Source organism: Trachypithecus francoisi, unplaced genomic scaffold (genome assembly GCF_009764315.1).
Source record: "Trachypithecus francoisi isolate TF-2019V2 unplaced genomic scaffold, Tfra_2.0 Lachesis_group14, whole genome shotgun sequence".
Classification (NCBI taxonomy): domain Eukaryota; kingdom Metazoa; phylum Chordata; class Mammalia; order Primates; family Cercopithecidae; genus Trachypithecus; species Trachypithecus francoisi.
The window spans coordinates 16035969-16145437 of NW_022681459.1; the positions used below are offsets into that span (position 1 = coordinate 16035969).

Here is a 109469-nt window from a genome sequence, read left to right on the forward strand (position 1 = left end):
TCCAGAAAGGTAACCATCTGGGAAACTCCAAGGCTCAGACCACCACCAGATGCCCACACTTCAGAGGCATTTATATAACTTCATGGTTATGTCAGAGACCAGAAAACCCATTGACAACCAAACCCATTGACAACAAAATCCCTAAGCCCGAACTTCCGGCGCAAGCCGCACGCAGGCGCAGATTTACTAGCGTCAGAGCCGATGGTCCCGGGAGGTGGGGGTGGGGAGGTGGTGGCCTAGCCACGTCCCATAATGCCGCGTTCCGGAAGTTGTTGCTTTCCAGGGGTTACTGGCTTCGGCTCCGTCGCTCTCAATTCGTCACCAGGAGGAAGAGGGAGCTGGCTGCCCAGCCCAAAGGCCCATGAGGGGATGCAGTTATGGGCTCTGTCGCCGTGGGTGAGTTCTAGTCCCACTGCCTGGCAGTCGTCGCTCGCCTGACCTCCTGCGCTGGGAGAGCCCCTGTTTTCCGCCCCAACTTCGTTCTCTTCTTGAAGGCCCCACTCCTTAAGCACGTAACCCGGCTACTTCCGGTACTGCGATCTCATTGGCTGCGTGTTTTGTCAGTTCCAGAAGCTGGCCAATGAGATGCCGCTGCTGGCGCCCTTCTCGACCCCGTGGACCCCGAGGTTCCCCGGTGGGATCCGAGCAGTTAGAAGCGGAGGAGAGGGGAGGTGTGGCAGGCGCCGAGCAAGTGGGTGGGTGGCGCGTGGCAGGGATTACCCTATGGGTTGGGGCTGGGTTTGCAGCCGTGTTCTTACTGCTGGTAGGAAAAGCAGGATCTGTCACCTATCCAGTTGACTACACCTAGGAGAGGACTGATCTACGCAAAACTTGAAAGCCACGTTAAGACCTGCTGACAAAGTTTTCCACACGCTTACATTTTTTAATGGAACCGAGTAGGCAGGGGACGACTGGGAGGGCAGAGAGAGAAGAGACTTGGAATAATATGAGAGGCGGCAAGACTATCTTTGATTTAGATTTTGTACGGAGTCCTGCAAAGAGTCATTTCACTAGGACGCTAATACTCATCCGATGACACTACTTGAAAAGTGTAGTAAGCTTATTGATGTTTAGAGCTGATGAAAGTCAAAATATTCTCTCCTCATGACTCATTAGTTGCCTTTATAGTTGTCAGAAATTTACTGGGGCTCTTTCCGCAGCACTGGAGTGACCCCTCTATGTCCTCTGCCTGCAGCAATAAACAATTCGTCTTTCAAGTTTCCTATGGAGTCTGAGCTGCTGCAATCCTAAAACCGGATTTACTAGTGCTGTCTTCACTACTGCAGACTTCTGACTTCTTACTCTTCACTCTTTTCTTTTTCACCAGAACTTGTTTGCTTCATTCTTATGTACCTACCTTTGCACGTTATAATCATCCTTTATGCCTCAGGTACTATTCTATTTTTCTATTTAAATGCAAGAAGTATTTCGTCAGGACCTACTATGTACTAACATTATGCTAGATATTATAGGCAGTTCCAAAGCTATGCCTGAAACCATTTATTTTTCTAAGAACTTTAGATTCTGCTTAGAGAAATAAGATAAACCCAGATAAAGATTTAAGAAATTCACTAGAATATCTGATAAGGGGACAAGATGACTGGAGCATACCATAAATACTAGAGAAGTTCAGTGGAGAGGTTAATTTAGAGTAGAATGATTGTCTAAGGCTTCCTTGAAATGGAGAGCTTGCAAGATTGGTAAGATTTAGATAGATAGAACATTACGGCTAGAAATCAAAGACATCAAGGCACAGAGGGTACAAAGTGTTTTGGAGTGGAGTACAAGAGACAGACTTGGCCAGGGGCGGTGGCTCACGCCTTTAATCCTAGCACTTTGGGAGGCTGAGGCGGGCAGATCACGAGGTCAGGAGTTCAGATCACTCTGGCCAAGATGGTGAAACCCCCGTATCTACTAAAAATACAAAAATTAGACGGGCGTGGTGGTGGGCTTCTGTAATCCTAGCTATTCGGGAGTCTGAGGTAGAAGAAGCATTTGAACCCAGGCGGCAGAGCAAGACTCTGTCTTAAAAAAAAACACAAAGAGACTGACTTGATTGGCAGGTAAAAAGTGGTGGTCTTGAAACCCAAACATCTGCGTTTTACCTATTTTTTTTTGTAGAGATAGAGTGTCGCCTTGTTGTTGCTCAGGCTAGTCTTGAACTTCTGGCCTCAAGCAGTCCTCCCACCTCGACCTCCGAAAGTGTTGGGACTATAGGCGTGAGCCACCGCATCCAGACAACACCTGCCTTTTAGCTCATTTTTGTTACCCTGTGTGATCTTTCACCATTTTTTTTCCTGAGTTTTCTCCTTGAGTGAAATGTCTGTTTAAAGTGTTGTTATGAAAATCCGATGTGATAATATTTGTGAAAGGACTTTGAAGATCGAAAGTACTATATAATTATAATTTTAGTGGGTTTTTTGTTATTGTTGTTGTTGAGGCATAATAGAGTCAGGATTAGCTGAGCATTGGGGCCAAATTTATAAAGACCTATGGGGCCTATTTATAAAGGCTAAAGTTTAGGGAGTGTGGTCTGGGAAACTGTTAAATGCTTTCAATCAAGAGAATGATATGATAAAAATGGCATAACTGGAAGATGAATCTAGTACTGAACTCCCACGCCGATTAGAGTGAGTTGGATTGGAAGCAAGAACTTGGGTGCTATTTTTTGTATTTATTTTTAAAATCTATAATTCTAGATAGGTAGACCTGTATATACTTTTAGCACTTTTCTTGTTTTCTAAGTTTGAATTGTTGACTAAAAAGGTGAAGATGTGATGTGCAGCTAGATTTGTCATAGCCTTCCAAAGTGGTTTTGGCAATAATGTAATAATGTAAATAGTCAAGAATGCAGTTGTAATCAATTTCCATTTAGCTGATATGCATAGGAAATCCTGGTGTGGAAAATGCACAACAGTGTATCACTTTTTGTATTTAGCTTTGAAGCTATGTTGGAAAATTTCTAACTCCCTTCAGGAGATTGTTGTCAGAATTATTTTTAATCTTTATTAGAGAAATTATCAATTTAATTTGTCTAGACTGCAGAGCTAAGAAAAGTAGCTTAGAAGGAAAGGAAATCAGTTTTCTGATTAAAGTGCCACCATTATTTCACATGTACGTAGAGAGGAGTCAGCTTCCTAAGAGTATCAAGTTCTGAGACTGTTCAAGACCTGTGTAAGAAGACCAGGGTTCTCTCCTGACCTTTTACATGTATTGAAAACCTCTTAAGCTTGCTAAGAATCAGTTTCCTATGCTATGAAAAACAGGGGAGATAACTATTCTATCTACTTCAGTTAAGAATCAGTTTCCTACGCTATGAGAAACAGGGGAGATAACTATTCTATCTACTTCAGTTCCTATTGAAAATTAGATGATTATATGTGATTGGTCTTTATAAATTACAGTGTGATAGACACGCATCATATATGTGGCTTCATTATTTTACTGTCTCCTAGAGAAATATAAGACATACTTTCTTTTTTGTTCAAGCTAACTTTATCTTGTTTTCTAGATTGTTATTTTGTGTCAGTAAGTAATCCATAAAGTGCCAACATGGGAAAGAAACGGACAAAGGGAAAAACTGTTCCAATCGATGATTCCTCTGAAACTTTAGGTATATTTCATTGACTGAATCTTTAATGTTTATATCTCTAAATGAATATGTTTTAAAATATGAAAATGGTATAAAACTGCACATTATTGTTATCTGCATTTTAATGTAATGTTTATAATCTATATGTCATTTAACAGTCTTCTACTTTTTTTTTTTTTTTTTTTTTTTTTTTGGAGAAAGACTCTCGTTCTGTCACCCCAGCTGGAGTGCAGTGGTGCAATCTCAGCTCACTGCAACCTCCACCTCCCAGGTTCAAATGATTCTCTTGTGCCTCAGCCTCCGAGTAACTGGGATTACAGACATATCCCACCACAGCTAGCTAATTTTTTTTTTTTTTAATAGAGACGACGTTTTCCTATGTTGATCAGGCTGGTCTTGAACTCCTTGCCTCAAGTGATCCGCCTGTCTCGGCCTCCAAAAGTGCTGGGATTACACGTGAGAGTCACTGTGCCCAACCTTCTACAACTTTTTTTTTTTTTTCTGAGACGGAGTCTGGCTCTGTTGCCCAGACTGGAGTGCAGTAGCATGATCTCAGCTCACCGCAGCCTCTGCCTCGTGGGTTCAAGCAATTCTCCTGTCTCAGCCTCATGAGTAGCTGGGATTACTGGTGTGTTCCACCACACCCAGCTAATTTTTGTATTTTTAGTAGAGATGGGGTTTCACTGTGTTAGCCAGGCTGGTCTTGAACTCCTAACCTCAAGTGATCTGCTTGCCTCAGCCTCTCAAAGTTCTGGGATTACAGGCTTGAGCCACCGCGCCTGGCCAACTGAAGGATGTTTTCTACAAATCTTTAAAGATAAAGAGAATCATAAATATGATAAAGGTCCTTAATTTAAAGGAAATAGCCAAATAAATTGAAATGAATTTGTAGTGGGGGACAGTGGTGGTTATATTTAGGACTTTAAGAAAGCGAAACTTCACAAATTTGTATCAAATCTGTTTCTCACATATTCATCTCATATTATTCAAACATCAAACAATTTTAAGTTCAGAATATCTAACAGTTACTTTATAGAGTAAATTTCATTTTTGAAATGTGAATCAAGGGTAAGTTTTGAGATTAACTGAAGAAAGTCATTTTTGACCTTATATATTCCTTCTCTATTATTTGTTTTAATAGAACCTATGTGCAGACACATTAGAAAAGGATTGGAACAAGGTAACTTGAAAAAGGCTATAGTGAATGTGGAATGGAATATTTGCCAAGACTGTAAGACTGACAATAAAGTGAAAGATAAAGCTGAAGACGAAACAGAAGAAAAGCCTTCAGTTTGGTTATGTCTTAAATGTGGCCATCAGGTATGCTTACTTTTAAGATCAATATGAGATTTTAGAAAACTCTTTGAACTTACTTTAGAAAGTATTACTTGAAAGTACAGTATGGATAAAAGGGTACTAGTAACATAGATCGTGTTCTCTGGGGAACCACTTCTGAGTCTGAAGTGTGTATAGGTGGTGAAGTGTTCTCTGGTACCACACCAATAAAAGTAAGGGAAGCAAGATTAAGCACAGGGAGAAGTTGAATGAAGAGGCAGTGGCAGTGGGGTCTCAGCCAATCCCACAGTGATCTCTGCCTGAATTGAGGCAAGGAGCTAGGCCTTTCTATCTGTGTATAGACCAGTCACTGGATGTGGCCTGTCCCTAGAGCAGGAAGTAACCTTGGGCAAGGCAGCTCCCTTTTGTTGAGACCGATTCCTGGGAATGGATGGACTAGACTGTGAGCTCTCAGCTGGCCACATTCTCAGCACCTGGGGGAATGCGTAGTACCTTGATCTTTGGGAGTGAGGGCATGTCTGGCTGGCGCATCACAGTGTCTGCTCTACCAGCTCACAGTTACTACTGTGGTACTAAAGTCAGGGCCTCTCAGTTACCCTTAGTGGTGGCAAGTTAAGCTTATATGTTAGGAAATTGGGCTACTAGGCAGTAGTCATGAAGTCATGAGGCTTCAAGATGAGGCAGATAGCCATTTTTTTTTTTTTTTTTTTTTGAGATGGGGTCTTACTCTGTCACCCAGGCTGGAGTGCAGTGGTGCAATCTTGGCTCACGGCAGCCTCTACCTCCCAGGTTCAAGCAGCTTTCCTGCCTCAGTCTCCAAGTAGCTGGAATTACAGGTGTGTGCCACCACGCCCGGCTGATTTTTGTATTTTTAGTAGAGACGGGGTTTTGCCATGTTGGCCAGGCCGATCTCAAACTCCTGATTTCAAGTGATCCACTAACCTTGGCTCGCTCAAAGTGCTAGGAATACAGGCGTGACCCACTGTGCCCAGTTAGGATTTTTTTTTTTTCATTATATGTTTTCAAGTTGAAAATCTTATTGAGGTTGTTATAGATCCATGTGCAGATCTAATAAATAATACAGAGAAATCCCTACACATTTTGATCAGATGGTAACATTTTACAAAATGAGTATAATATCACAACCAGGATATTGAGATTGATACAACACACCAATCTCAATCAGATCTCCTGAGTTTGACTTCTCTTTTGTGCATGTGTATGTGTACATGTGTATTACATTCTGTACACTTTTGTCACCTGTGTAGATTATTCGCCACCACATTCATGATACTAAATAGTTGAACATCACAGGGATCGTCATACCCACCTCCCTACTGCCACCACTCTCTCCAGCCCCTGGCAACCACCATTCTATTCTGTATTTCTAAATGTAGTCACTTCGTCAGAAAGGTTATGTAAATGGAGTCATACAGTGTGCAACATTTTGGGATTGGCTCTTTCTTTTTTCGAGACAGGGCCTCACTCTCTCACCCAGGCTGGAGTTCAGTGATATAATCATGGCTCACAGCAGCCTTCACGTCCCAGGCTCAAGTGATCCTCCCACCTCAGCCTCCCGAGTAGCAGGGACTACACCTGCATGCCACTACTCATGGCTAAGCTTTGTAGTTTTTGTAGAGATGTGGTTTCGGTATACTGCCCAGGCTGGTCTGAAAGTCCTGGACTCAAGTGATCTGCCCACCTGGGCCTCCCAAAGTGCTAAGATGATAGGTGTGAGCCACAATGCCCAGCCAGGATTGCCTTTTTCACTCAGCATAATCACCTGAAGATTTATCAAAGCTGTGTGTATCAAGTTTGTTCTTTTTTTAATCACTGAGTGTATTTTATGGCATATATGTACCACAGCTTGTTTTTACTGTTTACCTGTCGAATGACAACATCTGGGCTGATCCCATTTTTTGGTGTTTAAATAAAGCCGCTATTAACATTTGTGTACAGGTTTTTGTGTGAACTTAGATTTCGTTTCTCTAGGATAAATGTCCAAGAGTGCACTTGCTGGGTCCTATGGCAATTTAATGTTTAGTTTTTTAAGAAACTGCCAAACTATTTTTCCACAGTGACTCTACTTTTTATATTCTTACTAGCAGTGTATGAATGATTCACTTTTTCTTCATTTTCTTCATTTTTGCCAGCAATTGGAATTGTCACAGTTTTTTATTTTAGCCGTTGTGAGAGTTATATACTGATATCTCATTGTGGTCAGTTAAAAAAATCTGTATGTTAGGAAAGAATGTTGTTTACTTGTATTTGAAAGGTTTAATTGTAACCGTTTAAATACATATGGTGAGTATGAATATACTTTGCTATTTCGATTTTTCAGAATATATTTTGTGTTACAAATTTTACTTGCTACCTTTTTAATTCATAAGAGTAAGACAAGTCAGTATTAACTTTTTTCCCATGAGATACTTTTGGCACTGTTAGCTAATGATTCTTAACTGTTGTCTCAAGACAATTGTATGTTTCAGATGATCTTAAATGATGTAATTTTCAAAAATAATATCAAATGTTAATTCATTTATTTTGGAATTAAATGTTGAGTGGGATAAATTAAGCCAATAGTGTTTGGTATCATAGTTAAGGAATTAGAAACTACCAATGTATATTCCTTCTCCAAAGTATATATCTAGCTGCAGTAGTAACAGGACTGGTTGTTGTACTCTGGTCCAAAAGTTGATAGACTGGTTCCAGTAGATACACAGTGAAGGTATGTTTCTTAGCAGTGATCTGACTAGCTGGAAGCAGGAGTTTTGGTCATGTTCTTTCATGAATAAGCCTATACATCTTTTAGGTACAAGTCTCCCATTTACTTATTTAAATAGTGCTTTTTGACCACCTCCTGTGTTCTAGAATATTTGGTAATACATTAAGTCTATTGCTTTGAGCCTTTGGGATTTATAGTTCAGGGGAGAATGAATATAAATATCACTAACATTAGTACAAGGTAAAAAATAAGGAATGCCACTAGGAATTTACACCATGTTATAGAATTTGTTTAAAGGAAGGAGACAGTATTTTCTCATCTGGGAGATAAGTATAGGCTTCTGGGAGGAGGTGGCTTTTGAGCAAGATCTTGAAGAGTTGGTGGGATTTTGTTAGGTAGCAGTGTTCATAAAGGATTCTGGATAAATAGAATAATGTGAACAAAATTGCATAGTTGTGAAAAGTGCTGGGTGTGTTATTAGTTGGTCATTGGTATGTGAATAAGAGAATGTGGAGTTAACACTGGAGAGATATGTTGGGGTCAGAGAATGTCAGGTTTGTTTATTAGGGGTTTAAGAGAGCAATTCATAATTTTTGAATTGTATATGAACAGAGCTTTGTTTTAGGAACATTAAACTAAAAGAATATGCATGTGAAGGAGGAGGCTGAAGTTAGGGGAATGTTTAGGAGACTGTTAAGGAATCCAAACCAGACTTCATGAGTGACTGCGTTAGTGTGGTTTAATTTGGGCTGGAAAGTTGGAAAGGAAGAGTACTTTGAATGCATGGTTTTCTTTTTTTTTATTTTTTTTATTTTGAGATGGAGTTTTCACTCTTGTTGCCCAGGCTGGAGTGCAGTGGTATGATATTGGCTCACGGCAACCTCTGCCTCCTAGGTTCAAGCAATTCTCCTGCCTCAGCCTCCTAATTAGCTGGGATTACAGACGTATGCCACCATGCCTGGCTAATTTTTGTATTTTTAGTAGAGACGGGGTTTCACCATGTTGGTCAGGCTGGTCTTGAACTCCTGACCTCAGGTGATCCCCCCACCTCGGCCCCCCAAAGTACTGGGATTACAGGTGTGAGCCACTGCGCCCAACAAGTGCATGGTTTTCTAAATACTTTTTGACTTAAATGTTCTCAGTTGCCTGTGCATATTTAAGTTTTAACAAAATGCTGATTCTGGAGTCTGACATTTTCTTTTCAAGATTGTAAGAGTGGCAGAGTTTCATAAGCCACTTCCTTGTTTATGATAGATTTTGCATTCTCCCCTCTTGCTGAATTTTTATGGCTTTGAGGTTTATGATTATGATTTTTTAGGGCTGTGGCAGAAATTCTCAGGAGCAGCATGCCTTGAAGCACTATCTTACACCAAGGTCTGAACCTCACTGTCTGGTTCTTAGTTTGGACAACTGGAGTGTATGGTGAGTTTCGGTTCCTCTGCCTGCTGGGTGGGAATTATTTGAAATATTGGAGAATAGAAATGTTTAAATATGTTTAAGAAGAAAACAATTTAACATTTTTGTAGTATGTTTTAAAATACCATCACTTTCACAAAGCTGAAGAATGTGGTGTTATGAGAAGCTTCTGCTTGGGCGTTTGCACAAACAGAAAAATTGTAACATAGAAGACTTAAGAGTCTTTACCCCTTTGTTTTTGTTGCTTGTGATATTATAAGGTATATAGTGGAGACAGGGACGCTAAGAACAAATTTCAGATAAACAAGATTGTAATAAAATTTTGGCTATAAATTTGCGTGAAAATAAATATCAGGCTGGTATATCATAGATGCTGCATCGTAACATCATTAAAACAGATTTTTACCTCTTAAAAATCATTTTCACAGTAGTCTTCACTGAATGACATCTTTTTTTTTGGGGGGGGGGATGGAATCTCTTTCATTCGCCCAGGCTGGAGTGCAGTGGCACGATCTCGGCTCACCGCAACCTCCGCCTCCTGGGTTCAAGCAATTCTCCTGCCTCAGCCTCCCGAGTAGCTGGGATTACAGGCATGTACCGCCATGCCCAGCTAATTTTTGTATTTTTAGTAGAGACAGGGTTTCAACATGTTGGTCAGGCTGGTCTCAAACTCCTGACCTCGTGATCCTCTCATGATTCGCATGCCTGGGCCTCCCAAAGTGCTGGAATTACAGGCATGAGCTACTGTGCCTAGCTTGAATGACATCTTTCAATTGTAAATGTTACTTTTGTCTGGCTAACACAGTGAAACCCCATCTCTACTAAAAATATCAAAAAAAAAATTAGCTGGGCATGGTGGTGGGCACCTGTAGTCCCAGCTATTCAGGAGACTGAGGCAGGAGGGTGGCATGAACCCGGGAGGTGGAGCTTGCAGTGACCATAAATGGCGCCACTGCACTCCAGCCTGGGCGACAGAGCGAGACCGTCTCAAAAAACAAAAAAGAAGTTGTTATTTTTGTTAGTGTAGTTCTGTATTTTAAAATATATGTAGAAAAATCTTTTGACTTCAGTGTTATAACCAGTAAAGTAAAATATTTGGGGTATTTCATCGTACTACTTATATGCAGCTGTAATTCTGGCAAATCTTAGTAATAATAAACCAGAGTAAATATGCACTGTCTTCTTCAGGAAAACAGAATTTTTATGTTCAGTTTCTTTAATAGAATAAGTTGGCAGTTACACACTTTGGATTCCAGGAATTATTATTTATCCCCCCCTTTTTAGTTGTCAGTTTGTCATTTTTCTTTCTGTGATTTTTTTGGGACACAGGTGTTATATATGTGATAATGAGGTCCAGTATTGTAGTTCAAACCAATTGGGTCAAGTGGTTGATTATGTTAGAAAACAAGCCGGCATTACAACTCCAAAGCCAGGTAAAATAATTTGTTTCTTTAATATATACCAAATGTTGATTTATGTATCTGCTGATACTTAGATTTGTTATACTACCTAGTGTTACATACAGCTGAGTAACATTAGTTATGGTTGATTTCAAACTATGAAACTTTTTAGTTTCATGTGTTAGAAGGGATGTAATAAATGGTCTAGTCAGATGTGATGAAGGCCATAGACTAAGGGAATGACCAATAGACCTGTTCCCGTAACCCTAGCCAGGCTTACTATAGACTTGCCTTAACACTGTTCTTACTGTCGTAATTTTGTAATAGCAAGATTTCTGTCTGTTTGCTGGGATAACATAAAAGTAAAGCATTTGTGATTCCTTCTAATGGTCAGATATTTCTTAGGTTCTTTCCATGCATAATTAAACTAATTGACTGATGTACAGCGTTTGCTTTAAGCATGTTTTTTAAGTTTCTATTGTCACAAGTATCTTTGTCAGAGCCAGAATTACTTGTTTTTTACTTTAGGATTGATTTTTGACCCACAGAATTCATTAAAAAATTTATTTTATGTCCACGTTCTTGATTGTTTCATATTCTTAATTTTACAAGGTAAGATGTGTTCATTTGTAAATAATTTTTGTGCAGTAAAAAAGGGAGATTTATTCCAAAGCACATACTGTTTGGTTTCATTTGTCAAACTATTGCTTACTTTAGGTCTGAGTATTTGTTGTTTATTGGGTTTTTTTTTGTTTGTTTGTTTTTTTGCATGGCAATTTACCTGTATTTATTTAAAATCAAATGGGTGGGTGGGTTGGAAATAATGTCTTTAGGTAAACTCACAGACTCTAATACTGTTTCCCAAGTATACGTCTGCATTCGATATGACCATATTACACATTTTGCTAAATGTTTTCTTCTTCTTTTTTTAAAGCAGAGAAAGATAATGGAAATATTGAACTTGAAAATAAAAAATTAGAAAAAGAGAGTAAAAATGAACAAGAGAGAGAAAAGAAGGAAAACATGGCTAAAGAGAATCCTCCCATGAATTCTCTTTCTCAGATAACTGTGAAAGGACTCAGTAATTTGGGAAACACGTGTTTCTTCAATGCAGTTATGCAGGTACATTGTCATTTTTTTCCCTTAAAAAAAAAAAAAAAACATCCTTTTCCTTATAGAATCTGCTACTTAATTCCCCCCTAAGTAATTTATTTCTATGTATCCAAAGAAAACTTTTTTTTTTTTTTTTTTTTTTTTTTGGAGACAGGGTCTCACTCTGTCACTCGGCTGGAGTGCAGTGGCATGATCTCAGCTCACTGCAGCCTCTGCCTCTTGGGCTCAAGCAATCCTCCTACCTTAACTTCCAGAGTAACTAGGACTATAGACATGCACCACCACTCCCAGCTAGTTTTTGTATCTTTTGTAGAGATGGGGTTTCGCCCTGTTGCCTAGGCTAGTCTTGAACTTCTGGGCTCAAGCAGTCCACCCACTTGGGCTACCCAAAATGTTTAGATTCCAGGCGTGAGCCAACTCGCCTGGCCAGAGAAAACTTAAGGAAAGTTTTATTGCATAACAGTAAGACAGTTTGGTGAGCACTCGGGTGCAGTGGGTTTGAAACAAATATTGCTGCTTCTTTCATGGAGCTTGCACTTGGGCGGCGGAAACACAGGATAACCTCGTACAGAAGCAAATATGTAGCTACAGGTGGTGGTAAGTGGTTGTGAGAGAATCATGGTGGAGTATTGGGGATAGCTACTTCTGATTGGCTGGTGGGAGAGTGCCCCACTGAGGTGATGAATAAGTTCAGAAATGAAGTAGTTATGACCCATATAGAGCCGGGAGAGAAGCGTCTGTAACTTTTCATTTTCCGAGTACAGATACAATAGAGATTTTAGTGTTGGTCATGATCTTCTGTTTTGATAGAATAGACACTTAAGAAGTGTTTGAGTTGATTTGCCTTTTAAGTAATGTTTCTCTTTTTTTTTCACCCTACATGCTAGAACTTGTCACAAACACCAGTGCTTAGAGAACTACTAAAAGAAGTGAAAATGTCTGGAACAATTGTAAAAATCGAACCACCTGATTTGGCATTAACAGTATGTTCTTTAAACTTTTCTAATCTGTAACTTTCCTCTCTGAATGTCTGTTTTCTGAATTATTTTGAATAATTGACACTTATTTCCACTGTTTCGGTTTTGTTTTACTTTAGGCTACTAAGTTGAACAGTTTCAGGCTAATAGAAGTTTTGAGGAGCCTTTACATCTGTTTGCTCTGTGTGTGGGCTGATTTTCTGTGCTCGAGGGTTAAGCTTCCTTCTTGGGAACGTGTATATGTTTGTGAGGCCTTAGGCTTACCTTATTATTTTTAACATCTTTAAGGTACTTAAGAGCTGTGTAATCAAATAAATATTGCCTTATCCATTTTTATTTTTTACGTTTTGCTTTGGCTCTTTCAATTCTTAGGTAGTAAGTGTTCCAGATAATCTAAAACTAAAATAGTAGAGCTGAATTCTGCGTAAGACAGTCTGTGACCAAACAGTTTCTGTATCTTTTGATGTACATTGTAAACTTTTAAATAGGGCAGTTCTGTCAGGAACATTGACAGTATATGTTAACTAATTAGATTTTAGTAAAGTCAATGATTCCAAAATTTGACTGAAGAAAGTAATTTCTTTTCCCATATTCAGGAACCGTTAGAAATAAACCTTGAGCCTCCAGGCCCTCTTACTTTAGCCATGAGCCAGTTTCTTAATGAGATGCAAGAGACCAAAAAGGGGATTGTGACACCTAAAGAACTCTTTTCTCAGGTCTGTAAAAAGTGAGTATCCACTTTGATTGTGCTTTCAGTGCCTCAGATGCTGAGAAATCATATTAATATTAAAATATAAAAATATTAATAGCATTACATTTAGTCAACTCTCTGTATACAAAACGCATAGTTTTTTTTAATTTGGATTTTAACATATATTTTATGTGATAGTTAAATCTCCCAAGGGTGTTAATGGACAACAGAAATTTGTAGAAACTAGAACTTTCTGGCCGGTTGTGGTGGCTCACGCCTGTAATCCCAGCACTTTGGGAGGGTGAGGTGGGCGGATCACAAGGTCAGGAGATCAAGACCATCCTGGCTAACACAATGAAACCCTGTCTCTACTAAAAATACAAAAAATTATCTGGGCGTGGTGGCGGGTGCCTGTAGTCCCAGCTACTCTGGAGGCTGAGGCGGGTGAACTCGGGAGGTGGTGTGAACTCGGGAGGTGGAGCTTGCAGTGAGCCGAGATTGCCCCACTGCACTCCAGCCTGGGCAACAGAGCAAGACTCCGTCTCAAAAAAAAAAAAACAAAGAAAAGAAACTAGAACTCTCTGAGATTTGGGATATGATCCTAAGATTTTCTAAAAATAGTTTCAGATCTTAGTAGACTGAAGATTGCTTTTCCGTCTTTTTGTTTTTCTCCAGAGCAGTGCGGTTTAAAGGCTATCAGCAGCAAGACAGCCAGGAGCTGCTTCGCTATTTATTGGATGGGATGAGAGCAGAAGAACACCAAGTTAGCATGTTATGACCATTGTATTTTATGATCTTATCTTCATAAGCTTTCTGTCTCATTTGATATCTTACGAGTTAAAACAATGAAAGCTAGATATTAAGGCCATCATACTTTTAAATTTTTTCTTACACCAGCTTTTTCAACTAGTATGTTTTCACCATTAGAATGAATCCAGAGAATTAGCAATGATTCTCTTTCTCATGATGGCTTAAGTTTAGTTGATGTTTACAACGTTAATGTTCTTTAAAGGTTCTGTTGTACTAACCTATGAGAAGAGCTGCCAGATATTGGAAAATGTTTCTCCCAAAATGGTTCCCAGGTGCAGCACACCCTTACTCTTATTCTGAGTCTGATTTAACACTGTTTTTTGAATCTAGAAAGTATTTTCATTTTGTAGGAGTCAGGGAACATTTGTTGCATTTTAAAATTTTTGTTATTTGCCAGGATATAAAATAATGTATTTGGGGATATGAATTAATGAGTACTCGTAATAGTGATAACTAATACTTATTTTGCACTTATTTTATGCCAATCACTGTTTTCAGTGTTTTGTATTAATTCCCTTACTTCGTTTTCACAAAGTTTCTGCGAGGTGGATACTGTGGTTTTTTCCTGTTCCATGGATAGAGAATCTAGGCTGTGGAGAGGTTCAGTACCTAGTTTAAGGTCCCCCAGAAATAATGGAGCTGGGCTTTAAGCACTGGAGTCAGCCCCTGTGGCTCTCACGTAATCATTCTGCTTGTAGGACAAGCTATTTCAGTTTCTTCTCAAAGGAGGCGGGCATGTTCTGATAAGCTTTGGTTTGAAAAGGTTTAAGATCTTGAAATGATGAGATAATACCTTTTTTCAATGGTTAGTGATTGCTTTGCGGCATAATTCCTTTTTAGCTCCTTGAATTAATTTTGAAAATGTGATTTTGGAATTATTTAGTAAAAATGGGCAGCTGTATCCTGATCACTTTCTTGACTTGATTACATATTTTCTAAGGAAAATAAAATTTAAAATTTAATAGTGTATATATATTCATTTTATTACTTTTAGAGAGTGAGTAAAGGAATACTTAAAGCATTTGGTAATTCTACTGAAAAATTGGATGAAGAACTAAAAAATAAAGTTAAAGGTAATGTCTGACTTTTTGAACTAAAACACTATAGTTGAAATCCTCTGTATCTTAGGACAACATTGCTGGCACATGTATTTCCAAGTCCACAATTCTTAATGTATAATTTCTCTTTATCAACATTGATTAGTGAAAATTATTCGGTATTCCAAAAGTGGACAATTTTAACCTATAGTGTATTCTTTTTATGTATTAAAGATAGAGCTAAGATGAATTACAGTTTTACTTTTCAAAAGCTTAAAATTATAATTAGCAGTAATACATGAATTGTATTTGTTACTGTGAGTTGTCAGTAGTTGGTATTAATCGTGGAGCCAACTTAGTTCTTATTATATGGCATGTAAAGATTTAGGACAGATCTGCCCAGTAGAACTTCCTGTGTTGATGGAGCTCTTCTGTATCTTTGCTGTCCCATATAGAAGCAACTAGGCATGTGTGTCGCCTGAAATGTGACTGGTGAAACTGAGGAACTACATTTTTATTTTTATTTTTATTTAATTGTAATTAAATTTACATAGCCACAAGTGACTAAGGGCTACTGTTAAAGCACAGATCTGAATCAACTCATAGCAACTCTTTGCCTCCTTGGTGCCCTTTAGAGCCTGGCCAATAATGAAGAGAATTATCCCCGCTGGCATTTTCTGTCGTAAAAGTGTGGTTCCGCATAAATTATCATTTGAATAGTGCTTATAGGCTTCATGTATTTGGAAAATTGGCTGACCAAGTAGTAAAATTAGGGCTTTTAGTTAGATTAAACTTATCAAGATTATTTCTAGGAACATAGGAAAATAAAAGGAAGATTTCATTTGAAATCTTTTCCTGAGGTTTTTCTTTTTCTTTTCTTTTTTTTTTTTTTTGAGGTGGAGTCTTGCTCTGTCGCCTGGGCTGGAGTGCAGTGGCCGGATCTCAGCTCACTGCAAGCTCCGCCTCCGGGGTTCACGCCATTCTCCTGCCTCAGCCTCCTGAGTAGCTGGGACTACAGGCGCCGCCACCTCGCCCGGCTAGTTTTTTGTATTTTTTAGTAGAGACGGGGTTTCACAGTGTTAGCCAGGATGGTCTGGATCTCCTGACCTCGTGATTCGTCCGTCTCGGCCTCCCAAAGTACTGGGATTACAGGCTTGAGCCACCGCGCCCGGCCTTTCTTTTGTTTTTAAAATATCAAAGGAGTTTGGTCTTAGAGTTCACAAAACAAGTTACATGCATTTTCTCTCCCAGTTTGCTACTGTGGTATCTTTTATCAGTCTTGAATGTTAGAATGTTAGAGCTAGAACTAAGGAGCTAGACTGTCATTCAGCCTAGTCCGAGCTGTTCATTTTATACTAACAGAAAGAGAGACATAGAAGTCTCACTGACTTGCACAGTTTACTGCCCACTGACTAGGTCTTGGATAAGGACTTTTTTGTCTTATTCCTAAAAGGTGATTGTGTTCAATTATGTTATGCTCAGAGGTGGAATATATAATACTGACTTCTATCGCATAAAAATGAAATAATGGTGATTATGAATGGAGGAAGAAGTCTGTGGGACAGGAAATTTAAAATAAAATTTTAGAGTTAGATAGGTAAGTAGTTTTAGTTTTTCTTGTTTAATTAATTATATAAAAGTAATTGGTAATTGATGAACTTTTTTTTTTCTCCTTAGACTATGAGAAGAAAAAATCAATACCAAGTTTTGTTGATCGCATCTTTGGTGGTGAACTAACTAGTACGATCATGTGTGATCAATGCAGAACTGTAAGTAGATGTGATGTGTACTGGGTTTATTCACTAATATTCATATAGTAGTTTATCTGTTGTTTATTTCAAAAACAGAAATCTCTACCTTCATAGGATATCTTTTTAAACTATTCAGATGTGCATGGTTCTTTGTGGGAAATGTCAGCACTCCTTAAATCTTGAAGAAGTTAAACATTTTGATTTATTTCCCCCAACCCAAAGTCCTCAATGTTGTGTAATTTTTCATTTCAAATTTTCTTAAGCCTTTGTTTATTTTAAACCCCCCCCCACCCCCCATCCCACAGGGCAGGGAGTATCTTACTATGTAACATTTACAGTATTTACATTTTTACACTGTCTTTTTTGATTGGTTAAGGTCTCCTTGGTTCATGAATCTTTCCTTGATTTGTCTCTCCCAGTTTTAGATGATCAGGTAAGACTATTGAGTTTATTTTATTCAAGTAGATTTTTTTTCCTGTAAGATTTTACGGGGGGAAGCCCTGTTACTCTTTTTAAGTTTGTATATTACTAGCACATGCAGAAATTTTTCTTAATTTGAGGTAGAATAATTTTTAGGATTTGAATAAAGAACAGGGTAACTACTTTTAAAAACAAGGATGAAAAAAAGATGATGTATTCAGAATTCTATACAAGTAATTAGTTTGATTGGTTTCCATACAGAGAAGTATTTTCCTTATATTAAAATTAATACTTATTTTTGTTATATAAGACTAACAATGAATCCCTTGCACACCTAAGTTCATAAATGTTAGATAAAGAGTATTATTTCATTTTAATTTGGTTCCTTTTAAGTAGTAGTAGGAAAAAAGAGATGTTATGAGTATTGGATAAATCATTATTCAACTTTGTATGAATTATGAGACCTTTGGCTTGTTACTTGGCAATTAGTCTCACCAAACTTTATTTTCTCTTTTTCTAAAACTGTCATATGCATGCAAAGAAAGAAAAGAATAAAAAAGAATACACTGTGGTGACTTATATAAGTCACTTAGAAAATGTATTTGGAAATGGACATATTTACAGGGTGACACAGCATGTATCTAATAAAATTCATTGTATTTCTATTACACTTGCATGTGGCATTGCCTTTTTCTGTTTTGTTGGTTTGCTTGTTTTCTCATTATGTGAAGATTGCTTTCTAGTATATGAGATAAATGAATTTTGTCTCGTCTATTTTCTTTTTTTTTTTTTTTTTTGAGACGGAGTCTCACTCTGTCGCCCGGGCTGGAGTGCAGTGGCCGGATCTCAGCTCACTGCAAGCTCCGCCTCCCGGGTTCCTGCCATTCTCCTGCCTCAGCCTCCCAAGTAGCTGGGACTACAGGCGCCCGCTACCTCGCCCGGCTAGTTTTTTGTATTTTTTTAGTAGAGACGGGGTTTCACCGTGTTAGCCAGGATGGTCTCGATCTCCCGACCTTGTGATCCGCCCGTCTCGGCCTCCCAAAGTGCTGGGATTACAGGCTTGAGCCACCGCGCCCGGCCTCGTCTATTTTCAAATATTGTGGAAAATAAAACTAGTATATAATATAAGTAGAAAAATATTTACATAGCACGGATTTTTTTCACCAAATGGTAGTTGTAAAATTTTGTTTTTGACCTATGTTATCTATATTTTAAGAGTGGTAAGAAAAATGTAAATGATAGAAATCTGAAAAAGACAATGGAGGATGAAGATCAAGATAGCGAGGAAGAAAAAGATAATGACAGTTATATAAAAGAGAGAAGTGATATTCCCTCTGGAACAAGTAAGCACTTACAGAAAAAAGCAAAGAAACAAGCCAAAAAGCAAGCCAAGGTGGGTAATTAGTAGGAAAATCATATACTTCTAATTTTATATTTTGAACTGTTGAGTGTGTAGTCTGAATGACATTGGTTAGACATGTCTGTTGTTTTAGATACAGCACTTTCATTTGGCAGTTGCAGAATTTAGCTCATTTAGTATTCTCTGCAGGGAAATTGCTTTGAGTATATGGGAAGAAAATGTCGTGCTTCTTTTTAAAATCCTGCATTGCTTGTAACAAGTATTTGTAGTGAATTTAATTAACTTAATTTTTTGAGTTAATATATTGACACCCACAAATTTGAAAATATATAAAGATAATAAGTCCCTCTCCCACCACTGTTTTTTTTTTTCCCTGCTGCCACCGAGACGGAGTCTTGCTGTCACCCAGGCCAGAGTGCAGTGGCATGATCTCTGCTCACTGCAACCTCTATCTCCCAGGTTCAAGCAATTCTCATACCTCAGCCTCCTGAGCAGTCAGGACTACAGGCGCATGCCACCAAGCCTAGCTAATTTTTATATTTTTAGTAGAGACAGCGTTTCACCATTATTGGCCAGGCTGGTCTCAAACTCCTGACCTCAAGTGACCCGCCCACCTCGGCCTCCCAAAGTGCTGAGATTACAGGCATGAGCCACTGCGCCTGGCCGACCACCACTTTCCTTTTATGACAAAGATAAACATTTTCGTTTCTTCTTACATATCCTTCTGGAGTTTCTTTTGGAAAATATGAGCAAATACAAATATGCAGCCTTGGTTTTTTCCCCCCTTTCTTACCATACACACCATTCTGGATTGTATTGTTTGTTTATACTTAGATTCTTGGAGTCCTTTCCATTTTAGTATATAAAACTTGTTCTTTTTTTTTTTTTTTTTTTTTTCTTTTTCTGTTTTTTTTTTTTTTGAGATGGAGTCTTGCTTTGTCACCCAGGCTGGAGTACAAATGGCGAGATCTTGGCACACTGCCTCCTGGGTTCAAGTGATTCTCCTGCCTCAGCCTCTCAAGTAGCTGGGATTACAGGCATGTGCCACTGTGCCTGGCTAATTTTTGTATTTTTAGTAAAGACAGATTTCGCCATGTTGGTCAAGCTGGTCTCTAACTCCTGACCTCAGATAACCTGCCCGCTTCAGCCTCCAAAAATGCTGGGATTACAGATGTGAGACTCTGTTCCTGGCCCTTTCTTTCTTTTCCTCTCCCCTCCCCTCCCCTCCCCTCCCCTCCCCTCCCCTCCCCTCCCCTCTCCTCTCCTCTCCTCCCCTCTCCTCCCCTCTCCTCCCCTCCCCTCCCCTCCCCTCCCCTCCCCTCTCCTCTCCTCTCCTTTCTTTCCTTTCTTCTTTCTTTCCTTCCTCCTCTCCTTTCCTTTCCTTTCCTTTCCTTTCTTTCCTTTCTTCTTTCTTCTTTCTTTCTTTCGTTCTTTTCGTTCTTTTCTTTCTTACAGTTGCATGATTCTGTTTTACGGATGTGCCATAATTCATTTAACCATTTCTCTATTGATTTAGGTTGTTTCTAGTCTTTTGCTATAATGGTCAATGCTCTAGTGAATAACCCTACACATGTGTCATCTGTAGGGTAAATTTTGAGAAGAGGGATTGCATTTGTAGTTTTGGTTGATACTAATTGTCCTTCACAAAGGCTGCTCCTGACCCTTGACAGCTGTGTGTTATCAAACTTCCAGATTTTGATTGATGTGTTAGATGGGAAATATTATGTCAGTGCAGTTTTATTTTGCATTTATTTTAATATAAATTAGATTAAGCATATTTTTATGTTTCAGAGCCGTTTGTGTTTCATTTTCTTTGACGTTTTTGCTTATATTCTTTTCTCATGTTTTATTCACGCATTCCTCTGTTTTTACGGAAACACTTCAGAAAATGTTTGGGTCCCATCCTGTTGGCTGCCCTTCATTCTTCTGGTATTACAGAGTAGCCTCACGCGGGTTGTTCTTTCAGTTACAACCAGAAATGCTAACCCCTTTGGGTTTTTAGGCATTTCAGTAACAGGAATCTTGATGAAATGCCTTCTTTTCCTCTCTGTTTGGAAGTAGGTTGCAAGTGGCAAGAGTGATTGAACGGGAAAAGTTCTTCACTCTCTTCTGTAAGTGTGCCTGCCTTGCTTCTTTGTTAACTTCAGGCCATTTTTGTCTCAGAATACTTTTGTCCATTCCTCTGACCAATCTACACTGTACTTGTACATCCTTGAGTTCTTTCAGTTTGTTTGTTTTTTAATCACAGTGAAACCTTGACCCAGTAACTCATGTGGATATATTTCTTTCTGTTAGGTGTGTAGTCAGACCCACCATATGGTATAACATTTGACTGCCTGGGTTTAACAGTCTTATTACTCTGCCTGGATTACTTCTCTTAGCACAGAGACCATGTCTTGCGTATTTTTATTTCTGCAATAGGGTGCTTTTTTGATGGTTGGTGATGGTTTATTCCTGATTTCGTTTAAATAACTTTTTCTTTCTTTTTTGGGGGGAAGAGTCACTCTGTTGCCCAGGCTGGAGTGCAGTGGTGTGGTCTCGGCTCACTGCAACCCCCACCTCCCATGTTCGAGCGATTCTCTTTTCTCAGTCTCCTGAGTAGCTGGGACAACAGGCACGCACCACCCATGGATGCATTACAGGCATGCCTGGCTAATTTTTGTATTTTTAGTAGAGATGGGGTTTCACCATGTAGGTCAGGCTGGTTTCAAACTCCTCATCTCAAGTGAGACGCCCTCTTCAGCCTCCCAAAGTGTTGGGATTACAGGTGTGAGCCACTGCACCTGGCCTAAATAACTTTTCTTCATAATTTATTTATTTATTTTTTGAGACAGAGTCTTGCTCTGCCACCTAGGCTGGAGTATGGTGTGCATGATCATAGCTCACAGTAATCTTGAATTCCTGGGCTCAAGTGATCCTCCTGCCTCAACCTGCTGAGTAGCTGGGACTACAGGTGCACACCAACGTGCCCAGCTAATTTTTATTTTTATTTTTTTTTAGAGATGGGGTCTCAGTATGTTGCCCAGGCTTGTCCCAGACTCCTCAAGTGGTCTCTTGTGATCCTCTTGCTTTGACCTTCCACAGTGCTAGGATTACAGGTGTTAGCCACCATGCCCAGCCAATTTCTTCATAATTTATTCGATCCTTGGTAGTAAAGGAACTTTTTAGGATCAGATTGTGAGAGTGAACTCTTCCTTAGGAAATTATTTTTGACTGACAAGCAACAAAACTGGATATAGTACATGTATGTGCTTTCTCTTTCTTCCTTTGTCTCTCTTCCTCCTTTTCTCCCTCTCTTTCTTTTTCTTTCTTTATTTTTTAATACCTTATACTTTTTACCCAGAACCAACGAAGACAACAAAAAATTCAAGGAAAAGTTCTTCATTTAAATGATATTTGTACTATTGACCATCCTGAAGATAATGAATATGAAGCTGAAATGTCACTTCAAGGAGAAGTAAATATTAAATCCAACCATATTTCACAAGAGGGTGTTACGCATAAAGAATATTGTATCAACCAGAAAGATTTGAATGGCCAAGAAAAAATGATAGAAAGTGTAACTGACAATCAAAAATCCACAGAGGAAGTCGATATGAAAAATATCAACATGGGTAATGATCTGGAAGTTTTAACATCTTCTCCCACTGAATGTACTAGGAATTTAAATGGTGCCTACCTAACGGAAGCGAGCAATGGAGAAGTGGACATTTCCAATGGTTTCAAAAACCTAAATTTGAATGCTGCTCTTCATCCTGATGAAATAAATATAGAGATTCTGAATGATAGTCATACTCCTGGAACAAAGATGTATGAGGTTGTAAATGAAGATCCAGAAACTGCTTTCTGTACTCTTGCAAACAGGGAAGTTTTCAATACTGATGAGTGTTCAATCCAACATTGTTTATATCAGTTCACCCGTAACGAGAACCTTCGAGATGCGAATAAACTGCTTTGTGAAGTATGCACACGGAGACAGTGTAATGGACCAAAGGCAAATATCAAAGGTATTTTAATGCTCTCACTATAAGTAAAATTAATATTCAGGGGCACATTTTGCCCTACATAGATAGAGTGCTCCTATTCTAATTGTATCGGGATTTGGATGGCATGAATAAGTGTCCTCTTCTGTGTAGATATTTTAATAGAAGGATGGAAGAAGTAGGACTTTACTGAAGTGACTAATACACTATGACATCCCAGCAGCAGTTAAATGGGACACTTTTCTCCCTGACATCTCTCCCTGTGTGTAAATTATCCCCTTGGAATACAGTCACCACAGCATCCTGACACACAGTGGCTATTTTTTACCACCCTTACCTCCTTTGCACCCAGTATGCCACACTTGAATTTATCAATGAACTAATGTGACATGCCCAGTGCAAAGCTCTGGGAAGACAGTGCTTTCTTACGGTCTTCCTCAAATGGGAAAAAGAAACATACTGACAATTTCCCTTATCTCCCCACTGCCTTTTTTTTTTTGAGTTTGGGTAAATAGGATGTGGAGGGGCCATGGATTCCTAAGGATTTTTACTAGAATTGTTAAAACATTTTAAAATTCTAAGTAAAATTTTATTTATTTGTATGTAGAGACAAAAAGTAAGGCTGTTTTTGTGTGTGTATGTGTATATATAAATATTATATGTGTGTGTGTGTATATATATAGATATGTATCAGCTCAGAGACCATACAAGAATGGGCTTACTTTTTGTCTATATATATATCAGCTCAGAGACCATACATATATATATATGTGTGTGGTGTGTGTGTGTGTGGTGTGTGTATATATATATATATTTTTTTTTTTTTTTTTTTTTTTTTTTTGAGACAGAGTCCTGCCCTGTCTCCCAGGCTAAAGTGCAGTGGCCAATCTCAGCTCACTGCAGTCTCTACCTCCCAGGTTCAAGAGATTTTCCTGCCTCAGCCTCCCAAGTAGCTGGGACTACAGGCACCCACCACCACACCTGGCTAATTTTTGTATTTTTAGTAGAGATAGGGTTTCGCCACGTTGGCCAGCCTGGTCTCGAACCCTAACCTCAAGTGATTTGCCCGCCTAGGTCTCCCAAAGTCTTGGGATTACAGGCGTGAGCCATCGCACCCAGCCTAAAAAATATTTTTTATAGGTGAACATTTGCAAAGTATTTGATATGATGGAATATACTAAACTTTGAACCTCATTAACCAAAATATTGTGTCTTTCCACAGTAATTCCACTTTTCTCTTTGATTGTAATCATTCTCAGTTATTACAGTATTTTGATTTCATCAGTAATAATTTATGGACATTTTTATCTCATATAAATACCTATAAAATATCTTTGATTTTGCCTCTTACTCCACAAATTCTACAGTGTTGGTTATCTGGTCCTTCATAGAAAAAGTTTACTGATCCTTGCTTTAGATGTTTGAAATGATTTTATAGCAAACCTGAATGCTGTAGGGGTCTAAAATGATTTTCACCCTGTTAAAAATTTCTTCTTTTCTTTAGGTGAAAGGAAGCATGTTTATACCAATGCCAAAAAGCAGATGCTAATTTCTCTTGCTCCTCCTGTTCTTACTCTTCATTTAAAAAGATTTCAGCAGGTACTCCTTGTTACCCAAAATTTGTTTTAAATATGTAACACCTACTTTGTTTATGACCTATTTTATTCAGTACTGTCTCAACATATTACTGTGTTTCTTTGGTTTTCTGTTGTTTCTTAACTCTAACGTCAATGAAGTCAGAAAGGGAAACAAATAGGGGCTAGGCAGAGGCGCATGTGAAGGTGGAGGCACAGTCGCCTCAGGTTTCCTAGAACTCATGTTCTTCTTCTTAGTAAGATTGGCATCTTACTTTTATTTCAGGTTAAATAAAACATAAGACTGGTGTATTACATATATCTCATGCTTAGGAATATTAGCTGATCTTTTCTGTTTTGTGTGTGGCATCTTATTTTTATGGACCCTTGATGAAAAGACATTGGTGCCTCGGATTGTCATCATTTTGGTGACCTCGTCTTTTCTGGAAAACGTTTGCTATAGCTGTATAACTTCTAAACTGTGTTCCAAATTCCGAAAGTACTTTCAGTATCTTCAGAACGTTTTTCCCCTTGTGGTTGGTATGGGCTTGAGTAATTGGATGGGCCTTTATTAGCAATTCACTAAGCTTGGTTCGAGCATGAGGCTGAGAGTGCATGTTTCACAGAAAAGTATTATGCTATCGCTGAGTTTTAAGCACTCAGAACCTCTGGTCTAATCTGGCATTTCTGGATGACTGAAGCAGAAACATTGAGAATTTTCTCACGAGAACAGTTTTTTTCTTCTTCTTCTTCTTTTTGAAACAGTCTTGTTCTGTCACCCAGGCTGGTATGCAATGACACGATCGTGGCTTGCTGAAGCTTTGACCTCCCGGTCTCAAGCAGTCCTCCCACCTCAGACTCTATCGTAGGTGGCTACCACCATGTCCAGCTAATTTTTTAATTTTCTTGTAGAGACAGAGTCTCACTGTGTTGCTCAGGCTGGTCTCGAACTCCTGGGCTCAAGTGATCTTCCTGCCTCAGCTTCCCAAAGTGCTGGTATTACAGGCATGTGCCATCTTGCCCAGCTGGGAATAGCTTTCTTAATGTGTTGATGTGTGTTTTTTGTGTGATACATGTGCACTTAGCAAAAGCAAACCAACTTGGAACCAGTTAGTGGTCAGAAAGAATTGAGTCTCCAAAGAAAATTGAACTAGGACTTAATGTTGATATTCTTTTGGACATCAGAGGGGACTTTGGTTTACTTAACCTGTATTGCTTTTCCAGGAAAAAGTCAATCTGTTATACTTCTCTTTTAGGCTGGTTTTAACCTACGCAAAGTTAACAAACACATAAAGTTTCCGGAAATCTTAGATTTGGCTCCTTTTTGCACCCTTAAATGTAAGGTAAGTGAAAGTGATCTTTTTCAGGAAAGTCCTTTAAAGTCAAATCATTGCTTACTTACCTAATGCTCCAGTAGCAACTCACTTAAGTATGAAGTTCATAACAATTATTGAGGAGAGTGGGTCTTCGATCATTGTACCTTTATAATTTGAAGATTAGTGATGAATCATTTTGAAGAATGGGTTATTTCAGTTCAACGTTTAGAATCCCCTTTATTATGGCACACATTGTCTTGTGAGCTGAAGGCATAAAACTGAAGGTGAGCACATCTACTAATGAATAATCTCAGTTTAATGTGGTTGAATATTAAGGCTGGTGAACATAGATCAGGGGTGGTATACACTTAACCCAGCATGTTGGTGGTTCAGGAATGGCTTTGTAAAGTAAACCATGCCTCAACTATATTTAAAGAAGGAGTAAAAGTATGATGAATCAAGATGAAATGAGTTTTGCAGGCAGAAGGAACAGCAGGAGTAAAGGCAACAGTGTAAAATAGGATGGTGAGTGCCAGAGACTGGTAATGTATGTAGTTCTAGAGTTTACAGTACAAGGTATGAGGGAGTTGAGAAATGAAGCCAGAGAAGTGAGATAGGAATGAAGGTTTGGAGGGTTCTCATGGTGTGGAACTTGGACTTCATTAGGTATACAATGGGGAGCCCTGAGGAGTTTAAAGCATTGGGTGGCATGGTCAGATCTGCATGTGACATAGGTTACTTATTGACATATGGAGGCTGGATTTTAGGAGGGAAAGACTAGAGGTGGGGAAATGAGTTAGGTGGCTGTTGCATTAATTCAGCCAGTAGTTGATGAGGGCTTAAAGTTGGGCAGGAGATGGGGAGATAGGAGGACTACTTCAGGAGGTAGAATTAACCAGACTTAATGACTGATTGAGAGTGGAAGGTGAGGCAGATGCCTTTTGTAAGTGGACGCTGAGGGTGTCAGAGAAAGGGTTGAGGATGATTCCTGAGGCCTGGCTTGACAGATGGGAGTCCTGTAAATTGAGGTAGGAAATACAGGGAGAAAAGCAGGTTGAGAAAAGCACGTAGAAAAAAGATAATAACTTGAGTGTTAGATACATTTGAGTGTCAGATACCTTTGAGAAATTAATGTGCTTAGTCTAGAAAACATTAGGATATACATATCTGAGACCTACAGCAGAGAGGTTAGGATGGGCCCAGGGCAAAGATTTAGAAATCAGTACATATGTGGTGGTTTAAAATATGAGAAGATGGGATCCCTTGTGTATAATGTCCGAAGAGAGAAAGAGGAGATGGCCAATGACAGGACCCTCCTAAGTATCTGCGTGGAATAGGCAGGGGTAGAAAGTGAGGATGCCACAAAGGATCTCAAAGAATCTCCGTGTTGAAGAATTTGGGGCTGGGCGTGGTGGCGCACGCCTGTAATGCCAACACTTTGGGAGGCCAAGGCAGTTGACTCACTTGAGGTCAGGAGTTCGAGACCAGGCTGGCCAACATGGTGAAACCCTGTCTCTACTGAAAATACAAAAATTAGCCAGGCATGGTGGTGTGCGCCTGTAATCCCAGCTACTTGGGAGGCTGAGGAAGGAGAATCGCTGGAACCCAGGAGGCAGAGCTGTAGTGAGCTGAGATTGCATCACTGCACTCCCGCCTAGGTGACAGCAAGAAACTCTCAAAAAAAAAAAAAAAATGTCTGGGCCAGTAGCTGTGAAGGGCATAATGGAAGAGGCAGCTAAGGACAATTTATAAGATTATAGTCACATTGAGGACTATGACAACGTACATGATCATATGTTATAGTTTTGTTTCTTAGCAGTAGCGGCTGTCTGGGTTTGGGGCATGGCAGGTACATTATAGGATTCAGGGTGAGGTTTTGTGATGAATTGGATATGGTGGCAAAGCTGGTGGTGAGTATTGGGAGGATATCATTTGTAAGTGATACATGTGGTTGAAGTTCCCAAATTTTAATGTGTATGTAGGAATCATACCTACAAATTTTGATTCTGTAGGTCTGGCATGGGATCAAAAATTCTGCATCTTTAATGTAAACTCTCAGGTGATGCTGATACTAGCTGTTCATGGACCACAGTTTGAATAGTGATGGTCTAGACTACATATGGGGAATTGTATTAGTCAGTTTCCATGCTGCTGATAAAGATATACCCAAGACTGGGCAATTTACAAAAGAAAGAGGTTTATTCGACTTACAGTTCCATATGGCTGGGGAGGCCTCACAATCATGACGGAAGGCAAAGAGGAGCAAGTCACTTTTACATGGATGGCAGCAGGCAAAGCAAGAGCATGTGCAGGGAAACTCCCCCTTATGAAACCATCAGATCTTGTGAGGCTTATTCATTATCAAGAATAAGCATGGGAAAGACCTCCCATGATTCATTTACCTCCCAACAGGTCCCCACCACATGTGGGAATTATGGGAGCTACAACTCAAGATGAGATTTGGATGGGGACACAGCCAAACCATATCAGGAATGAAGCCAAAAGTCTTCATAAGCAAGGAGAATATGAGCATTGGAGATCCTGTTAGGTTAAAGAGTACAGAATAGGTGAGATGAGAGTTGAATAAATAGAAGACTTGTGGACTAAGACTAAAAAGATTTATGTCCCTTAAGCTCAGGAGTTTGAGACCAACCTGGGCAATATGCTGAAACCCTGTCTCTACAAAAAATTCATTTAGCAGGTCATGGTGGTGTGCACCTGTAGTCCCAGCTATTCCAGAGGCTGAGGCGGGAGGATCACTTGAGCCCAGGAGGCAGAGGTTGCATTGAGCCGAGATCATACCGCTGCACTCCAGTCTGGGTGACAGAGAGAGACCCTGTCTCAAAAAACATTTTATGAAGTTGAACAATTCTGAGTGATAACAAGCCCAGACTTTAGTCCTGGTTGTGGTTGGCTAAAATGGAATGGCATTTAAAGTCCTGTGAGGATCATAGATGGACGGAGAAGTACTAACTTGGTTCTTCAGTGAATATGGAGGCACACATTGAGAAGCTGAGACAGTACTACTGAAGGGCAGTGATGCATGTTACGAACTTTTTACATGAGAACATAAAATAGTTGTCTGAAAAGTGGCTCCTGGCCCAGAGAATGCCTGTTCCTATTATCAGCCCTATGGCATATGGAGTCCTGAAAGAATAAGCAGACTGCACTCTCTGGTGGGGAAAGTGAACACTTGAGAGGTTGAATGTGCTTCTCACCAACTCCCTTGGGGACATTTAAAGATGTAAGGGGTAATTTTTGGCACAACCTAAAATGCTGTCCTCTTCCTTTTCAGGGCTTGTCTTTTAAACAGGGTATTCAGGGTTGTTAATAGCTAGGGTTGTTAAGGTATTTTGGAATTATCCTCAGGCTCCTAAAGAAACTGGCAAGTTGAATTCACTTATTTGGTATCTGAGCCAGGTAACTGCCTCAAGTGCCCTATGGGTATGACTTTTCTAGCAGGGGAACGATGGTAAATTTATAATAAAACCAGAAGTGTCTCAGGCTGAGAAGAGGTATGGAGAAGAGTAGACTCAGGAGTGATTTCTGCACTCTCAAAGTAATGGTTAAAGACCCTTTGCATAGTGTAAACTTGCCTTGCCAATGACATCTGTGTAAATGGAACTTGAACTAACTTTTGGATTCTACTCATTTTTAAAGAATGTTGCAGAAGAAAATACAAGGGTACTCTATTCCTTATATGGAGTTGTTGAACACAGTGGTACTATGAGGTCGGGGCATTACACTGCCTATGCCAAGGCAAGAACTGCAAATAGTCATCTCTCTAATCTTGTTCTTCACGGTGATATTCCACAAGGTAAGATGTCTTGGAAAATTCAGGCACTCAGCAGATTATGGCAACACCAAGAAGTCATCAACTTGAATCTTTGCATTTATGTTTGATTTTTCATTTCCTCTTGACAGATTTTGAAATGGAATCAAAAGGGCAGTGGTTTCACATCAGCGACACACATGTACAAGCTGTGCCTACAACTAAAGTACTAAACTCACAGGCGTACCTCCTATTTTATGAGAGAATACTGTAATAGTATCAAAAGTACTTTTTCTGGAAACACATTTATGGCTTTTATAATGGCTGAAATAACAATAAAAAAGTAAAGACTAATTAAAATCATGTTCACTTAACATTAAATACATGCCAGAAGAAATCATGTTTATTTAAATAGTGAAGGGAAAAATACCTAAAAATTACAAAGGTTTTGTATTGTCATGGTGGTTTTAATTCCTGCTTCGTTTCTGGAAAGCAAATCCTGACTTAAGTCCTCTGTGTTTAATGTCTGGGTGATGGATCACAACACATCAATAAACTGACTTACCTAAAATCTTGTTTTATTACTGAGATTTTAACTTCTACTGACTTACCCTACTAGGTAACACTTTAAAAAATGTTTCATCAGACGGGCTAATGAAGCTTCATTACAAGTCTGTTAATTTTATAAGAATCTATACTGACAGCAGAATATAAATGGGAGGAATGTTTCTTTATAATCCTGATGCCAGTGTGCATAAGCTGGGGTACATAAGGCCTTACTCTGTATTTGCTCTGTGCCAGTGGTCAACTGATCTGGGACAGATGTAAGACAAACTAGTCTCACTCCTATGAGTATAATTGGGTACCAAACCCCTTAATACCAGCATACCAGAGAAAGCCTGCGAACTGTTCCAAGTCAGCCAGTGTTTGAGTTACATGCAATGCAAAGAGCTTAGGGACACCAAGCCTCTCTGAACTTCTTGAAAGGTTCTATATGAGAACGACTTCGACATACAATGAACACTTCTAACCTGCTGTGGCAGTAATGAGAGTTGTATCATTCCTAACACCTGTTGAGTTTATGTAAGACCCAGTCAGTCATATTGCTTCTAAAATCTCTTGGAAAGAATACTAAAAACAGGCTGGCATGGTGGCTTATGCTTGTAATAGCACTCTGGGAGGTCAAGGCAGTAGAAACCTTGAGCCCGGGAGTTTGAGACCAGCCTGGGTAACACAGTGAGACCCTTTTCAGGAGGCTGAGATAGGTGGATTGCCTGAGCCCAAGAGTGGAGGTTGCAGTGGGCTGAGCTTTCACCACTGCACTCCAGCTTGTGCGACAGAGCAACACCCTGTCTCAAGGAAAAATATATACACACACAATTTCAAACAGTATTGAGGACCTTACATAACCAACACGTATAGTAGCACATGTCCTATAAAATTCAGTATAATTATTTATAATATATTTATTTATAATGTTCTTGGCTTTTTCAACACTCCTGATTGTAACAAAATAGGATCTGCTTTATGAAAACGGACTTAATTTTGTACATGTCAGGAGATCTATTTTCAGTTATAAGCATTTTTTGGTACTTTGCTAAGTAGAGTGTCTTCCATTCAACAAATTATTAATTGCTATTGGAACAAGTCACCTTGAGTAAGGCATTCCAGAGCTGTGACAAAAACACTCTGGAAATCTAGTCCAGGTGTTGACAGACCTTTCCTGTAGAGGGCCAGATAGTAAATATTTTAGGCTTTGTAGGCCCATTTGGTCTCTGTTAAAAATACTTAATTCTGCCACTCCCTTGTTAGAAAGCAACTGCAGACAATATGTAATGGTATGAGCATGGCTGTTTTCCAATAACTTATTTACACACACAGGCAGTAGACCAGATACACATGGGTAACAGGCCTCTACTTACATAAATGACTTGCCTTAAGTCCCATAGCTGATGTGATTAACAAGGTTGAGAGGAACACAAGTCATTTAGAGCCAATAACCGTGGTCATTAGACAGTAAGGCTTTGACAGTAACAATATGTTTATTATAACATCCAGCCAAGAATACAAACACAAAATACCTCTTAATTTAAGGAGAATAAGAAAACATCAGGCGATTCTTAGAGTACTACTACAAATACAGCCTTCACCTACAGTAAAAATTAAGCCAATTTCAATCATTTTGGTCATCATCCCAGTCTTTCTTCCCACTTGGAGGCTTGGGCCCACCAGCTGGTTTTGCCATGATGATCTGCATAAAAAAGAATCACACAAAAGTATGCTTATAAACTCAACCTTTAGAATGAAAAGAATGCTTCTATTAGCATGATTTAAGATTAAGCAGTCTTCTTGATATAATTATGTACTGCATATAAAACACTATAGCAATTTGCTAGCTCCCTTGTTAGAAATTCAATTGTAAACTTTCAGCAGCATGAGGTTTACTGCTTTTGTGGATAACCGCAACAAAATCCACACAGATTAGTGAACATTCCAAGACATGCACTTCAATAACTCAAAAAGCTGAAAGTGAAAATATGTGCATGCATCACTAGTATAAGTCGGTCAGTCAGTTTGGCACCTGATTTGCTATTTATATATGAGATTCGTCTTGCCAACCATCTCTGTCCCAATTTCCTTGTAGTTTAGGAGCTTTAGGTCCACCTGCCACCTTTGCCATTATAATCTAAAGTAGTTGATACATAAATATATACAAAGTTTAACACTGAAATGTTCCAAAACCTGTAAATGAGAACCATTCAAAGCATCCGGTTTTCATAAACAAAAATCTAAGCCCTTAGTTCCCAAGTTAAAAAAAGCGCCACAAACCTCACCTTACTTTATCTAAAATAAATGGGTTTTAGTTTTTTTTTTTGAGACAGAGTCTTGCTCTGTTGCCCAGGCTAGAGAGTGCAGTGGCGCAATCTTGCCTCAATGCAACCTCTGCCTCCTGGGTTCAAGCAATTCTTCTGCCTCAGCCTCCCAAGTAACTGAGTTTACAGGTGCCTGCCACCATGCCCGGCTAATTTTTTATTTTTAGAACAGATGGGGTTTCACCATGTTGGCCAGGCTGGTCTCAAACTCCTGCATGATCCACCCACCTCGGCCTCCCGAAGTGTTGGGATTACAGGCCTGAGCCACTGTGCTCAGCCAGAAAACATCTTAATTACCATCTGCAAACATAAGCTGTGCACAGTGGCTCGTGCCTGTAATCCTAGCACTTTGGGAGGCCAAGGTTTGAGGCCAGGAGTTTGAGACCAGCCTCAGCAACAAAGAGACCCAGTCTACAAAAACTAAAAAAAAAATGTATATATAAAATATATATATATACACACACATAAAATCAGCCAACCGTGACAGCACCTGCCTACAGTCCCAGCTATTCAGGATGCTAAGGCAGAAGAATCACTGGAACTCAGGATTTTGAGGTTGTGGGGAGCTTATTATGATTGTGCCACTGTACTCCAACCTGGGTGATAGAGTAAGACCTTATCACAACAACAAAAACAACAACAAAGATACCTAAACCTGAAATTCTCAGAGTAACATGTTACTGATTGAGGGTAATATCAGATTGAATTAAAGGCATTAAGCGTAATTTTAGAACCTAAGTGCACCTTGATTTTAAAAAGTAACTAAAAGCCGGGTGTGGTGGCTCACACCTGTAATCCCAGCACTTTGGGCAGCTGAGGTGGGCAGATCACGAGGTCAAGAGATCGAGACCATCCTGGCCAACATGGTGAAACCCCATCTCTACTAAAATTAAAAAAAAAAATTAAGTGGGCATGGTGGCATATGCCTGTAGTGCCAGCTACTTGGGAGGCTGAGGCAGGAGAATCGGTTGAACCAGGGAAGTGGAGGTTGCAGTGAACTGAGATCACGCCACTGCACTCCAGCCTGGCGACAGAGTGAGACTCCATCTCAAAATAATAAAAAATAAATAAATAAATAAAATAACTAAAACAAGTAGTTCACAAATTTTAGTGGGCACCATAATCAGACAGAGTGCTCATTAAAACAGACTGCTAGGCTTCTTCCAACATTTCTGGTATCACTGGGTCTGGAGTGAAATCCAAGAATCTGTATTTCTCTTTTTTTTGAGACGGAGTCTTGCTCTGTTGCCCAGGATGGAGTGCAGTGGTGCCATTTATGCTCACTGCAAACTCTGCCTCCCAGGTTCACACCATTCTCCTGCCTCAGTCACCCAAGTAGCTGGGACTACAGGCATCTGCCACCACACCCAGCTAATCTTTTGTTTTTTTAGTAGAGATGGGGTTTCACCACGTTAGCCAGGATGGTCTCGATCTCCTGACCTTGTGATCCGACTGCCTCAGCCTCCCAAAGTGCTGGGATTACAGGCGTGAGCCACCACGCCCGGCCTCCGAGAATCTGTATTTCTTATTTATTTTTAGTTTTTTAAAAGATGGAGTATCACTCTGTCAACCAGGCTGGAGTGCCATGAGATCTGATCATAGCTCACTGCAGCCTTCTACTCCCAGGCTCAAGTGATCCTCCCACCTCAGCCTCCTGCATAACTGGGATTACAGGTGTGAGCCACCATACCTGGCTGAGAATCTGTCATTCTAACAAGTTCTCAGGTGATGTTGATGCTATTTTGGGACCATACTTTGAGAACTAGTGAAACAGACATTCGAACAAAGATTAATCCAGCCCGTACTACACTATCTAATGCTTAAAGCTTGATGTGCAATTCCTTTTCTAGAATATATACTATACAAATTGAGGTTCATTATACTATACACTATATACACAAACTGGTTAGTATAGTTGGATGGGTCCTTTAGATACATACTTTACACAGAGTGCAAAGACTAGGGGAACAGATCAACCAACAACTTCCCCTACCATAAGATAAAGCAGAGTTCCTAGTTTAAAGCCAAAAATCAAAGTGCCTTTGTGACCAAGGGTGGTTGTTATTGTCTTGGTTGGAAATAATTGACATTCAGTTCCTAACTCAGTTGGAATTTTTGCGTACCTTATGCTGCAGTCTACTTAGCTTCTTAAGTCCCTGCTATTTTTGGTTTCCCCTTTTATTCTTAGCCACATTCTAATTTCTAGAATAAGTATTTCCTTAGGTCTCTATTTATTTAAAAACTCAAACATATTCTTCCATTGAAAATCACCTAATAAGCTGATAGAGAAACCGCTGTTAATCTGGTACCCAAACATCTAGTTTCTGCTTATTTCCAGTGACTTGAAACCAAATATCCAGTTCTTTTTGGTTATCTCTTGCTATCATAGTTCTTCCAATAAATTTGTTATAATTAAAACCAACTGGTCCTTACTGTACTTAAAAGTTGAATTATCTTTCCACTGATTTCTACTTAGGACTTACTCCAACTTTAATATGACATGACTTTTACCTAATGGATTTATACTGTCCCTCTAGCAAATTAAAATTTTCTATTAAGTACTTATAAATAGTCATTGCTTATTAATTACTTCTGAAATTTTGTGGGGAAATGATTAAGTTTGCCAGAAAATGCCTTTTGGAAAAATAATTATGATTTCAGGTTTACTTCTTTTTTTTTTTTTTTTTTTTTTTGAGACGGAGTCTCACTCTGTCGCCCAGGCTGGAGTGCAGTGGCCGGATCTCAGCTCACTGCAAGCTCCGCCTCCCGGGTTTATGCCATTCTCTCGCCTCAGCCTCCCGAGTAGCTGGGACTACAGGCGCCCGCCACATCGCCCGGCTAATTTTTTGTATTTTTTTAGTAGAGACGGGGTTTCACCATGTTAGCCAGGATGGTCTCGATCTCCTGACCTCGTGATCCACCCGTCTCGGCCTCCCAAAGTGCTGGGATTACAGGCTTGAGCCACCGTGCCCGGCCTACTTCTATATATAGAACAGTCTACCACAGTTCAAAAAAAAAGTAGAAATATGATTTTTAAACACCTTTAACATCTTTTAGTACCTCAAGCTATAATTTGTCATAGCAGAAAAAATTTTCAATGCCCCGTCCTCTTATCTGCAGACAGCTAGAGACTCCATTTTCCTTCAGGTTGGTGGTCTGCAATGTCTGCTTGAGGGCTTTATGGTCCTTCCAAATTCCATGTTAGTATTATACATTAAATTTACTCTCTAAATTATTTGTACAAAGGGGTTCTAAGGCTAAAAGGTTTGAAAGTTATATTTAACTTACATTTGTTCCACTGATTCCAACTTAAAATGGCAAAGGATTCTTTCAGTGGAAAGATGTCCATTTTAAATTAGTTGTAATATATTCAATACAATTTATAATAGAAGAAAAAAAAACGGAGGGGGGCACATAGTGTCTAATATGTGAGGAGTGAGGACTAAGAATCCTTTGAATTAGAACTATGCTATGTTCTAGTTCTGGGAAAATAGACTATTAAACCATATGCAAATGAGTATTTTTAAAGATCAAAATTTCACTTTGCTCACCTGATCCACTCTAAGTACAGTGACTGCAGCATTAGTAGCGAGTTTGATAGCCCAATATTTTCCCAGGTAAGTATCTAGAATACCAGCTTCCAACATGTCCTTTACAGCAGGGACTTCAGCCTGTCAAAGCACAATTTTCATCCTTTCATTTAAAATCCTCTTATGTGAAAATGTTTATACCTAACAAAAAGCCCCACATAGCTCCTTAAATAGTACTGGAAAGTAACCAAGCACAGTACTACCTTACAGAGTCATCCTTTAGTATGTGAGGATTGGTTCCAGGACCCCCAAGGATGCCAAAATCCGTGGATGCTCAAATCCATTACATAAAATGGCATGGTGTTTGGATTTAATCTATGCGCATCCTCGTATATACTTTAAATCATCTCCAGATTAATTATATAACAGTGTAAATAGTTGTTATACTGTATTTTTACATGTGTTTAGTTTTTCCAAATATTTCAATCTGTGGTTGGTTGAATCAATGGCTACAGAACTGGGCTGATTACACACTACAGAACAGAAGGCTATCAATAAAACAGAAGGAAAATGAAACATTCTTCCATCAGACAAACTATGTAAAAACTAAGAAAATAATCTGCTCCCAAATCAGAACCCTGTTTCTCATTGATACTTCTTTTAAACTCACACTATTTTTAGGTTGTGCATTCCCCAAATAAAGCAATTTAAGTTCAGTGTTTTTTCAAATACCTCAATATCTAATCCAACATTTTTATTTCCTTCTTGATGTACTGCATAAAGTTTAGAGATTACTTCATTGGCCTTAACTCCAGAGTTTTCTGCCAGTGCGCGGGGAATAGCTTCAAATGCCTCAGCAAACTTCTTAATAGCGTACTGTTCAAGTCCAGGACATGTCTAAAACAAAAATGTGTTAATTATTGCCTTTTATTCAAGCAATGGAAAGAAAGTCAATTTATACAGAAAAAGCTGTACCTCTCCGTATGATGTGATCTGTTTGGCTAATTCAATTTCTGTTGCTCCACCTCCAGGTACAAGACGTTTATCCTGTACGTAGTCCCCCCGCCAAAAAAAAAAAACACACAAAAATTCACTAAAAAGCAGTTCGCAGTTTTCTCATCTTTTCACATTCCAGTACCCCACCAAACAGGAGTTTTTATCAGTCATTGTTACTCAAATACATATTACAAATTTGGTAAAAGTGAGTGGGTGGGGCAGATTTTCTTAGTGCACGGTGTCTGGTATATGAAAAGGATCAAAGTGAAGAATGGGAATAGCACCATATCATTTTTGCATATCCACAGATATAGCACTAAGAACTGCTTTAGCAACTCAAAGTACATTACAATGGAAAACTACCATAAACAATGTTTTTAAAAGCTCTGCGTTGCTGTTAACTCCTCTGTACAATCCTTTTTGGAAACTATCATATTCAATAGCAGTGAACACTTAAGTCTTAGGTAAAAACAAAAACAGGTGCTTCATTTCATATAAACCACTCATTCTGAAGTACTCGTGATGTGCATGAGTCTGCCAACTGTACTTTTAAGAACATACAAAGTACTCAGACCTTACAAACTACTAAGATTATTGCTAATACTGACCCTTGTAAGAACTTTGAAAGTATTAACACCATCGTCTACTGCCCTTTCTATGTCATCCATCAGATTGTCTGTAGAGCCTCGAAGTACTATGGTAGAAATGGCGCCATCTTCCTTTTCTATCAAAAAATTAAATATATTTGGTGATTAAATACAAGAGCTAAAGCCCTGCACTTAAACATGTTTTACCATTCCTACATACCATGCTTAAAAACCACCACCTGAGTATCTCCAACTTCTGAGAGGCAAACACTGTCACAATGTCCCATTTCTTCAAGGACAGGAGGTGTCTGTAAGAAAGTGACTGTTGTAATAAAAATTCCATCATGTTCAACTATCTTTTAGTGTTTTCCAAAATACATACCAATCTAGGAAGAGCTGTAGCACCAACTGTTTTACAGAGTCTTCGGAGATCCCATTTTGAGTTTAGCCTTTAAAAAACAAAGACCTTAATACAAGTTTTAATCCATTTGACTTTAATTTCAGATAGCATATAAACTTCAAATTAAAGAGGAACCTGTATACCAGCCCCCATGTCACATTCTTTTGACAGTGGATTTTAACTCAGAACACGTCTGGATTGCAATGAACACTGAGGCCAGGAAGCTGATTGCTGACTCTGAGCGAGTCCAGCTGGCCAATAGTACCACATCTTAAGTCTGTGTTGTATGGCATTGTTCTAGAATTGCGAGAATGGAAGTCACTTTAGGATGCCAGTGGTTTATAGTTCTAAAACACCAGGGAAACCCTTACAAAACTCAACAGCATATAGAAAATTTTTGCTTTACTTTGTGCAATCAATGTTCTGTGAACAGGAGTGATTTATTTTGCACATTTTATTAGGTACTAGGGATGGTGGTAGGTAGAAATGGATAAGTTGTCTAGTGTGCACCATAAATGTGTTCATGGATTAAAAGGGATCTTCCTGACTCCACACTCTGATAGGCAATGCACCAAGCTTGTGTCTAGTCTCTTGGACAAGTTGTTCCTTTTGCCTGGAATGCTTTTCCCTCTTCAGATATCTGGTCATTGGTTCTTCAAGCTCTCAGCTTCAATTTATGTTTTCTCAGAGGTGTTTCCTGACCCCTCCCCAAACTAAGTCCTTTTGCTATTTGACCTAATACCTATACTTTCCCTTTATTAACAGTCGTCGTGGTCTATTTTGTTTAGTGTTTTCACCACCGAAAAAAACATTTATGATATAGGTAAAAAGAATTTGGCTTTCTCTTACCTCACTAACATGATATTATATTTGTTTGCATAATGAAGAGCCATGTCTGCCACTTTGCCACCTGTTACTACGACATTTGCACCAGTATCAGCAATAGCTTTGACTTGTGCATCCATGAGATTTTCTTCTCCCTTACTAAAATTCATCAGTTCTTCAGCAGTCTTTATCAACACTGTTCCCTGGCAAAACAAGTAAACATTCCCTTTAAAATCATTTCACTACATTGGTGTTCAAAGTTGTAAGATAGCAGTTTACTGAATAAATAATTTTAAGGTTTGGCAAAAAAAAAAAAGAAGATAAATGTGCATATATTATGAAGCAGCAGAATACTAAATGCTTCTAGAACCTTCTAGATGCATCTGCTTTTGATAAGTACTTAGGTGGAAAAGTACTTCTAGTTATTTATTTTTGAGACACAGTCTCACTCTGTCGCCATGCTGGTGTGCAGTGGCAGGATCTCGGCTCACCGCAACCTCTGACTCCCTGGTTCAAGCGATTCTCCTGCCTCAGCCTCACAAGTAGCTGGGCTTACAGGCAAGCGCCACCACGCCTAGCTAATTTTTGTATTTTTAGTAGAGACAGGGTTTCACCATGTTGGCCAGGATGGTCTCAATCTCCTGACCTCGTGATTTGCCTGCCTTGGCCTATGCTGGGATTATAGGCGTGAGCCACCGTGCCCGGCCGAAAAGCACTTTTATTTTATATGTCAGATAGGTGTCCTGGTATTTGTCTTTTGACAAAGGTTAACTAGTATTAGCAAAACAACATTGTGGTTCTCAAACTTTTTCTAAAATGTGGACTTGGCGAGGCCAAGGTAGGTGGATCATTTGCAGTCAGGAGTTGGAGACCAGTCTGGCCAACATGGTTAAACTGTCTCTACTGAAAGTACAGAAATTAGCCAGAGATCGCTTGAACCCAAGAGGCAGAGGTTGCAGTGAGCCGAGATCATACCAATGCACTCCAGCCTGGGTGACAAAGCAAGACACTGTCTCAAAAAAAAAAAAGAATAAAATAAAATAAAATAAAATGTGGACCAAAGACCACAACCAGCTCATGCTACAAAATTTTAAAACTGTCAACAACTTGGATTTCAAGAATTCTAGAGATGAAGTCAGTCACTATTGACTGTAAACACAAACTTCAAACTTTCTAACATATATTTTTAGAAACATACCTACCATTTTCAAATTACATTAGCTTATCTTGTTTCAGGATGCTACAGAATATCAATTTTATTTTTGTGACGAGTACACAAAGTACTCGCATTCTCATATTCTTTCACTTGCTGAATTTATAAGCTGTACTAGAAGGGCTGTGTGTCAGATTATAAATAATATGGCCACCATCTTTATATTTCAAGTTTAATGTTCAGTAGTTGAATTAGATATTCAAAGAACATAAATCTGGCATAAAAAAATAGGTAAGATCCTGCAATGTTCAGTTTTTTAAGAAGTACTTACTGCTTTAAGAGCTAACTCAAACAATCTGAAAGTGCAACCCCAATTATTACTTTTAAGGTTTGAAGTCTACATACCTTAGTTTCTGTTATCGTGCCATCAAAAGGACAAGAGTACACTGCTATTTTTGCATCTTTGACAGATGTTACATCACCTTCGGTTTCCTTCTTAAAAACCATGCCATGCAATACTGAAGAGGAACTGATACCGGAGCCCTAAGGAATTGAATACCAAAACCATCAGCGATCTCATGAAATAACATTACGGTCAAACTGTTCATTCTCCATATACCAGAAATCTCCCTCTCTAAAATAAAGTCATAAACCAAGACAGTGACTCCTGGGATAAGGGGTGGGGGGCTGGACATAAAGCACGCCCTTCTGCTCTAGTCAGAAATCACTGAGGGAATGGGCTACTGTTAGAGAGGAGAGGTCCTTCAGTGTACTGGGAAGAACCAAAGGCAGAGAACTGCTCTTAGCCATTCAGTTACCTAGTACTTGGTGCCAATATACCAGCCACAGCTGTCAATACTGCGAATACAACACACAAGGCAAAGATTCTGTCCTCACAAGGTCACAGTTTAATGGGGAAAGCTGGCAGGACGTGGAGGGAGACAGCAAACATGGAACACATGAGGATCTTCAGGGAAAGCACATGTACTTATGTTAAGCTAAATTCACATTAACAATCAGAATGCCAAATGTGCAAAACCAAAACCACTCCACTGATAGGTTTTACTCTATCAAGCACATTTTATCAAAAATATAATATTTCAATACTAACATTAAAGTGTGAATTCTATTATTGAAGAGGGATAGGGCAATTTCCACCCCACTCAAAACTGTCTTCTAAGCTTATTATAATTCAGAGTATTATGAAGAACACAAAAAAATTAGTATTTTGGGCTGGGCGTGGTGGCTCACACCCGTAATCTCAGCACTTTGGGAGGCCAAGGTGGGCGGATCATGAGGTCAGGAGTTCGAGACCAGCCAGGCCAACATGGCGAAAACCCTGCCTCTACTAAAAAACACAAAAATTAGCTGGGCTTGGTGACGCACACCTATAATCCCAGCTACTCGGGAGGTTGAGGCAGGAGAATCACTTGAAACTGGGAGACGGAGGTTGCAGTGAGCCAAGGTCGCGGCACTGCACTCCAACCTGGGCGACAGAGACAGACTATCTCAAAAAAAAAAAAAAAAAATTTAGCATTTTGTTTATACATTGTTCTTAAACCCACAAGACATCACAGAAAATGACTTTATAAGGAGATAGTATGTCAATATCCTTTTAAACTTAAATAGGTAGTAGCATTATTACAACTTAGCAATATCAAAATGTTATAAAATAATGCCTCGAAGGCCAGGCACAGTGGCTGACGCCTGTTAATCCCAGCACTTTGGGAGGCCGAGGTGGGCGGGATCACCTGAGGTTGGGAGTTCAAGAACAGCCTGACCAACATGGAGAAACCCCATCTCTACTAAAAATACAAAATTAGCCGGGTGTGGTGGCGCATGCCTGTAATCCCAGCTACTCGGGAGGCTGAGACTGGAGAATCGCTTGAACCGGGAGGCAGAGGTTGCGGTAAGCCGAGATCGCGCCATTACACTCCAGCCTGGGCAACAAGAGCAAGACTCCATCTCAAAAAATAAAATAAATAAATAAAAAATAATAATGCCTCGAAAAAAGTCCTAAGTGTCCGAAATCATGAAGTAACATTTAGGTTTTGATGAACACAATTTTTTTTTTTTTTGCACAAAAAACAAAAACAACACAAAAAACTGATCTAGATATGTAGCATTAATGCATTTTCTACTTACCAGAATTTTACAGACTCTGATGTTATCAACATTGAAATGGCCGGAATCAGGAAAAATAGATACTGTTAAGAAATGAGACATATCAAAAGATTATTTTGGGACAACAGAGAAAATACCTAGTCATGTTAAAGACATTTTTATTTTGGATCTTTTCATTTACTGAAATTTACTTACCGCATGCCTGAGCAATAAGCTTGGCCAGAAATACTTCATTACCATATTGTTTACTCATTATGGAGGTACGAAGTAGAGATGAGACTTCATCAACATCTCGAAGGTTTTTTGCAGAACAACATACCAAATTAGGAAGAATCTCATGAGCTTTTCTGCAGGCTATTTCATAACCTTCTATGACCTGAAATATAAACAACAACATTTCCTATTCTGACATGACTTAAAGTAGCTTACTTAGGTAACTGAATACATATGGAAGTTTATTTTTGATATAAAATGACAAAGAATATACTTTGGAATAATACATATAGTACACTCTACTAGTTATGAATGGAGGCTTAGATGACAGCCCAAATTTGAATCTTAACTCTACCTAACTCACTAGCTATGAGATCTTGGGCAAGATTTTTCTAATTTTAATCTCTTTTCTCATCTAAAATAAAGTGGAAAAAAAAAAGAAAAAATAGATAAAATGGGATTATAAGGCCTCACTAATAGGGTTTTCGTGAGACTAAAATGATACTGCATGTGAAGCATATGTACTGTAATGGCTGGTACAGAGAAACTGCTCAGTACATGTTAGCTACTATTATAATAATGATTTTAGTTTATGTTTTAAGCAGGTAAGCAAAATGTAAGCAAAAATTAAGTAGGAGTAAATTATAAATGAACACTTGCCTCTGAAACTGACAGGCCAATCCTCAGAAGTTCTTCAGCTAATTCCAGGAGAGCTCCAGCAAATACCAGAACAAAGTTTGTGCCATCTCCAACTTCTTGCTCTTGCATATGAGAAGCCATTACAATCATTTTTGCAGCAGGATGCTGTACCTAGTAGAAAAGGTAATACCAAGTTAAACATCTGATTCTTAAAGCAGCATAAAATTGTTCATTTCCATTTCTTAAATAGACTCCAATTTTCCTGTAGATTAAGTAACTCCATTTGATCACACTGCTATACGCTACTTATAGTGTGGTCACAAGAAAAAATCCAAGTCCCTTTATGCCGATCAGCACAAATGTATCACTATAAATAAGAATTTCAAAGTGCATCCTCTTTTGATGGCCTGTACATACAGTGCCACACATATGGTTCAGCATATCATTATATCTCACTAAATTAAAAAACAAAGTAATTACAACCACCAAACCTAAGTATTTTTTAAAAATCCTTCAGGAGAACTAAAATAGATACCACTTAACTTGGTCATGAGTCTCAGTATCTATTTTACCATATATTCTTGTTCTAAGGGCTATCATTTGTGATTTAAAGAAAGGGGGGGGTATAAAATTTTTCTTAAAATGTAACATAATTTTACGTGGATTTTATTCTTAAGATTTAATTTTAGATACCTTTACAGAAACAAGCCAAGGAGTAAGAACTGAAAGCAGGGAGTAAACTATAAAAGTCAGCCCTGTGATTTTATTACTTTGACAGTATCACCACTGTACTTTAATAACTCCTGATGTTAACTCCTGAGATCATCAGTATGCAACATTAACATTCACAATGACAAATTATTGCACAAGTGTTTTGTGGAGTTAAAATTTAACTTTTAACTTAAAAAAAATTATATATTATATATTTTTAAGTTGGAGTCTTGGTCTATTGCCCAGACTGGAGTGCAGTGGCATGATCTTGGCTCATTGCAACCTCGGCCTCCCAGGTTCAAGCGATTTTTCAGCCCCAGCCTCCTGAGTAGCTGGAATTACAGGTGTGCACCACCACACCCGGCTAATTTTTTTTCTGTATTTTTAGTAGAGACGGGGTTTCACCATGTTGGCCAGGCTAGTCTAGAACCCCTGACCTCAGGCGATCCACCTGCCTCGACCTCCCAAAGTGGTGGGATTACAGGCATGAGCCACCGCGTCCAGCCAAAAATATTTTAAGAGGTTAGAGAAATGCTGATTCTTCTATAGTTTCATTTAAAACAAAAGATTAAGTTCTAGCGCTTTCAAGGGCTAAGCTGCAGGAAAATTCCCTGAAGCTGAATATGTTATCCTTTAATTACAAGGCGGGAATGAGGAATGGCTCTCTCTGCCTGTTCAGGTGCCAGATCTTCCTTACAACCCTGCTGGCAGGCAGTATCTATTTTATAGACTCTAATAGCAAAACTGGAGCTGAACAAAGTAGAATGCCATAAACTGACTGTTTTTATTTTCATAAAACCAAGTGGGTGGATCTTTTTAAAAACCACTGTTTTATGTATACGTTTTTGCATTGTGGAATAATTCACTTCAGAGTCACTCTATCGAATGAAGATAATGGTAATCAATTTCATATCGCAATTAGCAATGTATCACAACCAATCCCTCCACAAATCAATAACTTAAGAAATTTTTAAGATTTCAGTGGTTACAATGTTCCATCTAAAGAGGGCTCTCTATAATTAGAACAACCTGTATAATAAATTTTCAAGTTGGAAAAATAGTCCCTTATCCAATCTGAAGTAAGAGATTTCTTCTAGTTAAAGTCTACTTAATTTTGATGTCACCAAAATATTTCTTGACTTTTAAAGAAACAACTTACTTCTAGTTCTCTTAAAATAGTCGCTGCATCATTTGTCACAAACAACTTCTCCAAGTGGTTGATAACCATTTTGTTCATTCCTCAAAAGTAACAGTTAAAAAAAGAAAAAGCCATTATTAATCAAATCCTTACCCAAATACCCACGAAAATCTAGTAAAAAAATATAAATTTGTATATTTAAAAAATAGCTTTGTAAGAAAACACATAGTATCTATTCTTCAAGTTTATCTTATAGCCCCATGGGCATTCTCTGACCACAGACCCATATTCTTTCTTTCCTTTTTAATGTCCTATAATATTTACTACGTAACATGCCAAATCTCACATTTTTGCCAATTTCTGTCTTCTGTTTGCAACATGATTGTCGTGCAACAAGTGCTCAACAGATATTAACATGTAAAAAGGCCAAATAACCTATTTAGTATAATTAGTTGTATGTTTATTCCATGAAACTGTATCAATTAAATTTAATTGGTGGTAGAAGGCAAGAAGAAGGAGGGAATTTTCTTCCTTAAACTATGTCACTTTTATATTCAGTGTTTGTCATAATGAACATTAGGTACTATCTTACTAGTCAAAGTGTGATAATTTTTCTACCCTCTCAACAGGATAAAAAGTAATATATTGATCCCTATTTTTCTAGAGATGTGAGTTGATTGAAAATTAGAAATAACTAAAAACTTGAACTATTAATTGAGCTATCAAATTAACTTCCAAAGCCATACTATCACATCCTCAGAACAAGTTTGAAAGAAGAGGTAGTACACAAAATTCTACTACTGTATCTTTACAAATATTAATTTAGAAATTACCATTTGGTCCATATGCTGTACGAGTGGTTTGGGCAAGCTCCTTGCAAGCTTGTATATTTCTATACACAGCCTCTTCTAATCCTGAAAAGTGCTGTTAAAAAAACAAACAAAAAACCCCGCTAATTAGACAGGAGAGTGAAACAAGAATTTTCAAACAGAAGATATCTTTGCTTATATCTTACTTCTAATAAAGAGGGAGCTTAGCTGAGGTATTCGGCACAAGAGGGCTGGTTACAAATCAGCTTTCTGGCTCTTTTTTAATTTGGGCAATTTTCTTAATATTTCTTCATTATAAAATGAGGTAATTATAATAGTACCTACCTCATAGGATTGTTGAGACAATCAAACAAGATTTATGTAAAACACAGCATTTGATATCCATAAATGATGCATACATTTCCTCTCTAGCTGAATGAATAAAAGTATAACATTTTGGGGGACTGCAGATACCTACTTACACATCAAATCGTAAGACTTATAATTTTTTTATTAAAAGTAGTGAAAAGTACAGGGAACCATGCTAAGGCTAATTAGAGAATGGGAATGAGGTACTTCAAGTCGAATACCTTTCCAGAGTTTATCGGTATTTTCTAATGTTGAAATGTGGAATATTTTTCTCATTGTGTTAGAATCTAGGCTTTTGTAAAGCCAAAAGTTCTTTAAGTATATGCCACTGAAGTGTTTAGGGACCGAAGTACACAGACTGTTGAATACTTTTTTTGAATTGCAACATTATCCCAATGTATATGTATTGAAAAAGTGAACTGTTCACAGTACTAAAAACTCTCACAAATTCCACACTGGACTTTTTAGAGTTGAGGTTTACTTGGGTCCTCAGATATATTTCACTCATCTACAGTGCATGAGAACATTTCTTTAGAGCTGTGCTGCCCAATACAGTCGCCACTAGCTACATGGGGCTAGTGAAAGCAAGTAAAATAAATTTTCAAGTAATTAAAATTTAAAAATTCAGTTCCTCAATTGCAGGAGCCACGCACAGTTCAAATGCCCAGTAGCTACATGTGGCTAATGAATATCACATTGGACAGGCTGATACAGCATATGTCCAACACTGCGAAAAGTTCTATTACGCAGTACTGCTTTACAATACAAGCCATGATTTTGTGATCCAAAACCAAGGTTAATAGCCATTACATTTTTTTTGAGAGAAAGAGTCTCTATTGCTCAGGCTGGAGTGCGGTGGCACAATCTCAGCTCACTGCAACCTGGGCCTCCCGGTTCAAGCAATTCTGGAGGCTCAGCCTCCTGAGAAGCTGGGACTAGAGGCGCGCGCCACCACACCAGGCTAAGTTTTTTTGTATTTTACCCCTGCCAACAGCCACTACTCTAAAAGCATCTTCAGCAATAAGAACTGTATGACAGCAGTAACACTTAAGTCTGAACTCCTGGCTTACACTCTTGCTTCTTCCCCTCACTCCCCATTCTGTGAGAAACTACCATCTGATCAGATCCCATCATTCCCATACTTAAGACCTTCAAGGCCGGGCGCGGTGGCTCACGCCTGTAATCCCAGCACTTTGGGAGGCCTAGGCGAGCGGATCACGAGGTCAGGAGTTTAAGACCAGGCTGGTCAACATAGTGAACCCTTGTCTCTACTAAAAACACACAAAAAATTAGCAGGGCGTGCGCCTGTAATCCCAGCTACTCCGGAGGCTGAGGCAGGAGAATCGCGTGAACCCGGCAGGTGGAGGTTGGAGATTGCGCCACTGCATCCCAGCCTGGGCGACAGAACAAGATCTCGTCTCAAAAAAAAAAAAAAAAAACAAACAACAACAACAAAAAAAACCCTTCAATAGTTTCCTATCCCACTTAGGATAAAATGCAAATCCCTCTTCAGGGAAACAAGGCCCTACATATCCTGGCCCGTGTATCCTTGCATAGCTCCTCCTCTGAATTTACCATTCTTCTTTTCTTTGGTAAGCTTCAGCCCTATAACCTGTTTTGTTTTTTTTAAAGAAGAAGAAGGAAAAAAAACACGTTCAAATCATTCCTTCCTCAGGGTCTTTGTACTAGTTAAGTACACCTAAATAAGAGGTGGGGGTAAACAGCCCAGGCTCAGGGGCTTCTCTCACTAAGCACTGAGCTAAGAGTTCTTCCCTAAATATCTAAGTGTTCTGCCTATTCCTGATCCTTCTTTTAGAGACATTTTTACCTCCTGTCATCCTCTACTATAGTACAGTTTCTTTCATCATTATTTGGAATTCTTCTTTTATTTAATCATTATATCTGCCTTAGAAGCACATAAACTCTACGAGAAGTGGGACTTGTGTCTTTCACTGCAGTTCCTTCAGTACCTATTTATTGAATGAAATAGCTCAGTGTTCTGTAAAAATCTACTAGCATTGGAAATACAAATAATGTTTTGTGATACACGAGTTTTCCAAAACTGTATTAGTGAAAAAAACCCAAATTGGAAGCTAATATCTCAGCCTGATTTTTTTAAGGAAATCAGCCCATGTTATTTTCAAAAGATGATTCCACCAACATTTACATTAAACCCTGACATTTACTTACTATACTGACATTATTTGAAAAGTGCATTCTACAAACATGAACCTAGTTCTATTAAACTGTTAATGCTCCCCGTACCTCGCATAACCTTAAATTCAACCACACTGATCTATTTCTTGAATTAACAAAATCTAGAGGACATACAGAGGAACGCAATTTGAATAGCACAAGAGACAAATTTATCAACAGAGCAGTAAGATATTTTTTAAAACTATGCTACTGAAATAACGTTCAAAACAAGGCCATTAAACAAATCAGTGTCATCTGTATCACTTATCCTGCAGATTACACGGTCAGAACTCAAAGAAACCACCCTCTTGGTCCAATCTCCGTAATTTAAAGGTGAAGAAAATAAAACCCAAGAGAGTTAGGTTTTAGATTAAGCCAGCTAACATAAGTTGGGACCGCAACTCATTTGGCTACAACGCATGGTTTCTGTCAACCAAGCTGAAAGCCCTGTTTCTCACTGGAAAGGAAGCAACCAAGACCCGGCCCTTTTTCCCACATACTCTTCTCTGGATCGCCTAGTTCTCCTTCTTCCCCATCCTATAACTCGCGAGCTATGTGTCAATCGGCGTCGCAGTTCCCAAGACAATTTCATCTACGTTACTCAATTTCACCCTCACAACCCCTTTTAAGCGTGACAAGCCTTAGCCCCATTTATGGATGGAGACAAAACGCACGCGCGGCTTCACGTCCGTCCACCTTCAAGGTGTACAATGTCGATCGTGCCGCCGACCCCTCAGCCTTCCTCCCGGTCGCGGAAGAAGAGAAGTGCCTGCAGGCCCTGGGGCACTTGGAAGGCCGAGTCCTTCCAAGATCACCTCCCCTTCTGGAATTTTCTCTTCCCCCGGCCGCTGTGCCAGAGCAGCACGCTCAGCCCGTTAGTAGGCCCTCCTACTTCGCCGCGGCCGCCGCAGCCCTATGCTGACTCTCCCACCTCATTCCTTTCCTTCAGCCCTTACTTTAGCTCCCTCCTTGAGCATCTGGGCAAAGCCCGGAGCCTTGGGAACGTGAAGCGCCATGGCCAGGCTGCAGGAAGCCGTTCACGCGACCGCTCAGAAGAAAGGGGAGGAAGCAAGGAGCACGCACAGCCTTCTGGGAAAGCAGCGTGCGGCCGTGTCTCGTTCTTCCTAGCGCTCCAGTTAGCCTGCCCTTTCCCCGCCGCCAGATGTGAAGCAACGCGAGAAGAGCAACTTCTGTGACCAGAACCAAGCTGACGATCCCCGATCGGGTCGATCGATAGGGCGGGCCCCGGGAGCGCCTCGGGTTTCTGGCTCACGCACGCGCAGACGGCCTAGGCCGTGGGCGCTTATTCCAGTCTGTGCTCTCTGATCGGGCCCAGTAGTCGGGGTGATAGATTTTTGCGGTTTTTGATCTGGAAACCACATATCCTTAGCTTAATTTCCACGTAATCTTCCAGACCCAGCCACCAACATCAGGGCAGGTGTGTTTTTTTTTTTTTTTTCCCGAGGCCGAGCATCTGTCCCATCCACCAAAATTGCCTTTGGGCGTGCGCTGTGTGTTGGGCACCGTAGGAAGCGCTGGGAATGCGCATGATAATTGAAGTCGTCACAAAGGGTAGCGTAGCACACATCAAATGCTCACTTGTGCCAGGTTCTGTGTGATCTGCTTTACATGCGCCAGGTTCTGTATGATCCGCTTTCCATGGAGTATCTCTGTTAATGGTCAATCTTAAAAATTAATGAATTGTCGATTAAAATACCATTTCGTTTTCCTTCTACAAAATGGAGACAATACTATTTGATTTTTAATGGTATTGTTTCCATTTTATAGAAGGGAAACTGAAGTTCACAAACGGTAAATAATTTTCCCAAGATCACAGAGCTAGTAAATATTACAGCTAGAATTCCTACCCAGATCAGACTGATTGCAAAATGCCGGTTCTAAACCACTATATATATTCCTCTTTTCTACTTCTTCCTGGGAATATGAATCCTTTTTACTTTTTTAAGATCAGCTATAAATACATATTTATCTGATTTATATATAATATATACATTTTATATAAATATATCTGATTTATATATAAATTTATAGATAAATATAAATCCCTTTGGCTTGGTGGCATGCATCTGTAGTCTCAGCTGCTCAGGAGGCTAAGGTGGGAGGATCTGCTTGAGCCTGGGAGGTTGAGGCTGCAGTGAGCTGATCTCATGCCACTGCACTCCAGCCTGGGCAACAGAGTGAGGCCCTGTCTCAAAAAAAAAAAATCTTTTTTTGCGAAAATGTAAATGCCACTCATATGGTTTGAATTTGTGTTCCTGCCCAAATATGATGTGGAATTATAATCCCCAGTGTTGGAGGTGTGGCCTGGTGGGAGGTGATTTGATCAAGGGGGCGAACGTCCCCCTTGCTGTTCTTGTGATAGTGAGTTCTCATGAGACCTGGTTGTTTAAAAGTGTGTGGCACCTCCCCACTCTGTCTCTTCCTCCTCCTCCAGCCTTGTAGGACTCTCCTGCTTCCCCTTCACTTTCCACCTTGATTGTAAGCTTCCTGAGGCTTCCCCAGCCATGCTTCCTGTATCGCCTGTGGAACTGTGAGCCAATTAAACCTCTTTTCTTTATAAATTACCCACTCTCAAGTAGTTCTTTATGGCGATTAGAGAACGGACTAATACAGCCACCCTTTTCATTCTTGGAAAATAGGAATAGTTTTAATAAAATTATACATATTATTGTGTGATAGGGTTATTGTTATTTTTTAAATAATGTTTACAAATTTATCAGTTTTAATTTCTCATACAGCAAATATTGATACCTATAACCCACATAAACAAAAGGCCTTTGAGGAAGTCAATACTTTTTAAGAGTCTAAAGGTGTTCTGAGACTGGTACATTAGAGAACTACTATGATCAGGCCCGAACAACAGAACGATCCAAGATTTTTCCCTCGATTAGCTAAGAAATAAACAAAAGCACATTCCTCTGACTCAGAGATAATGTTGCTTATAAAAATAGCTAACACAAAATAAACCTGAAAGGAGCTAAAATGACACCTGATTAATTTTATTAATTAAAAATGGAGGAATCAAATCTTGAGAAAACGTATAACTAGACCATGGAAAATAGAACTTGAGGAAAAAACCATTGATGGATCAAATTTTTGTTGAAAATTTATAATAAAAATTGATCTTTAATTTTAACAAATAGGAAATGGGAAGAATTAAAATCAATTTAAATCTGTATGGTAATTTATCAATGAATGAAATGGACTTAATTGCTAAGAATACTTTCTAGATGAAAATTAGAAACTTTATATAATTTGGGTTAAACTGCATTCATAATGATAGAGTCAAAACAAGGGCCAAATATTCGCTGAGTCCAAAAGGTCAAATATTCCTTGCCCAGAAAAGAAACACAAATATTTAAAGTGACTTTGAGGCCTGGGTTCTGGTCCTTGTTTATCTCACTGGTATCTTCTCCATTTTGGCATTAATGTCCTGTATTCTGGCCCCAGTACCTGGAATAGTTCATGCTGTCTGCTTTACCACTTCTGCCTCAGGGTCTTTACCTCTGCTGTTCTTCCTACCTAAAATGCTCTTCTATTCCCTTTTGGCTGAGTTAATTCTACCTCAGTATGCAGACAATTTCATTAGAAAGTCTTTGATGACTCCCAAGACATTCCCTGTTTGTCAGTCTCATAGCTTCTGTGTTTCTCCTTCATAGCACTTACCAAGTTGTAATGACAGAATTACTTGTCATCTTTCTCCACCAGCAGGTAGATGCTGAATCACCAGCACTTATAGTGTAATTGGACAATGCACGGAGTAAGGATTCAGTAAATAGTCGTCAAATGAACTACTGGGTGACCAAATGGGTATCCAGAAGAGGAGATCGAAAAATTGAGGTGCTGTGGTCTCAATGTTTGTGTCCCTCCAAAATTCGTATGTTAAAATCCTAAGCCCCAAAATGATGGTATTACATAGGGCCTTTTGGGAGATGATTAGTTCATTAGGTCTCCACCCTTATGAAAGATTAGTGCCCTTATGAAAGATGCCCAAGGGAGCTTAATTTGCCTTTCCACCATGTGATGACACAGCTAGAAGATGCTATCTATGAACCAGGAAGCAGGCCCTCACCAGTCTCTGTATCTGCTAGCACCTTGATCTTGGACTTCTAGCCTCCAGAACTGTGAGTAACACATTTCTGTTGTTTCTAAGCCACCCAGTTTGTGGTATTTTGTTATACCACCCCAAACAGATTAAGACATGGGAGGCATGGTCTCTATTCTTCCCATCCAGACATATATGAAGTAAAACAAGAGAACAACACAAAGCAATTGAGAGGATTTTTCCTCCAGAGTTTGCAAAAGGCCAAGGAGACTGCAGGTTTCTGTTATATTGATTCAAAAGCCTGAGATCCTCATGTTAGGTGCCGACTGAAAACATGGCCTCCAGCCTCCAGGAGAGCTAAAAGCCATGAGGATTGGGGGTTGGGGACGTCTGAGCCATCTTAGGATTCTGATAAGGACTCAGTTCACTGTTTGTTTCTAATTACTTTGTTTCTTTTTTTTTTTTTCATTTTTTATTTGTTTGCCTTAAAGTTTTCAGCCCTGTACATCAGAATTGTTTAACGTTTTTGGCTTGGCTGTGTGTTTTGATTTTTTTTGTATTATTATTTAATTTTCCCAACTCCCATTAAATCCTTAAACTCCTGACTTTTCTTTTTCTTTCTCCATTTGTACTGTTTACTTCATGTTACTATATCATCTTATGTTTCAATATTTTTCTGTTGAATTTTAATTCTTTTGTTTGGCTTTGGAGTCTATGACTCATTTTGTGTTGGCTCATTATTTTGCTTCAGGATTTTTTTGTTGTTGTTAAAATCTTTTAATATTCCTTTATAAATTTATTTTTTTCTCTTTTAATCAAATTTATTTGGGTTTAAGAGGGCACAATAATTTATACCCTTATTCCTTTTCTGATCTTGGAAACAACCAAGAAAATAGTTAGAGGGGTCAGGAGGCTGGAATTCAGAGTCTCGCTGGACTATGGAGAACGTGGCTTAGGGTGAAAGCACAGGCATGCTATGCATCATTGCTGCTTTGCACTGAATTCAGAGGAGAGACTTTAAATGATTTAACTCCATGTGATCAAGAAAGGTAGCCCCATGTTAATCCCTTACCAGTAAGGTAACTTCCAATGTGGGTCAGAAGGAGTGGATTGAGAGGCTGAGAATTGGGGGGAACCAAAAGAGTAAGACTAAACAATACTCTCCTCTCAATATAATTGTTACTATTGTTCATCTCCCTGTAAACCTCCCTCCCAGTCTTCTGCCTTTTATCTATGGAGTGGGGATGAGGTTGAGGTGAGACTGGGCCTAGGACTACCATGTTGGTCCCACAGCTCCACTTAGCTTCTGTCAAGTACGCATGAGACAAGGCATGGCCAAGGTAAAGTCCTGACTGATTCAACTGGTGAAGATACAAGGACACTTTTTAAGAATCAGACAATTTGTTAGTCATATAGATGACGAAAGGAAGACTAGCCAAATGTGCCAACTCCTTGAGGTCGTTGTTCTGCTCATCAAAAAGAATGACACTAAAACCAAAGCAACTTGGAGATTGCAATGCAAGTTGGGTAATACAGCTTGGTGGTTTTATATTCTGCCATTCTATTAAGAGAGGGTGAAGCAGGAAGACCCGTGTCTCATCAGAACACTGGAAATGATGAGAAACTGCTTCATGACGGCTTCCCAGGTGCGATCAGGAGGTGAAAGGAAGATGGTCTTGGAGAAGCTCTTTGCAGGCCTCCATCTTCTTGTGTTGCAGGTGGATCACAAGGCATTTGGCCAAGACTCAGATTAGCTTGGGCCTTTGCCTGCATGCCCTTTGTGGATACACCAGGGCAGAGCCACTTCTTCCTGTCTCTTGGCACTGTTTCTCCTGTGGCCCTCCTCAGAGGGCTCATCCCCGTAAAGATTCTTGTCTTCAGTGAGGCTCGTCTTGCTCTTCCACAATTTTGGTGCTTACTCTTCCTGCCCATCCTTCTGAAAGCTCACATCTGTAGCTCCCTCCTGCAAGACATCTGATACCCTCTAGTTACCCATAATTATTTCCTGACTCCTACAGAATACTGGCTCCCTAAAATATCACTGGGACAATATGTTGATGAGACAAAGCTGAGTTTATTCTTACTGCAGTCATAGAGAACACTACCTTGACGGAGACTTAGTAGCAACTCAGTAACGGACAAAATTGGGATATTTAAGAGTTTTTCAAGTCTGGTTAAAGCAGGTCCTTCAAAGTGGGGGCGTGGGTAGGTTTGTGTAAGGATCATGATATGGGATTGGTGGGCACAACAAGGTAAAGATTTTGAGGCAAAGATTCAAAGAGTCTTGGTGTGTAAACCGTCACTTGATGCTTTTTATTAAAAGATGATGGATTTTTCAGGAAGTTTCTGGAATGAACAATAAAGTTACTTGCAGTTTTTATCTTTATGGCCATTGTTTCTGGGAATAAAGTTATGTTGATGAGGACACTGGAATAGTAAAGTCATGCCAATGTGGACCTCAAGTTTTGTGGGTGTAGATGGTTCCAGTTGTCATTCTGACACTTTTTCTGGTGATAGTCAAAGGGGATCTTCTCTAGGTGATTGAATCTCTTGTGGACTCAGTATCAGGGCTCGTGTCTTGGTCCAGATAGTCTGTACATTTCCTTTGTTCCAAATTCTCAGGTGGAAGGGCGTGTCTGGATTCAGATGAGAGAGCTAGATGGAGGCTGAGCTCATAGAGACAGTCGCAGCATTTGCTGATATCAGTCTTTATGCCATGACCAACGTGTCTATTCTGTATTAATAATTTCTGGTTGTTTAGGTAGAGGTTGTTTTCCTTCCAATGAACAAGATTCCTCTACTAGAATGTGGCATAGTTGGGGCCCTAAGATAAGATTCCTAAACTACCTTATTTTAGAAACCGCAGGCAAAGTTACAGTATCTATTTTGGATGTATTAATATTTTGACTGCAGGTGTCTATAAATGCCAGATTTTAGGTTCCTCTTTTCCTAGTAATAGAAGAAAAAAATCTTTCACAGAGATAAAAATAGGCTAATTATGCTTTTTTTTTTTCCCCCCAAGCTTGTAGTGGGAAAAGGGATGATGGCTGTCAAACTCTTTGTCTTAGTCAGCTCAGGCTGCCATAACAAAATACCACAGACTGGGTGGCTTAAACAACAGACATTTGTTTTCTCCTAGTTCTGGAGGCTAGAAAGTCTAAGATCAAGGTCCCGGGCCTCTTCTCTTAGCTTGTAGGCAGACATCATCTCACTGTGTGCTCATATGGCCTCATTGTGTGTACATGACGGGAGATAGAACAACTCTTTGATGTCTTTTCTTATAAAGACACTAACCTTATGGTATTAGGACTTCACCCTTATGAACCTGTTTAACCTTAATTGCTTCCTTGTAGGCCCTACCTCCAAATGTAGTCAAGTTAGGGGGTTAGGGCTTCAATATATGAATTTTTTTTTTTATTTTATTTTTTGAGACAGAGTCTCTGTCACCCAGGCTGGAGTGCAGTGGCACGATCTCGGCTCACTGCAACCTCTGCTTCCATGCCTCAGCCTTCCAAGTAGCTGGGATTACAGGGAAACTAATTTTAGTATTTTTAGTAGAGATGAGGTTTCGCCATGTTGCCTAGGCTGGTCTCAAACTCCTGACCTTAAGCGGTCCACCTGCCTTGGCCTCCCAAAGTGCTGGGATTACAGGCATGAGCCACTGCACCTGGCCCAATATGTGAATTTTGGTGGATAAAATTCAGTTTATAACATTCTGTATTCTTATGACAATTTTTTTTGTTCCTATTAATTTCACTAATAAATCAGATGAGATTTGCCTCGGTGCACGCATTTCCATATCAGATCACCCACTCTCTGCCTAGGTATTGGGTCACAAGCCTGTGATCTTTGGACTTTCAACTATTCTATTAATCCCCATAGTAGGATGAACCATTTACATTTCCAGCCTGGTAAAGAACCAGTGGATACCTGTCTGAAACCGTTGAGAGAAAGATTCCCATGAACCACTTCTATGAGCATCACAGGGAAGTGTTGAATGGCACATTCCCCACCAACCTCATTTGCATACATAGTCTGCTCAGTCTGAATGAGTTACATGTGAAATAAACTTGGACATAATTTTTCTCTGTTCTGTGAGCTTTAGTGTATAGGTTAGGCTCTTTGAGGTTGGAAGGAAAGGAAATCTACATGCTGAGACTATTAAAGGGTTTGGTTTATTTTATTTTATTTATTTTATTTTTTTTTTTTGAGACGGAGTCTCACTGTGTCGCCCAGGCTGGAGTGCAGTGGCGCGATCTCGGCTCACTGCAAGCTCCGCCTCCCGGGTTCCAGCCATTCTCCCGCCTCAGCCTCCGAGTAGCTGGGACTACAGGCGCCGCCACGTCGCCCGGCTATTTTTTTTTGTATTTTTAGTAGAGACGGGGTTTCACCGTGTTAGCCAGGAGGGTCTCGTTCTCCTGACCTCGTGATCTGCCCACCTCGGCCTCCCAAAGTGCTGGGATTACAGGCTTGAGCCACCGCGCCCGGCCTAAAGGGTTTGGTTTATTAAGGATTACAGAAAAGTAAGAAAGAACAAAACTGTCCTAGAAGTCAGATGACATTTTGTATGTATCACCATAGATTGAATGTCTCTGATTTACCATTCTCATACCTTAGCTTATCTGGTTTTATGCTGTTTACCAAGGTGGCTTCTACATCTCTTCATCTCTATCAACTGCAGATCTCTTTTTTTCCTCTTTCTTAGCTTTGACTTGCTTCCTTTTCTCTTTGGGTCTCTCAGCTTCCCCATATGTCTCTCCACCCCCCGCCCAAGGAAGGTCTCTACTAGTTTCATATTCAAACATCCCAAGAGGGAGCATCTGATTGGTTCAGTTTATTGCTTTGCCACAAAAAGCCCCCAGGTTCTGCTAAATTTTCAAGTCAAGCAACTTCAGAAAATACAAGTTTCCATGGTTGCTTTGGCCTAAGCAAGAATTGGTGGTGCACTCAATGGCAAATGGGGGCCAGGGTCATCTGGGTCATCTGTAACCTTGGTGTGAGTATGCTCTGTGGCTTTTTTGTTCCTAAGTGGGTTCTGTGTGTGGCCCACATTCAGAGTTTCAAGAATAGTCCAGTCAATCTACTTGAGGCTGTACTGTAGTGAGTAGCTCCCTTAAAGCCTCTCCAGGTTAGGGCAAAGTCACAAGAAATGAAATGTATTATAATCAATCATTGCCTGTTTATTACCATTCTAAGAGGGAAGATCTTGAACTGGATGAAAGTGATTGATTCTTTTCTTAGTTTAAATGTTGGTTTAGCTGTCCTGGTGTCTTTTGTGCCGAGATGTGATTGAGCTGGTTAGATTAATGGGAATGAGAAGGGTGAAATGGAGTGAGATGCATTTAAATCCTGTTGGTGCTACCTTAGATATCTAGAGATGAAATCTTTATTTCAGGTGACTTGAGAGAGAAGGTTCTCTTGAGCTTTTATGAATCGACTATTGATGAACTAAAACTGTATTTATCAGTCTTTCAGCAAAGATAGAGGTTACTGTCATAGTTCCCCTGATCAGTGTGCTAGACTGGCATACATGGGGTCTTGTACTGCAAGGCTGGAAAGCAGAAACTGTGTTTCTTGGATTTGTTGCAGTTATGGCTGTGGATACAAATAAGCCTCCATCAATTAGATACCTTCATGCCAGGATTGGAAGGTGGTAGGAAAACAAAGTCTATTTTCATGCTGCTTTGACATTTCTGCCATAAGCCCCCATGGCTGCCGTGGTTTAAACAAGAATTCCTGGTGCACTCATGGGTGTCCAGGGACCAGGGTCTTTTGTAACCTTAGTGTAAAGAATGTGATGAGACGATGCATTTTTGGCACCTCTTTGCCAAAAATACACTTTGCTCTCCAGGCTTACAGATGTGCAAGGGCAGCCATGGGGCTGGCGACAGCTTCGTAATCCTGGCTTCCTGCTTTCTGGGTCACAGTCCTGGTGGTGTGTTCTTGATCTCAGTCCATCCAGTGGCATTGTTTGACTCCTCCTACCTTACTGGTCATTCGTAGTATAGCTCCCAAGGTGAGTCACTCTGTTACATCTGGGACCTATTCTTGGAAGCCCATTTTAGAGCTTGCTTCTCCAGCCCATCAAGAGTTTTTGAAGGATCTAATTCCTGTATTAAAGCCCTTCTGCTTGAGTGGTTTTGTTTCCTATGTGCTGTATGACATAATTCCTGTGTTTATGATTGTTACAAAGCTAAAAACAGCCACGGCCAGGCTTGTGAGCTCACATTGGAAATGAAATTCAGAAGTCATTCAGAATCTTATCAAATTCAGGTTGCACTCTTGATTTAAAAATATTTTACTTTTTAAAATTAATTTTAAATTAATTACATTTATTAAATAAATTAAATTTAACTGCCCAGACCTGGCAGTTAGAATTGAGTATCAGGAATGGTTTTAAGACAAACCTGAGGAAGAAGGTTGAAGTAGTCACAATATCTAGAAATACAAGAGGGCCTCTTTTCTCAGGCTTATACTTTGAGATAAATTTCCTCTTTTTAGTACATGCAGGGAACATTTCATTTCATAGTTTTGCTGATTGAAAAGGCCAAATTATATAAATTACCTGTAGGAGGTTTTCTGCTATTAAAATTGTTTGTGGTCTGTTAGTATCTGGCCTTCCCAACTTGGTTCTGATGGACCAAAATATAGTATATTTCCCATCTCTCCCTTTGTAAAGAAAGGTAAATTTACTCTTTTTTTTTTTATTATGAATTCATCAGTTTACTGGTTATTCTTTTTTTATATTTTAGCCAGTTTCCCACCACAGATTGCAAGTTTGGGCTTCTCAGACCATTGTTCTATGCAAGAGGCAGGCTTTCGGCAAGGTTCTTCCACATCAAATTATTTTTCCTTTCTGTATATTTTGTGCAGAAATCTTTCAATAACAAGATAAGATTGTTTGGGGCTTTTATTGATCTTTACTCAATATTTGATTCTGTGCATAGGAACCAGTTGTAGGCGAGCCTGCCTAAGTACAATATTGAACCCAGTCCTGATTCTTATATAGAATTTGCATCTTAACACCAGTACGAAGACCTAGGTTTGGAAGAACAGTCTCCTGATAAGTTAAATGATTATTTCAAAATGAATAAAACAGGGATGTTTTGAGTACCTTTTTTCTTTTTGTTTCATAATATAATATTACTTTTGGATGAACTAACTGAATCTGTCCCTCTTTCCACTGAGAGTAAAAGTAATAAGTATTATCTACTAATATTTTTAAGTTCCATAGATGACTCTAGCAGCTCTTGGTCCTATTTCCTAATATTACATAAATAAATGGCTTAAGTTCAGGCACTGCATTAGTTAGCAATTGTTGTGTAACAAACCACTCCAAATCTCAGTGTTTTAAAACAACAGCTACTTATTATTTCTCACATGCCTCGGATTGGTTGGGCGGTTTGGCTGATCTGACCAAGCTTTACTGCATTAGGCAGGGATTGCTTATGTATCTGCAGTCAGCTGGTGGGTGGGCTTGGGGCTGGGGAGCAGTGTTGGCAGGCTTGGAAGTCTCAGCTGGAACAATTCAGCTGTGCCTCACGTGGTCTCAGCCTGCAGTAGGTTACCTGGGCTTGCTCTCATGAAAGTAGAAGGAGCCAAGGGAGCAAGCAGAAATGTGTTTCAAGTTTGTTAAATTTGCTACTAGCCCATTGGCTGAAGTAGGTCACGTGGCCACACCCAGGCTCAGTGTGGCAGGGCAGTATCAAAGACTGTAGATACATGGAGGCATGTAAGCTGAAGACAATAGTGCAGTCAATCTACCATGCCCACTCTAAAACTCCAGTCCCTGTTTTTGGCAAGAGTTTTCCAACATTCATTTACTTTGTGTTCAACAACTTCATTCAACAAGTTTCTTAAGAAAATATTGGGATCGGCCAGGCGTGGTGGCTCACGCCTGTAATCCCAGCACTTTGGGAGGCCGAGGTGGGCTGATCACGAGGTCAGGAGATTGAGACCATCCTGGCTAACTCGGCAAAACCCCATCTCTACTTAAAACACAAAAAAATTAGCTGGGCGTGGTGGTGGGCGCCTGTAGTCCCAGCTACTTGGGAGGCTGAGGCAGGAGAATGGCGTGAACCCGGGAGGCAGAGCTTGCAGTGAACCGAGATCGCGCCATTGCACTCCAGCCTGGGTGACAGAGCAAGACTCCATCTCAGAAAAAAAAAAAAAAAAAAAGGAAATATTGGAATCAATTTACCTTGCAGGATTCACTAGAAAGCAATATTGCTTAAATTAAGGTGTCATTTCGATGTTTTACTGAGCTTGCTTTTTTCTTGAGCCACCACAGCAGGTGACTATTAATATCTGTATTGAAAAAGCTCTGGCTAAACATTAGTGTCATCACTCTTTGTGTCATAGAACATTGGTGTCTTACTTTCCCATTTAATTATATTTTGAAATGAATTCAGAAATGTTTGGAGGGCATGATATTGGTCCTTTCTAATGGTACTTGGGTGTTTGCCTTGGGCAGTACCTCAATTTTCTTTGCCTTACTCTATTACACAGAAGTCTGCACCTTGGACTCTAGTTTGAGAAGATAATTTCTAACCATTCTTTATCCAATTCTTCTCAAATGCCTAATTGCAAAAATTTATGTTTGAGCAAAATTCCCTCAATGCCATGCAGTACATTCTCATTTAGATAATTAATTTTGCCCTTGGATGAAGCCAGACCATTAAAGTTTTAGTCCTTTGGAGAACTGAGATTGATAAATTGCATTTTGGTATCATGCCATTGTCTTATAATAAGGAAAATTAAAAGGAAAGGCCAACTATCATATACTGTTATCTCTACTTGATGCCTGTTTTTAATGGCTGTCAATCATTTCATCACATGGTATCCTTTTTATATGACCTGTGGGAAAAATTCATCCCAGCATTCAACCTGGTTTTTATTTTATGGCCGCTGTGAATCTTCCACTGTTTTTGTTTCTCTCTTTAACTGCTGGAAACTTAGAGCCGAATGTGTAACCCATCTCTACCAACTCTATGGGGCTCTGGTGCAACATTTCTGTCTACTACTCTTAACGTTTGGTTTTACTATTTTCCTGATTGTTCTTTCTTTTTTGCTCAGACTATCTCAACTTAAAAAAATCCTGGCCGGGCGCGGTGGCTCAAGCCTGTAATCCCAGCACTTTGGGAGGCCGAGACGGGCGGATCACGAGGTCAGGAGATCGAGACCATCCTGGCTAACCCGGTGAAACCCCGTCTCTACTAAAAAATACAAAAAACTAGCCGGGCGAGGTGGCGGGCGCCTGTAGTCCCAGCTACTCGGGAGGCTGAGGCAGGAGAATGGCGTAAAAACCCGGGAGGCGGAGCTTGCAGTGAGCTGAGATCCGGCCACTGCACTCCAGCCTGGGCGACAGAGCGAGACTCCATCTCAAAAAAAAAAAAAAAAAAAAAAAATCCTTAGTGATTTTGTTTGTTTTTATAAGCCACATCAAGTTATTTATGGAACCAGCTGGGGTGTGTGTGTATATGTAATATATATAATATATAACATTACATCTCTGTATATGTAACATATACATCTCTGTTTTACTCATTCTGAAATCATTTAATATTATAATATATAATATATAATTATATATAACATGTATATACACATGTATAATATGTATATATTTTATATGATATATAATATATGTAATATAATTATATATTTATATGTATATATACATGTATAATATGTATATTTTTTTTTCCAAAATTGCTAGTTTACGAATTCAGAGATCCTTTGGGGATGACTAAAAGGATTAGCAGTTTCACTTTAGAATGATTTTGTTTTTTACTTAGAAGGAAGAATTTATAATTTGTGGCTTAAACTAGAAACACTACCACCTCGTAAATAGCACAACACTAAAGCATAAAAAGCAATCTTGAGACCTTTTTACATTACTATATATAGATTCTATTAAAAATAATAACGGGAACTAGAGGGTCATTGTAGAATATTTTTTCTTAAGGTCTACACACTAATTGATTCATATAAGATGGTCCCTGATTTCTTTTAGCCCATGAGCCAGTATTTATTTTTGTAGTGGGATTAGTAAGGATGCTTGATGGTTCAAATGCTTATCAGCCATCATCATTCTCACTTGCCCTGTTCTTAATGTTTTGGCTATTTTTATTACAATGATTTCCTCTGGGATTTTCATTAGGGTCAGTCATTAGCCTCAGGGGAATAAAATCAAGAAAGGATCTATGTGTCTATTTATGTAGCAGTCTGCTAGGGCAATTACATTTTCTCATTGCTATTTGATTAGGCTGTTTTCTTTCTCACCAGATATTCAGCCTCTTCTGACTCCATGCCAGATGCACCACCGAGGTGAAAGTTAAATCATATCAGGAATCTCAATGAAGAAGGAGGGTAATGGTTACCAAAAATCCCTTCCAAAAGATCTTTTCATTCCCTGACATCATCACACAGCGATTTTTGACAACTTAGCCAACATAGTCTAAGAGCAATTAGAAATTAACTTTCTGAGATGAATAAGAAAGTTTATTTTCGAAATGGAAGTGAGAAACGAGAAGTAGAAGAGAATATGTTTAGGAAATGTAATAATACACAGTGACTTATCTCAAGATGATTCTCAAACTTTGCCAAAAATTCACAAAGGAAAAAAAAGTCAGCAAGGAAAATGCCTATATCTAAGCCCATATTTTCTCTCATTTGAGGTATGGAGTAACTCTTTTTTTTTTTTTTTTTTTTTTTTTTTTTTTTTTTTTGAGATGGAGTCTCACTCTGTCGCCCAGGCTGGAGTGCAGTGGTGCGATCTCGGCTCACTGCAGCCTCTTCCTCCCAGGTTCACGCCATTCTCCCGCCTCAGCCTCCTGAGTAGCTGGGACTACAGGCGCCTGCCACCACGTACGGCTAATTTTTTGTACTTTTAGTAGGGACAGGGTCTCACCATGTTAGCCAGGATGGTCTCCATCTCCTGACCTCGTGATCCGCCCGCCTTGGCCTCCCAAAGTTTTGGGATTACAGGCGTGAGCCACCGCGCCCAGGCAAGGTATGGAATAACTCTTAAGCTCTTCCTGGGGTCCTTCTGGACTGAGAATTGTTGTAAAGTAATACCGCTCAGGTTCGTAAGTTTTATAATCTTGTTTCTCACACAGAGCAAATGTGAATGGGGTGGGAGTGCTCAAGCCAAGAGCAGTCAAACGTGCTAATAGTAGCAAAAGCGACAGCTAGACCAACAAGGGCTTGACATGCTTCAAGGAGAGTTGCTCACCAGAACTTGTGAAACATAACTGAAGCTTTTAGGTGAAACCACTGCATTGCATGCAGCCATGTATTACACTTACAGTGATCATTGGCTGTGAATAAACAACATAAAGATCTCTGCGCCTTATTTAAGTGGTCGTTGGGCATTAAAAGTGCATTTGCCGGGCGCGGTGGCTCAAGCCTGTAATCCCAGCACTTTGGGAGGCCGAGATGGGCGGATCACGAGGTCAGGAGATCGAGACCATCCTAGCTAACACGGTGAAACCCCGTCTCTACTAAAAAAATACAAAAAAACTAGCCGGGCGAGGTGGCGGGGGCCTGTAGTCCCAGGTACTGGGGAGGCTGAAGCAGGAGAATGGCATGAACCCAGGAGGCGGAGCTTGCAGTGAGCCGAAATCCAGCCACTGCACTCCAGCCTGGGCCACAGAGCGAGACTCCGTCTCAGGATTATATAAATAATAATAACTTTATTATTTATTTAATAAATACATTTATTTATTAAATAAATAAATAAAAGTGCATTTAAATTCTATGAAAAATGTTTCAAAATTTACTAATATCTTTTGGTTCTTGTTGGGGTGAGCTTTGCTTGTCTGCAAAATTCATTTGTGTAGAAAACCTCATTGTCCCCAGTATTATATGTGAATGAAATATTACTGTATTTAACATTAATTGAATGCCAGTGGCATGGTTAGTATGTTGTTTGAAGGAATGTTGCAATGACTGATGCAGAATCATAACTCTCTATCCCCTCCAGGTGAAAGACAACTTGAGTGGTTAAATTACTGTCTTGCAAAGCGACTAGGTGGTTCAGCTGATTGCACCTTTAGAAGTTATGTGGAATGAGGCAGCAGATCTTAAGTTATGTCCGCCTTCCCCCAACCCCTTCCTGTAAAACTGTCGACTATAATCCTGTTTTCAGTGAAAACAGGGTGGGAAAAATGTAGGAAAGAAGCAGAGAGAAATGGACCTTGGAAGTCTCAGCTAACCATTACTGTTGGCAATCTGTGGGAGGTCGGCAGCCTATTTGTTAAAGTGCTGATTGAAACTCTGGGACACCGGTTCTTTCCCTTAATACAAAACCAATTTTGAGCCAAGTCATTTAAGACCTTTTGAAAACTGATTCTAAAATAGCAGGTGATATCCTGTGGAAAAAATAAACCATGATTTAGTAAACTAAATGATCCATGGAGTAAGGACTGCTTTATTTGGTTCTTAGAGAAAGAGCAGGCACAGATGATAAAACATGGCCAGGAAAAATCCTTGGCACATCTATGTGAGTTCCAGCTTGAAATGACCTTCTCGAGGTTCACAGCCCTGTGTTTGCTGCCCACCAGCTCTGGAAAATGGGTGGAAGGATTCCCACCCAGCTTGGAAAACAGAAAGTCTGCTTACCTGATGATGCTCTGGGGGAAATAAAGGAATGTTGATGCCATTTCATAGTGACCACAGCATTGAGTATTGCTCCTTCAGATTCATTTTGCTGTAGGCTGATCAACATTTCACTTCAGTGATGAACAGTGCTGGCCTAAGATTTTACTTCAGTTGCATTGATACTAAAGCTGATGGTGAAAATGATAATGATGACAAGAAATATAGTAAAGCCTGCCCCACAATAGTGAGAATTCGGCCAGGTGGTGATTGGCAGTAGACTCCTATCCTCTGCTCAGGCCGTGTTCTTTCTTCATTAATCTTGCAATAACTTGACCCTGAGTTTTAAAATAATACATATTTTGGACTTCACATATTGTGTGTTAGGGTTTTATCATATATCAACAATGATTATAATGACGTCCCCCTTTCCTAAGTGTTCACTCTGCACATTGTGCTGAGTGCTTTATGCATGTTATCTCAGTCTTCACGACCATCCTGATGAAAGTCCTCTAATGCCTTTGAACTGTACTTAAAATAAAAACCAAACTCTAAATCAGTTCCTCTAAGGAGTGGCCTGATCTAGCCCCTGCCTACTTCATGTCCTGCGTCTTTTCCACTCGCTCTGCCCCAGCCACATTACCTTCTTTTTGTTCTTGTGACATGCCACACTCAATCTCTCTGTTGGACTTTTTCGCCAGCTTTTCCTTCTGCCTGGATCTCTCTTCTCCCAGACCTTAGTGTGGATGACACCTCCTTGTCATTCAGGCCCCAGATTAAATTTCATCTCCCTAGAGAGGGTTTCCTTGACAACTCTGTCTTCAGGAACTTCCTCAATATTCCTTTTACATCACCCTATTTCATTTTTATCCTAAGAGCTAATACTTCCTAAACATTTTCACATTAATTAATTAAAAAAACTCTCTATCTCTGCCAATTTGGATGCAATCTTCCTGAGACTTTGGAGTAAATATGTTCTTTAATTATGTTCCCAGTTCTCAGAACAGTGCTTGGCACATGTTAAGTATTCAATAAATGAATGAACCCCAGTTTTTGGATGAAGAAGCTAAAGAACAGAGAGATTAAGCTATGTCTTAGGTCATATATCTCCTAAATGGTTTATGCAGGATTTAACTGTAAATCTAATGCTCATTTTCTTTTTCTTTTTTTTTTTTTTTGAAATGGAGTCTTGTTCTGTCTCCCAGGCTGAAGTGCAGTGGCGTGATCTCGGCTCACTGCAAGCTCTACCTCCAGGGTTCAAAGGATTCTTCTGCCTCAGCCTACCCAGTAGCTGGGACCACAGGCGCCCACCACCATGCCCGGCTAATTTTTGTGTTTTTAGTAGAGACGGGGTTTCACTGAGTTAGCCAGGATGTTCTGGATCTCCTGACCTCATGATCCACCTGCCTCGGCCTCCCAAAGTGCTGGGATTACAGGCGTGAGCCACTGCGCCCGGCCGTGCTCGTTTTACCACTGCAGCCGGCCGTGCTCATTATAATGATCATGCTATACAATACTATAAGATTTCTATACATCACAACTGGAGTCACATAAAGATTATAGCTGAAAACTAAATTTAGCTTCCCAAAGAGGAAATTCCGATTGTATTTTAATCTACTCACTAAGTTAAGTGAGTAAGAGCTTCTTCATTGAACCACTGTGCATTAGATAGGGACCATATTTCTCAAAAGCTCCAAATTTTATGTCTCTGCACTCAAGAGAGAGCAGAGCTGCAAAAACATTTCACTTGTGTTCTCATAACTCTGATCAAGACAGATGCTTTTATTTTTTTTCAGCATTTTAACTATGAGAGGTGAAGCTTTAGTAGGCACACAATTTAGGCTGTTATATATATTCTGGATTAAAAAGTTTAAATATAAGCATAAGAAAAAGCAAATAATAAATGCTGTCACCTTTTTTTGTATTTTCCTGCAAGTGTTTATTTTAAAATATATAATCTGACAAAAACACAAGTTTACAGATTGCATTACATTTTCGCACTGTTTTGAATTATGTGTAAGCAATAAATATAATTTCTGGGTTATTCCAAATTCCCTTTCATAAGCTCTCCTTAAGTTATTTCACATACTGCAAAGTTTAATTTCACCATGCTAGTTTTGTTTAATAGGTTAAAAGGAATTAAATTGGTCTTAAAATAAATTATGCTGTGAATAAGAAAAATGCTAATAGGAAATATATTCCATAACACTAGTGCCATATTTCTTAAGGCTATTGAAGCCTGGTTATCTATCATTACAGGCAGTCTTAACCTACAGATGACTAATCTATGAAATGAGTGTTGGTGACACAGGGAAGTGGGTGTGCCTGTGTGTGTGTTGAAGAAAGCAGAGGGAATTCACCTTTTGGGTGTTGCTTTCTCTGATGATGATACTAATTTTTCTTTGTTCTCCAGTTCAGAAATCTTGGGGTGTGACTATACCAGTGAGTTAGTTTCCTTGTTTTGCACTAAAGAGTGCTAATGAGATACTGGCCGGGAGCGGTGGCTCACGCCTGTAATCCCAGCTCTTTGGGAGGCCGAGGTGGGTGGATCACGAGGTCAGGAGTTCGAGACCAGCCTGGCCAACATGGTGAAACCCTGTCTGTACTAAAAATACAAAAATTAGCCAAGTGTGGTGGTGGGCACCTGTAGTCCCAGCTACCCGGGAGGCTGAGGCAGGAATCACTTGTACCCGGGAGGCAGAGGTTGCAGTGAGCCGAGATTGTACCACTATACTCCAGCCTGGCAACAGAGCAAGACTCCGTCTCAAAAAAAAAAAAAAAAAAAAAAAGACCCTGGTCTTGTGGTTGTCTGGCATGGATCTCCCAGAGGTAACCCTCATCTCTAAATCAAGAAATGGGGAAGACTGCTCATACCACCTGGAGAAAGAAGGATAATCTCCTGAGAGCCCAAAGGGGCCCTTATATTTGTCTTTTTCCATAAAAATACTGTTATATATTACTATTTGACAAAGTAAAAATGATGATGTTATTATCTATCTCAGATACATTATCGGTTAATATGTATTTGTGTCCTTGTGAACTGGCTCAGAAAAAATGAGAAAAAGATTTCTTATTCCAAACAACTAAAATATAAACTGCCTTTGGGAAGGTAACCCTCTCCTAAGTTAGGCGCTGCTTATAATCACATACTTGACACCATTAAGTTTGTGACTGGTGATGTTTGTGGCCTTGTTATCTCTTTACTTTATCTGCCAGATTGAATTTAGAAACGTGAATGAAGCATTAACCTCATAAAGAAACAGTACCGAAATAAACAGCATAAATCTCTAGGCTGAGTTTGGCCTTTTGCCATCTGTCTTTATATAGGATTTCCAAAAAAGATGTGTCTAAGCCGTTCAAAGAGTGAAAGCAAGAAAAAAGAGGAAAGAAGGAAGGAACGAAGGAAGGAAGGGAGAGCGGAAGGGAGGGAAGAAGGAAGGAGGGAAGGATGAGAGGGAGGGAGGGGGAAGAAAAGAAGAAAGGGAGGGAGTAAGGAGAATAAGAAAGAAGGAGGAAAGACAGGAAGAAGGGAAAGAAGGCAGAAGGGAAGGAAAAAAGAAAGGGGTGACATAACCTAATAATAATTTTCATACTATCAGACCCATTTCCTTGCCTTTATTTTCATCATTATTGAATCAATGATGACAGCAGTAGATGCAGTCATGTGAAATGTAACTCATCCATTCATTTATTCATTCTGCAGTATTTTTTACAGAACTTCACTGTTCAATATTTCTGTATTACTAAGTAGCCTGCAGAGGGTGCACTTTCCTTATTTTAATGTCTTTCTACCCACTTATGACCAAAAGAGGACCCAGTGTTTTATGAGATTAAAAGAGATTATTCAATGAAAGAGGTGAGGAAGGCACAACTTCTCTTTTCTTTCCTCTACCAAATGTTACAAAATGAAATACATAAAAGGCATAGGGAATGCAATCTCGATTAGCTTCTTTGTTAATAGAAAAATCAATTTTGTGACTTTCTTTGCATGGAACAAGGATCATCAAGCCTGTGGCCTTCTTCACTTTTTTTTTTTTTTTTAATTGCTACATCCCTGGGACTTCCTTTTTTTCTTGCTCTTTGTGTACGTGTGCTCTTATTTTTCCTCTCTATACTGCATTGGTCAATAGAAATGTAATGCACGCCCTATATGTAATTTAAAATTGCTTAATAGTCACATTTAAAAACTAAAAAGTAGGTAAAATTCATTTTAAAATATTTTGTTTACTCCAACTTATCAATCTTATCATTTCGCCATATAATCAATGTAAAGATATTCTTGAATATTTTACTTTTTTTGGTACCAAATCTTTGAAATCTGCTGTGAATTTTGTATTTACAGCACATCTCAGCTTGAACTGGTCACATTTTAAGCTGTGAATAGGCACATGGCACCAGTGGCTACTGTGCTGGACAACACATCTATATACCTTCCTTTTTCATTCAGTTTTTCCATCCCTAACCAAGCTAGCAGAAAACAGTGTATTACAAAATGGTGCTGTTTACTCAGAAAATCTTTATGACTAATTATCCACTGATTTGAATCATGCAGGAAACATGAGACACAGCCTGTGTCCCTTCTCAGAGACTGTTGTTTACCAGTTTTGAGATTTAAAAAAATAGAAAGTTTTTAGCCAGTTGATTTTTAAGTCACTGGCTCCCTCCATCACAAAATGAGGTATAGGTCTTAATAAAAGTCCTTCAATTTTATTTTCCTGAGTGTACATTTTCTTTTCTTTCTTTTTTTAAATTTTTTTATTTTTTCAAGATAGCCCCTTACTCTGTCACCCAGGCTGGAGTGCAGTGTTGCAATCATGGCTTACTGCAGCCTGCAGCCCTGACCTCCTGGGCCCAAGAGATTGTCCCACCTCAGCCTCTCAAGTAGCTGGGAACACAGGCATGCACCACCACATCCAGCTAAGTCTTTCTTTCTCTTTCTTTCTTCCTTCCTTTCTTCCTTCCTTCCTTCCTTCCTTCCTTCCTTCCTTCTTCCTTTCTTTCTTTCTTTTTTTCTTTCTGTCTCTCTCTCTCTCTCTTTCTTTCTTTCATAGAGATGGAGTCTCGCTATTTTGCCCAGGTTGGTCTCGAACACCTGGCCTCAAGCAGTCCTCCTGCCTTGGCTTCTTGAAGTGCTTGGATTACAGGTATGAGCCACTGCACCTGGCCTGTCCATTCTCAAATACATATTAGTAACTCCCATCTACTGAGTACTTCCTATGTTCCAGGCACTATGTATTGTTTATACATATACTTCCATTTAATATTCACAAAAGTCCTTTTGAGTTGAATACTGTTGTTATCACCTTTGTTTTAAAGATGAAGAAACTAGCATGGGGAGGGCTAGGGGAGTTGTCTAACATGATCCAACTAGAATACTGCAGAGCTGGGATTGCAAGCTGGGCCTGGATGACTCCAAATCCTGCCTTCTGTAATTTTATGCATGGTGTCTCCCAAGTGGGGAGTATATTAAATGCAAATTTCAGATGTTGGTAAAGGGTAGAATTCTAGAAGTGGTAGGAATCCTAGAGTTCTTGTAATCAGCTCTCTTTGTTTTTATAAGAAAAATCTGAGGCAGAGTGAGGTTGAGTGGTTTCTCTGTTGAACATCCAGGACTGGAACCCAGGATTCTGAGTCCAAGCCCAGTGCTCTTTCCCCTAATGAGAAACGTTTCCAGATTTAAACTCCAGTTTATAGGACCATTAACAACCCTCTCTAAAGAGGAGGCAAGAGGTTTCAAGTTCTTCTCAGGGAAAAAAAGAACTGACATCAAAAGGTCTGTATGGGGTCATTTGTCTCATCATGACTTTGATTTGGCCTTGATCTTTATTTAGTATTTCAGTTTTATGCTCTGCAACAAGTTTGGCCATGTTGGAGGACCATCCAAAGGTCAGCAAGTTGGCTACTGGAGATTGGATGCTCACTCTGAAGCCAAAGTCTATTACTGTGCCCGTGGAAATCCCCAGCTCACCTCTGGATGAGTATTCCATCCATGTTCTGGAAGTCTCAGGCTCTGAAGGCTTTTTACACACTTCTCCATGGGAGCCTAAGGCTGGTTGAGCAGCACCTCATTCTGCAGGGATCCTGGTCAGAGCAGGACAACGGCTCTACGATGTGCTGGGTGTTCTTCTTCTATCTCTTTCAGCCAGTGTGCTAGGATTGTGATTTCACTTTCTCACCAGGCAGGGGCTGCAGTTTACAGGAGAAAGACTATTCCTGAATTTGTCTGATTGTGCTGTTTTTTTACTCCTCTTAACGGATTACACATCTCTCCAACATCTCTGACTGAGGCTCACTATTGACTTTTTTGTTTTTGTTTTTGAGAAGGAGTCTCACTCTGTCACCCAGGCTGGAGTGCAGTGGCACGATCTCAGCTCACTGCAACCTCCACCTCCTGGGTTCAAGCGATTCTCCTGCCTCAGCCTCCTGAGTAACTGGGATTACAGGCATGCACCATCGTGCCCAGCTATGTTTTGTATTTTTAGTAGAGATGGAGTTTCACCATGTTGGCCAGGCTAGTCTCAAACTCCTGACTTCAAGTGATCCGCCCGCCTCTTCCTCCCAAAATGCTGGGACTACAGGCGTGAGCCCCTGCACCCAGCTGACTATCATAAGACTTCTATTTCCAAATCATAGCTCACATAATAACTTGTGTAAATATCTATAGATAGGCTTCCCTGATTTTGGATGCACAATCCGTTTTTCATATTGAATAATCTGTTAGAGTATCCCTACAACTATTATTTATCAGCTAATACTGAATTTTTTCCAAGAGCAATAATATTGTGAAAGACTAGAAATAACCCCTCCATAACTCATTTAATAAGGTAATTCTCTTTATGAAAAAGAAAGACCTAGGTTTAAGTTCCCTCTCTGCCACTTAGCAGGCAATAACCTTGGTCATATCAAGTAACTTATATGAATCTCAGTTTCCTTACCACTAAGATGAGAATGATGATAATCACCCTCCTTCTAGGATTACTGTGGGGAACAAATGACCTATATGTGAAAGTGCTTTGTAAACTGTAAACTATTTAGAGGTTAGTTTATGTCACATTGTCATGTATCTGTGAATACTTAAGTGCATGTATGTTATCATTTTTGTATGTTTATATGTTATGCTTTAGGCTTGGGCCAATCTAGGTCATAGTTATTACTCTAGGGCAGTGGTTCTCAACTGGGAGCAATTTTGTCCCCCAGGGGATATTTGGCAATGGCTGGAGACATTTTGGGGTGTCATAACCAGGAATATGGTACAAGAATCTAGTAGCTAGAGGCCAGAGGCTTGTCTAAACATCCCACAATCCACAGAACAGCTTCCAGCAACAGCAATTATCTGGCCTCAAATGTCCATAGTGCTGAATTTGAGAAACCCTGCTACAGAGCAGTGGGTTCTCAAATGTTAGAATCTGTCAGAGTCACCCGGGGGGAAGTATTGAAACACAGATGGCTGGACCCCATCCCGACATTTTCTGATTCAGAAAGTCTAGGGTGGGGCCCAAGAATTTGAAGTTTTAGGAAGTTCCCAGGTGATGTTAATGTTGCTGGTCGAGACATTGCCCTTTGAGAACCATTTCTGGAGACAAATCCTTCAATACGCATGGGTCGCTTTGATAGACTACTTTGCTTAGCCTACCGAGCAAAGTAGTATCTTATTAAATGGTGCAAAATTTATATCAACTAGTTGAGAAGTTTGACTCTAGGCCAAAATCCTTTGTGTGATCGATGGGTGATTTGAGATAATGACAAGGCTTTGACTGGCAAGCTCCATGGAAGGAAGAAGCTGCCCTTCCCATACCAGACTCGGTGCACAGCCAGTGCCTTACAGTTTCCTCTAGGGAGTTGCATTCAAGGATTCAAATGGGTATCTTTCTTCTCACACCTGTAATCCCAGCACTTTGAGAGGCTAAGGCGGGAGCATTGCTTGAGCCCAGGAGTTCAAGACCAGCCTGGGCAACGTGGCAAAACCCCATCTCTACCAAAAATACAAATACATGCACCTGCAGTCCCAGCTACTTGGGAGGCTGATGTGGGAGGATGGTTTGAGCTTGGGAGGCGGAAGTTGCAGTGAGCTGAGATTTCGCCACTGTACTCCAGCCTGGGTGATAGAGCCAGACCCTGTCTCAAAAATGAAAGGAAAGGGAAGGGGAGGGGAAGGGAGCAGAGGAGAGGGGAGGGGAGGGGAAGGGAAGGTTAGGCTCATACATTAAATTAAAAAAAAAAAGATTCAATTCCACCACCCCTCCCTCACACCCCTGCACTGCATGTGTGCATGTCTGTATGCCTAGCCCAGGTGTCTCTATTCAGAGGCTGTCTGTTGGGGACCTTGGCTGAGGCACTTTCCTCCACTTTGACTCCGCACCTTTCTACTCCTAGCCCTTTCCCCTTTCCCGGCCTGTGGGCTGTAAAGAGGCAGGAGCCTTTCATGTGGGGCCATGTGGGGCTGGGGCTCATTTTTCTTGTCTGTTTTCCATGTCATCTGATCCTCACCTAGAGCTGTTCCATGGGGATAAGGGGAACGTGGGGGAGCTGGAGCCGTCCTCTTTTGCCTCTTGCCCACACTGTTGTAGTAGAGAATAAAGGTCTGACGGTTACTCTCAGTTTGGCTCATTGAATTAACTGACCACCTCAAAAGCTGGTATTAAGTATTTTCCTTCACCTGCAGTCTCCCAACCTATGTGCCGTGAATACAAATGGTACGGCACAAAAACATCTTGTTAAAATGTTTCTAATTCTATAGGTTCTGGGATGGGGCTTGAGATTCTGCATATCCAAAAAGCTCCTGGAGGGATATTGATTTTACTGGTCCAGGGACCACACTTTGAGTAGCAAGACTAAAGTGTCAAGGAATTAACGATTTCATTAAAAGAATTAGAATTAATATACAGAGAAACACAAAGCAATTAGGGCAATGCCACTTGACAGTATCAGCAGTTTCAAAGAGGAAAAATAAGGTGATTCTGAAACAGTGGTACTTAACCCTGGCTGCAACTGAGAAGCTTATTATTTATTTTTTGTATGAAAAATATTTTTAGGAAGTAGGTGTTTATAGTGAGAAGTAGGCTGGATGAAGAGTTGAAAGTCACATTTTCAGCCTGGTAATTGGCCTTCTGAGCTGTGGGATCTTAGGAAATTTAGTGTCTACCAGCTTAGTTCTGCTAGGAAGTAGGGTTGAAAATGTATACTAGGCTGGGCGTGGTGGCTCACACCTGTAATCCCAGCACTTTGGGAGGCCGAGGTTGGCGGATCACAAGGTCAGGAGTTCAAGACCACCCTGGCCAATATGGTGAAACCCTGTCTCTACTAAAAATACAAAAATTAGCCTGGTATGGTGGCAGGCGCCTGTAGTCCTAGCTACTGGGAGGCTAAGGCAGGAGAATTGCTTGAACCAGGAAGTGGAGGTTGCAGTGAGCCAAGATCACACCACTGCACTCCAGCCTGGGCGACAGAGCAAGACTCTGTCTCAACAAAAAAAAAAAAGAAAAGAAAAAAAAAAAGAAAATGTATACTAAGTTTTGAAAATATATTAACGATATGCATAGAAAACACCATTCATGTATTCCTTAGGTGTGTCCTTTGGGCCAAGCACTATTCTAGGTGCTGGGGAATATATCATGGGGAATATATCAGTGAATAAGACAGATGCAGTTCCCTGATCTCACAAAGCTCAGAGTCTAGTGGTAAAGAGAAACATCAAAGAGGCATTAATAATAACTACAGTGAGGTTGATGATAGGAAAAGCACAAAGTGCACAAAGACTTTATAGCAGGTGAATGACCTACATCTAAAAGTCAGGTAAGCCCTCCTTAAGATAGTGATGTTTCAGCTGAGATCTGAAGCCTGTGGCTCCAGGCAGAGGGATGATATATTCCAAGACCCAGGCATGAAAGAGCACAGTGACCAGAGAGTATTCAAGTACGGCTGAGCGTCTACGGCCATACCACCCTGAACGCGCCCGATCTCGTCAAGTACGGCTGAGCATGGAGACTGAAGGGGAGCATGGCTATGAGTTTGGAGAGGCACTATATTCAACAGGACACATTTGATTACAGATGCCAGAAGCCGACTCATAGAAGCTTATGTATAAAAGGGAAATTGTTGGTTTACTGAACTGGGAAGTCCATTGGGTGGAGCTGGCCTCAGGCAGAGAAATGAAATCATCTGATCATCTCTTTGCTCTCTTCCTCTCTTCTACTTCCCTCCACGTGCGGCTCTTATTCTTCCCCATTTCAGGAGTGCTTCCTTCATATGGTTGGGAAATGACAGAGTGTGATTACAGATAGCTCAAGGTTTACAGCAACCCAGTTTAGCAACTGAAAAGAAAAAGGTCACCTTTCTTTCAGAATAGGTATAAAATCTCGGCTAAGAACTCTGATAGGAACTTGGAAGAGCACCACGTTTAATCCCAGGCTAACGATTGTGGCTGGGGGATGAGAGGAATATTGTGATTGGCTGTCCCACCGAGGTCACAAGTAGGGGTAAAGGATACTACCTTCGGGAGAAAGGAGTTGCAGTTATCAGGAAAAGAGGGACACATAATACTGGGCAGACAGAGCCCAAAAATATTCACTCAGAGTATCTAGTAGGAATTTGGAGGGAGTATGCATACTATGGTAAGCATGGTTTTTCCTAACTGCAGCATAGATGGTAAGTTTAGTTTTGAAGACACTGATGAAATATCTATAAACTATAGGGTAGTAGACAGATACTTAGAACTTATTCTCCAAAGGAAAATAAGAAGAGAGAGGAAGAAAAGAGAAAAGAGCTTTTATAAATTAAAAATATTACTATTGTTCATAAAACATAGGAGGTAGAACAAAATGAAAATTTATTTTAAATATTATTATTGTCACTGCAATTCCCCTTACGTCAACCTTGATATGCCTTTTAAATATCTAAGGTGTAATGACTACTTCAGTTCCTAGGCTAACAGATAGTCAGATTTGCTACACAGTCGTCCTTATAAGTTTTTTTTTTTTTAATTCGTCATTTCTCCTATAGACATTATGGTCAAATAACACGATATGTAGTTATCATAGCAATTGATTTCACATAAACTAGGCCAAGGAATGAAAACATTCAAAGATATAATTTATATGATGTTTTTCATTGGTCAAAAATGGCTTACTGATTAATGTTATAATATTGGGATTAATAGAAGTAGAAAGAATGTTGATTTCTCCCCCCACCCAGATTTTGGCTCAATTAACACAAACTGGTTGAACAGTTAAGGTTGGACAACATCATAAAAAAGTATGTGGGAGCAAACTGTACATTCTATAAACTGTTGTGTCTGTATCATTTGAAGGAATTATAGGGAAAAAAATCTAGGTTGTATATTACCTAGATTTGCACTGTCTAATATGATAGCTATATGACTTTGAATTAATTATAATGAAATAAAATAAAAAATTTAGTTTCTTGGTCATACTAGCCATACTTCAAATGCCAAGAGGCACAGGAGGCTCATGTCTACCATATTAGACAACAACCATCTAGGACATTTCCATTATCACAAAAAGTTCTGTTGGAGAGCAGCAATCTACACAGCACCAATGAGTCAGTCCTCTTTCTTTGGAATGAAATAAGCTAAATAAAATTTTTAAGAGGGATTTTTCTCTCCGTGTGCTCCACAGTGAGCACAGTCAACTCTATCTTTAAGATACATCCCAAATCTCCTCACTTCTCTTTTTTTCTACTGTTACTCTCTGAGCCTGAGCCATTTTTATCTCCCATCTGGACTTCAATAGTCTCCTGACTCACCTCTCTATTTCCATTCTTTCAATTTATATATGATCTCCATGGAGCAGCTAGAATGACTTTTTTAAAAACATATACTGGTTTTAAATTTCTTGAGAAAAAAAGGAATGTGAAAGAAGGACACAATATTTTTTGAATTTCTATTATTTGCGCCACTGTGCACCGTTCTTTCAAAGAAGTGATCTTCTTTAATCCTTACAATAATAAAGGAAAAGGAAGGTATTATCATTCTTTTTTGCAAAGGTGGAAATTAAGACTCAGAGAGGGCAAATAACTAGCCTGTGTTCACCTAGCTAGTAAGTGGCAAGCCCTTTGAAAAAATGAATGGATGATTAAACAGCCAAGTCCTAAGCTTTCAACTAGTCTACCTGCCAAACATTATTAAGCACTGAAGGAGATTTGTTACTGGGCTTCTTTCTTTTGAGGAAGAGAGAAATTCATTGTATCTTTCTCTACCTTACCTGCTCATTTATCTGAACTTTGCCTCCTCAGTTATGAGTATAGCAGTCCCCTCAGGGTGAAGTTGAAGGTCTCTATTCTTTTAATTCTGAAAAGTGCCGAAGTGGCAAGTAGAGTTTTGACCCCATATGGAAAGGGTCTCCTCCCAGCCAAGTTGGGCTTGCTATTCCACGATTTAGGGCAGTGATTCACTCATTTTTAGATCTGAGGCACAGTTTAAAATACTAGCTTTCTTTTCTTTCTTTCTTTCTTTTTTTTTTTTTTTTTGAGACAGGGCCTGCTCTTTCGCCCAGGCTGGAGTCAAGTGGTGTAATCACGGCTCATGGCAGCTTCGACTTTCTGGGCTCAGGCAATCCTCCTACCCCAGCTTCCCAAGTAGCTAGGACTACATGTGTGCACCACTGTACCCAGTTACCAGCTAATTTTTTTTTTTTTTTTTTTTTTTTGTAGAGATGGGATCTTGCCATGTTGCCCAAGCTGGTCTTGAACTTCCGGGTTCAAGCCATTTTCCCACCTTAGTCTCCCCAAGTGCTGAGATTACAGGCATGAGCCACTGCACCCAGCTAAAATACTAGTTTTTGAAAGCATTTAAAGGAGTTGAAAGATTCAAAACAGCTCACACACAAAAAGCCAGTATAATAACAAATTATAATAAAATAAAACATCTCAATATATATGAGTACAGCCACGGTTATCATGGTTGTTATTACACCCTTTCCCTGCTTTGCTCCACATGTTGCATCTGCCTGGCCTCACTGTATTTAAGAGTCTCTGTACTGAGTTGTAGCTAAAGTATGTTGTATTCCTTTTACTATGTTTATTGCAGCTGGAAGGATCTCTGTGAAGATATTGCAACATAACAGTTGGTCAGAGTAGATTAGAAACCTCTTCTTCCTTTCCTCTTAAGAAACAGATCTCCATCTTCTGTGACAGACTAATTAAAAAAAAAAAAAAAGAAATGGATCTCCTCCTCCCACCTTTATCCTCTGAGTGGCACCCCGAGGATTAATAGGAAGCTGTCAGCATCAGCCACATATGCCCTGGAGAGTCACAAGCCTCACTGGTTTTCTGCGTGGCCGCATTTCTTCATCTCAGTTGAGTAATCTTCAAATCCTTGTTTCCCCACTCCACATTTTTTAGTATAAATATCATTTCAATTCGCTTCTTGGGCTGTGGATAAAGCAGAGGAGGGGTATGAAATTTTAGAAAAATAGAGATGAATACTTTGTTTCAGTCCCTAATTTTACTGATGAGGAAACTGACTACCAAGAGGTTGCAGTAACTTGCCCAAAGTCATACAGCTAGTTAAGAGTGTGGATTTCAGAGCTACACTGGATTTAAATTCCAGTGCTGTCATTTACTAGCTGTTTTGAATTTGGGAAAGTCATGTAAATATTCCGAGTCTCCGTTTTCTCTGTAAAATGAAGTTGATAATAGTTAGATCACAGAGTTGTTGGTTATTGCAATCGATTACGCCTCACCTGGAAGAATGTAGTAGTTATCTGTTATGGTGTTACAGACAACCCCAACAGTAGGAGCTTACAACAGCAAACTTTTTTTTTTTTTTTTTTTTTGAGACGGAGTCTCTTGCTCTTGTCCCCCCCATGGGGGAGTGCAGTGGCGCGATCTCGGCTCACTGCCAAGTTCCGCCTCCCGGGTTCACACCATTCCCAAGTAGCTGGGACTACACGCGCCTGTTACCATGCCCGGCTACTTTTTTGTATTTTTAGTAGAGACAGGGTTTCACCACGTAGCCAGGATGGTCTTGATCTCCTGACCTCGTGATCCACCCGCCTCGGCCTCCCAAAGTGCTGGGATTACAGGCGTGAGCCACCGCGCCCAGCCGCGAACGTTTTTTATCTCACGATTTCTGTGGGTCAGGAATCTGGGTGTGGCTTAGCTGGATACCTCAGGCTCAGGATCTACTACAAAGCTGCATGATAGGTCATGCAAAATGACATTTACGTGGGTGTGAAAAGTAGGAGGTGGAATCATTGGGTACCATTTTCCAGGCTGCCTCGCACAGAGTATCTGCTCCATAATGATTGATTTGGGATTAGATGCTGGGTCAAGTGGTAATGTCACCAAAACAGATTATTGGATCAGTGTTCACCTGAAAGCTCTGTTCTCAGCCTGGTCTCATTTAACATTTTTGTTGTTTTTTGAGATGGAGTCTCATGCTGTCCCCCAGGCTGGAGTGCAGTGGCGCGATCTCGGCTCACTGCAAGCTCCGCCTCCCGGGTTCCCGCCATTTTCCTGCCTCAGCCTCCCGAGTAGCTGGGACTACAGGCGCCGCCACCACGCCCAGCTAATTTTGTTTTTGTGTTTTTGGTAGAGACGGGGTTTCACCGTGTTAGCCAGGATGGTCTCAATATCCTGACCTCGTGATCCGCCCACCTCGACCTCCCAAAGTGCTGGGATTACAGGCTTGAGCCACCGCGCCCGGCCACATTTAACATTTTTATCAGTGACTTAGATGATGATATAAAACGATAGTCTCTAATATTTCTTGATTATGTGTCAGTAAAAACTTCTAAGTGTTCACTTCAAATATATATATTTATTTACAAGTTAACACATATGCCAGTGTTAATCTATTAACTAATAGTGAGGCTTACTTTCATTCCTGCTTTAGATCTAAAAAGTTACAAATAGAAGTGCCATTATTTTTTCATCTGAACCCCAAAGGATTCTTATATACTCTCTGGATGTGCAAAACCCACCAACAGAGAAAGTGACTGAGAGATGGAGAATGTGGTGGATGTCACAGTCAGGATCTAAAAAAAGTACCAAGATTGGGGCTAAATCATGTAAACAATCAACATCCCAGGGGCATTGCTGGCATGTGAATCACATTGTGGGGATCCTTGCAGAGGTGCCCTCTCTGGGCAGAAGAAAGACAAAGATTAGCTGGGCACAGTGGCTCAGGCCTGTAATCCCAGCACTTTGGGAGGCCGAGGCGGGTGGATCATGAGGTCAGGGGTTTGAGACCAGCCTGGCCAATATGGTGAAACCCCATCTCTACTAAAAATACAAAAATTAGCCAGGCATGGTGGCAAGCGCCAGTAATCCCAGCTACTCAGGAGGCTGAGGCAGGAGAATTGCTTGAACCTGGGAGGCAGAGGTTGTAGTGAGCCAAGATGGCGCCACTGCATTCCAGCCTAGGCGACAGAGCGAGACTCCATCTCAAAAAAAAAAAAAGAGAGAAAGATGAAGATTATCTCCTTCTTTTGGGAACAAAGTGTGGTGAGCTGAGTGCAGGTTGGATTTTAGTCACTTCTCATCTGTGCCTCTTCTTGTGCAGTGCACAAAAGGTACAACAATCCGTGGCAGATCTGTGGCTTCCCATTAACAAAGAGGCTGTTTTTTGGAATTTCAAGTCAGTTGACTTAACCAAGGCTCAGGAAACAGAAAAATTAAGTATATGGTGGAAACAAGCCTCAGAAATAAGACTAAATCTCAGCTTTTTAAGACATAGATCACACATTTGGTCAAGACATCAAGATTGACTTGATTTTCTTTCTCTCTCTTTTTTTTTTTTTTTTAAGAGACAGGGTCTTGCTATGCTGCCCAGGCTGGTCTGGAACTCCTGAGCTCAAGAGATACTCCCTACTCGGCCTCTCAAAGTACTGGGATTACAGCTGTGAGCCACTGTGCCTGGCTGAAATTGAATTAATTCTATGACCTTCTTGTTTTCATCTTTTTAGCCCCAAAAGCAGGGAGACTAAGTTCCCTTTTTTAAAGTGTGGACTGGATAAATGACTCAGTTCTAAAGAATAAGATATGACGGAATATGTATGAGTCAGTCATAAAATGCCTCATGGCTTCTTTCTTATTCTGTCTTGGATTATGTACTCTGGGGGAATCTGTCATGTGGTGAGGGCATTCAGGCAGCCCTATAGAGGGGTCCATGTAATGAGGAACTGAGGTCTCCTGCTAACAGCCATATAAGTGAGTCATCTTGGAAGCAGATCCTCCAGCCTTGGTCAAGCCTTCAGAGGACTGCTGCCCCCAGCTAACAGATCGATTGCAACTGCAGGACAGATGCTGAGCCAGAACCACCTAGCTAAGCTGCTCCCAGATTCTTGACCCATAGAAACTGTGAGAGGTAATAGGTATTTGTTATTTTAAGCCAGGGGTTGGCAAAGTACTGCTCCAAGGCCAAATCCAGTCTGCAGCCTGTTTTTGTAAATAATGTTTTATTGGAACAAAGCCATGTCTGTTGGTTTATATAGTGTCTATGGCTACTTTCCCATTACAACAGCACAGTTGAGTAATTGTGATAGCAGCTACGTGACCGACAAAGCTGAAAATGTTTACCATTTGGCCGTAGGTTACAGAAGGAAAGTTTGTGGCTGGGCATGGTAGCTCACGTCTGTAATCCCAGCACTTTGGGAGGCTGAGGCAGGTGGATCACGGGAGCCCAGAAGTTCCAGACCAGCCTGGGCAACATGATAAGACACATCTCTACAGAAAAAATTAAAAATTACGGTCAGATGCAGTGGCTCATGCCTGTAATCCCAGCACTTTGGGAGGCCGAAGCGGGCAGATCACTTGAGGTCAGGAGTTTGAGACCAGCCTGGCCAATGTGATGAAACCCGTAATCTCTACTAAAAGTACAAAAGAATTAGCCGGGCGTGGTGGCATGCTCCTGTAGTCCAAGCTACTTGGGAGGCTGGCAGGAGAGTTGCTTGAACCTGGGAGGCGGAAGTTACAGTGAGCCGGGATCATGCCACTGCACTGCAGCCTGGGTGACAGAGTAAGACTTTGTCTCAAAAAAAAAAAAAAAAAAAAAAATTAGCCAGGAATGGTGGTATGCACCTGTAGTCCCAGCTACTTAGTGACGCTAAGGTGGGAGGATCACTTGAGTCCAGAAGGTTGAGGCTGCAGTGAGCCAAGCTGTGATTGCTCCACTGCACTCCAGCCGGGGTGACAGAGTGAGACGCTGTCTCAAAACTAAACTAAACTAAAATAAAAAGTTGGGCAATTCCTGTTTTAAGCTTTTGGAGTAATTTTTTTTTTTTCTGCACAGCAGTAGATATCTAATGTGGAGGAAGCTAACAATGGTTTAATTTGTGTTGAGAGCACCAAGTAACACAAACTCTTGCCATGATGTTGTTTACTTTTTTCCCCTTCTTAATACATATTTGTTTTGTTGTAGTTTGTGTGTTTTTTGTTTGGTTGGGTTTTTGCAAATCAGTGTCAGCCCTTGTGTCCTATGAGGCTCTGCTGCTCAAAGGGTGGTCCTTGGTCCCAGCAGCATCAGCACCAGCACAGACGACCCTCTAAAAACAACAGACATTTTTTTTTTCTTGGGGTTTTTTCTGTTCTCATTTCAAAACTATTCTCCATTTCTCCTCTCAGCAAGAGCTGTGGTTTACATGTAAACTACTGCTGTCTCTGCAGAAAAAAATCACTTTCACTATCTTGAAATGAGTTGACTTCTCATCCCATAGTTCGTGGCCTGGGTTGGTGATGCCTGCAGTAGTCGTTTCATTTCCAGTTGCATGGTGGACAGAACAATAAGCAAATCCTCCACGTGGAGGCAAGCTTTGCTGTTTTCAATTCTGCACTAACCAGCCTTACGCACATGCTGTGAATTTGAGAACCTCTTTTGCCGAAGCCGGGAAAGCTTGTCTGGATTAGAAAAGTCCTCCATAGAAACCTGACACTGTCCTGAGCTGAAGTATTTGGAATCACACACAGGAAAGGCTGGGTGTTTGTTGACCTGCCTGTACGGCAGAATGTGTGTGCGGTTGTCTCCAGTTACAGCATTCCAGGAAGCATCACCCCAAAAGTGCGCTTGCTATGAACCGCAGCGTGTCCTTCAGCTAATCCTCATTAGCTGAGGTGGATTCTCTTTCTACATGTACCCTCTTTTCGAAATGGTATCCTTCCTGCAGTCTTTTCATGCCTTGGCCTAAGACTCTGGACACACAGGCCAGCTTTGTCCCCACCAGATCCATTCGATAGTTTTTCATGAATCACCAGCTCTCCTGGAGAAACTCAGGGTTCTAATTATTGAAGAACCATGCATAGGGAACTGGAGATAAGCCACGGGTAAGACTTTCCTAAGAAGGGAAAAAGGTGTCATTGGAAGCCCCCTAACATTCAAATGACAGGAACTATCTGATTTCCACCCAAGAATCCAGTTTTGAGTTAGTGGTGGGACCGAATCACTGATCACCGATCATTTTCTGGGCAATTCCTCATTTTTTGCTTTCCGTCTACAATGACCCCATCACTGGAAATGGAGCTTGCCCTGGGGAATGCTATGTTGAAGGAAGACCTTGCTCTCTGATCTTTCTCAGTCCTCCTACAGGTGATTGTTCATTCTTTTCCTCCCCGTTCACATGCCATGCTGATGATTAACCTTCAACAGATCTGATTCTGCCCTGCCTTCATCCTGTTGGTCATTTCCCTGAGCCTCTCGAGCTCTGAACTGAAAACCGAGATGATAAGGATGAGGTCTTTGGCCTCGGGGAGGAGCTTTCTGCTTAGTTATCCAGTTATACCTATAAGGAATAATCCTAGTACTGTGTGATTAATGATCTAAAGGACATTCAAGAGCTATGGGATCCTTGAGGAAGGAGTGTGTAATTATTTATCTAGAGAAGTGGGATGGGGGCAAGAGATTCTAGGCAGTAGGAAAAAACATACCAGATAGAGGCACAGGACCATGAAACCATATGGAGAAGAGCTTATAAGCAGTTCCTTCAGAGAAACGGTCTTTTCATAAATCTCATCCTAGAAGCTCTGTGTGGAAGGGCCAGTGGAGGAGGAGGGACAGTGACATTCAAGAGCATTTTTTTTTTTTTTTTTGTAGGGGAAAGCGCGAACGCAGTCCCCCACTACCACAAATTATGCAGTCGAGTTTCCCACATTTGGGGAAATCGCAGGGGTCAGCACATCCGGAGTGCAATGGATAAGCCTCGCCCTGGGAAAACCACCTTCGTGATCATGGTATCTCGCCTGCCAGGTAAGTATCAAGAGCATTTTAAATCTCCTCCCCACATTGCATGAGACTAAGGTGAGTCCTGTCTGGAGTTGCTGCTTGGATAGAAAAAAATGCATGTGGTCCTGTACTCTGACTGTTGGAAGAGGGCTACATAGAGGGAGACAGAAAAAAGTTCTACTCCTTATGAATTCTTTTTCTTAAAATGTTGCTGAAGGTAGCTCTACAAAATTAAGCCCTGGCCAGGTCTTGCGTGATTCCTGGCCTTTTCTTCGCAAAATTGAGACTCCATGAACCTCCTGTCTTCTCATCTGTAGGCTCACACTAATCCCCAGGCTCACACTAATCCCCAGGCTCACACTAATCCCCAGGCTCTAAGATCAAGCCAGACGGGGTATAAGTAACCTATATGGAATTTCCACAGACATCAGGAAAAGACATCTTCTATGTGGTCCAGGGCATGGTAAGGATAAGGCTCCTTTGAGAGTACTAAGAAAACAGCATTTTTTTTTTTTTTTTTTTTCTGAGACGGAGTGTTGCTCTATTGCCCAGGCTGGAGTGCAGCAGCATGATCTCAGCTCACCACAACCTCTGCCTCCCAGGTTCAAGCTATTCTGCCTCAGCCTCCGGAGTAGCTGGGACTACAGGGGTGTACCACTACACCCGGCTAATTTTGTATTTTTAGTAGAGACAGAATTTCACATGTTGGCCAGGCTGGTCTCGAACCCCTGACCTCAGGTGATCCGCCCAAAAAAGGCAGCACTTCTGAAGAAAGAGACACCTACTTCTTTAGGAAGATAGAATCCACTAATGGGGTTATGGCTTGGAGAGCATTGCTGAGCTGGGTTTTATCCCCATCCACTTCTCTCAGCCTGGGGCCCTTGCACTGATCACAATCTGTACAACCACGTGTGGCAGCTCGGGAACACGACCTCTGCGCAGAGAGTTTTAAGGATCAAACATGAATTCAGTATTGCAAGGTTTAGAATTGAGTCACTGTTGCCACTAATCCCTCTCTGGCCTGATGTCCCAGCTCTGAGCAGTGGGCTTTATCTCTGCTTCCCAGACTAGCTTCTGCCTTGTTGTGGTTCTGAGCACAGAGCATCATGTGGCCAAGCTGTTGGAGCAGACCTCTGCCCTACTCTCCACCCCTGAGCTCCATCATGAAAACTTGTCTATTCTGCCAGTCCTTTAAGCACAGGATCTTGCCCTTTCTGATAGCTTTGTCCAATTCTGTCCAAGCTGCAATTCTGTCCAATTCTTTTGTTGGGGAAGAAAGAAGGCAGGCCTAGGTAGAGCTTTAGGACTGACTGCTAAGAGAAGAAAGATGGCTGGCATTCAAAGCCTGGGGTGTATTAAAGTCTGACTTAGGCCAGGCGCTGTGGCTCACGCCTGTAATCTCAGAACTTTGGGAGGCCGAGGCGGGTGGATCACGAGGTCTGGAGTTCAAGACCAACCTGGCCAAGATGGTGAATCCCCGTCTCTACTAAAAATACAAAAATTAGCCAGGCATGGTGGTGGACGCCTGTAATCCCAGCTACTCGGGATGCTGAGGCAGAGAATTGCCTGAACCCAGGAGGCGAAGGTTACAGTGAGCCAAGATTTTGCCACTGCATTCTAACCTGGGTGACAAAGCGAGACTCCAAAAGAAAGTAAGAGAGAGAGAGAGAGAGAGAGAGAGAGAGGAGAGAGAGAGAGAGAGAGAGAGAGAAAGAGAGAGAGAGGGAGGGAGGGAGGGAAGAAGTCTGACTTATAAAGAAAATTGGTCTAAGATGGAGGATGAACTCTCAGGAACAGAAAGTAACAGTATAGAGACTGCTGGCAGCCCACCCAAGAGTGATTTCCCTTTTGTGTTCCTGTTTTGTTTCGGTAGGAAAAGTGGTGTAAGTGAATCATGATAATCCTATTTCTTTCTGCAGTGATTTAGGGTAGGCCTGTGCCCTAGTTATGGAGAAGTCTAATGAGAGCTTCTGGGAAAGATTTTCTTCCCTCACCACCCCCACCTGCCTTTGGAAGTCGTCATGTGGGTATGTGATATCTGGAGCTGCAGCAGCCATGTTGAGACCATGAGCAAATAAAGTTATGAAAAAAATAGGGACACTAAAACAAAATGTTGACTTTATTGAACTGCTACATTAATCAGTCCTATCTCTGGACTTCTTGTTATGTGAGAGGATAAATGTCCATTGGTTAAACTATTGTTGTTGAGTATTCTATTAATGGTTAGTGAAAATAACTGATATGGAAATTATTGTTTACTAGGCATTGTGCTGCAACTTCATAATATTCATGACAACTCTATGCAATATATATTCCTTTTATCTTTCTTTTTGTATATGAGTAAACTGAAGTTCAGAAATGTAAAGTATTTTGCCCAAAAACATTGCAAGGAACATACTTGTTTACATATATTTTGATAAATGGGATTAATTATTTTCTTGAGTTAATTTCTTAGGAGAGAAACTACGAGCTTAAAGAGTATGCATGTTGGGCCGGGCGCGGTGGCTCAAGCCTGTAATCCCAGCACTCTGGGAGGCCAAGACGGGTGGATCACGAGGTCAGGAGATCGAGACCATCCTGGCTAACACGGTGAAACCCCGTCTCTACTAAAAAATACAAAAAACTAGCCGGGCGAGGTGGCAGGCGCCTGTAGTCCCAGCTACTCAGGAGGCTGAGGCAGGAGAATGCCGGGAACCCGGGAGGCAGAGCTTGCAGTGAGCTGAGATCTGGCCACTGCACTCCAGCCTGGGCGACAGAGCGAGACTCCATCTCAAAAAAAAAAAAAAAAAAAAGTATGCATGTTGTTATTGATTAAATGTCTGTCTCCCCCCAGAATTCATATGTTGAAGTTCTTACCCTAATTGTAATTGTATTTTGAGACAGGTCTTTAGGACCTAATTAAATAAAGTTGTAAGAGTGGGGTCCTGATCAGATAGGATTAGTGTCCTTGTAAGAAGAGATACCAGATAGCCCCGTCTCCATGCGCACACAAAAAAGAGGTCATGTGAGGACATAGCAAGAAGGTGGCTGTCTGCAAGCTATGAAGAGAGCCCTCACCACGAATGGAATCAGCTAGCACCGTGATCTTGGACTTCCCAGCCTAGAACTGTGAGAAATAAATTCCTGTTGTTTAAGCCCTCTAATCTATAGTATTTTCTTGTGGCAGCCTAAGCTGACTAAAAGGCTTTTGATACCTACTGCCAAATTGTCCTCCAGAAACATTATACCAGTGGCACTCCCACCAGTAGCATATAAAAAATACATATTTCCCTGTGCTTATACCAGTACTGAATGTAACCTTAGAGGAACTGAATTTAAATTGCAGTATACCTTACAGCATTGGGTATGCTTGGACAAACCACTGCCCTCTCTGAGTCCCAGTATCCTCATTTGTCAAATTAGCATCATGATAATCCCTGTCTTGTTGGTGCCATCTCACCGCACTGTTGGGAGTTCCAATGAGATGAAGTATGAGAAGATGTTTTACAAACTGTAAAGGAAAACATAAGTATTGGTGGTGGTGTTATTCATCTCACTGCCTCAGTAGAATAAACTGGAGAATGTTTAGGAGGTCAAATGAAACAGTCAAAAATAATTTTGCAGTGTTCAGTCAACTCCAACGGTGTGAAAATTAGTCAAACTGAGAAATGCATGAATGCTTTGGTTACAGTCTCGAAGGTCAGGTTGAATCTGAATTCAATGTCAGCTGGACCCAAGTAATGTTCTGATTCTAGAAAAGTAGCTCCAAAGAGTCTATGCACTTCCCTTTCCTCACTGCAGAATTATCTTCCTACTAGGTTGACATTCTTAACCTTCCTGGATCCTATCAGAGAAACCTCATTCATCATTTCATTTCCAAATTATGAAGACCATCTGGGCCTGAGTGGAGATGCTTGTTTCTTCCTCTTCCCTAATGCCCTTTCTGCCAGTGTGGACTGCAGGTATGGACACAGGGCAGGGTGGGTAAGTGTTAAGTGCTATGAGCTCCAAGGAAGAAGAAATTCCATATGTGCAACCATAGTGCATATGTGGGTAATGCTTATTTTATGCCCATTTAATTAATGCCATGATCACTATTGCTTCTAGTAATTAATTTGATTTTCATTAGTAGTGGAAAAATAGACCAACTCCTTGAAATCAGAGAGAGCTTTAAAAAATGCTCAGCCAGGAGGTGTTAAGTACTTCACTAAGTGTGAGACTTCTGGCAAAACCCCCATCTCAGCATTCAATTGTTCTTTTTGTTAAGAGTTGTTGACATAGATACAGGAATAACTTTTGACCAGCAATTCCATAAGTATTTTACTCTACTGAAATCTATTTTTTGATTTATAAACTGCACATTTAATGTAAATAGCACATTATTCCCCCTGTCACAGAGTTGATATAGTAATGATGGTCTATAAGTGATGATTACTCTGCATTTAGGGTTCTCTGCATGATCTTGGCTCACTGCAACCTTATACAAACCTTATACAAACAGTTATATCTCGAGCTGGCCCTAGGCAAAATTATAAAATCGTCTAATAAATTATCTTTTACTTATATCTTATGTTCTGCTGCTGCTGCTTTTTTTTTTTTTTTTTTTTTTTTAAATAGTGTAGACTCCCAGGAGTGGGATTTCTGGGTCAAAAGGTATGTCAAATTTGTCTTCTATTATTGTCAGATTGCTCTCCAAGAAGACATTAATCTAGCGATCTAGCAGTGTGTAGTAAGTTTCTCCTGCAAACCCGCCAACAAGAGATGCTATCTATCTTTAGAAGGTTATGAGTACAATGCTGTATAAAGTGATATGATATCATGTACTTACTTGCATTTCTTTGACTATTAGTAAATTTGAGCATATTTTTACTTCAAGTCTTGTATAACTTTTAACCATTCAAGTTTTTTCTTTTACTATCTTCCGTTACATCTTACAGCAACCAGCCATTTTGACTTAAGTCATTAACTTTGAGGTACATCTACTTTTTCACTTTCTGGAATTTCTATATTTAGATGCTTGGGGGACTAATATTCTAATGTTCTTATCATCCTGTTGCTCCATTTTTTATCTCTGTATCTTTTTTTTTTTTTTTTTTTTTGAGACAAGGTCTCTATTTGTTGCCCAGGCTGCAGTGCAGTGGCATGATCTCGGCTCACTGCAACCTCCACCTCCCCAGTTCAAGCGATCCTCTTGCCTCAGTCTCCCCAGCAGCTGGGATCACAGGTGTGTGCCCCTAGGCCCAGCTAATTCTTGTATTTTTAGTACAGATGGAATTTCGCCATGTTGGCCAGGCTGGTCTCAAACTCCTGACCTCAAATGATCCACTCCCCCTCAGTTTCCCAAAGTGCTGGGATTACAGGCATGAGCCACCATGCTCGGCCATCTCTGTACCTTTTTGTTCTATTTGCTGGTAGCTCCTAAACTTCGTGTCCCACCCCTTCTATTGAATTTTTCGTTTCTGCTTTCGTGTTCTTAATTGTGAAGAACTTCTTTTTGTTCTCTGAATGTTTCTTTTAAAAATGCTATTCTATTCTTATTTCATGGATGCAATATCTTAAATCTGAATGTATATATTTTAAAAAGAGTTCTCTTACTCTCAGCAATCTCTCTAATTGCTGTTTTTGGTCCCTGTCTTCCATGTGAGAAACGTTCCTTGGGGGCTGGGCGCAGTGGCTCACAGCTGTAATCCCAGCACTTTGGGAGGCCAAGGCGGGCGGATCACGAGGCCAGGAGATCAAGACCATCCTGGCTAACATAGTGAGACCCCATCTCTACTAAAAATACAAAAACTTAGCCGGGTGTGGTGGCGGGCACCCGTAGTCCTAGCTACTCGGGAGGCTAAGGCAGGGGAATCGCTTGAACCCCAAAGTTGGAGGTTGCAGTGAGCTGAGACCACACCACTGCACTCCAGCCTGAGGGACAGAGTGAGGCTCCTTTTCAAAACAAAAACAAAAACAAAAACAAAACAAACAAAAAAACCCAAAACACAAAAAACGTTCCTTGGATGTCTCGTCATCCTTAGTTGTCTGTTCTTATTTAAGAGTGGGGAGCTAAGAAGCTGGCTGGTGTTCTGGGTGTGTTAGGTGGGCTTGTGGAGTGCAGAGTGACCCCACTGTTCGGATTTGTGAGGAGCTCTATTCCCTACCCCTCCACTGTCCCCCTTCCCACTGCACCACGTCCACATGTTTAGATTTATCTTCTTGTCCAAGTCCGCTGAGAAGAGTCTTCAGTCTCTTGCCTGGAGGGTAAGAGCTTGACTTCGAATTGTGGATGTTGAGAAGGACTGGAAGTCTACGTGTTTTCACTTAATCCCCTTTAAGTCCAGGCTGGTGTAGGGAAACAGCCTTTCTTCCCCCTTCCCCAAAGAATAAAGCCTAACTCTGGGGTGAGGAAAGGAGTGTGGAGTGGAAAGGGATTGAAGAGTCTGACTGTGTCTTACACAGATTTCAACCCATCCTTATTTTAGTTTCTCACTTTGCCCCCACTTCCAGAGGTACCTAGTGCCTCCCATTCCTGAGCTTTTGGAGAATACTGTGTTGCAAATCAAGCTGATTCTTCACCTTTCCCATGGATGACTTAAACCCTCTGATGTGCTAAGCCAGCTCTCATTCTTATGCCTGCTTTCCAAACCCAGACTTTGTGTTGCCTCCTCTCCAATTCTCCATGTCCTTAAAGCTCTGTCTTCTTTCATTGCAAAATCTTTTGTTAGGTCTGGTGCGGTGGCTCATACCTGTAATCCCATCACTTTGGGAGGCTGAGGCAGGAGGATCACCTGAGGTCAGGAGATCGATGCCATCCTGGCCAACATGGTGAAACCCCATCTCTACTAAAATACAAAAAATTAGCCGGGCATGGTGGCGGGCGCCTGTAGTCCCAGCTACTCGGGAGGCTGAGGCAGGGGAATCACTTGAACCCATGAGGCAGAGGTTGCAGTGAGCTGAGATCACACCACTGCACTCCAACCTGGCGACAGAGCAAGACTGTGTCTCAAAAAAATAAAATAAAATAAAACATAAAAAAATCTTTCATTATATTTTTTGGAAGGATTGAAATTACATGCACTCTTCAATCCTTATAGCAGCAAATTTTTCTTTATCATTTTGTTTTATGTGTCTTCCTTGCAATTAGTGTTAACTTAGGATTTTTTTTAAAACCCAGTCTCTGCTTTGTAGTTTAATGATTGATGTATTAGATTTTTTCATATATCTTTATATTTGCTATTTATTTTACACATTTTTATATGCTATTTTCTTTTTTCCCTTTGGTAGTTTTGATCAAGTTCAATTGGTTTCTTTTCCCTTGATAATTACTATATTTTTCCATTCTGTGTTCCCTTTTTGTCTCTCATAATTACATAGACATTTCTTTATGATTTTTGAAAACAAGATTCCAATTATTTCCCTAATCCAGATATCCTTTAAACTTCATGCTTTCTCCCTCCTCAGAATACATTTCCTCGTTCTTCCGCCTTCCCTCCCAGCAAAAGAGGCCTTTGGAACTTTTTTTTTTTTTGAGACAGAGTCTCTCTCTGTCTCTCAGGCTAGAGTGCAGTGGCGGAATCTCAGCTCACTGCAACCTCCGCCTCCCAGATTCAAGCAATTCTCCTGCCTCAGCCTCCCAAATAGCTGGGACTACAGACGCCCACCACCACGCCTGGCCAATTTTTTGTATTTTTAGTAGAGATGGGGTTTCACCATGTTATCCGGCATGGTCTCTATCTCCTGACCTCGTGATCCACCCGCCTCAGCCTCCCAAAGTGCTGGGATTACAGGCGTGAGCCACCGCACCCGGCTGACCTTTGGAACTTTTATGCTACATCTTTCTCACCCCTACATTCGACTCTCATCTCCAATACCTCGACAAAATAGTTGAGAGCATTCGATCCTGTACTCCCATTAGAATTTCTTCTTCTGGTATGCTTCTTCTTTAAGGGTTCCTATTTGAAAATAATCCTGGGATAGTGTGTTTAGAAACTTTGTATCTGGAACCAGACTGCTTGGATTTGAATCCTGACTCTGCCATTTCCTGATTTTGTGACTATGGATCAGTTATTTAATCACTCTGTGCCTCTGTTTTCACCTTGGGGAAATGGAGTTAACACTAGTACCGTCTTGATAGAATTTTTATTTATTTATTTATTTATTTTTGAGACAGGCTCTCGCTTGTATGATCACGGCTCACTGAAGCCTCAATCTTCTGGGCTCAAGTGATCCTCCCACTTCAGCCTCCCAAGTAGCTGGGACTACAGGTACACACCACCACACCCAGATCATTTTTTGTAATTTTTATAGAGACAGGGTTTTACCATGTTGCCCAAGCTGGTCTCAAACTCCTGGTCTCAAGTGATCTGGCTGCCTCGGCCTCCCAAAGTGCTGGGATTATAGGTGCAAGCCACCACACCTGGCCCCTGACGGGAATTTTGTGAGAGTTAAATTAGTCACTTTATGGAAAATATTTAAAACAGTACTCAGTTCACAGTTCAATAAATGTTAACTTACTAACATTTTAAAACACATTCATAAATATTATATCATTGTTCTATGATATATTATTAAGATATATTTGTGTGTCTCTGTTTGTGCATATATATTATCTTTTGATGTATCCATCTATCTGTATCTTTTTTTTTTTTTTTTCAGATGGAGTTTCGCTCTTGTTGCCCAGGCTGGAGTGCAATGGCGCGGTCTCGGCTCACTGCAACCTCTGCCTCCTGGGTTCAAGCAATTCTCCTGCCTCAGCCTCCCCTGTAGCGGGGATTACAGGTGTGCCACGAAGCCCAGCTAATTTTTGTAGTTTGAGTAGAGATGGGGTTTCACCATGTTGGTCAGGGTGGTCTTGATCTCCTGACCTCAGGTGATGATCTGCCCGCCTTGGCCACCACACCTGGCCATATAATGCCTACTTAAGCATCAATTGCTGGCCTGTTCAGTGTTGCTTACATGGTTCTGGTCCACACTGGGCAAGGGCATTTGGCAATGAGGAAGGAGTGTGCTTGGTTTAGAATAGCAGCTTCTGTGGTTCTTGTTAGAGGCACCATTTCTGCCCAAATCTGGGGTGCCTTTTCATTGATCTATATTTGGGAGCTAACTCAAATAAAAGGAGAGTTTTATTCTAATTAATTTAATTCAATTAATTTATTTATTTTTGAGAGAGTCTCATTCTGTCGCCCAGGCTGGAGTGCAGTGGTACAATCTCAGCTCTTTGCCACCTCTGCCTCCTGGGTTCAAGAGATTCTCATGTCTCAGCCTCCCAAGTAGCTGGGACTACAGGCGTGCGCCACCACACCTAGCTAAATTTTGTATTATTAGTAGACAGGGTTTCACCATTTGACTAGGCGGTCTCAAACTCTTGGTCAAAACTGATCTTCCTGCCTTGGCCTCCCAAAGTGCTGGGATTACAGGTGTGTGCCACTGCACCAGACCTTATTTTGTTTTTACATTTGTTTGTTTATTTGTTTGTTTATTTATTTATTTATTTATTTTTGAGACAGGGTCTTGCTCTGCCACGCAGGCTGGAGGGCAGTGGTGCAGTCATGGCTCACTGCAACGTCGGCCTCCTGAACTCAATTGATCCTCCCACCTCAGCCTCTCAAGTAGCTGCGGCTACTAAAGCAGCTGAGTCTACAGGTGTGAGCCACCACACCTTGCTAAGCTGTGTATTTTTTGTAGAGACAGGTTCTTGCTATGTTGCCCAGGCTGGTCTCAAACTTCTGGGCTCAAAAGATCCATGTGCCTTAGCTTCCCAAAGTGTTGGGATTACAGGCATGAGCCACTGCACCCGGCTATGATTTTTAAAATTCAAAAGCAGAGTGTAGATGGGACCCTAAATGACAGCAAATACTACTAATAATAAACTCTCAGAGACTGTATGGTGTAGACCAGGCCCTGGATTAATGGGAATGTCTACATTCCATGCCCTTGAGCTCAAATATTCTAGTCAAAGTGAGTCACCCAAGGTTACTTTCGATAGAAGGTGGGTGTGGAAAGACTTGGACAAGAAAATCTAGGAGACACAGGAGGCCAGATGCTTCTCTCTACAGGAGACTTGACCTGTGACACAGAGCCCTGAGGAAATCTTGACTGTTTTCTTTAGTATTTGATCCTCGGCTGATGCAAGCCATTTATTTATGTTTGCCCATTGGACAACAGGGGGATTGGGCTGTTTTCACATCTATAAAAGGCAGTGCAGAGTGCTTCCTTTGATGGTCCCGCCTGTGCTGTGGCCTCACCATGCCGGGCTAACTTGGTCTTCCCCATGTAGGGCTCTGGATCCCACTCCTAAAAACTCTAATTTGAGGATCAGAATCTGAAATAGCCCGAAAGGTATCCTGTTTAACTTGTCATTTAAATAGCTAAGCCCCTGCCATGGCCATTTAAAACCATCTCACCTTTCATTTAGCTAAGCAATTCTTTTTTCAAATTTGGCTTGTTTGTGTTTTTCTCTATTCACTGCAATTCTGCATCTATAAAAAGCATTGATGGAAGTAGGAAAGAGTGAAATCAACATGCTTTTTAGTAGAGGGGCTTTGTTGGAATTGCAGAAATATCAGGGAACTTAGCAATAAAGGCCTCCAGAGTTATCCCTGAGTGCAGGGGGCCAGAGTGGTCACAGCCATGGCCTGGATGTGAAACTTGACTTCCAAAATGACTAGCCTTTTGGCCTTAGGCAGGTTATTTGACCTCCCTTTACCTCCGTTTCCCCATCTGTAAAACTGGGGTGGTAATAGTTCTTGCCTCATAGGTGGGACTGGTTACATAGCTTCCAGAGACTCTTGTTCGAATTTCAATGAAATGAAAATGCTAGGCCCCTTGTTCAGCTTTCAAGATGGCAGCAGCATAACATCATACCAAGTGTGGGACCCCTCTGAGTGTGGGCCCTGTGACACTTGCCAGGACGCTGGCCCTGCTCACAGGATCATTGTGAGAACTAAATTAATTATTGTATTTAAAGCCCTTAATGTACTGCCTGGCACATATGCAATCTATGTAAACATTAATTAAATCTAAAAAATGACAGAGGAGTAATCTGGGAAGCAGAGAAATTGTTACTAGCTCAGAGTATAACACAGTGAATTGGTAGTAAAGGAAGCCTTGGATTCCATCTGTTCTGTGGCTTTCTGCGTAGTTTATTTACGTATACTCTAGTGGTTTCTTCAGTGAAGCTCTTTCATTCAATCAGCATTTTTTAATGCTTTTCTATATCCCATGTGCAACAGTAAACAGTGGCAATGGGTAGTTCATGAGTTTTGTTTTTATTTGTTATTTCTTTGTATTTCCAGTGCTGTAGCAGGCTAGAATAAATCTTAAGCTATACTAACTTTGTCACTGAACAAGCCATGAGATTCTTACCTTATTAAGTCACATGAATTTAGAAGAGTCAAGGAAATGACATCCGGGATCTTGGTATCAACACATGAGGAAAACTTGTAAGTACAAATATTAAAAAAAATAAATGTAAATATAAATGATGGATGAGCTTTCTCGTGTAAAATCAGAGGATGATTTAGATGGTCTGAAAGAAGTCTTCTAGCTCTAACAGTAACAGAATCACATGAGCCTCAATTCTTTCCTACTGCCCATGTAGCCACAAATGGAAATATCTCGTTAAAATGGCTACTTTTTTTGTTCCTAATGTGTCCTTAAAGAAAATTATTAAAAATATATCAGGTCAATGGCAGATAAAATTTTCCTAAAGTCTTCCTTTAAGAAACCCAAAGAGAGTACAAACTTCTGTCTGTATTCTGATTCATCTTCATTTACTTTTTCTTGATAAACAGGGAATGTCATTCTTGTTCATTCTGTATTTCAGAATCTAAATTTGGACAAAGAATACTAAAAGCATGCTAATTAGGCTCTTCAAAGAGTTCTTTAAAATTTTGAATATATAAATAATTTTATCATTCAGGGTGTGAGTCAGCTATAGTTAGTCCAAAAAGCTTTTTAAAGCAATATACTTTTTCATGTTCAGGAATGATTTCCTGATATATAAATAACTTCCATTTTCATGGTACTCAGGCCATAAAGGGCCCTGCAGAACACACTTGTCTAATTTGAATTGTTCAGATTAATTTGGCAACCTGTGAAATATCACTTTGATTCTAATTATTGTCATGCTCACCTTGAGTAAGGCTTTTTGTGGTTTAATAATGCATACTCTTATTTCAGACACAAAAGCATCTGTGAAATCTGTCTTAACTATCAATATATTTCTTCTATTTGACATAATTTAATTTAATTAATGTAAATTATAAGATCCTAAAATCTCAAAAGAAGATAATCTCCTGTCCTTCACTAGAATTTTCCTGTTCCAGGAAAATGTCATATTCTATTTGTGGACTCTTCTAGGAAATCTTCATTCCCATTTAGCTGGAGCGGTGATGGAAAGCTATTCCTTCTCTGATGGACTTAACAACGCTATTTCTGTGTCTCATTTGTGAGGCTGGGCAGCCATTCATTCGTGGTTAATACTGTAATTCTTAAAATGTATTTTTAAGAAGTGGATAGAAATATCTGGTGCTCCATTTTAGTTTGAATGCTATCACCACTGAAGAACACACAAAACTGTCAGCAAAATGCTGTTTGTATTGGACAACTCCTATGAATTGAAAGTAGCTAAGCTAAAAAAAGGAAAATTGACAGGTGTCTTATTAGGCCCCAGCGATTAGTCATTTTTGTGTCTGCACAAGTAATTGACACTCACTTCTAAACAAGGATTGTGCATTTGCATGCTTTCAGGAAGAAGTCCTGCTGGGTGATTTTAATCTACTATTTTAGGATGTGATGGCTTAATTTGAAAAATGTTTTTATGAACAAAACATGATCTCTTTCTTGTCACTTGTCTGAATGTCCTCAGGGTTCACAGTGTGATCAGGGACTGAATGGATTTTACTCGGGTACCAAATATCTGATGACTAAATGGGTTTGGCAGTAAAATTGAGGGTTGTGTTGGTAACTGCCTTCCACAGGGAGAGGAAGAGATTATCTTTATTCTGTTCTTTTCTTGACTACTGCTGTAAAATGTATTTTTGGTTGGTTACAAACCAGTTGAATCTTTATAGAATCAAAACCAGAGAAGAAATTCTGTGGATAATTATTTTTTTATTCAGGAGCTGGCTTCACCTACTAAAATTAAGGAATTTAGAATTATAGGAAACTTTAGAGAGTATTAATTTAATTTGATTTTTTAAATTAAAAAAACTTTTTTTGAGACTGAGTCTCGCTCTGTCGCCCAGGCTGGAGTGCAGTGGCATGATCTCAGATCACTGCAACCTCCGCATCCCGGGTTCACGCCATTCTCCTGCCTCAGCCTCCCAAGTAGCTGGGATTACAGGCCCCGCCACCACACCTGGCTAATTTTTTGTATTTTTAGTAGAGATGGGGTTTCACCGTGTTAGCCTGGATGGTCTCGATCTCCTAACCTTGGGATCTGCCCGCCTCTGCCTCCCAAAGTGCTGGGATTACAGGCGTGAGCCACCGCGCCTGGCCACCTCACACAGCTTTTAAAATCCCCTTTATTATCTGTAGCCACTCGGCTGTGGCCTGAAGAATATATGTTTCCCCACCTCCCCCCAGCAAAACAATAGCCTGTGGTAAACTATGAGCATGCGTGTTCTTATTACATGCCTTTTGGGGGCAAGGATGCCTCAATTCACTTGGCCATACCTGTGGGTTTGGGATATTGATTCTTCACAAAAACAGATCTAAAGTTAAAAGGTTAACTTGGACCTGGTCTGGCAGTAGACAAAACTACAGCTATTGCCAAAGTAAACCAGGATCTCTAAACTTTTCTTTTCTTTTTTTTTGAAATAGAGTCTCTCTGTGTTGCTCAGGCTGGAGTGCAGTGGTACGATCTTGGCTCACTGCAACATCTGCCTCTCGGGTTCAAGCGATTCTCCTGCCTCAACCCCCTGAGTAGCTGGGATTACAGGTGTGCAGCCCCACACTTGGCTAATTTTTGTAGTTTTAGTAGAGACAGCGTTTCACCAAGTGGACCAGGCTGGTCTTGAACTCCTCACCTCAGGTGATCTGCCTGCCTTGGCCTCCCAAAGTGTCTTAATTTTTCTCCATGTGTATTAACTTTTCTCTATGTTTCCCTGATTTTATGGGTTCCTTCCGTATTAGGCATTTGCATCCCAGGTTCAATTTAGTTCCAGAACTATTTATTGAGGCCCTGCTAAGGGCAAGGCACTGACCATGTGTCTTTGGTTGAATTGGGGGTGACAGTGGGGTGGGTAAACGGAAGCAACACAATGTGGTACTCAGTGCATTAGCAGGAGAATGATCAAAGGGTTTTGGGAGGACAGGGGTTGAAATGACTACACAGAGGAGGTGACAGGAGGGAGGGCCTTGATCTGTGAAGGCACAAAGTTGACAACAAGGCCATAGTATCTGAAAACACTGAGAGAAGCTCAGTGTGACCCCATTGTAGGGAGGGTGGGAGCATGAGATGGGTATGGAGGAAAGGAGGACAGATTATGAGGGGCTTTAAACTAAAGACGTGATTCTTTAGGCAAGAGTGAGCCAATGAATGGATCTTTAAACGTTTTAATTTTTGTTTAAGTTTTGCATGCACATATGTTAAAGAGTCAAATAGTTCTGCAAGATTTATTACAAAAAACCCAAGAGGGCTCAGCCCTCCTTCTTCCCGTTTTCTCCATTCCAGAGGTAAACACTGTCTAGATGGTGCTGGTCTTTACCTCCCACTTCTATGATATGTGTTTGCATGACTATTTCTTGCTTTTTCTAGTCTCGGCCATTATCTACTGGCTTCTCCCCATGCAGGATGAGGATCTGGCTGTCTCCCTGCACCCCCACACCACCGCACACACACACCCTTTCTCTGCTACCTCCTTTCCACAGTGTAATTTTTGTTAGACCAACATTCAATATTGACAATATTAGGCTGCTGTAAATGTATTCACAGCTGAGGCAAATAGTCAACGGTGGTTATTTTCACTTTACAGTACAGTTTCAGCCCTGCCCCTGGAGAGCAGGCTAAATTTTTTGTTTGGTTGTTTGCTTGCCTTTTTATTCCACGTACTCATCACTAATTCAACCCTAAAGGTCTCTGGGCTTCTGCCAGTTGCCTAAATGTCTTCTCAATATGGCATCAATCAAGTAGTCTAACCATTTCCTATTCCTAATGGAGCCATTCCTGTAGCTTTCAGACCTGCTTCTGTGAGGTCTGGCATACAGGGTCACTGCGATTCCCTTTTATTGTCGTCCCGAAGGGCCATTTTACCCAGTGTGGTGTTGGGCCTTTGTGTTTCCTGTGTTCCAGGCTTTCTCTTTCCTTGTTTACACCAGTAGCTTTTTGAAAAAAGTGCATGGGATATAAAAATTTTGTTGAAGACCTTAATCCTAAAACTTTTTTTTTTTTTTGAGATGGAAGTTTCACTCTTGTTGCCCAGGCTGGAGTACAGTGACGTGATCTCGGCTCACTGCAACCTCCGCCTTCCGGGTTCAAGGGATTCTCCTGCCTCAGCCTTTTAAGTAGCTGGGATCACAGGCACCTGCCATCCCTGGCTAACTTTTTTTGTATTTTTAATAGAGATGGGGTTTCACTATGTTGGTCAGGCTGGTCTTGAACTTCTGACCTTGGGTCATCCACTGCCTCGGCCTCCCATAGTGCTGGGATTACAGGCATAAGCCACCATGCCTGGACTTTAATCTTAAAACTTGATTGATAGTTTGGTCAGATATGGAACTTTAGGTTGGAAATACTTTTTCCTTTAGCATATTGAAGATTAGTTCCATTTCCTACTGGTTTCCAGCACTGTTATGGAGAAATATGAAAACATTTCTGGTAACTGATTTTTTTATGAGATCTTATGTTTTTCCTCCTTGGAAGCTTGATCTTTTGTTTCCAGTTTGGGGAATTTTCTCCTTTTTTTTTGAGATGGAGTCTCCCAATCTATTGGTATCTTTGTGTCTTTGTTTATTTGTGTATTTGTATCTTTGTATATTTGTATCTTTGGCACCAATGAAAAGGTATCTCCTACAAAGGCAATTTGAGCCACATACCATAAACAGGATTTTGGTGTGTCAATGAAGAGATTTAATTTTGGCAAACAAATTGGCTCTTATACCTTATGAGCTCTGGAACTTTGGGCAAATCATTGAAACTTTATAAGTCTCAGTTCCTGTATAAAGCAGGAATTACAGTAGCTATCTTAAAGGGGTGTTTTCTGCATTAAATTACAACATGGGTATGAAAAGGGATTAGCTGAGTGTCTGGCACATAGTATTTGCCCCACATAATTCATTTCTCATCACCTTAAAATGAGAGTATTTCATGGGACTTTGACATATTCTACTCATGAATGTATTAGCATAGAATGTTTGAGTCTTCTTTCTTTCTCTCTTTCTTTCTTTCTTTTTTTCTTCCTTCCTTCCTTTTCTTTTGTCTTCCTTCCTTTCTTCCCTCCCTCCCTCCTTACCTTCTTTCCTTCTCTCTCTTTCTTTCTTTCTTTCTTTCTTTCTTTCTCTCTCTCTCTCTCTCTCTCTCTCCCCCTCCCTCCCTCTCTCTCTCTTTCTCTCTTTTCCATCCTTCCTTCCTTCCTTTTCTTTCTTTAATCAATTTGAGAAATAGGCTGGGCATGATGACTCATGCCTGTAATCCCAGCACTTTGGGAGGCCAAGGTGGGTGGATTGCTTTAGCCCAGGAGCTTGAGACCAGCCTGGGCAACATGGTGAAACCCCATTTCTACAAAAAATACAAAAATTAGCTGGGCATGTTGACATACACCTGTAGTTCCCACTACTTGGGGGTCTGAGGTGGGAGAATCACCTGAGCCTGGGAGGTTGAGGCATTAGTGAGCTGTGATTGTGCCACTGCACTTCAGCCTGGGCAACAGAGTCAGACCTAGTATCAAAATATATATATATATTATATTTTTATATTTATATATATGTATTTTTATATATATAATTTTTTGGGGGCAAATCATTGAAACTTTATAAGTCTCAGTTAGTTCCTGTGTAAAGTCAGTAGCTATCATATATATATGAGGAATAATGCCTTCCCTACCCAACTTCATTCATGAGCCCCTATTGCAGGTTTCACCTGTTCAAGTACTACCCATTATCTACGGTAAGGGAAATGGCACTCACGTTTGGGCAATGACTGTCTTACCTGGGAATTCTGAGGGAAAAGGTCTTCTCTTCATGGGTTTGTAAAGCTGGTAGGACATAAATGTAGGCAGCTGGTGGCCAACTCATGGAAAAACTCCATCTGAGAATGAAGCTAATGTAAAGAAAGCTGACCATGAAGTGGAGTAAGTTAGTTCCCTATCGCTATCAGTTGTGCCTTTGGGTAAATCAATGTCTAAAAAAAATAGGCCCCTGGATTTCCTAGTTTTGTGAACCAATAATTACCTGTTGGCATTCAAGCTAATGTTAAGTTGGTTCTTGACTCCTGCAAATAAAAGAATATAGGTTCATTCAGAGTTAAACTTCTTTTTTCTTTTCTCACATTCACATGGGAGGTTTGTTGGCATTTGGTCCTTTCTTGCAGTAGGAGGATTTCCAAGTAAAGACATAAACCGAAAAAAGTAGTGAACCAGATCTTTAATGAGCCATGCAGTTCAATATTTGGGATTTTTAGAAATACTTCAATGAGTTTCCTTTATAATTTCAGTAAATATATGACCTTAACACTGAAGCTTATTTGAGAAATGTCTGAAGCGTACTTAGGCTACATCTCGTAGGCCTTCTGATTTTAAGAGGCTTGTGTTCATGGGTAAATGTAGCTGTGGTTGGGGAAAAAAAGAGAGACCAACATTTACGAACACCAGGCACTCAGCACTTTCCTCACAATGTGTTGTTCTTGCTGCATGAAGACCAAGGATGTCACAGACACCAGTCAAATTTGAGTTGCAAAGCAGGCCACAGCGGGAAAGTCCTACAAGGACTCAGTCATCAGCATGGGGAGGAGGAACTCAAACCAAATGTACACTACAGAATGTGTCCCATGTTCACGTTTGTGCACCTGTTTTGTTTCTGGAAAGTGCTCCCTCATGTTAAATTTATGTAGTTGAGTTGTAAAACAGGAAATCTTCCTTGACCCCTTAGCGGGACTTGTGAAAGGGGTGGCTTGTTTACTTAGCCCACAGCACTGAACCCCTCATGGGACAGGGAGCATGCAGGTAAGTGGGTACAGGGGCCAGGATGAGTGCTTCTGGGTGTCAGCAGGAGCAGAATTTTGTGCAGCCCTGTGGCAGCATCTGGGGGGGTACCCATGACCCCTGGAGCCCTAGAGGGCATGTCTTACACTGCAGTCTTAGCTTTGCTGTGCACGGATGACTTAAGTGTTTAACAGCTCAATGTGACAGCCCTCTGTATCCTGAGCTCTCATTCAGTGTTCAGGAAGAATCAGGTTGTATGAACGAATTGAAGATGATAAATGTGGGTGATTTTCTTGCCATTGAAACTGGCTCTTAGTGGAATAGAGAGCTGGAAAGGGGATGGAGTGGGAAGGTGGTCTTCCCCCAGAGTTTGGCCATCCACTGCCGAACTCTTCTTCGAGGTCCCACCATCAAGCCATCCCTCTTAAGTTAAGCTGCTTTTCACTGACATCCAGCTGCTTCTTCTTTTCTCTACCTCTCTGCCGCTCTGCTGCCAGCAGAAGCTGGGGTTTTTCTGGGTACAGGATGGGGTACAGGGCAGGCCAGGGTGATTTTGAAAAAGGCAACATTCGAGTGGGAAAAGAGGAACGCATGTTCTTACTTTGGGCCATGAGTCCAGGCTTGAGGGTGGGACCCTCACTGGGGACTGCCCTCTTCTACCCAGTATTTTCCTGCCTCCTGTCCTTATCAATTGTATTTTAAATTGGTCACTTCATTTGAATTTAAATTATAAAATCGGTTTATAAGAGCTTTGTAGATTTGATTTTATAAGAGTTTTATAAAAAGATTATATATAGTTTTATGCTTATACTTAAGTAATGTTATTTTCAAAATGAAGTCAATACTGGAGAATATTTTATCTTTTTTTTGTTCTTTTTTTTGAAATAGAGTTTTGCTCTTGTTGCCCAGGCTGGAGTCAATGGCGTGATCTTGACTCACTGCAACCTCTGCCTCCCAGGTACAAGCGATTCCCCTGCCTCAGCCTCTGGAGCAGCTGGGATTACAGGTGCCCACCACCATGCCTGGCTAGTTTTGTATATTTTTAATAGAGACGAGGTTTCACCATGTTGGCCAGGCTGGTCTCAAATTCTTGACCTTAGGTGATCCACCTGCCTTGGCCTCTCAAAGTCCTGGGATTACAGGTGTGAGCCACTGCACCCGACCAATCTTTTAAATAAATGTTATTCACTGTCTTTGAAGTAGTCATGCAAAAATAGAAAATACAAAAAATTAGTCACATCTGAATCTGACCAAGTTTCTAGATACAATGGCTAATTTATGATGGACAAAGATAACAGAGAAGCATATTAAAAAACATTATGGAGGTGCAACTTTGGGAACTCTATAGTTTCTTTAACAAATAAATTTGCAAAAAAAGAGGGAGGAAGAGTAATTATAGATTTATAAATATAAAAACTTAGCAGTCCATCATGTGTCCAGACTTTGGATCTTGATTAAACATTTAACAATTAATGGAGAAAACAATTGAAAATGTTTGTGATAAAACTGGAGGTTTGAATGCTGTCTGATGATGGGTAACGTTGGGGAATTATTGTGGTGGTAGTGGTTGGTGTGATGATGCTATTTGGTTGTGTTAAAGCAGAGAGTGCCCTTCCTTTTTGGGGCACACACTGGGATATTTACAGATGATGAGAAATTTATGTTTTCCTTAGGATGACATTAAGAAGGTAAAGTAAATCTATCTATACTATAATAACAAGCTTTAAAATTTGGTGCTGTTAGTCTTTCTAAGTTATATTCTTGGAAAAGATATAAATACTAAAATATAAGATAAATGTTATTTTCTCATACAGTCAAAAATATTAAAGGAAATTTATTCTTTCTCCAAGAGTCTGCTGTCTAGGTATTTATAGAAAAAGGAACACAAGCCAGGAGCAGTGGCTCACACCTATAATCCCAGCACTTTGCGAGGCTGAGGTGGGTGGATCATGAGGTCAGGAGTTCAAGACCCACCTGGCAAAGGTGGTGAAACCCCATCTCTACTAAAAAATACAAAACTTAGCCGGGTGTGGTGGCGGGCACCTGTAATCCCAGCTACTCAGGAGGCTGAGGCAGGAGAATCACTTGAACCTGGGAGGCGGAAGTTGCGGTGAGCCAATATCGCACCACTGCACTCTAGCCCAGGCAACAGAGCGAGACTCCGTCCCAAACAAACAAACAAACAAACACATATGTCACATTTAATTAACTTTAAATGGTAAACTCAAATAGTATAAAACCATTTAAGTTTTTATGAATAAAATATTTAGATAAAAGATTAACCCATTTAGATAAATAGATAGCTAAGTCAAGTTAAAAAGGCAAAACAGTGGCTACACACACATCACGTTATTCCCATCTGGGGAAACCCTGAGTTAGTCCATGCTTGCTTGCTGGCTGTACAAATCAAGGGTCCAAAAACTCTGGGCATCAGGTAAAATCTGTCTCACAGCCTGTTGTGGTATGGCCCAGGAGCTAAGAATGGTTTTAATATTTTAAAATATTTGACAAATTTCAAAAGGAGAATAATCTTCGGTGACATTTGGAAATCATATGAAATTCTAATATCAGTGTCTGTAGTTTTACTGGAATACAGCTATGCACATTTATTTACTGTTTTTGTAAATAAAGTTTTATTGGAGTCATCCATCATTTGCATATTGTCTATGGCTACTTTCAACTTAGAACAGCAGAGATGAGTAATTGTAACAGAAAGTGTATGACCTGAAAAACCTAAAATATTTATCTCCTGGCCCTCTACAAAAAAAGTTTGTTAACCTTGATGAAAAAACTGAGTCCTGGAGGTATGAAGTGTCTGATCTAAACTTCCACAGCTTTTGAAGGCAGCATCACCATGCAAACCTAGGTCTTCTAAATCTAGGTACCCTTTGGGTGTGTTTTTTTCCCTATGTTTTTGCCCCTTGAAAAAATGATTTCTATTTACATAGTGCCTGTTTTATTTCTGGCATTGTTGCACATACTTGTATTACTCTTTTAATTGTCATAACAACCGGTAAGACAGGTACTATAATTATCCCCCATTTTATATGTGGGGAAGTTGTGGCATATAATTTATTAAGGAATTTAACCAAAGTCCTATATGAGTAAGAGACAGAGCTGGGTTGGAGACCCAGGTGGCCTGACTTAAATGTTGCACACTGCTCTGTCTCCTTCAGTAAGGGAACCACAAAGCTAGTGAAAGAGAAACCATTGAGTGGTTCAGTGGTTCTAACCCCTGTCATTCCTCTTGAGCTTTGGGGGCACAATGATACAGAGTTGATCATTCTGCTATCTTAAGCCTAAAGTGAACTTGGATTAGGAAAAGTGGCTCCCAGTTACTCTTAAAATCAAAGACTGTGACAGTATATGATCAGAAATCCTTACACTAGAAACATACAATTTTTATTTGTCAATTAAAATAAAAAGAAGTTCCCAGGGGAGGTGCTGTCTTGTTTTTGTCATTGAGCCTTGATCCTTGCTTTGTGGTTTTTCATTGCATTGCCCTACAAGAAGGTTTGAGAAGGAGTAACAACATTACTGCACTGCAAGAAGGCTTCTTTGGGAACCTGGGAAACCTTACCTGACATTTCACTGGGGTCAGGAGCAGAGGAAGAGGCTCCTCCAAAGAACAAGGGCACAAGACTAGCTCACAATATGCAATAGGTCCCTGTGGCACTGCACATGCAGTCTCATGAACCAATTGGAAGAGGTGTTTATTCACTGGTTTTTTTCCAAACAGATGTATCAGTGCTTTGTAGAAAAGCAGGGTTAATACATAACTTTGGGACTTTTGCTTTACTAACTGAGAAATCTGACAAAATTTTTCTATGGGGATGGAAAAATGGGGATGGGAAGAATGAATTGAAGAAACTGGCAGCAAAAGAAGAGTTACTTTTCTCCCAGAAGAGTCTGCCCGTGCCATACGGCACTGTGTGGGGAGCTGCGCCTTGGCTGTCTGATGGACGTTCAATCAGGATAAGGCTGTCCACTGGATGTTCAATCAGGATTAGGCTCTCCACTGGATGTTCAATCAGGATAAGGCTGTCCACTGGATGGTTCAATCAGGATAAGGCTGTCCACTGGATGTTCAATCAGGATAAGGCTGTCCACTGGCTGTTCAATCAGAAGGGGTCGGCAAATTATAGTCTGCAGGCCAAATGCAGGCTGCTCTCTCTTTGTAAATAAAGTGTTTTTGGAACACAGCCATGTACATTTGTTTCCTATTTTTGTCAATAAAGTCAGAGCCCATCCGTTCCTATACATGTTGTCTATGGCTGCCTTTATGCTACAGAGGCAGAGATGAGTAGTTGTGACAGAGATCCTAAGGCCTCACAAGTGTAAAATATTTCTTTCTTTTTTTCTTTTTCCTTTTTTTTTGAGATGGAGTTTTGCTCTTGTTGCCCTGGCTGGAGTACAATGGCGCGGTCTCGGCTCACTCCAACCTCCACCTCCCGGGTTCAAGTGATTCTCCTGCCTCAGCCTCCGGAGTAGCTGGGATTACAGGTACTGCTACCATGCCTGGATAATTTTTGTATATTTAGTAGAGATGGGGTCTTACCATGTTGGCCAGGCTGGTCTCAAATTCCTGACCTTAGGTGATCCCGCCTTGGCCTCCCAAAATGCTGGGATTACAGATGTGAGCCACCACGCCTGGCTCACAAGTGTAAAATATTTCTAATATGGCCCTTTAGAGAAAAATTTTGCTGACTTCTGGATATAATGGAAGACTGATTTGCCATCATGGAATATTTCTTTGTTGGAGACTACCGGCTGCATATGTCACATAGCAATACAGAGCTGACTTTAAAATGTTGGGGAAAATGTCTTCTCAACTATTCTCTAAATGCTATGAATAACCATTAAAGTTTCTTTTTTAAATTTCCAGAATGAGAGTCTACCCAGACTACTGAGTCACTATGGCAAAGCCTGGGAATGGGTATTTTTTAAAGGCACCTAGTAATCAGGTACTTTGGAGAAACACTAGCCTGGAACGTACCAAGCCTTCACAACATACATATTGAGTTGTACTGAGAAATCGGTATTACATAATTGTGACAATAGTCTATGGTAGGAGTGTATTATTGATCATAATTCAGAAGCAAGGCTAGAGCTCAGTATGTGAAAAACTCCTTGAATATTATTGAAAATAACTTTCCAAATAACTGTAAAAACACATTTGTTGCTGAAAAGAATAAAATAAAAATTATACATTATTGCCACCCCCAATAAACATACTGTTAATCTGTTTATATATTGATGCAGAAACACATCCTTTCTGGATTGAATTTATATAATTCTATTAAATTCTTAAAATACCATGTAGTTATTTTGGGTTTCAGTTATGGGAAGGGATTTCACTTGGATTTCAGATTTGTTACTCTCTTGAAAGTGTTTGGATAAAGAGCCAAGAAACACATCGTTGCTCATATGGGAACAGAGGAGCTGGTAAATATTAATTGTGACTGTGAAAACCTTGAATTTATGTTATCAGATTCAGAAAGAGAACATTTAGACAATTTAGACATATTCTTTTTGTTCCTTTCTCATTGTTGTCAAATTATCTTTTAATGAAATCTTTGTCTTTGTAGCCCTTTACCAACTGGGCATCTACCACACCTCTCTTGATGTCATTTTTAATGTCATGAGGATGTAGCTGTCAATGCTGCAGCTTGCACAGTGGGCAATCCCAAGGTTCACTTTAATGATTCCAGAGAGTTCTGTGGATAAAGATCTGTGCTGTGTTGGTCAGGAGCTGTTGACAGTATCATAGAAGGCAATATTTCCATTGTGTTTAACATGTAACTGTCTCTTTCTATCTCTGTATGGTTCCTTGAGAGCCTGATGGTTAGTGCAGAAAAGGAGGGTGCTATTTCATCCTAGGTCTGTCCTTTCTGAACTGTCAGTTTCACTAGAATTCAGCCACTTCCAGTCACCAATTGCTTTGGCAATGTCAGTATCACCACAAGCTTTTCTGAAGGCAGACCTGGGGGGCCAATTTGAGAGACAGCACAGATGTGGTATCTGCTTTCCCATCAGCACACATAAGATGCAGAACTTTGATTTTCTTGGGGTGGAACTTGGGTGTCGTGATAAAGATGGCTAGTGTCAGATGAACCTGGATGCTGGACCACTGAAGAAAGTGATACTTTTGTCTCCTCCAAACAAAAGCTGAGAGTCGAACTTACTCTTAACTAAAAATTTCAATTAAATTTTTTTTTTTTTTTTTTTGAGACGGAGTCCCATTCTGTCGCCCAGGCTGGAGTGCAGTGGCGGATTCTCGGCTCACTGCAAGCTCCACCTCCCCGGTTCATGCCATTCTCTTGTCTCAGCCTCCCGAGTAACTGGGACTACAGGCACCCGCCACCATGCCCAACTAATTTTTTGTATTTTTAGTAGAGACTGGGTTTCACCATGTTAGCTAGGATGGTCTCAATCTCCTGACCTTGTGATCTGCCCGCCTCAGCCTCCCAAAGTGCTGGGATTACAGGCGTGAGCCACCACACCCGGCCAATTAAATCTTTGATATAGAGTGCATCCTGGTGTAGTGGAAGCAGCTTGAACTAATAATTAGAAAATCTGGATCATATCTGGGTTCTTAATTCTATTATGGTCATTCATCCTCAAGCCTGTTATTTGAATTGTCTGCGCCTCAGTTTGCTCATCTGTCAAATTGGGATGGCAATACTGACCATGACTATTGTGTAGGATCTTCTGGAAGATTAAAATGAGATCGTGAATAAGAAATTCACTTTGATAAATTATAATGCATTAGTAAGTTTTATTATAACCATAAACTAATATTAAAGCAGTAATATTAATTCCTGAAAAGAATAGTCTTATATGTGAATGTTTTAATTGTCTGAGTCTATACAGCTGTATTGTTTATATATCATAACAAATTAGCCTTCCATTCATTAGATTAAGAAAACCTGCTGAGTCCTTTTACTTGTGTATTTAATACCTTTTGAGCAGTTTTAGATTTACAGAAAAAAACAGAGTGAAATGTATGGAATTCCCATGTATTTCCTCATCCCTCTAACCCCTAATTAACATCTTTGCTACAATTAATGAACCAATATCGATACATTATTATTCATTATTAGTCCATAGTTTGCATTAGGGTTCACTCTGTGTTGTACATTCTATGGGTTTTGACAATTGTGTAATGATGTGTATCTACCATTACAGTCTCATACAGAATAGTTTCACTGCCCTAAAAATCCCCAAGCTCCACCTATTTATCCTTCCTTTTTCTCTTCCTGAATCCCTGGCAAACAATGATCTTTTTACAGTATCCACAGTTTTGCCTTTTCTAGAATGTCATGTTGTTGGAATTATACAGCATGTAGCCTTTTAAGATTAACTTCTTTCACTTAGTAATATGCACTTAAGATACTTCCATATCTTTTTGTGGCTTGATAGTTTTTCTTTTTATCCCTGAATGATGTTCCATTGTCAGGATATTCCAGGATTTATTTACCTGTTGAAGCAACTTGGTTGCTTCTAAGTTTTGGCAATTATGGATAAACCTGCTATAAACATCTGTATGCGGGTTTTGGGGAAATAACAAGAAGTGTGATTTGTGAGTCACGTGGTAAAAGTATGTTTGCTTTGGTAAGAAGCTGCCCAACTGTTAACTAAAGTGGGATGTAATCTTATGTTTTCATTCCCACCAGCATGGAATGAAAGTTCCTATTGCTCCACAGCCTCACCAACATTTGATGTTGTCAAT

At 40.3% G+C, this 109469-nt stretch overlaps 2 protein-coding genes, 1 non-coding gene and 1 pseudogene across 10 annotated transcripts; 2 read left to right on the forward strand and 2 right to left on the reverse strand.

Moving 5' to 3' along the window:
- Nucleotides 1-237: 237 nt before the first annotated feature.
- Nucleotides 238-29804, forward strand: USP16 (ubiquitin specific peptidase 16). Of its 5 annotated transcripts, XM_033232249.1 has the most exons (19): nucleotides 238-396; nucleotides 1328-1390; nucleotides 3512-3613; nucleotides 4734-4912; nucleotides 8932-9035; nucleotides 10359-10462; nucleotides 11364-11551; nucleotides 12430-12525; nucleotides 13116-13246; nucleotides 13886-13973; nucleotides 15015-15093; nucleotides 16735-16826; nucleotides 17185-17241; nucleotides 18445-18621; nucleotides 21932-22595; nucleotides 24076-24170; nucleotides 25402-25488; nucleotides 29122-29278; nucleotides 29386-29799. In XM_033232249.1, exons 3-19 carry the CDS (start codon nucleotides 3553-3555, stop codon nucleotides 29505-29507), a joined length of 2481 nt encoding a protein of 826 aa, XP_033088140.1. In that variant the 5' UTR covers nucleotides 238-396; nucleotides 1328-1390; nucleotides 3512-3552; the 3' UTR covers nucleotides 29508-29799. The 5 variants fall into 5 exon arrangements, with proteins under 5 accessions (XP_033088140.1, XP_033088141.1, XP_033088139.1 ...); XM_033232250.1 differs by lacking the exon at nucleotides 1328-1390 and having other exon boundaries at nucleotides 11367-11551; XM_033232248.1 differs by lacking the exon at nucleotides 1328-1390 and having other exon boundaries at nucleotides 241-396; nucleotides 29386-29804.
- A 1449-nt stretch (nucleotides 29805-31253) lies between these two features.
- Nucleotides 31254-49347, reverse strand: CCT8 (chaperonin containing TCP1 subunit 8). Of its 4 annotated transcripts, none has more exons than XM_033232254.1 (16): nucleotides 48753-49347; nucleotides 45256-45346; nucleotides 44444-44523; nucleotides 42595-42744; nucleotides 41917-42097; nucleotides 41743-41804; nucleotides 40003-40140; nucleotides 38469-38647; nucleotides 37602-37668; nucleotides 37440-37527; nucleotides 37241-37356; nucleotides 36612-36683; nucleotides 36369-36533; nucleotides 35658-35777; nucleotides 31815-31919; nucleotides 31254-31484 (listed from the first exon to the last, which is right to left on the reverse strand). In XM_033232254.1, exons 1-15 carry the CDS (start codon nucleotides 48810-48812, stop codon nucleotides 31827-31829), a joined length of 1662 nt encoding a protein of 553 aa, XP_033088145.1. In that variant the 5' UTR covers nucleotides 48813-49347; the 3' UTR covers nucleotides 31254-31484; nucleotides 31815-31826. The 4 variants fall into 4 exon arrangements, with proteins under 4 accessions (XP_033088145.1, XP_033088147.1, XP_033088146.1 ...); XM_033232256.1 differs by having other exon boundaries at nucleotides 48728-48887; XM_033232255.1 differs by lacking the exon at nucleotides 31815-31919 and having other exon boundaries at nucleotides 31255-31484.
- Nucleotides 49348-53633: 4286 nt separating this feature from the next.
- LOC117096750 lies at nucleotides 53634-70744 on the forward strand (annotated as a pseudogene).
- A 12757-nt stretch (nucleotides 70745-83501) lies between these two features.
- On the reverse strand, nucleotides 83502-83665 carry LOC117096795. Its single transcript, XR_004442641.1, has one exon. It is a non-coding gene; the product is annotated as a U1 spliceosomal RNA (small nuclear RNA).
- Between the last annotated feature and the right edge of the window lie 25804 nt (nucleotides 83666-109469).

Coding starts and splice junctions, on each gene's coding strand:
- CCT8 (XM_033232254.1), bottom strand. CDS start 48,812: ATGGCGCTTCACGTTCCCAAGGCTCCGGGCTTTGCCCAGATGCTCAAG. Junction 37,528..37,601: donor CTACAGCTCTTCCTAGATTG/GTATGTATTTTG, acceptor ACTTTCTTACAG/ACACCTCCTGTCCTTGAAGA. Junction 35,778..36,368: donor ATGTTGGATTAGATATTGAG/GTATTTGAAAAA, acceptor GTGCTTTGACAG/GCTGAAGTCCCTGCTGTAAA.
- USP16 (XM_033232249.1), top strand. CDS start 3,553: ATGGGAAAGAAACGGACAAAGGGAAAAACTGTTCCAATCGATGATTCC. Junction 3,614..4,733: donor TGATTCCTCTGAAACTTTAG/GTATATTTCATT, acceptor TTGTTTTAATAG/AACCTATGTGCAGACACATT. Junction 11,552..12,429: donor TCTTCAATGCAGTTATGCAG/GTACATTGTCAT, acceptor CCTACATGCTAG/AACTTGTCACAAACACCAGT.